The 124,808-nt window shown below is 32.1% G+C and overlaps 13 protein-coding genes and 1 long non-coding RNA gene across 20 annotated transcripts; 7 read left to right on the top strand and 7 right to left on the bottom strand.

Moving 5' to 3' along the window:
- Positions 1-4,552: 4,552 nt before the first annotated feature.
- Positions 4,553-8,106, top strand: LOC130818124 (uncharacterized). The gene is made up of 4 exons (XM_057684168.1): positions 4,553-5,005; positions 5,996-6,211; positions 7,609-7,634; positions 7,717-8,106. The coding sequence occupies exons 1-4, from the start codon at positions 4,679-4,681 to the stop codon at positions 7,925-7,927; spliced, it is 780 nt and encodes a 259-aa protein (XP_057540151.1). The 5' UTR covers positions 4,553-4,678; the 3' UTR covers positions 7,928-8,106.
- A 505-nt stretch (positions 8,107-8,611) lies between these two features.
- Positions 8,612-10,560, bottom strand: LOC130818676 (uncharacterized). Its single transcript, XM_057684834.1, has 2 exons — positions 10,393-10,560; positions 8,612-9,235 (listed from the first exon to the last, which is right to left on the bottom strand). The coding sequence occupies exons 1-2, from the start codon at positions 10,558-10,560 to the stop codon at positions 8,612-8,614; spliced, it is 792 nt and encodes a 263-aa protein (XP_057540817.1).
- Positions 10,561-16,335: 5,775 nt separating this feature from the next.
- Positions 16,336-19,302, bottom strand: LOC130818675 (uncharacterized). The gene is made up of 2 exons (XM_057684833.1): positions 18,831-19,302; positions 16,336-17,015 (listed from the first exon to the last, which is right to left on the bottom strand). Exons 1-2 carry the CDS (start codon positions 19,236-19,238, stop codon positions 16,491-16,493), a joined length of 933 nt encoding a protein of 310 aa, XP_057540816.1. The 5' UTR covers positions 19,239-19,302; the 3' UTR covers positions 16,336-16,490.
- A 12,492-nt stretch (positions 19,303-31,794) lies between these two features.
- Positions 31,795-32,456, bottom strand: LOC130817803 (histone H3.2). The gene has a single exon (XM_057683711.1). The coding sequence runs from the start codon at positions 32,330-32,332 to the stop codon at positions 31,922-31,924; it is 411 nt and encodes a 136-aa protein (XP_057539694.1). The 5' UTR covers positions 32,333-32,456; the 3' UTR covers positions 31,795-31,921.
- A 2,755-nt stretch (positions 32,457-35,211) lies between these two features.
- Positions 35,212-42,227, bottom strand: LOC130817452 (uncharacterized). Its single transcript, XM_057683161.1, has 7 exons — positions 41,592-42,227; positions 39,254-39,481; positions 38,889-38,962; positions 38,099-38,258; positions 37,890-38,009; positions 37,694-37,802; positions 35,212-35,780 (listed from the first exon to the last, which is right to left on the bottom strand). The coding sequence occupies exons 1-7, from the start codon at positions 41,880-41,882 to the stop codon at positions 35,599-35,601; spliced, it is 1,164 nt and encodes a 387-aa protein (XP_057539144.1). The 5' UTR covers positions 41,883-42,227; the 3' UTR covers positions 35,212-35,598.
- Positions 42,228-42,750: 523 nt separating this feature from the next.
- Positions 42,751-49,813, bottom strand: LOC130817451 (protein SAWADEE HOMEODOMAIN HOMOLOG 2). Its single transcript, XM_057683160.1, has 9 exons — positions 49,573-49,813; positions 48,767-48,852; positions 48,621-48,666; positions 48,366-48,516; positions 47,000-47,075; positions 46,816-46,867; positions 45,618-45,761; positions 45,415-45,534; positions 42,751-43,976 (listed from the first exon to the last, which is right to left on the bottom strand). Exons 1-9 carry the CDS (start codon positions 49,624-49,626, stop codon positions 43,311-43,313), a joined length of 1,395 nt encoding a protein of 464 aa, XP_057539143.1. The 5' UTR covers positions 49,627-49,813; the 3' UTR covers positions 42,751-43,310.
- A 1,945-nt stretch (positions 49,814-51,758) lies between these two features.
- On the top strand, positions 51,759-68,893 carry LOC130817496 (uncharacterized). 2 transcript variants are annotated; one of them, XM_057683232.1, is made up of 11 exons: positions 51,773-52,117; positions 53,039-53,358; positions 57,846-57,965; positions 58,489-58,568; positions 60,070-60,506; positions 62,800-62,972; positions 65,486-65,571; positions 66,479-66,612; positions 66,869-67,174; positions 67,331-67,384; positions 68,088-68,222. In XM_057683232.1, exons 1-10 carry the CDS (start codon positions 52,009-52,011, stop codon positions 67,351-67,353), a joined length of 1,788 nt encoding a protein of 595 aa, XP_057539215.1. In that variant the 5' UTR covers positions 51,773-52,008; the 3' UTR covers positions 67,354-67,384; positions 68,088-68,222. The 2 variants fall into 2 exon arrangements, with proteins under 2 accessions (XP_057539214.1, XP_057539215.1); XM_057683231.1 differs by lacking the exon at positions 67,331-67,384 and having other exon boundaries at positions 51,759-52,117; positions 68,088-68,893.
- Positions 68,894-70,044: 1,151 nt separating this feature from the next.
- Positions 70,045-74,148, top strand: LOC130818054 (ras-related protein Rab11B). The gene is made up of 2 exons (XM_057684080.1): positions 70,045-70,450; positions 73,421-74,148. The coding sequence occupies exons 1-2, from the start codon at positions 70,230-70,232 to the stop codon at positions 73,848-73,850; spliced, it is 651 nt and encodes a 216-aa protein (XP_057540063.1). The 5' UTR covers positions 70,045-70,229; the 3' UTR covers positions 73,851-74,148.
- A 1,004-nt stretch (positions 74,149-75,152) lies between these two features.
- Positions 75,153-84,683, top strand: LOC130817609 (homogentisate 1,2-dioxygenase). Of its 2 annotated transcripts, none has more exons than XM_057683416.1 (9): positions 75,153-75,651; positions 79,832-80,069; positions 80,776-80,855; positions 81,741-81,908; positions 82,028-82,203; positions 82,354-82,423; positions 82,517-82,671; positions 83,116-83,199; positions 83,808-84,683. In XM_057683416.1, the coding sequence occupies exons 1-9, from the start codon at positions 75,594-75,596 to the stop codon at positions 84,018-84,020; spliced, it is 1,242 nt and encodes a 413-aa protein (XP_057539399.1). In that variant the 5' UTR covers positions 75,153-75,593; the 3' UTR covers positions 84,021-84,683. The 2 variants fall into 2 exon arrangements, with proteins under 2 accessions (XP_057539399.1, XP_057539398.1); XM_057683415.1 differs by having other exon boundaries at positions 79,832-80,062; positions 83,808-84,681.
- Positions 84,684-85,165: 482 nt separating this feature from the next.
- Positions 85,166-100,406, top strand: LOC130817465 (basic leucine zipper 61-like). Of its 3 annotated transcripts, none has more exons than XM_057683184.1 (6): positions 85,166-85,363; positions 86,288-86,361; positions 90,371-94,436; positions 95,371-95,461; positions 96,298-96,424; positions 99,280-100,406. In XM_057683184.1, the coding sequence occupies exons 3-6, from the start codon at positions 93,856-93,858 to the stop codon at positions 99,450-99,452; spliced, it is 972 nt and encodes a 323-aa protein (XP_057539167.1). In that variant the 5' UTR covers positions 85,166-85,363; positions 86,288-86,361; positions 90,371-93,855; the 3' UTR covers positions 99,453-100,406. The 3 variants fall into 3 exon arrangements, with proteins under 3 accessions (XP_057539167.1, XP_057539168.1, XP_057539169.1); XM_057683185.1 differs by having other exon boundaries at positions 88,303-94,436; XM_057683186.1 differs by lacking the exon at positions 86,288-86,361.
- Positions 100,407-102,926: 2,520 nt separating this feature from the next.
- Positions 102,927-106,556, top strand: LOC130818053 (ABC transporter I family member 17-like). Of its 2 annotated transcripts, none has more exons than XM_057684079.1 (4): positions 102,927-103,163; positions 103,766-104,134; positions 105,054-105,235; positions 106,079-106,556. In XM_057684079.1, exons 1-4 carry the CDS (start codon positions 103,133-103,135, stop codon positions 106,331-106,333), a joined length of 837 nt encoding a protein of 278 aa, XP_057540062.1. In that variant the 5' UTR covers positions 102,927-103,132; the 3' UTR covers positions 106,334-106,556. The 2 variants fall into 2 exon arrangements, with proteins under 2 accessions (XP_057540062.1, XP_057540061.1); XM_057684078.1 differs by having other exon boundaries at positions 105,048-105,235; positions 106,079-106,541.
- A 1,933-nt stretch (positions 106,557-108,489) lies between these two features.
- Positions 108,490-109,119, bottom strand: LOC130817471 (uncharacterized). Its single transcript, XM_057683193.1, has one exon. It carries the CDS (start codon positions 109,117-109,119, stop codon positions 108,577-108,579), a length of 543 nt encoding a protein of 180 aa, XP_057539176.1. The 3' UTR covers positions 108,490-108,576.
- A 1,403-nt stretch (positions 109,120-110,522) lies between these two features.
- LOC130817472 (uncharacterized) lies at positions 110,523-115,256 on the top strand. Of its 2 annotated transcripts, none has more exons than XR_009043809.1 (4): positions 110,523-111,158; positions 111,293-111,320; positions 111,435-111,541; positions 114,064-115,256. It is a non-coding gene; the product is annotated as an uncharacterized LOC130817472 (long non-coding RNA). The 2 variants fall into 2 exon arrangements; XR_009043810.1 differs by having other exon boundaries at positions 111,435-113,279; positions 114,064-115,226.
- A 1,237-nt stretch (positions 115,257-116,493) lies between these two features.
- On the bottom strand, positions 116,494-120,271 carry LOC130817470 (TPR repeat-containing thioredoxin TTL1-like; the record flags this gene model as incomplete). Its single annotated transcript, XM_057683192.1, has 7 exons — positions 116,494-117,288; positions 117,393-117,499; positions 117,586-117,790; positions 117,879-118,212; positions 118,302-118,486; positions 118,602-118,797; positions 120,087-120,271. Coding segments are annotated over 7 exons (1,365 nt in total), but the record flags the coding sequence as incomplete, so codon positions are not given.
- Positions 120,272-124,808: the final 4,537 nt, after the last annotated feature.

Below are 124,808 nucleotides of genomic sequence, written 5' to 3'. Positions count from 1 at the left end.
AACAAACCATGTGCTTCCATTTTCCTTTATGCAAATTTTGTTGTTTACTTTACTAAAAAACAAAAAATGGAGACCAATTGTTACTACTATTTATTGTTAGTGTTGAATGTTGATCATCACATGATCACAGCAGAGCCGGATTATAGTTTGGGCTAAAAAAGATATTTAATTATTCTATTATGGTTATACCCATTTAATAACCAACGTCTGTTATGGCTAATTGAGTATATTTATAACACTTATAATTATCTTATGGTATGTTTGGTAATTTGGAATTTATTTTCAAATGTTGAATTGGGTCAAATGTTATATTTGGCAAACCTTGAATTTGAAAAATGTGAAATTAGGTCAATTCCATAGAATTGCAATAACAATGTAAAGTGTGGTAAGTATCAAAATTTGCAAATTCCAAGTATATAGGTGTCATTTACAATTCTTGAATTTGAGTACCAAAATTTAATTTCTCTATTTTCAAATGAATTCTATGTTGCCAAACACTACCTTATATTATTTTCTATGCTCATTGTCCGTGTTATACCTGTCCAAACTGGACGAATGCGGTATAAAATTTATGAAATTTTACACTCATATCATCCCTACCTATGATCTTCTATTTTATTAATTTTGATATCATATTAAGAAATCAACTCACCCAAAAACTTAATGATTGCAGTCGGTGGCAGACTCAGAATTTTAACCACGAAAAATCCTCAAAATTGGTTATCATAATTAGACAAAAGTAAAAAAAATAAAAAATAAAAAAATTAAGGGGCCATGACATTAAGATATTTGACTTTTTTTTACGTTTTTCAAAAGCAATATAATATTATATTTAAGGAGATAAAATGTGTATGATTTTTTAAATTATGAGGGGTCTGAAATATTTTATACTTTATATTGTATCAAATACAAATTAATCCCTTTGTTACCATTTCATGTTGACATAAGAAATATTCTATTTTAGAAGAGAAAAAATTATACTATATAATTTTTTATGGATATTAGATTATATCAATGAGAAATCGTATTAGATTCGTCTAAACATATATAATTTTATAATATATTTTTTATATAAAATGATTTTTTAATGAATGTATTTTATTTTTGCTTTGGAAAAATTACAATAAATAATACAACATTTCACTAATTTTCCTATAATAATATAAACTTTTGATTAACTATGAAAAACACCAACTTATGGTTTTTTTCCTACAATAATACCAATTTTAGTTTATTAGCTAATTTGCCAAATTTTTTTGTCATATAATCTCTTATAGTTTGATTTTTAACATGTTAGATATATTCTAGGAAAATACACTCCTAAGTTGATATTGCTCATTGTTAATCAAAAATTGGTATTATTGTAACAAAATAAGCAAAATGTTGTGTTACTCTGATGATTTTTCCTATTGTTTTTTGTTATAACACATTGTTTTTCTCTATATATTTTCTCTAATTCTATAATACTCTAACATTTTAACCCATTTCTTATATTTTTATAATCATGATGCTAAAAGCAAATAATACCAGCTGATATTGGACGAGACGGCTTCATAATGAGACCGTCAATTTGGACCGGTTCAATTTGTGCGTGTAATAATCTAGGCATTTTTTTTTTCATTTTTTGGGCATTTTTCAATTTTCATCTTAAAGGTATCAATTTTAATTTTAAAGGTATTAATTTTCAAAATTAATACTTTTAAGATTAAAATTGATAAATGCCCAAAAAATTAAAATATTATTACAACGCATAAATTAAACCGGCTTAAATTGACGGTCTCATAATAAGACCGTCTCATCCAAGTTTTTGTGATAATATAATCATTTAGTTATGAGACCGTCTCGTGCAAGTTGTTGCGAGAATATAATCAGTTAATGGGATTTGGCTGCGCTGCCCGTTTTTGAACCGACACACATTGTCGGGTGAATGTGATAGATAGGCCTCGTTGATTAAGGAACCATTTAAGTTCTCCTTATATAATAACTTCTTCAAGTATAAATAGTACAAAATTAGAAAACTAGAATAAATAATAGAAGCGTAGATTATTATTAACTTTGATTTAAAGATTTACCAATATTCAAAGAACAAAATCTTAAAAACTTTTTTGCAAATACAATGACACATTTTAACAGAAGTCGTAGACAACCTAGGACAACGTAAATTCTCTCTGAAGACCTAACTAGATATAGGGTTAGTTGGAGTCGCTTTATCCATATTTTAGACTACTGATACTCTTAAGCTTAACAATTAATAATATTGTTTTTGCTTTTACCTTTTGACATATCATTCTTTTATTCGTTTTTACTTAATTATTTTTATTTATTTATATGTATTTTTTATGTTTTTTACTGTTAAGGTTTTTTCAGAGAATTCATCTGTGGTTTTATATCTAGTCGCGGGACTCTTTGGCATACTCTCCTTTATGGGTTTGAGCGAGATACACTGGGTAAGATAATGATGTTGATGACAATTTTCATATATCAGATTGCATACATTTTGTTAAAACAAGTGTCAATATTCATATGAATGACGTTAACTTAATCATATTATTGAGCACGCTTTATCATGTACATTGGAGGAGGATGGTGAAGATGTGTCGAGTTATGTTGGATTAAGGTTTGAAACAATCGATGGGGTGTTTAACGTGAACCAAATGAGGCTTCACTAAAGGTGGGAACCATGCCTTGAATGAGGCAAGGCATAGTATGAAGGTTGCTCGCTCGATGCAACATGAAAAAGCAAGTCAGAATGCACCAAAGGAGGGTGCTCATTCGAGCACATGTGAAATCAGTCAACAAAAGGGTGTGTTGTGGGGCAATTAATCTAGGAATAATGGTGAGCATTATTTCTATGGTTATCGCTAGGTTTATTATTATTGATGTTTAATATGCAATAAGAGGGTGTTTCATTGCTAAGATTAATGTATGTTAATTGTAGGGTGTTAATTGTGCTTTATGGTGCATTGAAGTCTGACTCTAAGAATGATACTCACATTCCTCTATAAAAGGAAGTATCATTCATAGAACAAAGCACCACAAACACACTTTGAGAGAGAGCAGTTACTTTGATTGAAACTTGAGAGTGTTCATCATTGTTTTAGTATTTTGTGATCTTAAGAGATTGTTCTCAAGATAAAAGGAGGTTTATTACATTGTAATTGTTGATTTTCAATCTAATAAAACTACATTTAAGGGGGGTATCCAAGATACCTTATATACACTTGTGTTCATCTTTTGCTTATATTTTTCATTTGTTTTTCATTATTAAAACTCTTTGAGGCTTTCATTTTACATTCAATAAAGCGATATGTTAACGAATAATGAACACTCCCAAAAATTTAGAAGGAACGTAAAGCGGTCGAACTTAAATATCTTTCTGCGAACAAAATATATATCCATCTCAACGTTCGGTTCGTTAATATTAGACTCGGTTACTAAATAAGTAAATAATACTATTATTATTACAATTATGATATATACCAGTATAGCATTAGAAATAGGACAATAAAGCTCTAAAAGTAATTTCAAAAGCAGCAAAATTAAGACACAACGGTGGCAGCACCTCAATATTTAACTTGAGCACTAAATTATGTTAAAGTTGGTAGTGTTTACGATCAAGTAAGAAAAACAATATGCCCAATTAGCATCAATATAGATCGTTGGTTCACTGTGCTTGTTACATTTGACTTTTTATGCAATCTAATATATTATTTTATTTATTTATATATTAAACTATATAGTTAGAAATTATAAAAAGTAATATTATAAAAATATGCGATTAGACGATTCAAATAAGATCCCAATTAACTATATTTTTTCTTATAGATTAGCCGCAATATGTAAAATAAGCAATATTATCAATAGTCATAATATAGTGAATATTTCAGAACTACGAAACAAGTGTGGCAGTGAATTTGCTAAAATTATTATTTTACTTTGTATCATTGAGTTATATAGAATCACAATTTACACTTGGACACTTGATATCTCTCCATCTCTTTCATACTTTGAAATTTTTATATTGTAAATTGAATCTTATTTATGTTGGAACATTTACTATAACTTCTATATTATTATAGGTTTAATTTTTATTGTCCCTTTCCCTTTCTTTAGCCTATGGTGTACCAATAAAAATGTATTTATATCTAAATTGACCACATATTACAAAAATATAAATTTAGCATAGTAAAAAAACTGCATAAATTATTGTAAATTAGATCTTTTTCAGTGATGACAAATATTATATTTCCTAAACAAGACTTGGGTTCCATTTTTATTAATCCCTTCGACAAAAGATTTATCAAAATCAACAAAATAAAAAGCTAAGCCTGCAGGGTTTATCCAGATTATCGGGTTAATTGAATTAGTATTTTAAATCGATTTAAAATCGAGCTTGGCTCCACATTAATTTTTTCATATTTTTAAAATCATCATTTTGAAATTAAGTCAATGACGAATTCGGTTAAAAAGTCGAATAATATCAAATTGTCAAATGTGTTTTGAAATTTTTAACCTATAAATGACAAGAGGATTGCAAAAATATCCCAAAACAAATTAGCGGATGACAATGTTGTTATTTTATTTCTCCCAAAAAAAGGGGAGATATTGATTTTCTTTCTTACCAGTTTCTCCACAGTAGTAATCACTGAACCTCCCATCTGCCATTGAAGGTGCACCAATGTTGCAATCCCTAAATCCGCTTCCTCCATACTCATTGCTCACTCATTCTCATCCACTCCTTAAACCTTCTCTTACTTTCCTCCATAAACCAATTTCACCCCATTCTTTCTCTTCCAATTTCCGCTCAGTTTCTCAACCATGGCCGCTCTTTGCTATTTCTGATGAGGAAGGACCCATTGAACTTTCACCCGATGTTCCCTCAATTTTCTCCACAAATGATGACCCAACACCTCTACAAGTATCAACTAGTGTTCTTCTTACTGGGGCTATCACTGTTTTTCTCTTTCGCTCCGTTCGTCGGAGAGCTAAACGCGCTAAGGAATTGGTATATATTTATCTCCCCCATTTCGATTTTATTGTGAAATTGTGATTTTAACCCTGTCTTTCTTGCGTGGATTAGGGTTGTGGCATTCTTTTGTATTTGATTATTTGCTCTTGCTTTGTTGAATTTTCAATTGAAAATCATTGAATATCAGTATTGTTTGTGCGTTATTTGGGTTTGATTAGCTTACTAGTTGATTTTAGTAGTGCTGAAACCAGGATTGAATATCAGTATAAATTCTATTGTAACATCATAAACAAGTTGGGGACGAAATTGTCAGGATTGTAGGGTTTGAGCAGTTATGTTAAATTACAATGAGAGTAAGTATAGTGAGTTTCGACTAAATGTAGAGTTAAGATAATTTGTAATTCAAATACAAATAATCATAGTGTATACAACATATTATAGGCCTTCAATCCTTAGCTTGAATTGATGGTTAAAGCCCTTGGATGTTTGTAAACTCTATCAAGTGCTCTTACACGAGAGTACTTTGGGTAGAAGTGTGGATTCAACATATGCTCTCATGTGGGCTACATTTTTCACTTTGAAATGAGGTGTGGATGTGATTCGAAAATCCTGTCACGTTGGCTTTGATTTGATAGCATGTTTATGTTATATACTTCATGAGAAGTATAATATGGTTTTACTGATTTTTTAAAGCGGGTTGTGGCTGGTCTTGGCCCACTAGTAGCTCTACACTGGATTTTAGCTAATGAATTGATTTAGATCAATTTTCAGGGTTTATAAATCTGGTTTTTCTTTATGTGGGTTTATCGCATTGAAAATTTTATACTTTTCATATGGATAGCTTCAAGTTATTTTGGGATGCCTATTAATCCTTGATGAAGCTTGTGTATGTATTACTATTGTAATAGTACATTTTGTAGATTTTCCATTGAGGCATTTAATTTTCTCTCTTTTTTTGAGCTTATTGGGTTAGTTCTTGTTAATTGAGAATTGAGATCCGTGTTGATGATGGTTTTTTTATCATAGAGAATGAGATCTTCTGGTGCAAAAACTTTGAAAGAGGAAGCATTGGATAGCTTAAAAGCAATTGGGACAGTCTCAATTGAACCTAAATCTCAACCGTCTGCTATTCAGGCCTTTTTAGGAGCGATCACTGCAGGTGTCATTGCACTCATTCTGTATAAGTTTACAACTACAATTGAGGCAGCTCTAAATCGGCAGAGTATTTCAGATAACTTCTCGGTTTGTCCTTGATTCCCTTTCTTTTTCTTATGTAATGATTTTCTATTCACGCGCAAATTCCGGATAGATTCCGTCCTTTCCATTTTGTATGTGATACAACACTGCGAAGCTTTTTCTGTAGGGTTCTAGAAGCTTGCAATTGAACTAGTTCTATGATATAGATAAATTAAGGTTAATATGTTACTGTTATTAGTTAAGCAGATAGAATACAGCCACTGCTTGTTTATATCATCACTCACATTGATTGCATTTGGCTCATGTAGTCAACCCCATGATGTTTGTTCGTGTAAGAATTTGGCATTATTGTTGTGTTTGTAGTACCTACATCACAACATATATAGTTGTACATGGCATAAAGTAAATAATTCTTTCAAAGTAATTCGGAAATTCCATTTATCTCCCATGTAGCTCCAGTAGCGATACTTCTGCTAAGCGTAATTAACGGACGGCCTGTATTATATGGCCTCTGCTATCATTAATGGACTGTGATAAGCCTAAATTTGGTCAATCAGATTTGTCAAATGTCAATTTCAATAGTGATTTTATATTCTTGGCCAGCATTGAAGTGCCCATGCATCGCACATGGATATTTCAATGTGAAACAAATAGTCCTTTTAGCATACAGTCTAGTTCTCTTCTGTTCACACTCATCTAGGTAACTGGGTGCATCCAACAATTGTTTTCTATTAAAATGAGGAACCTGATCTTGCAATATGCATAACATTTGTGTTAAGTTGATAAAACATGACATAACCTTTGAGGTTTCGAATCAAGATTCAATACTCTTGCTTTTAAAATAGTACTGCTATGATGTAGCACCGGAACTACAAGCTGAGTGATACACACATAGAATTTAGATAAACGTTTCAGGGTATGTGATCAAAGTTTAAAGGGTTTTTAATGGCTTTGAAAGGGATAGAAATGGCATGGGAAGGGAAGAGGGACAAGTTACTTGTGAATTTTCTTTTGTGAGATGAGTTCAACTTTTAAAAGGTTTCGAGAATTGAGATAGAGGGGATGGGCGTCTAGGGTTTGAAGGCCACGCTATGGATAGATTCGTGTTGTTTTTGTTGTTAAAGATAGGCTTAGCGACTTGGCTTCAATTCCGATACAGATAAGGATCTCCATCATGCTATCTGCACTGGCTTGCAGCGTTGCAGGCGCATTATCTGTATCAAAATTAGTGTATGGAGCATATGGTTGTTTCATTTCAATCTCGACCCTAAAATTTTATATCTGTTACTTTCCTTGTATAGCATCTGATCGAGTTATAGGCTGATATAGACCCTTATCTTCGAATTTTGTCGATCAAACTCTGTTCTTAAGCTTACTTTTTCTGCTGTAATTATAAATATTACATTGTTATATTAATTTGCTTTACTTTCTCTACTTATCAGGTTCGACAAATTACTGTCACGATAAGGTACGTGTATACACCTTTAACTCTTACCGGAAACCCTTGGCTCATCAATTTTTAACCTGACCTTTTCTTTGACTGCTTGTAGGACTATCATCAATGGCTTGTGTTACCTTGCAACATTTGTCTTTGGAATGAATTCTGTTGGTTTATTCCTTTATTCAGGGCAGCTCGCCCTCAATTCTTTTTCCGAGGACTCTGAAGGCAATGATGTGAAATCTAATGAAGAAAATAAGACCCGTCCCTCACCGGAAAGCCCTAGTACCAGTGAAAATAAAGATACAGATCAAATTTCTTGATACATGCCATGATAGTTAGGTTATTTTCCTTGTATAAAACTATAATATACTTTTAAGCTGATTGTTATCTATTAACAGCATAGAAACTGCACCAGATACAAATTTTGTATGTATGAAACCAGTTCGATTTACAACCTGCACAAATGACATTTAATGAAGCTAGAAATTTACTTTGCCCCTTCGTCGATTTGAGGTTAATGGAAGGTTCTCTATAAAATGTTATTTTTTGTGCTTTGTTTGAATTGAAGGAATGCGAGGGAATAGAAGAGGAAAATGAGCGGATTAAGAGAAGAAATTTTACTTTTTTAAAAAGTTAATGATGTTATAATAGTCAAAAACTAATTTTATCAAATATATTCATAACGGACAACTTGAATAGTTGGTACTTGATTTACCAACTAACAAAAATTCAATACTATCATTTAGTTAAAGTCAATAGCTAACAGCCAATAATTAATTGTCAAACAAAAAAAACACCCTTTTACTTGACCAACATATTTAATATACTAAAAGATTTTACATTTTGCATTCATCATGAAACATTCTATTATACATATAAGCAACTCCATATAAATAATTTACAATTTGCATTCATCTGGTCGTCACCGAGGGTAAAATTGTTTACATCCGACTCTCTAAACCCGCCTAGGTGGGACCCACTAAACGCCAAACGGCATTGATTCATCAAGAAACAACAGTACTAGACAATGCTGCAGCAGTATTAACAGCACTAGCATGAAACTCACAATTCCCAAACCTCATACCATCCTGCTGCTCAAATGTCCCACCCATCTGATCTCTTCCTTTACCATTAGACCCACTAAAATCATGCATATACTTGTTATTAACATCAAGAACATGCAAAACCATCACCATTGTAGCACATGAAAGAAACATAGGAATCGGCCCGAAAATCCACATCAACATAGTTACAGCAAAATATATGGCCCTTAATCCAACCTGCCAGAAATTCCCACCATGTATTAAGGATTCAACCACTAATTCTTCAGGAACTTCTGCCTTAGGCATGCTCAAAAGAAGGTTGGCTTGTACATAACACCTAGAAGATTGAACAAAAGATGCAAAAGCAAGCAGGAAAAACAGGAGAATACTGATGTATTTAATGGATGTTATGGAAATTCCTGTATCTCCATAGATCATTCTTGCAACTATTTCATTGCTTGAGGAGCTTCCTATCCAAGCTCCTATTAATGAACTTAAGGTTAAGGATGTGGATGCCATGAAACTTGATGCTCCTATTGTGCTGTTCATAACTGTGAATGCTGCACCTCTACTCATTGCATCAACCTGATCAAATTGATTCAAGGTGTAGATGTTAAAGCCCAGAATAATGGTAAAAGTTTAAGCTAACGGTTAACCAGCGCGTCTTCTACGAGACCGTCTCACGGTGAGACAACCTCAAAACAAGAAGCCCCTAAACTAACGGTTTCTATTATTGGGCTATGTAACTCAAGTATGAGGCATGTCTCACGGTTAGACCGTCTCGTACAAGAATTTGTGATGGTTAACAGCAAGTCTTGTTTGAGATCATCTCGCCGTAAGATGAGCACATTAGTAAAAACTAATAAAAAGAAACAATAAAATCTGAATTCAAAGCTTGTATAGAATGCAGATTTTTTTTAAATGTTTGGGCTGACTTAATTGAGGCTATCTCACGGTGAGTTTAAAGCCCAGAATAATGTTATCTACTCTATTACGCTACAAGAGCCCTTTGAGTTAAAAGTTAGATTTAAACCCTTCAAATACCTACAGCTAAATTTATTTCACATGAAAAGAGGGGTGAATTGATAAAATCATTGTGAGTTTGTGACCCTTTGTCATGTCAGTAATCATCTCAAAACAAACGTATAAGGCTTCAAGTTAATGGTTAACGTCCTATAACATAGAGTATTATATACTCTATCCCTTAGTATTGTAATAATTATCCTATTTGATTAATCGTATTAAAGGGTGGTATTGAAAATAAATTTTAACATTTATTGATTAAATTTACTATGTTATTCTTATGGTTATGAAGCTTCCATCTTTAAATATGTTTTTTTTATATAATTTTTATTACCACATAATAGCACATTCCCAGTTGGTAATGAATGAAAATAAATATCATGAAGAAAATAACAATACTCCTATTAGTCCTATAAGTAGAATTGTTGCAGGATTATTCAAGGCATGCGATACAGAGAAAAGGCTGTGATAATCTTAACTTAGTCTTTACTCCTATCTTTAGTAAAAAGTGTAAAGGTTATTTGGACTCTTCATTTTGCTTTATGTACTTATGTCCAATCCTTGATGCTCGGACATTGATATGACACTTAGACACTTCATTTTAGGCATAAAATTGAATATTTAGACGTATCCGACACTTACACAAGTATCAATATCCGACGTCAGTATCCGAGTCCAAGTAACATGGAATCTAACAATGATAAGAAATGAAGCCTTACTTGCATAAGTTTGTTGACCCAGGCTTTTTGGCAGTGATTCTCAAAGCCAATCACAGTACTCTTTGAATTTGTGAGATATCTGTAGAGCAGAAATATATGATAGCCAAACATCAGCACCAGCCCTCCTGGAACCAAAATCACATCAAGCTTCTCTTTGTGCCACTTCATTTTGCTTCTTAATTTTTGACCTTTTTGTTTTGTACCTATATTTCTGTTTCTTTTATATCCCTTTTCATCTCTATATTTAATTATAATTTATACCCAAGTGGTAGTATAATTAAGCCTAAAGAGTAATTATGAAGATTTCTTAATTAGAGTTATTAATATATAAACTTAAACCTCAAATTTTGGGACTTAAATAAACAGCCTTGAATATTCCTAGATGGAAATGCAGGGTAAGTGCATGAGGTGTTATATGTAGCATTTAAGCATTTCATTGTTTGTCTCCAGTCAAAATGTGGTGAAGTAGTTGGGTTAATGGATGCATTATTAAGCATAATGACAACTAATTATTCTGATCATTAAGGATTTATGACATTAGCTTGGAACAATGGTTTTACTAAGAGAAAATTTTTAAGCTAACTAACGGAGCCATCACGTCGAAGTATTGTAGAAATTTATATATATATATATATATATATATATAGATAGAAAAAGTAGAGATTCAATAAGAAAGGGTGTGAAAATAGGAAGGATAGGAAGGAGTACTACCGTTGATTAATTAAGATCGGTTTAAAAAAAATTGTCTTAGCAGAAGATCTAGTAACACATGTTTATGAAGAAAGCATCACATATTAATTTAGAAATCATCACAATTTCAAGTGACACATGTCTATACAGAAAGTATCACATATTAATTAGGAAAACATCACAATTTATTTTCTATTTTGAACCGCGTGTAAGATGGATCATTAATCTAAAATCTAATGAATGAAATTTCTTCTTATTCTTTTTATTTTCAAACCCCTCCATATTATATATATATATATATATATATATATATATATATATATATATATATATATATATATATATATATATATATATATATATATATATATATATATATATATATTATTCTTCGGTTATGTTTCCTAAATTAGGCAGTAGATTATTTTCTAACTATTCTCATTTAGGAAGAAGAACAAATGAGGCAACTTTTCATGAAAAATAGTTTTATACCAAAAAATAAAGACCTAATAAAAACCCTCACAGGCCCACACCCACCCATCACTCGGAATTTTTGAAATTGTTGAGCGAAAAAATATTAAAAAGTAATTAAATAAGCAAAATTTTAAGCAAATTCCAAAAGTAAGCGTCCAAACCCCAAAGCTGTGCTTTGGAGCTGTTCGCAGTTACAAACTGCGAACAGCATATAAGACAAACTAGCTGTTCGCAGTTGGTAACTGCGAACAGTTCAAAAAACACAAAATAACTGTTCGCAGTTAGACTGCGAACAGCAAAAAGACAAAATAGTTGTTCGCAGTTACTAACTGCGAACAGAAAAAAAAAAAAAATTTTTTTTTTTTTTTCTGTTCGCAGTTAGTAACTGCGAACAGCTATTTTGTCTTTTTTGACCTGTTCGCAGTTACTAACTGCGAACAGCTCCAAAGCACAGCTTTGGGGTTTGGACGCTTACTTTTGGGAAAAGTTTAATTTATCGCTTATTTGATTAATTTTTTTTATTTTTTCGCTCAACTTTTTCAAATTTTCACATCACTCATACCATTCCTACTTCTGATTTTTACAATGAAACCCACAAAAATATACCTACCCAACCCATTTTTCGGCCCATTGTACCAAGTGCCATCCAAACAAGCCTACACCTTTCCCATTCAAACTTAGGTTTAATTAGCACAATAAAAAATGGCTTTTGGATTTTTGATTGCGGGGTCAATAGGCACAATGACTTTTGATCCATCTGATCTTTTATTTATTGTTCTTACTTCTCGGACTCAGATTCAAACTGCAAATGGTGAATGTGTTAGTGTAGATCAAGCTGGATTTGTTGATATTGCTTTGTTACTTATTTAAAAAATTCTCTTCTCATTCCTAGTTTATCCCATAAAATGTTATTTGTTAGTCAATTGACTAAAGAGCTTAATTGCGTTGTTATTATGTCTTCCACTGATTGTATTGCATGATGCTAGAACAGGGAAAATCATTGGTCGTGGTACTGAAAGGGGAGGCTTGTACTATGTCGATGAAGTGACTCAAAAGGGTCACACTTTTCTTGCTCAAGGGTCTCCTGATCATCAATTGTGGATGTGGCATCGGCTTTTAGGCCATCCTTCATTGGGGTATTTGAAACAACTCTTTCCATCTCTTAATAATTGTAATGCATCCCTGGATTGTGAGGCATGCGTCCTAGCAGAGTCATATGCACGTTTATTTTCCGAGTCTGACCCACAGTATAAAACCATTTGCTTTACTTCATTCTGATGTTTGGGGTCCAGCTCCCAAATCTAATACACATGGGCTTTTGTACTTTGTTTTGTTTGTGGATGATTGTACCCGTATGAGTTGGGTGTACTTCTTGAAACATAAATCTGAGGTCTTTGATGTTTTTGTAAAATTCTATAACATGCTCATAACTCAATTTCAAGCCCAACCTCAAATTCTCCGGTCAGACAATAGGGGGAATACATAAACTTGAATATGAAACAATTCATCTCAACTCATAGTTTAATTCATTAGACCTCTTACCCAAACACTCCACAACAGAATGGGGTTGCTGAGCGGAAAAACCACATACTTCTTAAGATAACCCGAGCTCTATGTTTGAAGCTCATGTCCCAGCTTATTTTTGGCCAGAAGCAGTTGCCACTGCCACTTACCTGACTAATCGTCTTCCTACAAAAGCCCTTCACTTCAAAATCCCCTTGGAAACACTTCCAACCCATACTACTATTCCATCCTCTCATTTCTTACCCCTTATAGTATTTGTTACCTCGCAGATATTTGTTACCTCCAAAGAGCACGAGGGGAATTCCTCCAAGGAGGTACGATCCAAATTTTGAAGTACAAAGGTCTCGATATCCTACCAACCGAGATGATATGGATAATTTGGCACAGACAGCAGTTGCCTTCACAGCCTCGTCGTACTCAAGATCTCTACATCGTAATACTGAAGAAGCCCTCCAAAATTCAAAATGGCGAAAAGCAATGAGAGATCAGATCACAACTCTTAAGAGAAACAGTACATGGGAAAGATGTATGCTACCCAAAGGGAAGAAAACTGTGGGTTGCAAGTGGATATTCACAATAAAGTATCATGCTGATGGAACCATTAAGAGATACAAAGCTCGTCTTGTCGCAAAAGGGTACACTCAGACATATGGGATTGACTACTCAGAGACCTTCTCCCCTTTTGCTAAGATCAACACCATCAGAGTTCTATTCTCGATAGCTGCAAATAAAGATTGGCCATTATACCAGTTTGACGTGAAAAATGCCTTCCTCCACGATGAGATTGAAGAAGAAGTGTATATGCATGCTCCACTTGGGTTCTCTGATAAATTTGCACCAGGAGAAGGATGTAGACTCAAGAGAGCTTTGCATTGCTTAAAACATTCCCCAAGGGCTTGGTTTGGCGGGTTCACCGTAGCCATGAAAAAGTTCAGCTATGAGCAAAGTAATTATGATCACACATTGTTCTTGTAGAAAGGAAACAATCAGATTACATGCTTAACTATCTATGTCGATGATATGGTCATAATTGGGAACAATGAAGAAGAAATTAGTGATCTCAAGAATAAGTTATTCATGGAGTTTAAAATGAAGGATCTAGAGAATTTGAAATATTTCTTTGGGATTGGGGTGTTTCGGTTGAGAAAGGGGATCCTCATTAATCAGAAGAAATACATCCTAGATCTTCTAGCTGAAACTGGGAAGCTATCAAGTACTGAGGCAGAGTTCAGAGGTGTGGCCAAAGAGATAATAGAGATACTATGGCTCAAGAAACTCTTATGTGAATTGAACTTCCCACCAACAGAAACATGCAAACTATTTTGGACAACCAGACAACTATCAATATCTCAGAAAACCTGGTTCAACATGATCGAACAAAACATGTGGAGATAGACAGACACTTCATAAAGGAGAAACTCGAGAAGAAAATTATCAATATCCCACATGTGAAATCTGAAGATCAACTAGCCGACATTCTCACAAAAGCCGTTACAACCGAAGTCTTTGAAAATACTTTATCCAAGTTAGGCATCGGAAATCCTATGACCTAACTTGAGGGGGAGTGTAGGAATATATATATATATATATATATATATATATATATATATATATATATATATATATATATATATATATATATATATTATTTTGTTCTTTAGTTATTTTTTGTAAATTAGGTAGTAGATCATTTTGTAATTATTGTCAATTTATTTTGTTTTCTTTTTTGCTTGCTTTGTTTGTGTATAAATTGAGATGTAAACAGCATTAGAGAAATCAATACAAACAGAATATTCAAAATCCAAACACTTTTATTTCCTCATTATTAATTTCTTCAAGTATCAATCCTAATAAATGAGGTCGACTATATAAGCCAAGATAAATCAACAAATTATCATATGTAAGAAGGATTTGCAAGTTTTATATATCCTCCATGTATTTTTAGTTATTTGATTACTATTCATGGTCAACGTGGGTTATAAGTTGAGGATTTTGGGTAGTTGTAGGTTTTTCTCTCTTTGAAGACTCTTCTCGAGTGAAGGGACTCTTTGACCGCACTCTCCTCTTTGGATTTGAGCTGCCGTCTTTCTTCCATTCCCAAACCTTAATCATAGTTTCTATGAGCGGAATACACTGAATAATGATGATAATATTTCCTCCATGTGAAATATATGTTTCGCCTTTTTATTCATACGGCCTCCCAAGTTTTAACTGATTTTGAGGCTCCACCAATATAACAATCAATCAGTTCATAAAAAACCTTCCCCTAATCTGTATCAACAACTAACATACTCCATACAGCCTTCCAACAGATTTTGAAGCACCACTAACTAAACATACCCCTACGACACGTTTGATAATCGGTAATAAATTGTTAGAATGATAATGAAAAGTTAATGTGATTTTGAAAGATTTTATTATATTGTAAACAAACTTTATTACAATATATTACCATTTAAACATGTGTCATTAAATACTAATGAAAAATTGTCAACAAATTTTTTATTTTATGATTATCAAACTTTCATTACCGTGAAAATGACATTATACATCTCATCAATACTTACACTAAAAATTCATTTTCGTTACTACCAATTAGTACCATTAATCAAATTCTTCGTTAGAATCTTAGAATCCTAAACTGCCGGACCAAGTACTAAATCTACCCCTAGAGTGTAGAAATCCACAATCAAAGGACTTTAAGAGTCATTCATGAAGATGGACATTCTAACTCTAGAGCACACTATCTCAATTGTAAGTTGTAGGCAATACTAGAAATCTTCAGAATCCAATTATCTAGTAATCACTATCCTAATGCAACTGGCTTTCTCTAACATCTCATCATGATTTGTGATACATTAGTAACAAAAACAATCTTCCATGCTCCAACAATGGCAACTATGCCTTATCATAAACTCAACCAGCTTAAGAGATACTAAAAATTAAAACCATTAGGCTACAACAACAAAAATGATGACAGTCATTTGCATTGAAGTACCATTAAAACATCAAACCCAGAACTATACAGATACATTAAACTGGATGCCTCTTTCTAAGGAGCATCAAAATGGGTGCTAATTTTACAACCCCCTACGTTCCAAAAATCGTCAACCTGTTTGATAGATTTTGTATAAAATACATAATCGAAGATTCGGAAGAATTCAGATTCAAATCAAAGCATTATTTTCCCAATAGCAAGAAACCAGATATTAATTTCATTTAAAAGAACAGAATTGACAGGCACAAAAAAACAAATTCACCAAGAAAATGAGAATCATTTTCATTGAATATATCAAGAACAGTTCATTTGCAACAACTAAACAACTTAGTAACAGACAAGATCCATAACTACATACTATAAGATCCAATACCCAATAAACTCTAACCCTAAAATCACAATTCACAATGAATTACGCCCTCTCACCACGAATCCTCCTAGCAAGCTGGATATCCTTAGGCATAATAGTAACTCTCTTAGCGTGGATGGCGCAGAGGTTAGTATCCTCAAAAAGACCAACCAAGTAAGCCTCTGCAGCCTCTTGAAGAGCAGCAACAGCGGAACTCTGGAAACGAAGATCCGTCTTGAAATCTTGAGCAATTTCTCTAACAAGCCTCTGGAATGGAAGCTTCCTAATAAGAAGCTCAGTACTCTTCTGGTATTTCCTGATCTCACGAAGAGCAACAGTTCCAGGTCTGAATCTGTGTGGCTTCTTCACTCCACCAGTAGCTGGGGCAGATTTTCTGGCGGCTTTGGTGGCCAATTGCTTTCTCGGAGCTTTTCCTCCGGTGGATTTTCTGGCTGTCTGCTTTGTACGAGCCATAGTTGAAGATAAAAAAGCTTTGGGTTGAAATGGAGAAATTTGAGAGGGAGAATGAATGATTCGGAAAATTAGAGCGAAAGAGGCGGGGTGAACTAAATTGGAAGAAGATGGAGTTTATATTGGGAAAGGGAAATGGAAAATTGTTCAGCGAGTGAAGAACGGGATCTGAACCGTTGATTTACAGGTTTAATCAAAGGTCGAAACTAGCTTTAAAGAGGTTTGCACGGATCGTGAAATATAGGATTGCTTACGTGTTAAGAACTCCCCGCTTTACCTGTCGATTTGAATTTTGCCAAAATCCTTTGATGTTAACTCTATGCAATATTTTTATAAAATTTCCCCCTAAATGTTATGGTGATATTATTTGGTTTTTGACAAATTTTTTATTACATATCATATTATCGTAAAACAATTTGATATAGATAAACTCAATATTTGGTAAAAAAAATTTTAAAAAAATAGTTTTGCATCAACTTGATTCATATAAAAATACAAATATTAAATGGGCTAATTGTAATGACTGATCTCATGATGAAACAGCAAGTTATTAGTTCTTTTATTTTGTATTTTATATTAAAATAATTTAATAATTATTTGGAAAAATTACGAGAAACAATATAACTTGGTTTTTTTTCCTACAATAATACTAATTTTTAATTAACCATAAATAATATTTAACTTAAAAAGTTGGTTCCATAAAATATTCATAATATTTTAAAAATCAAATTATAAAAGATTATATAAGAAAAAATTAATAAATTAACTAATAAACTAAAGTTGGTTAGAAATCCTAAATTCATGTTATTCATGATAAATCATAAGTTGTTATTATTATAAAGAAATTAACACATAATTATACTACCTCCTATTCAGCTGAATTGTCCCATTTTTTTTTTGGCACTATTCACTTATCACTCTGAATTTGTATTTTACTCTTAATCTATAAGTTAAAACATAGTCATATGAGATCTTGTTTGATTTGTCTCAATACAAGGATTATTAATATCAACTTTTTATAATTTTTAATTAAGCATAATTTGAGATATTAAGAGTTAAAATGTTGCCTCGGCAAGTGTGAAAAGTCAAATGGGACAGTTCAGCTGAATAGGAGGGAGTATTATTTACAGTAATTTTTTCTAATTATTTTTAAATAAATTTATGTATAACCTCATTGATAATTATGTGAAATAATGTTATAACCTCATTGATAATTATGTGAAATAATGTTATGAGAGACTATATCTTTATAAAATTATCTTAAAATAAAAGATTTCATATATTCATAATTATATTATTTGAGTTATATAGCCCGTACATAAAAATATCTCACAAAAAAAACCATCTCTTACTTACTAGTTATATATTTCGAGTTCTAATAAGTTATTAATACACAATGCACAATATAAGTAATGCCAGAAAATGCATCAATGGTTATTAATTTATACTTTGTTTTATAAGCTACGAACAATAATCAAATTTTGCATTTTAATTCTCATAATTGAAATGCCAACAAAACAACAAACCCAGAACTACAGATACATTAAAATGGATGCTTCTTTTTAAGGTGCATCAAAATGGATGCTAATTTCACAAACCTTAACATTCAAGAATGCGTCAATGTGTTTATTGGATTCTGTATAATATACAATATCAAGATAGATTTGGAAGAAGAATTCAGATTCAAATCAAAGCATTAGCCTACCAATAGCAAGAATCCAGATACTAATTTCATTGAAAAGAATTGACGATCAACAAAAACGAACAAATTCACTTAGAAAACGAACCATTTTCATTGATTATATCGACAATATTGCTTTAATAACCACTAAACAACGTAGTGATTAGTGACAAACAAGAACCACAATTACATACCATAGGATCCAATACCTACTAAAACCTAACCCTAAGATCACGATAAATCCCAAATTAAGCCCTCTCACCACGAATCCTCCTAGCAAGCTGGATATCCTTAGGCATAATAGTAACTCTCTTAGCGTGAATGGCGCAGAGGTTAGTATCTTCAAAGAGACCAACCAAATAAGCCTCAGCAGCCTCTTGAAGAGCAGCAACAGCGGAACTCTGGAAACGAAGATCCGTCTTGAAATCTTGAGCAATTTCTCTAACAAGCCTCTGGAATGGAAGCTTCCTGATGAGAAGCTCAGTACTCTTCTGGTATTTCCTGATCTCACGAAGAGCAACAGTTCCAGGCCTAAATCTGTGTGGCTTCTTCACTCCACCGGTGGCTGGGGCAGATTTTCTGGCGGCTTTGGTGGCCAATTGCTTTCTTGGAGCTTTTCCTCCGGTGGATTTTCTGGCAGTTTGCTTTGTACGAGCCATTGTTAAAGAGAGAAAAGCTTTGGGTTGAAAATGGAGAAATTTGAGAGGGAGAATGAAAGATTTGGGAAATTAAAAGCGAAAGAAGTGGGTTATAATGAATTGTTGGAAGATGGGGTTTATATATAGGGAAAGGAAAACGGAAAATTAATAAGCGAGTGAAAGACGAGTTCTAGACCGTTGATATAAAAGTTTAAATCGAAGGTTGAGGTTTGCTTTAAGGGGTTCGCACGGACTATGGAATTTAGATTGCTTACATGGCAATAGCTTCCCGCTTTACCAATTGTCTATTGATTTGAATTTTGCCAAAAGCCTTTGATGTTCTATTTAATTTTCCCTCTAAAATGATGTGACGTCACGTTGTATTGTAATTTTCTTATTTTGTGTATTTTGTAAAAATATATTTCAAGTTATTTACAATATTAGTAATATTTGTATTTAGGCATGGCCACGGTCCGGGTTGGTCCGGTTCCATTTGGAACCTGTCGCGAACGGTTCCGGTTCCAAACGGTTCCTTGGCGGTTCATGAGGCGGTTTCTGCGGTTCCAACTCACGGGACGGGCGGGTCGGACCATCGGTTCCATTTTTATTTTTTCTTTAAATATTTATATAATAAAAAAATACTATAATATTGCGGACGTACCTTTGATGATTACTTGATTATTAGCGAAATTCATTGCATGTCAAGTTGTCATCATTATTGAAATATTTACTAAAAATAATGAAAAAAATAAATTAATAACAAACGAATCAATGATAATGTCGATAAAGATGATTAATAAAAAAAAGGGAGAAAATAGACTTGAACCTAGTACCCAAAGGAATACTAAGCTGCCTACGTATCCCGAAGGAATCAAAGCCCACGTAGTTCTTTGTCATACCTTTTATTTATAGTTGTTGAATGTTGATTTATCGTTGTCGGATTGATCCTATTCGTCTTCGTCATCATCATGTGGTTGGTTAGATGCTTCCGCTGACTCTCCTCCTGACGATGATGCAGATGTATCTATCATCATCGTCGTCTTGATCATCATCATTCCTTAGTCCTTGTGTTCGAATCTCCGCTTGATCCCAATCTTTCTTGCAAACACATATTTGAATACTCTGTGGAGCAAGACGAGATCTCTTTTCGTCCAAAACTCTTCTACTTGCACTAAAAGCAGACTCCGACGCAATTGTTGACGCGGGAATTGCAAGGATATCCTTTGCAATTCTCGATAAAATGGGAAATTTTACAGATTTTTCTTTCCACCACTCTAAAATATTATAACTACCTTGGTCTATTTCAAAGTGGTGTTTAAGATAACTATCTAGTTCTAAATATGAGGCCGAGGAAGAAGATGATCCTACAAAACTATCATCTTGACTCATTATATTAGCTATTACCGAATTATAGTAAGAGGAACGTGCCGAAACGCTAGCATGCCTAGACGTATCGCGTTTTGGGTTATACACACTAGCGTAATAATCATAGAGTTCTGCTAAATATTTTTTACATGTTCCTACATAATTATGTACATCAGTAGGCGGGCGATCTAACGATTGCTAGTAAAATCCTATTACTTTAGTAAGGACCTCAGTTTTAAAACATGGGTCCAAAATGGTTGCGATTCCATAAATATAAGGAAATTCGGTAAAATATGCCTTCCATTTTTCCATCATATCTGCAAGAATCGGCTTCAAATATGGGTTAGTATCATCATGCGTATATTTAAGGAGATGATAAAAAATAGTAACACACTCACTTATTACTAAGTGAACGTTCGATTCATAAACATATGAAAAAATCTTAGTCGCGTAGTCATACGCTTCTAATATGTTATGTACACCTATAGCTAATTCCCAAGTGTCATCAGCTATGTAACTATCTGTACACTCACTATATAGTTGTGTTATAACTGGACGATAAGCAATCGCCTTTCTTAATAAATCGTTGGTTGAGCCCCAACGTGTAGGAGTATCCAATGACCAATACACTTTTTTAAGTTGATATTGGTAACATAATTGTTTGTATCGTCTCTTTATCTTTCCAATCCTAAGCCACTTCACTATATCCCTAATTGGTTCTAATAAATCGCTTAATTGTTTTATGCCAGCTTGGCAAGATAAGTTAACTATATGCGCACAACAACGTATGTGTAATAAGCTACCCCCAAGGATAAAACTAAATGCAGGTTCGTTATACAAAAGTTCTAGACATTTAATGTTCGCGGTTGCATTGTCTCAAAAGCAATTATTCTTTTTTGAATAATCCAATTTTGATCTATCCAATGTGCTGTTACACACATATAAGATTCTAAATGTGGGGGAGCAGACCAAATGTCAGTTGTTATGCTAACCCTACCATTAAAAGATTTAAACATTTCAACTAATTCATAGCGCATTGATTCATATAATTTAATTGTGCGTCTTTTAAGAGTGCTCCTAGAGATTGCTCTATATTGTGGTTGCATAGTTTTTCTAGCGTAACGCTCGTATGCCCTACTTTCACCGTGGTTAAAAGGCAATTCATCACAAATTACATACCTAGAAAATTCATCAATCATATCATTACGATTATATCTAAAAGGCATACCTGTGCTGGGAATGTCCCACTGTGTCTGTCGGCTTCCAGTTCCACTTGTGGTCCCGCTGCCGCTTGCTGCATGAGTTTCTTTTGTGATTCCATGCTTCTTTGCCAAATGTTTGTTAAAAGATCACGTACCACCACCTAACACGTATTCACAAAACACAATAAATAAATTTTTATAAAATATGAATATATAATGTATGTATAAAAAACTTAAAAAGTATTTATCTCTGGCAAAATTGTATGCAACTAAGGGCTTTACTCCTTGACTTTCACAAATTTGACAAGTGCATAAGAAAATATCTGGATTCTCGATTGGTTCTTTTGTGAAATACGACCACACATGTGAAACAGCTCTACCACTAGGAGGTGGCATTGCCGGAAAAGGTTGTCTTACTGGTTCATCTTCATCTAAATAAATAATTTAAAATTATAAACTATAATTAAATAAATAAATAATTTAAAATTTAATTAATTTGAAGAATAAAATTATAAAACTAACCGATAGTTTGGAAATTGACTCGTTTACCACGAGCTTGTCTTTGTTGTTGTTGTTCTTCATGTGATCTTGTTGATGACCGTCGAGTTATATGTATCCCAATAGGGGTCGTTGGTTCCTCTTCTTGTTGTTCTTCTTCATCAATTTGTATTTCTCTTTCCACTTCTTCTGCATAATTATGTAATTCTGGGTCGTACCCTTCTGGATAATTTGGTTCATAATTATAATTACTAATGGAAGGTGTTGTTGATACCGACGGAGTATAAGTGGTCTTTCTTTTGGAGGAGCTGAAATCTCCCAATGATTTTGCCACTTTAGTAACTTTTTTTGAGGCTTTTTTAAAAAATGAAGACATGATTGATAATATTGAAATAATAATAGAATTAAGAAATAAATAAATAATTAATAGACTAATTATGTAATTAACTAAATTAAAAAATAATTAAAAGACTAATTATGTAATTAAGAGAATAATTGCGTAATTAAAGAATTAAGTAGAGAGAGTAGGAGAAGAGATGAGTTGTGAATGAAAATGATTGAAAGTGATGAGTATTTATAGGGGAAATTCCAACGGCTCTCTAACGGTCACATAACGGCTAGTTTTGGCGGTTCCGGTTCCATGGAACCGTTGAGCCGGTTCACCCGGACCGGTTCCGATTCCAAACCGCGGTTTTTTAGATCCGGTCCATGAAGTATTTTTCCGGCGGTTTCACGGTTCCGGGTAACCCGCCCCGTGGCCATGCCTATTTGTATTATTCATTTATTATTTTTAATTCGTATTTAATTCTTAATGTATGAATTAAAATATAGTCATGTGAGATCTTATTTAATTTATCTCGATGCAAAGATTATTAATATTAAATTTTTATAATTTTTTATTATGCATATTCTACGTAAAAAAACAAACATTGCAAATAAGTTGAATGGGGAAAAAATATTTTTTAATAGCAGTAGTTTTTTATATAAAAATATTTTTTAATAGTTATTCTAAATAAAATTTATCTATTAGTATTCATATTGATAATTTATTTATTTTTATTTAGATTGATAATTTAATAAAGATCACAAGTATGATTTGTGCATTAGTTATCTTTTAAGACTCTGATTTTGTGCGTGACGGTGTTTTTTCACAATGGTAATCCTATGAAGTTGAAAATAGTTTGATAATTAATACACAAAGCACATTATATACGTAATACCAACGACTTTAATCCAATATTATAATGATACTTCATACATGAAAAAAATCAAAATACTGTGATTGAACAATCTGAATAAATTATGAGAAAATTGTTTAATAAGTTAGTTAGCAATTTCTAAATAGATTTTGTTAGGTATGTAATTATTCATTGATTATGATTAAACGCTTAAAATAAGAAGGATAAAAATTAATATCTACAACTTTATTTTTTATCAATGATCATTACAACTTATAAGTTTTCAAATTTTTATACTGTGCGTATGTGTTTTCAAGAGGACTTGAATCAGTTTATAATTTTTAGGAAAAATTGTTAGGAAATACCTAGAATAACACCTTTTTTTGTGAAAAACTACCTAGAACATTTTTTTTTGTCAAAAAATACCTAGAAAATTTGGTTTGTTTGTGAATTACTACCTACTGACGGAAAATATCTAACTCTGTTAGATTTAATATTTAAAAAAAAATAAATTGTTACTTACCTTCTTAAAAGCTACGTGAGTCTTCAATGTCTTCTAAACTTTCATTTGTTTTCTTTCTAGGAACCCAACTCAAACCCAGTAGCATATTCTTCTGCCCAATTCTTTTAGGGCTTCTTCACAGCACTAATATCCTTCGAAACAGCGAGCTTCATTTTGCACAGTGATTCCTTCTTCATTCTTCTCCATTCTCATAGTCCATTAATCTTCTTTTTCATATAAGTTTTAATTTGTCTCAAGCTTTTGACTTACTATATTTAAGTTGGATAATGAAGAGTATTAATGTTAGAATATTTCATGGGGGTTTTTTTGTTACTAAAGAACAAAATACAATGTATGAAGGGGGTGGGGCAAAATTAGTGACTAATGTTGATGAAATTGCTTACTTTGAGATTGTTGATTGGATTAAAAATGATTGTGGATGTCAAGATGTTGGTAGAAATTTTTTTAGAAACACTAATTGTAGTTTGTTCAATGATAGGAAAGAGATAATTGATGATAGTCAAATCAGTAATTTTTTGAAGTTTCCTGAAAAGGATGGATGGTATAATCTTTATGTAATACATGGAGGGACTGATTTGGGGGAGAAAGAATTGGTTAATGTTGAGGTGGACAATGCCTTAGAAAGTAGAGTTTGTAGGATTAATGGACCACATAAGAAGGATAAGAGGCCCAAATTGAAGGTGATTTCTTCAAAAAAAAAATGTTTTGATAAGAAACAAGAAGCTTTAAGGATTGAGTCTAATGTTGAAGAAAATGATAGTGATGTTGATAGTGATAGTGATGTCGAGCTAGGTGATGGAGATTATGAAGACGGTAATGTTGATGATCTTTTTGTTGAGAACATTGATATTAGGTTCGAAGAAGGAGCTCCAAGAATTGAGTCTGATGTTGTGGATGTATTGAATCAAGAGCTTGCGGATAAGGAAGCTAGGAACAATTATCAGGATACTGACGACGAATTGGTTGAGTCGGATGTTGAATTAATAGCTTGGATGGATCTGATGACGAGAAGGAAAAGCATATCCAGTATTCAATCCTGATGTTGACTTTAAGGGTAAGATAAACCTTTCTTTAAGATTAAAAATTCCTTCTAATAATGTGTTTAAAAAGGCTTTAAGGCACCATGCTATTGAAAATTGATACAATTACTATTACTTGCACAATGGTGGTAAAAGGGTGAGTGTTTATTGCTTAAATAAGTGTGGTTGTAAAAGAGTGAAAGGAAAGTTTAAAAAATGCTCTTGTACACAAAAAAATAAAAGCACATTTAAGATTTATGCTGTGAAATTGAGGGAAGAGGAGACTTTTCAGATTAAAACTTATAGACCTGAGCATACTTGTGGACACCAACATGAAAACAACAAAGTTACTGCTTTGTATTTGGCTTAAAAGTATTTAGAAGACTGGAGAGAAAATTCGGGTTGGGATTTAAATGCTTTCATAAAAAGAGTAAATAGGGAGTGTGGATATGAAGTGAAATATCACAAGTGCTATAACGCAAAAAAAATTGCCATGAGGATGATTTATGAGGATGCAAACGAGGAGTAAAGTAGGGTTTGGGATTATGCTGAAGCTATAAGAAAGTTTAATCTAGGTAGTACAGCAATAGTGAAAATGCATTGGGATAGAGTCCCTCCCTCCTTTATTTCAAATGATGTATATATGTTTAAAAGCTTGTAAGGAGGGTTTTGTGGCTGGGTGTCGACGTATCATTGGGACTGACAAGCACATTTAAAAGGGCCATATTCTGGAATATTGCTGACTGCAGTAGCTAAGGATGGGAATAACAACATATTTCCCATAGCGTGGGCTGTGGTTGAAACAGAGAGTGCAGATACTTGGACATGGTTCTTAGCGCTTCTAGTTGACGACATCAACTCAGTGACAGATAAGGATACTGAAATTACATTCATGAGTGACAGACAAAAGGTATCACCTTTTCTTTTAACATATAAACTAGATATATATTATCATGGAACATAATTTTCACTCAAAACTGTTTATGCGCAGGGTTTGATAGATGCATTGAAAAATGTTGTCCCACAGGCAGAAGTTAGATTTTGTTGTAGACATATATGGGCAAACTTTAAAAAGCAATTTTCCGGAGAGCTATTTAGGCATTTATTTTGGAAGGCGGCTAGAGCTACAACTAGTGTAAGTATCATTTCCAAATATAATTGATTATTTTGTTGTGCTCATATAATGATATATTTATTTTGTTATGCAGTATCATTTCTAACAACATATGACTGCAATTAAAGACATATCAATAGAGGCGTACGAGTACTTAGCTGCCATTCCAAGTGCCCACTGGTCCAGACATCCGTTTTCAACAAAGAGTAAGTCTGGAATGTTACTGAACAATTGTTGTGAATCCTTTAACAATGTGTTGAGAGAGGCTAGGGGAAATCCTATAATTTCATTAATGGAATGGATTAGAAGATATGTCATGCAAAGGTGTGCAGCAAAAAGGGAAGGCGTGAGTAGGTTTGATGGAGTTGTGATGCCTTCTATAGTTAAAATGATTCAGAACTTGAGTAGGAATGTCATGGGTTTAAGGGTGATACCGGTTGATGTGTATGAATTTGAAGTGGATGAAGATGATGAAACATACGTGGTTAACCTACAAACTATGAAATGCACTTGATACAAGTGGAATTTGTTGGGAATACCGTGTACACATGCAATGGCTTATATCTCGAGAAGGACATTAGATTTTGTTCCTTATGTCAATGAAGCATATTATGTAAGTACATATTTAAGAACATATTCTCCAGTATTTCATGGTATGCCAGGACATAAATAATGGCCATCAAGTACATTAGCCAAACCTCTTCCTCCACCTTTTAGAAATATGCCAGGAAGGCCGTCAAAGAAGAAAAGAAAGCCAGAAGCTGATGATGGTAGGGATCGTAAGAAGAAAAAGGAGAGTTTGGTTAGTAGGGGAAAGAAGAATAAATGTGCGAATTGTGGTAATTTTGGTCATTACAAGAAGACTTGCAAGAACCACCCAAGCCTACTACAAGCGCACCGAAGGCCAAGGTAGGTAGACCAAGTAAAAATGCAAGCATTGGCTCCGCAAGAAACACAACTACTAGGTCTGAAAGGAATCAATGTAGGCTTTCTCTCATTTCCAGTCAACAATCAAGCATTTCCAATCATGTTTGCGATTAAAAGTTTCTATGAATATTATGTATGAACACTATGGTATTTTGTATTAGGTTAGTAGTTTCTATGAACAATATGATATTTTGTATTATGTTAGAAGTTTCTACGAACATTTTGTATCAACTTTGTATTAAGTTAAATTACACTACATTCATAAAATTACAACTAATAAAAAAACCAATTACAATTCCAAAACCTAAATACTTTATCCTTCTTGCCAACCTTCCAAGAGTCAAAGTAGATTTTCTTTCAATTTTTAGCTTCTTTTTTGTCTTCTCAAGTTCTTCATTGAGCCTTTTAATTTCATTCTCTAAAACAAATATTTTAGAACTCATAATCTTTGCTTCCATAATCAATTTATCTTTTTCATCAATAAGTTTCAATGCAACCTCTTTTTGCCACTTAACCACATCTTCATCAATCCATTTGAATTTCTTGCATCCCCTCCATTTGCTATTTGGGTCATAGTTTTTACAAACAATGAATCTTCTTCCAAGATTTTCTCTTGTCCATGAAACCCTCTTTGCACATGAAACACCACAAAAACATAAATCCCCATTCTAATTACTTGTAGATGAAGACCCCATATGCAATTTTTCTATCAAGAGTAGAATTATGAACCTGAGGAAGATGAATTTTCAAAGAATCAAATTGATTGATTGTGATTAGGATGATAAAATTGTAACCCTAACTCTAGCAAATTGGGTTTTTTTTTTTTTTTTTTTTGAGATATAGCAAATGAAAGTTTAGAAACCAAATGAAAGTTTAGAAAGGGTTTGAGTTGGGTTTCCTGCAAAGAAACCAAATGAAAGTTTAGGAGACATTGAAGGCTCATGTGGCTTTTAAGAAGATAAGTAACAATTTAATTTTTTTTTTAAATATTAAATCTAACAGAGTTAGATATTTTCCGTCAGTATGTAGTAATTCACAAATAAACCAAAATTTCTAGGTATTTTTTGACAAAAAAAAAATGTTCTAGGTAGTTTTTCACAAAAAAGATGTTTTTTTAGGTATTTTCTAACAATTTTTCCTAATTTTTATAAAAATCAGTTTAGTAGTTACTTAAAATACACACATACTTTTTCGTTTTGAGATATAATCCCTTCTTTTTTAAAGTTAAACTCTAACTTGTATTCCCTCCACACCAATATAAATGTCCCATTTGCTTGGGCACGAATATTAAGAGTGGTGTGGGGTCCATTAAAAAGGTGGTAGTTGGGTAAGTAGTGAAGGGTAATTAGTGAAGGGTAAGTAGTGAAGGGTAGTTAGGTAAGTAAGGTATATGAGGGTATATTCGTAATTACTTGTGTGAACTAAGGATATTTAGATAAAAAAAGATTGACGGAAATAGAAATGTGACAATTGATATTATTTTACCAAATAAGGAAATGTGACAATTATATTGGTGTGGTGGGAGTATTAATTTAAGTCAAGATTCAACAAAGCTTGTAGGCTTGGTGGGAAAGTTAAGCAGCCATACAAATTTTTTTCACGGCGGTATCGATATCTTATCCAACAATCATATATGCTACAATATTACCATGTCTACAAAGAAAGATACATTTCAAAATTGCAAAACAAGAACTAAGCTCAATTATATCATCTAAAACGAGGTGAAAGTAGGTTGCACCAACTCCCTTCACAACAATAGCATTAATCACAGTTTTGGACAAAAATAACCTTATTTATCCATATTTTAATATTTTAATAATATTTTTGGTCCCCATATATTGTCCAATAACTTAATTTTAACATTTTTGTATTCTTTATGGCCCCATAATTTTTATTAGTTGTGATCCCTATATTTTTTCCACTAACTTTCTTTTAATATTTTTTTAATATTTATGGTTCCCATTTTTTCTCCATCAAATGTGTTATTTAATAAAATAATATATTCACTATCTAAAAGATTTTATTTTTCTTAATTCACATGAACATTATTTGTAAGAACTTCATTAAACAACGGAAGGAGTATTACACAAAGATTAATAAATTATAGAAATATTAAAATAGTATGGATGATATTAAAAAAATATTAAAAATGTATTAATGCGTATAAAAGATAGTGATAACACACTTAAATCAAAAGGAAAATGTAATAAAGAGAATGACGGAAAAGGAAACAATGACAATAAGAGGGAGATTTCATAAGATTTTTATCTATGAAATTGAAAGGAGAGGTATTAACCTCACTCAATGATCATAAAATGAAGTTTGAGTGAAGGTTTGTGTTGTGTCAATGTGTAGGAATCAAATATGTAATTATGAGTAATGAATAACAATAATAAAGAAATAATAAAGACAAAAATTTTAAGATTGTTCACCAATTTTGGGCTACATCCACCAACTAGCTTAGGATTATATGATATGTTTAAAGGAAAGTTACAAGCTTAAAAAAATTACAATGGATAATTAGTGTAAAGGAAGAGAGAGCTAATTAGAAATTATATGATAGAGCTTTATTTTTATATTATTTTATTATCTTTATTTTCTTTTTATTAAAGTTTTTTTTCGCTAAATATTACCATCTTCTACTTTTATTACTATATATGTATATTATTATTATTATTATTATTACTACGAAATATTATTATTATTATTATTATTATTATTATTATTATTTTTATTTTAATTATTAGTTTTAATATTATTAGTATTAGAATCAAGAAAGAGGGAAAGTATTAAAGCAGAAAATGAAACAGCAGCACTCGCGACCCGCGACCTGAGCGCCCCAACTTTATATGATTTGAAACTTGCCGCCTTCACTTTTGGGATACGATTGGATAAAAGAAGCAGCATCGTTGACGAAGAAATGACAACAATCAGAGTAATGATTTATTCATTTATCCTCTTATGCAAGTAAACTTTTGTAAACAAATATAAAAGGGATGGATTGTAATAGTTTAGGAGTAGTTTTTTGCAATCAAGAAACTTTAGTTGAATTTGTATTAGGGTTGTAAATTGGAAAAATCTTTAAAACTCATTCTTCCTCATGCTTTTGTTGGAGATGGCCATTGTTGGTTAAGGTACTCATCTCGAGGAAAGTTAGTGTCCTCTGTTGTCATTAATTGTAATTTGTAAGTCTTTCTCTTTTATTAATACAATTATCTTTGATAATCTCTTTGCTTTTGAATATGAATTGAATTGGGTTAATTGGAATGCTTAGATGCAAATAGGTTTTCTAATTGCTTATTCACATGCTATTGCATTGGATTGCTTTGTTTAATTTGATTGTGGTAGCAACTTAAACAATTTATAAGACTTGCTTTAGTTTATAAGTTGTTTAAGAAGGATCATCATTTTGGTTAATTGTAAGTTTGCTTTAGTTTACAACTTCTGAAGTTTGTTGAATTGTTATAATGTATACTTGAAGTTTTTCATTTATGCAATTATAATCAAGATAAGGATGCTTTTCTTTTCAATAGACTAGTTGGTTGTGTTGATTTGAAAAGATTGGAAATTAATGTATGAATTTAGAATACTAACAAGTACTCAAGAATAGGTTTCACTTACTTACGATCTCATAATCTTTATTAGTTGTTCTTAATTTAAAACAAGTTTGCTCCTCACTACACTTACCCCCTTATATTAGTGTTCATATCTAAGAAGATACACCTGAATTAGCTAGAGGTCCTATTTTCCCTGTGGATCGAACCTCTACTTACTATTATATTACTTAGTTGTATTGTATTTAGGAGTAATTGTAAATTACTTTGGCAAGCATAAATAACTGCAAAAATAGCTTTGTCGGTAAACATAAACAAAGAAGGTTGCTCTTATGATAGAGACTTTGGTGTACTTAATAACCTAATATTTAAGGGGTATTTATAGAGGAGCGTAAAGTAAAAAGGGGTAGCAACTGTGGCTATATAACCCACAATAGAAACAACAAAAAGAAATAAGCAGGGACCGCTTGACCCTTAGCTCGGGCGAGCAATCTGGTTGAACAGGGTTCAGCAGCATGGCAGTGTTGTTTCTTGCCTTTCCTCTTTCGTGTATGCCCACGGCCTCATATGCTCTTACACATTACATTTAGGTCTGGATGCTTGCGCTCTTAGTCTTCACATGTCAAAAATACACCATCAATAGTACAATGTACTTTTGATTGCTAGACAACCAATCACAATGTGGTACATTTTCATCTTCTATCTTAACACTAACATGCATATTAAGAATATTAATCATTTTCATAATTATTTGATGAACCAAGTCACCATATTCCTAATAGAAACTAGTTTTTTAGCTTGTGTAGAGTATTTTTTTTTTTGTTATAATTAAATTAAGACCTTAATTTATTCTTTATAGAAATTAATAAAAGATGCACATTTTAGCTGCATAAAAATGACATAATCAATAACTTTAAACTTGTAGAAGAATGGCATAAATACAGTAAACATTACTGTAACATAAAAACAAAATGGGATGCACAAAATTAGGCATAATGAGCAATTATATAATTTAGAAAGAATCAATTAATACAGTAATTTGTCTTAGTATTCATAAAATGGATACTTCTTTCTAGGGAGCATCAAATTCAAAATCAATGCTAATTTCACAACCCTTAACATTCAAGAAAACGTCAAGCATTATCTTCGCAATAGCTAGAATTCAGAAACCGATTTCATTGAAAGGAACAAATTCACTGAGAAAACGAAGCATTTTCATTGAATATATCAAGAACATTGCATCGGTAACTACTAAACAACTTAGTAACAAACAAGATCCACAATTACATACTATAATATCCAATACCTACTAAAACCTAACCAATTAAGCCCTCTCACCACGAATCCTCCTAGCAAGCTGGATATCCTTAGGCATAATAGTAACTCTCTTAGCGTGAATGGCGCAGAGGTTAGTATCCTCAAAAAGACCAACCAAGTAAGCCTCTGCAGCCTCTTGAAGAGCAGCAACAGCGGAACTCTGGAAACGAAGATCCGTCTTGAAATCTTGAGCAATTTCTCTAACAAGCCTCTGGAATGGAAGCTTCCTGATGAGAAGCTCAGTACTCTTCTGGTATTTCCTGATCTCACGAAGAGCAACAGTTCCAGGCCTAAATCTGTGTGGCTTCTTCACTCCACCGGTGGCTGGGGCAGATTTTCTGGCGGCTTTGGTGGCCAATTGCTTTCTTGGAGCTTTTCCTCCGGTGGATTTTCTGGCAGTTTGCTTTGTACGAGCCATTGTTAAGAGAGAAAAGCTTTGGGTTGAAAATGGAGAAATTTGAGAGGGAGAATGAAAGATTTGGGAAATTAGAGCGAAAGAGGAGGGATGAATTCTTTCAAGGGAGATGGAGTTTATATATTGGGAAAGGGAAATTGAAAAGGCGAGTAAAGAACGGGATCTGAACCGTTGATTTAAAGGTTTAATCGAAGGACGAGGCTTGCTTTAAAGGGGTTTGCACGGATCGTGAAATATAGATTGATTATGTGGCAATAACTTCCCGCTTACCTATTGATCAATTATTTTTGAAAAGTTATCTAGAATAATCGAACATATTCGTGATTTTTCTACAATAATTTAATCTATTAATTAACCATAAATAAATTCAACTTTAAGCGGTATTTGCCTAGAGTAAATTTTGGTAACCCGATGACCTAATTCACCAATAAAGTAAACTGAAAATTATTATAAAATTATAAAAAATATTTAAAATTTTACATAAACAATTCTAAATAATAAAAAAATTCATCAATATTTTTTGAACATTTTATTTTAATTTATTTTTTTTAAATAAAACTTGCTATAGCAAGTCATCCGGTCACCGGGTATACTCTAGGAAAGTATATCTCAAAGTTGGGATTATTCATGGTTAATCAATAAGTGGGATTATTGTAGCAACATAACAAATAGGTTGGATTATTCTAGGTAATTTTTCCTATTATTTTTAGAACTTTTAACAGAGAATGTCTTAGTAAATATCAGTTATTTATGAGGTGAATAAATCAATCTTTTGTGGTATGATTTGATAGGATGAGAGTTTTGTTGTTTTAATTTATCTTTTTAATTTATCTTTTTATTATTATTATTATTGTTTTTTTATGGTGATTTACAAATCAAACTGAATAATTAAAAATTTTTGACTTTCAATATGTAATGGTCTGAACTCTAAATATTAGTATACAAAAAATTACAAATAAAATGACGTGATGAGGTAAATGTAATTTTCTTATTGAATAATATGTACATTAAAGTATTTAAATTATGAGCTTTTGTGATTTTGATATTTAAATTTTAAAAAATTATAGCCACAATGTATTAAAGGTGGTTCATAGGAGAGGGATTATCGGGTAGATGGGATACCATAAAAGTGGTCGCTAAGAAGAACAACTGCTGAAAATTGAAAATTATTTCTCTTATTTATGAGTATGTTTGACTAGAAAGAAATTGATTCTTTATCGAATAAGTATTAGATTATGTTGAGTTGGAATGGGGAAGAATTCCCACGAAGTATTATAATAAGTTTTGTTAGTGTCACTCCACTTGGTTAGTCTCCATTAGTATGGATCGTCTGTATATGATTGTTGTATGAGGTATGACTATGCTTTGCTATTGGACGCCAACACAGATGTAATTCATCTTTACTCTCTTTAGTTGAGACGTAACCATGTGGACCTTGCAAAATTTAATATGGTGGCCTCTAGTCGCGTGTATTTTGGAGTTGATAAGTTCAATGAACTCACAGTTTGGCACTGGCACTTGGTTGTCCGATAACACATTCGATCAAGGTGGTTGCATGTGTGCCCTAAAGAAGTTATGAAACGAGAAAAGATTATTAGAGAGTACTATAGGATAATTTCTATACTGTGGTGTAGTAAGTTATTGTTATGTTTATTGACATTATTATACCATGTTGTTATTCACTGACGTGTACAATGTTAGTTATACTGACCTTGTTTTCATATTGGCGTATTGACAGTATTATCAATCTCTATATCGTGGTGTACTTACAGAGTGTTATAGGATTCATATATATATGATGCATGACATTCGGTCTTATATTGAGCAGCAAGAGAATTATAGATAGACCTAACAAGTTATATAGTCCTTTTACATCACGGATATGAGCGTTTTTTTCTTGTGGTTTGTATGTTTTAAATGGTTTTTGTTAATTCAAACTCAAGCGTTCATATTGAAACCACGAACCATGCTATACATGATGTGTTGGAAAAGTCAGCAATGACTCAATCCGTCATGATAAATAATTCAAGGCTGATTTTGCCTACATTTTATCATATTTTCGTAATTGTTATGCATTGTTTTTTGTATTTTTAGACTTTCAAACTTACAAGGGAGATGCTGCTGAATTTTATATGCAAATCTAAAAACCATCATACTTAGATTTGTTATAATTTGTTTATTTATTTTCTATATTATTTAATAACACCCGAATATCACCCCATTATTTACGAGCAAGCCACACCATTTTATCAGATCTATGCGAAGCGACCTTATTTTTATACTATGCCTGTTAGGCTGTTACCACAATTTATGACTTATTATTAAACAAAGAAAAAACGCAGATAAAAATGGAAATCTAAAAGAATTACCAATATGAAATATTGAAACTAATAAGCAATTTCTTTTAAAAAAAAAATCAAAAATAAGCTTTGAGTAAACTTAATTTTAAAAATAAATGTTTCAATGTCTGAGTCCAAGGTCAGGTATGTTCGCTGTTACTAACAACGAATAAAAAAAAGACAATGTCATAATATTGGAAGGGGCAAAAAAAAATTGAAATCATGATTGCTCGCTGTTAGTATCAACGAACAAACATATTTTTTTTTTGCCTTTTCTAATGCTTTGACATTGTCTCTCTTGTGTTCGCTGTTAGTAACAACGAATTAATGATTTTGACTAGCTATTATGTTCGGTATTAGTAACATCGAACACACATAATCTTAGGCTCAGACATAAAAATGTTTATTTTTGGAATTATGTTTATCCAAAACTTATTCTTTTAATATTTTTGTTAAAATTGCTTATTTGTTTCAAATTTTCTTACCAATATCAGGCAATTTTTAAAGAAAAAAGATAAAATGCTGAAAGAAATCAACAAAAGGTGCAAAAATGATGCAAGACAAACTACAAAAAAAAAAAAAAAATCCAAAAGCCACAACAGGAATGAAAATCGATTCAAACGTCTTATACAATTTGTTCACCTGTCAAACTACCAGCTTGTTATTAAGTTTCAGTTATGATATTTCTGTAACATATCATAACTCTAAATTTCTGACATAAACTCTCGCTCGACGATACGCCACACCGTCAAAGGTGTTATTTACATTTTGATCCAAATGTACAACGTTAAAACTCTCGATTCCGTTCATGTCCATTGCTGTCTCCACTTTCGGAGAGAATGGCTTTACTTTTCTTCGAATGGATTTGATGCGGCCGCTAAACAAACTACAGAAATTGAAATTCACAAACAAGCCCATGTTCATCTCTCATTACTCAAATTCAAGCACTATTTTTCCAGGAACAGTCTTGTTTTCTTTAGCATCATGCGCTTCTCTCACTTGTATAATCGGGAAAGTCTTTTCAACAGGTACTTTCAGCATCCCATGTTCAGCCAGCCTGCGAATCTCATGTAGACCTTCAGAATCAGCTCTCATGTATGTCCACCAATAGTCTGAGACAATATAAAACCAAGATTAGAAGCAATCAAATGAAATCACAAATGTAGCGTTCCATAACAAAAAACGGAAAAAGTCATCAGACGGAATTTGAATTTCTTAAATGGCAAGACACAGGAATATCAAAATAAAAGTATTTTCTGCCCCAAACTGATAATTGGCACTTCCATTTATATTAAAAGAAAAGGAGCCAATACCAACACCAAAGATTTCAAATATTAAAGCAAAACAGGTACCAAAATTTTCAACACCAAAGAAACAGAGGCACATAAAAAAGATCCATGTAACAAAGCTTCCAATGGGGCCTAAATTCCACAGTCCACAGTCCACAGTCCACAGTCCACAAGATATATGATGTCACTGTACGCCTCTGTTACCCAACATCACTCTCAAAAATACCAATCCATTTCAAGAACTGAAACAACTTTTAAATCTAAACCTGCCGTCACAAGCAGTGGACAAATTGCTAAAATTTCACCTCAGTTTAATGATCAAGTTGATAAAAAATAGAGAAATGCATTGTTCCTTTTGGAAACCAGTCCCAACAAAAAATTTATGCGTCTATGACTCTACATTCCATAATAATATAGCCTAAATAAAAAAAGCTTGAACTTTAATCGCACCCAAATCGACGAATCATCATAATATGTCGTATCTTCTTTTTATCCATGTTACACAAATGACTATTCCAAAACAATTACAAGTGATGACGATTGATTAGTAGTTTGGTACCATGCAGCCCCCCTAAAATAACGAAAACAAAATCCTCCATGTCTCATGTTTTACCCCTCAGAATACGTTGAATAATCAACAGCAATATGGAGGGAGAGATATAAAGCAGTCAAGAGTAAGAAGAGAAGGAACCAAATGATGGCGAAAAAATGAGGATGGGAAAAAAATTATTAATCTCAACCTAGACAAGCATAAAAGCCTCTAGTGCATAAATCACAATAAACCATAACTATGCAAAAATTATTTGCCACTCAATGCGATTTTCAAGCAAAGGTAAGAGAATTATCACAGGTGACAACCAACTAGCATGTCACATCCATAAGCAACGGCCAATCCCCCCTTCTTCTGGCACGAAGGCTATCCAGAAAGAGACGATTACTTGTTTTTTAATCCATTTTGCATATTGACATCGTCAATTTGATAAACTCCAATAAAACAAATGAAGGAAATGTTGAAAGCAAAAGAAGAAAGATAGCATAAGTATCTAAAGTGCATATCCACTATCCAGTATCCACAACAAATACAAATATACAATTATGGTATGTTTGGCAACTTAGAATTCATTTCCAAATGTTAAATTGGGCCAAATACTATGTTTGACAAATCTTAAATTTGAAAATGTGGAATTGGGCAATTCCATAGAATTGCAATAACAATGTAAAATTTGGTCAAGTATCAAAATTTGCAAATTTCAAGTATATAGGTGTCATTTACAATTGTTGAATTTGAATACCAAAACTAAATTCCCTATTTTCAAATGAATTCTATGTTGCCAAACGCTATCTTAGTGCATTCACAAAAAGGGATGTGAATTGTGTATCGGTATAAAGTTACTAACGGAAAGATCACCCAATTAACACCAGCTACTCACACCGACTAACTCGTGTAATTGTGTCGGCGTGTCCGACTCGGCAATTTGGTAAAGATTTTCCTAATTTTGGTTCTAAATGTAGTGTCAAGATGTCATACCATTGTCTTAGTGTCAAGGATCCAATACGGACACTTGGGGTAAAATATTTAACTTGAGTAACATAGTGACACTCGTATGCAGAAATACAAAGACAAAACATCAAAGAAAAATATTATTCAGAAAACTATTTGATTAAAGATATGAAAACCAAAGTAGTGCATGGCCAACTAGTGACTTATGCCTGTATAATCATGATGGATCCAATACCTATTCCATGCGAATAACGATACTGAATTTGCTTCTTTAGCAGAAGGGCAGAAGCCATAGGAAGACCAATAGCCAAACCATAATGATCAGAAAAAGATGCTGCCTCTCCCTACACCACAAGAAGGCCATACTTCCAATTCAATAAAATAGAAAGAAAGTTTAGAACATAATGTCCTAACAAGGTATAAAAAATCACCTGCAGAGTCATGTAATGTCCACCTTGCCTCAAAACATTGACTCCTAGTCTTTCTGTCTCTGGTATACCAATGGTATCCAAAACAGCATCAAATTTGTCTTTAATTGCTACTTCACAATCCTGCAAAAGAAAATATCAAAAAGCCTCACGTTGTATACGCATACACAATTTAATGCATCCAAAATTACTTCAAAAATGGAAATAGTTACCTCAGTGATAAAGTCAACAACCTTCTCAGCACCAGCAGCCAAAGCACGTTCAACACTTTCCCCACCAACAGTTGTTGTAACATGGCAACCCGAAGCCACTGATAGCTGGATTGCAGAAAAACCAACTGCTCCTCCACCTCCAATTATTAACACTTTCTGACTGTAGAAAAATGTGTGAAAAGTAAGAAATCAGCTGAACCAAAAGGCAAGACCACGTCTAAGGATAGTGGCACAGCTGAAGTGTCAAGACAAACCAGTAGATACACACAAAAGTTACAGATAAATGGAAAAGCAAAAGATGCACGACAATGCAGCAGTTATTAGACTTCCATACACAATGCCAAAATTATCAAAACGGATGCTCTATGCATGCTCCTTATCTCCTGTCATCTTGGATCTGAACAAGAGACTTAAAAAGAATCAAGTTATCATCAAAGATCATGCCATGGCAATTGACTGAACTACTAAGTCTACAACCAGAAACAGAATCATCATCACTTCTTTCTGTTTGGCTGTTTGGCTAGGTCATTATGTATAACAGCATCACACAACCCATTTGTCCTGTAAGGCTGTAAGCTAATTTATGCAAAAAAAGCACTAGCTCCCGTAGCTCTACAGGTAAGTAGAATACATAACACCATCATATCTACATTTAAACCAACACAAAAATTGAAGAGACAGGTTTAAGGCACCAATTGATAGCAGACAAATTTCCGAACTCGTGAGAAACTGTATAATCCAATTATTTTTAAATCAGAATATTTAGGACACAGAACAATAGAGGGCATACCCTGCAGAAATCCTTGCAGTACTTTTGAGAGCACGCCATGCAGTAAGTGCAGCAAAGGGAATCGCACAAGCATCCTGTACAGTTCAACAATTATTCACGACAGTGTCCAGTCAAAGAGACGGGGATACCTGGTTATAAATGTGACCTGGAAAACAAGTTCTATGAGGCTGGTGGATCTAAATATAAGGTCCACCACATGAACTATTGAACTCTACATGGAATGTCATAGCACACTCTGAGACAACAACTCAAGCTTACTTTACAAATGAGAAAGGCAATTACAAAAATAAGAAAATACTTGATGAAAGGCACCGGGGTTCTGACTAGAGTAGAATGTTTCCACGTTCCACCTCATTGTAACTTACCACATGGCTCATGGCAGCAGGTTTTTTTGTAACTTCTTCAGTTGAGAGAATGGCGTAGTCAGAATATGTACCCCTGATGGCTGTTGGATGCAGTGCCCCAAACACTTCTTCACCTACACTTAATGATCGAACTGAACTTCCGACAGCTGCAACTTCTCCACTAACATCACGGCCCAGAATGAGGGGAAGTAAAGGTTCAAACACAGATCGGCCATAACCTGCTCGCATCTGAGAGTATTAAGTATTGACATAAGAAACAGCTCTACATCAGGATAATATTTGATAAACTGGGCATAGATTCGAAAGCATATCGGGAAAAGCAAGGATAAAAAACGAACAGGTTCCACATGGTCCAATGAGCATGGAACTGGAAAAATAAACTACACAAACAAAGCATGCTAGTAAGTGTTAATCAACCAATATAACTTTATACTGAACCAACCGTGTTTAGTGTTTTGTATGGCTGATAGGAGATATGGATTATAGCCTAAAAGCACCAGAAGCAATTAATAGGAAACTTCAACAGCAATTCAGAGAGATAGTTTCTCTAAAAAACAGAAACAAATAGTATGTCTATCTTCATAATAATCACCTACTCTGTTATAGTCAAATAAAATGATGAACTAAGACGGCAAAAAGGGATGTACTCCAAAAAGAAGTGTTAATACTGCATTTTAATCTTGTGTCAAAAGTTCAGGTGCAGCCATGCAGCTATAATATGGTCATGATGTATATGTAGCACCAGTAATATCTCCCCAAATCCCCTGTAACAGGAATCAATACGCATGAATCGGCTACAGAAGTGCTATATCTTATAGATTACCAGCACTTGATAAATATTGAAAATTGCAAAAACTACAAAACAGAAAATTTGAACACTGGGACTCTGGGAGTCTGGGACTGATTTAATGGTTCATTTGGTGTTTAGCAATTTAATTCATAATCCTTCCACCTCTTCATATTACTTATTCATGGTTATGTGCAACATTTGTCAGTCTTATCTTAATTAATGTCAAGCTTATCAAGTTAATTCATATTTTTCTTCTTCTATCCTAAAAGTATCATGCTAATTTTCACCTCCAAGTCATGCTTTCTTGTGATCCTCCATGCAACTCATTCGGTTCTCCAACCAAATAAAAGAAAATACAAAAGTGTCCCCGAGGGAAAGTCACAACAAAACATGCAAATACATCCACGTACACAATTTCACAAAAATTAATTCTACAATTTCCACTGTTGAAGTTGTACCTTGCGTACATGGTTCAATGAGCTTGATACGATGAAGATTGGATTGAAAGTGTAGAGGACAAGTTTGGATCTTCTCATAAAGCAAGTAGAAGTGATAATTGAGGGCCAAGCATGAACTTAGACGAGCATTGATGCAGAGTTAAATTTTACCTTTTTAGAAATCATATATTTTAGAGGATGTTTATTCTAAATCTTCCATAAAATTGAATTGTACCACAAAGAATTCACACGATGTATAAAACTTAGAGAGCCAAGATGAAAGCCTAAAAGGCTTACAACAAACCCTATCCTTAATCAGTCTTAATTATCTCTATCTCTATTGTAATTTTTATTCATGGACTTCTTGAGTTCAAGTAATAGGCCATTAAGAGGACATTGTACAAGTTGGTTGAATCTCATTAAATTTGTATTCTGTATTTAATTTCTTAATTACTTGCACATGTTTAGTATTCAATAATTAACAAAAGCACCCTACCACCAATATTGATTTTGTAGTCTTTAAATCTACTTCTGCAAAAGTTTTTCTTAATGAAAAAAATAGAAGAATTAGAACATCCTCAATAACCAACTAAAGCACAAGATCATATCACAAATTCAAGAACAATTAGAACATTCATTCATTCATTTTCACAAACATTAACAACTTAATTTTATTAAGGAAGATACTCCCATCATCAAAAGATATCAATCAAGCCAAAATCAAGGAATATAATCACATCCTCAAATCACTCAAAGGAATTCCTCAAATCACTCAAAGGAATATATCCTTGCCTAGATTAGATATTAAACGTTAGTCTCATAGGCTTTCATTACCTTTTATATTATTGTATTCAATTATTTATTTCCTCTTAGTCCAGAATAGCATAGCTCATATTTATCTCATTCCTTATTTGTATAGCTAGTAGCTTGTATTTATACTCTTATTCTCTTTGTAATAATTGAACTAGAATTCATAAACATTCTATAAATTTAAGATATCAAATTGGATTCCATTGTCAAGAAAATGCAAAAATAAAATTAAATCAATGCACGACGCAAATCCACCAATTCGATTAGTATTATTCATATTCCGGTCCAGGAAAACACATACCCGAAGGTCAAGAGGATTAACGGAGACGGCACGAGCACGAACAAGAACTTCATCAGGTTTAAGATCAGGAACAGGTACATTATCACGAATTTCAAGAACTTCCGGGCCACCAAAATGAGGCAAAAGCACCGCTCTACAGCTAGTAACGATACTCCTCCGGCAGCAGCTGCTATAAAACCCTAACCCTAACCCTAAATGAATGTAATTCAAAGAAGAAGATGGAGATGAAATGATTGAATTCCTCAGAGCAGAATCATTAGAAATGCCAATCAATGATCTAAGGAATCGCATTGTGAAGCGTAATTGAAGGTTGTTCAAAAATTTCAGTAGAGCTTTACACCATTTGCATATAGAAGAAAGTTTTAAGAAGGATCTGAATTGAAGACGTTTGATAGAGGAAGAAAATGGTGAGTTTTGGTTATGGTTTGGAGGGAGGAGACGTGTAGGAAGTTTTGTCCGCAGAGTTCAGTTAGCTAATGGCTATTCGGCTATTCTTATATGCGGAAAGCCGGAAACCATTAGAAACACATTAGGTTCATGCTTGGCTAGTTAGGTTAACTTGGCAAAATTACAACTCTAATTTGATCTGTAACTTGTCGAGTCAATATGATTTGAACTTGCTTAACCGTGTAATAGTTTTGGACGAATTTTAGTTTTTTTGGTAGAAAAGATATAAAAAACATCTTATGATAGAAATCAGAATAAGAAATTATATAATGTAATTGAAATGCTAGAGAGAATGAGAGAATAAACCCTAAAAAGATCCTAAAATAAAAATCATAACTTATTCCTATCACTTAATACAACAACAACAATGCAATAACTTCAATCTTAAAAGATCGTTGTCGGCTATATATATGAAATATATCAGTCGGCTATATATATGAACCAATATATCAGTTTTAATGGTAGTCCACATTGATTCTTTGAATTTATACCATCTTAATTTGAAAGTCTAAATCTTGCATATTTTTTTCGTTTTTGTCCTATTTTAGTGTTTCTCGTCCTCTTTTCTAAATCTTCCGAGCTTCAACTTTCTATTATGTAATTAAGTTAGAAATTTCATTTCTACTTTATGGTTTTCCAAGTCTCCTAACATGAGAAGATCTTATTGCAATTTACAACACACATCTCAATATAAAATGTCGGAGGAAATTAATTCAGTTATAAAGTATCAAAAGTCACACTATTACTATGGAAGAACGGGCATATATCTGTATTTGTTAATATATATAAACAAATATCACTAATTTGTACAACACATATAAAACATTCCCAAGATAATAAAATACTTCTTAAGAACTTCTTAACTAGGTAAAGAAAATTCCCAACTCATTGCCTATAAGATATAGCTAAAAATAAAGTTTACTCATGAAATTACCATGGACAAGGCTACTACTATTATTCCTTTGAATCGTTGGTTGATGAAATCGGATTAGAGCACTCTGCCTCTATTGAGACAATCGGAGGACCTTCCGTGCTGCAGCACTGACTGTTATAGGTTCGTTTGGTGCAATACTACCCATCTTTTCTGGTGCGGGAACTGTTTTGGTGGCGTTATCACTCATTTCTCCCTGGGACATGGAGCTTCCAGCAAATATAGTAGTAGTAGTTTCTGGAATACTGCTATCTTCCTTCTTGATTTCCACAATAATGCTTGCAGTACCTGGGTTGATGTTTTCCTGAGAGGAGGCTTCACCTACTGAAGTAGCTGGTTTATCACTCAGTCTTTACCAATTCTGGAGCTGCAACAAGTGTTGAGGATTGAACTGAAACCGGAGCTGGGGGAGGACTTGCGACAGAAATCAGAGTCGGAGATGAAGATGGAGCAGAAACCAGGGCTGGACCAGGAGATTGAGCTTGAATCGCTGTTGAAGTAGGTGCAGAAATTGGAAGCAGAGAAGGAGTTGGAGAAGGACTTGGTGTCAAAGATGGATTTGGAGCAGAAACTGGAGTCCAAGATAAAGTAGTAGCAGAAGTTTGAGTATATGATGGACTTGGAGCAGAAAATGGAATCGAAGATGAAGATGGACTTGGAGAAAATACTGGAACCATAGTCATAGATGATGAAGAAGTAGGAGCAGATTTTGGGGTCAAAGATGGAGCTGAAGCAGAAATTAGAGTTGAAGATGGATTAGAAATTCCAGCTGAAGCTGAATGCAGAACACTAGTAGTAGCATTTATAGTTGTTGAAGAAGGAAATGCGATGGCGGCACTTGGATTGGGACTAGTCATCCCTGACATGGTACTAAAGACAGGGTCAACTGTAGGCTTAATTGAATCTCCAGAAACAGATGCAGATGCTGATTCATTTGTAGTATGAAGCTGCTGCAACCTGTAATCAGTCTCTGGTCGACGACAAACTTTCCTTAGTGGCACAATTTCCTAGAGGCAGAACAGAACAGAATCAGAAAAAAAAAGTCATCATTGATAGACACAGCTTCTGCAGTACAAATCATTCTTTTTGACTTAGATGAGGCAGCCAAGTATTCCCTCCGTCTCCCTGATTTTGCTACACATACTATTTTAGTTCGTCCCGCATGATTTGCTACATTAACTCGTAATATCTCACTAAAATCTACAATTTCTTTCATATAAAACCTATAATTACTCCACGAAGACATGAGCCCATCTGTGGCACCTACATACCCTACAAAATACCAACATTCTACCTTTTTCTTGGTTTGCATGCAACCTCCCGAGTAGCAAACTCAGAGGAACAGAGGAGTAGGGCTCAAGCCTACAACACACTTTTATCTCTCAAGGGTAGAACAGTGAAATCATCAGTCATATACATGCAAGTTCTTTGGCCACTTTCTCCACTCACGCATGGTAATGGCAGAATTCAAGTAACTCATACTTGCATTTGCAATTCATCATGTGATAAAACCTTCAAAACCAAAAGAACAAAACAAAAAGGAACATCCTAATTCATCCTACTAAACAGAAAAATTGAAAGTTAACTTTAACTTTCGCTTAAAGGGGGAATAGCACAGCAGACCAAAATTTTGAATTTTCTTAACTGTTGGCTATTTGTCTTTCCTGAATCCTGACAAAACTACGAATTCAATGGCAAAGAGCATTATGCTGCATCATGCTTTGAAGTTTGAATCTTCTATTTTCCTTAAGCACCTGTGTTAGATACTTGACATCCGACAAGGGTATGGACGTATGGAATCCTTAACTGCAGTTCTTTATTCAAGCATTTCAAATATCTAGACCACATAGTTGTAGCATATAACTATAAAAGTAAAGGGATAGCAAAGATAACGTCAGGCATATGTGGCATATGCACTAAAATGGATATGAGACAAGTATAATGCAAAATTAGCAAACAAGTCAATCTAAAATGTGTGTATGGGGTTTGCAACATGAAAATAAATAAAAGACTTTCTGAAAAAGGAATATATTTTATGAATACTGTGCCCTGTTTCAGTATCTATCCCTAAAAAAGGGTCCCAATTCCCAAATCTAATATTTTAAAGCTTCCAACTATTGACACTTAGATGAACCTACACACGACACTCACACCAATTGCAACCCTAAATCATAGCTAGGATTTGCAGTCAAAAATGATATGATGCATCATTTATAATCTTTTCTGTACCAAGATAAACAATAGGGTTCTCTGGGTACCAGTTAATCATCATGAAAGTTACAAGGACTGAAATTTCATTTACTATTTGAGCCATTTTGTATGCAAAAGCTAACCAACCAGCTACTTCCTCCAGTTTCAGACACAGGTGGTAGTTGATCTACCTGAGGCATGTATTAGAAACATTGCAGAAATAACATAAAGAAGAAATGTGGAGGGCTGCAGTACCTCAGACTGATCATGATCATAACGAACCAGAAATCTACAACGACAGCCTCTCAAATCATGTCTCCTCCTTTGAGCATCAAGGACATGAGCATCAAAGTAAAGAGCCTGGTCTTTTCCTTCCTGGATAAATATTTTAGTGCAAAGTAGAATTTAAAATGATATTTCAACCTATATCAAGTGTCAACTGAGTGATCAGCTACTACCTGAAAGCAAAGTATGAGATCTCCAGGAAGAACTACAATACACTCTGATGCTTCACATGGGAGAGACCGTTGTCTGACATGTTTGCGAATATTGACCCACTCATCCTCTTCTTGCCCAAATCCAGCAAAACGGACAAGAACTTCCTGGAAACCAGAGAGTTACACACAGTAAAACAAATAACGATGAAAAGATAATGGTCTTTCCTTCAAGAGTTACACACAGAAATAATTATGATTACAAAGTTCACTTTGAATTATGAATCCCAACTTTTGTAACTAGAAACATTGATTTATGGAGATCACTCTAGCTACCACAGTCAGATTTGGAACTTTCATAACACAAAAGCTATGGAACTTGCTCGTTGTCCTAAGAAGGATAACAAATAAGGTATAAAGTGCTCTTTGCACCCCTTCTCTCTCTCTCTCTCTCTCTCTCTCGCTCGCTCGTTCTTGATGGTAATGAATGGCTCGCTCTGTCTAGAGACTAATGAATCACTAAGGAGTTGAGTAGATGGTGTTTCTTAAGTATCAATGATACTTAATAGAAATCTAATAATTGTAAGCCAAGGGCAGTGCAAACATACTTAAGGGTTGGAGAAGAGAAATTGAAAACATTACAAAGGTCATCAGGTCGATTATACCAGTGCAAAACAACTAATATTTTGATCTATTAAAATCTAGAAATTGACTAGGAGACCATCATCATCGCACCTTTAGGCCCATTTCTCAGCACTATTGCTGCTGTCAACTATAAGCAATGATGGAATAAAGCAACTACGGGTGCAGTGTCACATGATTTGCTAATCTCCTCATGAATTGCAAATCAAAAGTGAATTATGGTCGATTTTGGGTCTTTTTGGGCGAATCACAAATCCAAAAAGCGAATTGGCTAGTGGATTATGTTACGCTAACGGGGTGGTACAAGATGGTACTAAAGATAATCCTTTGCCTCAACAATAACGCTGCAAATGAAAAGACTATGGAAAACATGGAGGAAAATGGCACAAGGGAGATGCAGCTTTTCAATCTCAAACCTCATACTATTTTAAAAGGTTGTATCAAGTACTTCTACACCTTTATTTCACAATGAAAATGACCACAAGGCCATGGAAATTTCAAACATTATTCATTTTTCAATCTAAGAAAAGATTAATCTAGAGACCAACAAAAGATAGATGATTGACCACGAAACACTTACAGGATTACCAGTCTCAAGATATCTATGAGAAAGAAATTGCTGAACATCATACCTGACAATTCACAACATCAGGAATCAATTAAGAATGAACAATGAATACTTAAGAGTCTTGTTGGAAAACAAAACAGATAATTACCAAATATTAAAATCACACTAATAATACTAGTTAAAGAAATATGTCTACCATGCACCATCCCTAGCAGACTTGGCTTCAAATTCCATCAAAGGATTTTCAGATGAATTTCGTACCATATTGTGACCTAACAAAAATGCAAAGAACATTTATAGCATTACGAATAATATTACAAAGAGACAATGCTACTCTTAAAAGCAACTAGGGCCATAGCGCAAAAACAAGGTTGTATCACTGTCCAAGTTCAAGTTCAAGTTCATGCTTTCTTATCAGATTGTACAAATCAGCCTGAAAAGATCATCGAATAAAATCTATCCACATCTTACCAATAATGAGATACTATATTTTAGAAAATACTAGCAACAATAATCCTAATTATGATCAGACTTCTTAAATAATTAATATTCTAGAATAATCCCATGTTTATGGGGCTGTCTTCTCAAAATGATCTAAAAACCTAAAGTAGCTAGTTTTGTTGGTCAAATGATGGCATCTCAAGCTTTACTTCGCATACCAGGATTGGGGTGGAGAAAAAATAAAGTAAAATAAGTAACATTGAAAACCAAAAGCAACTGTTTGAAGTTTGAACATAATCTTGGACACTTAGGAACACTTTAAAAAAACACCCCCAACAGTTAGGATTACTTTAAAATTATACTGGTTAAGAATATTTTGGGAAGACTAGTCCCGTTAGTTTTTCATACATTTTATTATTGATGTACCATCATTCCGAAACATACATGGTCTTTAAAGCAAAACATCTATGAAATTAATAAACATAAAGCAGGAACCGATGGAAATTTCATTCATTTTTTGCTTTCCATCCTGTCCTAACTCAAGTTAAGGTAACAAGATTTATTTGTACAAACTATATGATTACCATAATCATTACAGCACCAACCACGATATATTCCCTTTCTTTTAAGCATTCACCATTCACTAAAATAGGATGCCAAAACCTTAATCCCAAACTGATGGGATAGTTGCGTGAGCAAATGATGTGCCTAATAGTAAAAAATAATATGATTTCAATCTTTTTTTATATTGTTGATTTAACTGGAACATGCAACGAACAGGGCGCTACAACTTTAAAGATCTTATGTGCGAATCGAACTTAAATTCTATTGATTGCGCCTTGTTCGTACTTAGTATACATATTGGGTGTCTAGGAGAGACAGCTATTCACACACGAGAACATACAATAGATTTTTTCAACTTCGACTATCTCAATGATGTTGAGCTATACATACATCAAAAGGCAATGGAATGGGCACACGAATACATGATACAAAAAGATATTACTGATAATTTAATACACAATACACATGACAAATTTATAGTAAAACTAGGCGGTACCCAGCCATCCAAGTCCAAGAACTTAAATGTATAGAATGCTTGGTGATCAAACTAATTTTACCTGTTGGTATAGGTGCCTGTTGTGGAACAGGAGATAAATTCCTCAATGTAGCAACTTCACCCTGAGGATTTGGTGGCATATGCGACTTTCCAGGCGACTTTACCAATTTTGACCTAAGTGCATAACGCCTATTTTGAAACCAATTCCAAACCTACAACAAGAATCAAAAAGGTCAAAAGTGATCACGAATTTTCTTCAAAAACCAAAAAAATACAATGATCACTGTAGTAAATAGCACAAAATTAATTTTGATACCTGCTTCATTTGTACGCTGATTTTTCCGGATCGCTCCGGTGAGTTGCTGCACTCAAATAAGGTGACACTCAGATAAAGCTAAAACCAAAATTAACAAAAAAAAAAAAAAAAAAAAAACTCATTTAAAATTAAAACACATGAAGAACCTGAATTTTTCAGCAAGAGACATAAGAAACTCCCTGGCAGGCACTTGACCAGCATGTTCTCGTAAAATAGATTCCATTTGTGCAACCTTAAAAAAGAAAATACATACCCATATGCATCAGTTCAGCTTCCTCCTTGCACATATCAAGTTGGCAATGCCAACAATTGGAACACTATGTTAGCTACCAGACAAAGTTCATATATCATACTAGGACATCTTAGATGAATATCCGAAAAATTCAACTAGTACAAACATACGCCATAAACAGGATTAGTGAAATCCAAATACATCTGTAACATTAACCGATGACGTAAAGGAGAAATCTTGAATTACAAAGAATTACAAAATGTTAATATTATTAAATCGAAACAAACTAGATTTCATCTAATTATGTTTTTATTCAACGAAAAAAAAATACAATATTAGTGAATAAACAGCAAGAACCATGATATCATTGGAATAAAATAGACTGGACAAAGTATAAAGGACTTAGTCCACATAACAGCATCAAAGTTTTATTTGTACAGGAAGTTATGATCAAACTCAGAACAATTATTCATGATGCATCCTCCTTTTAAATGACAAAATCAAGAACTCCAAAAATAATGCACGCGACAATTCAACTTAATTCACCAATAATCAAAACAAAAAGAGAAAAATAACAAAAATTCAAAACAATGATATTGATACAGAAGTTAGAACCCACATTTTCAGAGCATAAGAAGAAGAAATCATTGAACAACTCTTCTGATTGAACCCAAATAATCAAATTCTATAAAATTCAAAATAAAGAGAGAGAAAATTTACCTCAGCCGGGTGAAAACGAAAAGAAGGGGCTCCATGGGTAGGATGTCGACCCATTACTATCTGTTTGATTGGCGAAACCCTTCAATTCGAATGCTCACTAAAAGGAATAATTAGGGTTAAATTTCGAAAAAAAATGGTTCAATTTTAGGGAATTGCCGATTTTGTAACCGTAATTCATTTGTAATGGAATGGTGATGGATTCAAGGAAATGAAAAATAGTCTCCAATAATCCCTTAATACGATAAAACCGCAAAGTTTTTTTTTTTAAAAATATTTTGGTTGTTATTTTATTGTTGCCACAAAATCTTTTTTATTATATTTGTATTATAAATTTTGGACATAATTAACATTATTTATAATTATTTTAATATTTTATTTGTGTTTTATTTTAATATTTTTATATTTATAAGCTTTTTTAATTATTTTTTTAATAGTTATGATTTTCATATTTTTTAAACTAAATTTATTTTCATATTTTTTAAACTAATTTTATTTTAATATTTTTAATGATAATTTACTCTTCTTCTATCAAATTTGTTATTTAATAAAACAATAATCCACTTGATCTAAAAAATACATCCATTATCTTAAATATTTTTTTTTTTTTATTTTAGTGAATATGCATTGTAGGAACAACTTGAAAGAACGGATAGATTACAAATTTACAATACAAGAATCTCAAAAACCAAAATAATCACCACCGCTAAAATAAACTTATTTATTGTTTATTTTGAAATAAATCCATCAAGTCGATTTAATTGACGAAATTAAACTCAGTTATCATTTATTCCTAATTGTTTGACTTATAAAAAATGTTTGAGAATGGTTATAAATGACTGGTGAGTTTATTGTAATAAATATACCTAATATTTGAGTTTATTTAAAAATAAATAATAAGTAAGTTTATTTACAATGAATTGAACAAATATTAATTTAGTATTGGTTTATCATTGATAATTCGAAATTCATTAATATATTCTTTATTGACAATTCCCCAAAACTCCATTTCCATTATTTTTAAACTTCTCTCTTTTTCTCTTAAAAAAAATAAATAAAACAATAACAATAAGTCCTATATGATACCATCTTACCACGAGACAGATCCATACAAGCAGTTTAATTAGTATTTTTTTATTAATTAACTAAATAAAAAATTATTTTTTCCATTTTTTAAACTAAATATTGAACCACCTCATATTAAGGCGTCTCATGATAAGACGGTCTTAATAAAAAATTCGTCTTAATATTATTTATTACACAAAAACTTGTATAAAACGGTTATATGGGTGCAATCTATATGTAGGCCAAATAGCCTGCGGTGCAATTATTTTTAATACTTTTATTTATATTAAATTTTAGATTCAAAAGATCAAACTTATGACTTAAATTGTAGACTTATCAAACTTGAATCTTTATATATTGGGTAGGTGTACTTTTTTGATGACCACAAATGATACCCATATCTTCTATTTTTATGAGACTGTTTCATAATAATTGGCTTATTTACGTAATTAATCACAATAGAATCATTAGTGATCACTATAATAAATTACATGTATGGGCCAATATAATAGAGATAACAAACCGTCTTATTTAAGAATTTGTTTTATGTTTATGGAAAAATTATCGTGAATAATACAATATTTCGTTCATTTTTTATAATAATACCAATTATTGATTAACCATGAATAATATCAACTTATGGGTTTTTTTCCTAAAATAATACCAACTTTTAGTTTATTACCTAATACCAAATTTTTTTGTCTTATAATAACGGTCCGTTTAGTAAATAGTAATAAACGATGGTAATGAAAATGAAAAACCAGTGTAATTTTAGTTGAAAAATCTTTTTGGTTCCTTGATGAACATGCTTCTCCAACTCTAGTATCTCATTTTATTCGTAAAATTCATTCCAATACATTACCATTAGGAGAGGTAGTATTAAGTGGTAATGGAAATTTGTAAATAAAAAAACTTATTTGTGATCAAAGTTTCATTACCATGAGAATGAAATAAAATTTTTGATGAAATTTTACACTATAATTCATTCCTATTATCACCATTTAGTATCACTAACTAAACATGCTGTAATAGTTCAATTTTTAACATGTTTGTTATTGATATTATTGTACCTATATTTATTAATTGACAAATTTTTATTAAAACAAGTTCTTATGTTGTTGTTATTAAGAACTCACAACGAAGATAGATTATTGTTTTGATTTTTCAATTTCCATAATCTCTTGCTTCTTTTATTATCATCGATCAAATTTCATCTTAATCCTAAAATTTTCCCAATTTGATTTCATTCCTTTTATTTTGGGATAATTTACGGTTTTGGCAGGGGCGGATTTAGAGGGGTCAATGCTGTCAATTGATAAGTAAGGTGATTCACTGGGTAGAGTGCTTGTCTTTTAAGTTTTAGTCACTTGGTTCATGGTTCAAGCCTCCTTCTCTGCCCCATCTTTAATGGAAGAAGAGGTTCAAGCCGCCACCCGCGCTTTCCGCCAGCCACCTTCTCTTCCATCGACTGCCGCCGCGCCAGGTATGTTCCCTTTTGTTCTCCTTTCTTCGTCTCTCTCGATCTGTTTCCTTGTTCTTTTTTTTTTTTTTAATTTTTTTTATCTTTACTGTATTATATGGAGGTTATCTCTTTCTTGCTATTTGAGTTATTGATTATTTAATTAAAGCAAATGTTGTAATTGGATTTGATGATGGATTGCATTAAACTGTAAATTTTATGCTAATAGAATAATTTTGAAAAAGAAACTCACTAGTTTGATGGCCATTTATTCAAGGCTTAAAGCAAATGTTGTAACTAGGTCTATGGAGTTTTGAAAATTTGAATTGCCCATGGATGGAAGTTATTTGATGATTGTACTCAAATATGCAAATGCACCTTCGATGAACCAATTTAGTTAAATTTGAACCTGAAAAGATTAATAATGCGGAAATAAAGATTAAGATAAAGGTTTAGGGTTTTGAATACTGTTTGTATTGTTGGTTAAATCACTAGTGACCCCTATCTATACAAGGATTATGATTACTAAACTAGGAAACAGAATAATTAAAGGAATAAACACAAATCACAATATTTCCTAAGAATAATTACAATATACTTTCCTACTATTATCTTATTTCCTACAGAACCAATTCTTTATCCTTATGTAAATTTATTTTGTTTATTTTTTTTGATTAGGGCTTTTGAATTTTGTGCTAGTTTGATGATTATAGAATATAGATTAATTATAGATGCATCATTCAAATTAGAAAATACAATGACTAAATAATGGTCAAGTAAAGTTTAAATTGTGATTAATTGGTTTGATGGTTCAAAGGTAATATTATAGTCGTATTATTCGAATTTTTTTTAGGGTAGATGTAAATTTTTTTACACACTTAAATTGGAGTATTTTTTTAATTATTGACATCACTTATTTTTTTTCTGATTCCGCCCCTGATTTAGGTGAAGTTATGGAACCAAGAGTTGCTGTTTCAGATAACAATGAAAACAATAAAGTCACAACCTCAAGCAGTCTGACAAGTGATCATGCTATGAGGAGAAGAATATCCAAGAAGAGAGTTGAATTGTTATTGACCAAACCTTCTTATACCCTCAAAGGTGGTTCAGTGAATGTACATCGCGAACATCGTATCAGGTTGCGGAACTTTCTTCGTAAATTTGTGTTGCTGAACAATTGGGTGGATGCTAGTGGAGTACTTAGTGTATTGTTGAAAGCCACTTGTAGAGATAAATCACCTCGGAACAATCGTTTTAAGTATTGGGTATGTCTTTAGTGACTTACAATTATAATTATAATTGTCTTGTTTTTTTTTGCATATTTGCTTGATTTTGATTTGAATTCGATTGATTAGTGATGTGTGCAATGTGCATAAACAAAAACAAAGTATTGTGTGTTAGAAATATGCCCATCAAGGTTTATCTTCGAATTTACCTATTGAGGTTTATAAATATTTGGATTTAAATTGGATTTTATGATATAATTTACCCACAACCGTTGGAATTCAATTAGTACTTCATAAATTGGATATGACTGATTAATATATTATATGATTTTCGAATGTTGACGATTGCAAACAAAGTTTGGCATGTAGGGGGAAGTTTATTTGTGGTCATGGTATTAAACCTGATTAGGTTTTCAGAAGTTCATCGTTTCACTTTCCAGATCCATTTCACCTTAAGATTGATGCTACTTGTCTTCCATTTCAATGCCAAGATTCCCCCAATTTTGATCCACATGTTCATTCATGGTATATATTTCAATTACTTGTCTGTCTTTTCATTGTGTTTTCCGATTATTTTTCACTTTTCATTGATTTGAATATTACTTGTTTGTTTTTGGAATTTAGTTTGAGTCTTTTTTAATGTTTATTAATTAAATCTGAGTACTATGTGCAATTTTTTGTTTCGTAAAATTGACTTGTTTGATTAAAGATTAAATCTTTAAGTAGAGACTTGGTGACAAGGCTTTCATGATGGTAAAGTGATTGATGATACTTAAGAAAAAAATTGGTTTTGTTTTTTTGTTTGTGATGTTCCCCCTTTTTTATGTTGATTAGAGTATGTATGTGATTTTCGATTGATTATTGCTAGTTAGTTTTGCTAGTTGGGTATAATTTTATTGTGATTAGTGTCATCCTTTTGGTTTAGCATAGAATATAGGGTGGATAATGTTGATCTGAGGTCTGGTCTAAAGAGAGGAGGTGCTCAGTGTAATCTTAGACTTAAATACAAGATATGGGTCGAGACTCGGAATATTGGTACACTAAGTATCAAGTCATTCTAGTTGGGACTAAATTTAAAGAAAATTTGGTAGAAATGAAAAGGTGTAATGATAGGATTATGCAAGTTAGAATGTTACCAAGAGAGTAGATTTCTACGATTATAAGTGGTTATGGGTCCCACAATGGGTTATAAAGGAGTAGAGTTGTTATTGACTAGGCCTTGTTATACCCTCAAAGGTGGTTTTGTGAATGTACATTGTGAACATTATACCAAGTTACATCTTTGTAAGTTCGTGTTGCAGCAAAATTGGGTTGATGCTAGTGGAGTATTTAGTGTGTTTTTTAAAGCCTCTTGTTGGGCCAAATCACCTTAGAATAATTGTCTTAGTATTGGGTATGTTTTAGTGACTTGTGATTATAGTTCTCTAATTCTTTTGCCGATTTGTTTGGTTACAATTGAAATCGATTGATTATGTTATGTGCATAAACAAAAACATATTGTTCGTTTATTAGGTTCCCCATTAAGGTTTATGAATTAATTTACGTGTGTAAATTTGGATTTGAATTAGATCGTATGATATGAAATATGCCCTCAACCATTTGAATTTGATTACTAACCTTATCGTTTCATGTTAGTGAGATGTTAGTGCCTAGAGCTTCACGTGGTAGAATTAAGAATCTTTTTCCAAAGTTGTTGCCAAGAAAATTGAAAATTTAGTAAATTGTAACTCAATGATTTATATTGTAGTGATTTGCTTTATGAAATAGGTGTTTTGTCTTTGTAGGATGGTAAATAAGTTTTGTTCGATTGAAAGAAAGATATAATTTTATTAGCGACGATGCTTTGGGAAAAGTTTCTAGAATTGATTGGTAACAATTTATGTTTCTACTCGTGGATTAATGCAACTGAAGGAAACATTTCTTTAGTACTAAGTTAATTTAATTTTGAAAATTATGAAGACTTGGAAATTTAAGATTGGCCAATGGATGAATATCTTTATGTGAAAGACTTTAAGCTACTTAAAGAATAACAAAATATTCTAATGTTCCAATACAAACTAAATACTCCAATACTTTACTGTCAAATTGATGTAGTTGTTTATGATCTAAGATGATGAAAGCATTTTGATTGTCCCATCTAATGCTTCGCCATTTTTGGGGTAAATTTATTTTGAAAGAAATTATGTGGCTGCTATAGATTGGGGATAGAATACCATTTTTTTTTGCTATTATACTATAGTACCCTCATTATGAATATTTGTGATTAAGAATTCGAGATGCTATTTGGTTTTGAATTGATTCCTATATGTATCTTTTAGCTTCAATTTATGCATCTTTTATTGTTGTAATATTTATGTATGTTCCATTGTTTGACTCTTGCTAATATGTATTTTAAGTGCTATTTGCTCAATGAGATAATTTCAAATTATGTTTATATTCGAGATGCTGTTTGGTTTTGAATTGATTCTTATATTTTACCTTTTAGCTTGAATTTTTGCATCTTTTATTGCCGTAATATTTATGTTTGTTACATTATTTGACTCTGGCTAATAAGTATTTATGTGCTATTTGCTCAATGAGATAATTTCTAGTCATGTTTATGAAGAAAATGTTGGAGACAATCATATGGTTATACTAAGTATTGAATGAAAAGTTGAACGAAATTCATATCTTTCCTTCTTTCTCGAAAAGATACTTTAGAGTGTGAAAGTTTAGAAAATCAAGCGGGAGATAAAATTTATTTGTAGGACTTTGAAAGTCTAAACCTTATTTTATGGTTTATGTGTGCTTCTTGACGATGGGTTTAAATAACCTTTAGCTCCTTGTCAATGGTATGTACTTATTCCTCATCCCATTGACTTTTCACCACATTGTGCCTCTTTATGAAGTCCATTGCAAGTGCTTGCTCCTTGTCTTTTGTTTTTTTTCTTGTTCTTTGTCTATACGTGTATTTCAATGTCTAAATCATTCTTAACCTTTGGCATGCTTTGATGTAACTTCTTTTCTTTTTTCCGTCATACATATGAACTACTAAATTGAGTGCCTCATCTCTCATCAGGGGCGGATCCAGGAAAAAAACAAGTGATGTTACTACTTTAAATGAAAAAATTTATATTTAACAATATTGTAATCAAAACAATAACAATATTGTAATTAAAACAATTATCCACGTCGAGTTTTCATAATTTGAAAGTGGCTCACAATATCGTCTAAAATTGTTTTGATTAAGACTACTGTCCACTATTTAAGAACTTTTTTGTTTGATAATGATGATTGTTTGAAGTAAATGCATGGCAAGATTAAATGAATAACATAAAGAAAGCAAATTATTGATGAATAAAACCTATCTAGATATTATGATTTTCGAGTTCTCACAAAAATATGTTATCAAATCACGAAATTAGGGAACTGAAAATCACATGTAGAAACAAAACAAATGTGAAATAAACAACAATATAAGACAAGTTGAAAATAAATATTCCCTCTGTTTCATTTTAATTGTTCATTTTTAATCAAAAAACTTTTGCATAGACATTTCCAAGTGAACAATACAAAATAAACAAATGGCGTATATATAAGGAGTTGAAAAATATACCAGTATCGCGGGCAACTAAGTAAATGAAAATCATAACTTCTAATTATAATTCCATCAACATAGTGGTATTAAAATAAATACAAACTATAAAGAAGATTGATGAGCAAACTTCTTGGTAATAGCTCAAAATAATATTGCATATATGCAACTCCAAAATCCCTTTTTAAGAAAAAAATTTAAAAAAATTAAACAAGAGAAACGTTAGTTAGTGGGATTCAAACACTAGCCCATTGCATGATATTATGCATTTTTAACCAACTCTACCAGCACTATTGATTGTCTTCTATAAAATGATTTCTATAATTAAGTGATGTCAATGGACAACAGTGACATCATAGTAGCTCTGCCCTGTCTCTCATGTTCTGAAATATTTTTTATTTTTCAATATATGGAATCTGAACTGTTTTTTTAATTTGTCTCATCTTCTGTGTTTATCTGGAGAGATTTTGTAACAAGTTGAAAAAATCAGCCATAGATCATTAATCTTTAATCTTTAAAAGAATAAAAAACCAGATTTGGATGATAAAGCTGCTGGTAAAGGAAGATCATTCAAGCAGTTTGAGTCCTTTGACAACCTATTCACCAATCTATAGCTTTAGTATATTTTTGTTACTTGGTAGTACGGTAGTACAATTTCTTATGAAATCCCCTCATGTTTGTTTTCTTTTCCATTTGTTTATTTTAAAATATCTATCCCTGTGTCTCTTAGTAGTCATCACTAACTAGTCTAGATTAGTTAGAGGTAAGGCGACTTAGATTTCAGCTTCCAATATTCAATACAGAAGGATCTCACAGCCCTCTTTAACCATATCCTCAATTGTAAAAGTTGTTATTTCATATTGTCATGTCTTTTGATTATATAGTTGTTCACTTCTAGCATAAATTGCATCGTCTCTTACAAGATTTGATATTCGGCTGTGGGCTGTCGCAGGTTGCGATGGAGCTTCTTCGACATATGGACAATGGTTCAAACAGGTACTCATCTAGGATTTGGCACATGTACGATACTTGGAAAGAAAAGATAAAGTCTCACAAGAGCTGGACATTGAAGGTAAGCTATTATAAATAACATGATGTGAAGGGGGAAAGAGGTACATATAATCCCTTTTATACCATTTTCAATCTCATGAAACATTTATGTATAAGTGATACTGATGTAAGAAAGAATAAAGAATGATAGTGGCACCAGTTGTTTGGAAATAATTACAAATCTAAGCACAAAAAATACTTTCGGAGTTTTGCCTCATTTTCAACAAGGAAACTTCGATTTATTAAAGCTGAAAATGTTAGTTCGATCTAGTACTTGAGGATTTAAATATCACTGCCTTTAGTGACTTGTAGATGGCCAAGATGGCTGTGTTCTAATGTCAATTATTTGTTTGGGTTCCTCCCATATCCTACTAGTTGTTTTGTAGACATTTTATCTTATATGTGTTTCAATTTTATTTAAAAGGCATATTATTATGATGTATACATAATACAGATTGGCTACGGAATTACTGTGTTGTCTTTATAACATAGAATTAAAATTGTTTTGCATATTTCTTACATTTCAACAAGTGGTGGTTTGACAGGATAGGTCAATAATTTTGGAGTTTATTTTCTCATGCCTTGCACGAAATGATCATGATCTTGCCCTAAGTAGCTTGCACAGGTACAATTTCATTCTTTTTGATGTAATAGTTGTTGTATAGGAGTTCAGCTATATAGATGCATTACTTTGTAACTTCTTATGCAGATAGTTCGGTAGAGTTATGTTTTAGGTTGAATATTACTTTTGCTGTAGGTTTAACATTTTCTTCTTGCCTTTACATACAACCGCCACAATTTTCTCAATTTTGTTATTGGAATTCTCATTAGAGTTTGTGACATCAAACTGAAAGTGTTTCAATCAAAGTAGGATCTCTGCCTGATTATTTAAACTTAAGGGTTCCACTCTGATTGAAGTTCTTCACTCCCCAATATCTCAAATCAAGCGGGGTTATGGTTTAATCAATATCCACACTCTGTTTATATCAACCTAACTTAGTATAATAAGGTTTGCATTTATCAAATCTAAGATATTTGATGTTGGTTTCACTCACCGATATCTAAAAGGACAATGCTTAGGTCACATATGGGTTATGACTTATGAGGGTAATTTAGTATGAGAGTTGTATTAGGAAAGCTTTACTAGCGAGGTTATAGTAGACACTAAAAATGTCAAAGTTTTGGGGAACGGAATTTGTGAACAAAAGGTGGTTGTTTTTGAACTACAACTTAGGTTAGTGGATAATATTTTAGCCCAAAAAATTCCAGTGGATTGTGTCAAGAAGGAAATGTGGGTAAGTGAGAAGAAGGGTTGAAAAGGTCAAAATTGGACCCCACATCCCTACATAGAGTAATTCTCAGAAAAATAGGTCGGGGTATGGAGGTAATTGTATGAGTGATGACCTCATTGATGATTTTACTATCCACTTGTGGAGCTATCATTTTCTTTTCCTGGACTAGTTAACCAACTTCGTCCTTTTCTTTTAAAAAAACATTTCATTGGTCCTGAAATTCTAAGCATAAAATTGGACCTGTAATTTTTCCTTATCTCACCTTACCTTTTTTTATGTTTTAAGCCTAAATCTTTTCAACCCAAACTTTTACACAAAACCCTTCATGTTACACCATGAGCGATTTTCTATCTACCTTGAGGGCAAGGCCAAGGTGGAACTTCTAGCGGTCAGACATGTCATAGATGGGTCATGAGCTTATATTGGGTACTTTAGTATGAGTTAGTTAATTACCAATCTAAAACTTGATTGCAATTACATTTGAAAATAATTATAAATAGCAGATCCTCTGCCGTTTTTCTTTATTTTTCTTTATTGTGTTGAGCCCTGAACTTGTATGAGTTAAGTGAAAATTTTCTCCAAAGTTAATTTGATATTTTGTTATAAGAGATAATATATGAAAGCTAGAAGCCTTTTCGCCTTTTTGGTGCTATATCTTAGATATGAAAATGGTAATGTATGTCCATTGCGATGGTTTTGGTTTTAGGATTTTTTTGGAAGATCATTTAAAAGGTTTAGATGATTGCTATAACTGTTTTTAGCCTGTAGTTGGTTCATGTTTATCATTCATTTCTTTAATAGTTTGCTGAACTATTGTGTTGGTTGCTCTGATAGTGTTAAGCAGGAAGATGAATCCTCAAGAGACCCAAACTCTAATCTGGTGATTGGCTTGGCCCATTATGAGTTATGGATTTCTAATCTACCAAAAGAGATGAAGCAGGAAAACTCTAAAGAGTCTTGCATGCAAATAAAGTCCGAGACAATGTTAAACAACTCCGATGAGGAAAGAGAAAATGTGAAGGGAGAGGATGCTGCGAGTATCTTTGAGACCTTTTCAAACTTGCACTATCATTCAGAGGCATCTGTCATGAATAACTTGAACGTCAATCAAAGGCCTGATGTTGAAGTATCTGAGGCCAAGTCAATTGAGCATGAACAAGAGTTCCAGTTGCAGGATTCTCTTATGATTTCTGCTAAAACGAGCAGTGAAAAGGATGGCTCAAGGCTGAATGATTTCCAAATTCAATTTTCGTCTGCTTATAATTTGCAGAGTAAGTTTTATTATGGTTGTCCTATGTTTTGTTCCTTAGCTACGAACTCTTTGTTTTCGTTTTAATTATCATCATTGCCTGTTGTTGAAGTTGAAACACCTTTTTTGGTTTCAATTGTTCTATCCACAATTGCTATTAGGGTCTAGAGTAATATTTCGTTGGCTCTTCCTAGATCACGGTTTTCAATTGTGTTGACTTGACAGTGTCATTATGGCCAGGTAAGCATAGGAGCTTGGTCTCTATTCTATATATACGCTTAATTCTATCGTTTCATGTTCAGTAGCTGTCTTTTGTCATCTTCGATGCTTTCTTACCCTGGATGCTTTCCTCATATATCCAATACTTATTGCATGGATTGAACTTGGTATATACTGATTATGTGGTCGAATCAGTTAGTTGATTTGACAGCACCATTGTAGTGCAATCCAAATAAAAGATCGTGCTGAATAAGCAAGAATCCTTGCAAGATGACATTATTTAAACTTTTGGTGGCAATGAATGTTAATTTGTGGAGGGGTAAGGTAGAAATATATATTTTTTCATTGAAAGTAGTAGAGCTGTGAGTGGTTCTCTTGATGATTAGAGGCAGACAATACACTTTTAACCATTTAGGGTTGGTGAGGATTGGAATTATTATATTTATGGTAGTGGCGGCAGAGATGATTTCTTTGTTTTGTTTTGTTTGTGGGGCGGAGAGGTAAGGATGCGTCACGTGGACTCTAGGGTTATGATGTGTGCTTTCATGTTTCTTTTATATTCAACATTTTCAAGTACCCAATCCAATTATGTTATAGAAAAGCAAATGTTCAGTAAAAGGTTGAATGCTTAGGGTCTGCTTGGTATCACACCCGTTTTTGCTTTTGTTTTTAAGTTGTTAGAATTAGTTTTATATCATTGTATAATGAACTAAATAACCATACTTTTAACAATTCATTTTCGAAAACTAACTTGGTGTTATGCTAATACGATCTATTATGGAAGCAATTCATATGATATAAGAACAAATGGAGTATTATTGGGTAATAAAAGGATTTTCACATGATTTTCATTCATCTAAAGAAGACTTATAACTAAGTACTAGTGAAATATTTTGGTGGATCATGGAAAAGAAGGGCATGGATGGTAAGTATATCAATATAGTTAAAGATATGTATGTCTGTGGTAGTGAAGTAGACTTTAAAGTTGGGACAGTTGGAGGACCACTAAAGATTTTCTAATCATGATTGGTCAGTTTTACGCTCAGCTTTTTTCACAATGGTCTTGGATGAAATGACAAATAGATGAAATAATAATATCTATCCAAAGAGAAGTTTAATAGTTACACTGATGAATGATATTTTGTTAACGAAATTAGAGATGATGTTGGCATTAGAATAAAAGGGTTTAAGATAATGTCAAATTAAGACAAAGCGTATAGAATGCCATTTTGGCACAGATAGCGGAGGTGCTTTAGAGTTCTTTAAAAAAGAGCTTTTTCAACGTGAGTGTTTTAAGTATATTTTGAGATATTTATTAAGATGTAAAGCAAAGAATTTAGTGCGGGTGGCTTGAATGGAGAGTTGTGATTGGAATATTATGCGGCTGAGATGTTTTAGTAAAGTTAATATAGAAATTATGTTGAAGTGCCATTAGACCTACATTAGGCTGAAATGGGTGTAGTTGAGATGTGCATGTTAAGATGGATGGGTCCTGAGTGGATATACATAAAAGGATATAATACAAATTGAAGTCATGATGAGTGGGTATACATAAAGGATATAATTCACATTGATTTGTTTTGGTTCATGGGTTGACTCCATATGTTAGGATTTAAACTTTTGCATTGTTAGATACTTATATAGATTATGTTTACTTAGAAAACTTAAAACAAAAAAACGCGACACTTTGTTTTCCGATTATTTTGGAAACTAAAAACTTGAATATGGAAGCGAAAAAAAGTAGTTTTCACTTTTCTGCCCTCAGTTTCCATTTTAAAATTGTTAGTCCAAGTATGAATATATTTAGTTTCATTACACAATTGATGCTATGTGTCTTTCAAACTCTTAATAACTGATAACTAGTAGTGATACTAAATGAACTTTTTATCTTACTTTCTGCAACCCCGAATCTTGATTGTAGTTTGCTATATTGTTTGTAATCAAACTAAGAGGAACCAAATGATTTTCCCCCTAAATTTTTATTTTTCCATATTTTTTGTAGAAGCGTGCCTTTTTATTTGGAATTCAGTCAATTTACCATAGAACATACTTGATAAAACATGCTTGTTATCTCTTTCATTTGTTTTGCTAAACAGGCGTGCAATCATTGTTGCCCTTAAGGGTGTCTTCTTCAAAGAATATAATGAACATTCTCTCTTCTCTTAGACAAAGTTCTAGTGATCATTACAAGGAAGCTTTGAAGTTTTTAAAGATTGCTCTAGATTCTCCGCCTCCAATCTCAGAAGCAGCACTACTTCCTTTGATACAGGTACTTTGTATCCCTCTTTAGATATTCTTAAACCTGTAATTTCATGTAGTTTGAAGTTATCTTTCTATGTTGGAGCGGTCTTTACTACATTTGAGTTTCCCTTGAAGTGAAGCTTTGTGGGTGCCCCGTCATATATATATATATATATATATATATATATATATATATTATCAATATATATTATCTACTTACGTTTATAATAGATGTCATTCTGGTTGTTTTTTGAAGTAACGGAGGTACGTAAAAAAAAAGAGTTCAAACAAAAGTTAAAGGAAAGAAGAGGTTACTTGTTTTTTTACCATAAGTTAACCAAAAGCTGAGCACTCAAGAGACACAAAACAAATAAAGATTGTGTTTCATTGCAAATTGATACAACAAAAGTTTTTATAAAGGTGTGTCTCAGTTAGAAAAGGTATGTTTTTTGGTTGTGCATCACACCTGAAAAATCTACGTCTTGATTCTAGGTTATTGATATAGTGGAAGTGCAAAGACCTATTCAAGAATGTTTATATTGTTTACCTCGTAATGGGTCATTTGGTTTGATCTCATTTCTCTCATTTGATTGAACTTTTCTATTATTTATTGTAGTTTGATCTTTGGTCTTGATTGATTCATCTAATTTGGTTTGGTTTAGCATAAGTTACAAAGACCTAGAATAGAGTTGATGGAGTTTGGCTAAAGTTTTGACTTGAGTATCAGTCTCATATATTTCAGTTTTCTAAGGGAATTTGTTATGAGTTAAAAGGCATTATTTTCTAATGAGTTAAAAGGCATTTCTATGAGTCTTGCCTGTGAGTAAAAAAAATATTGTTTTTGGTACTTAGGTGCCTCTTGCCAGAATGTTGGACTTTCATTGTAGGTCATTGTAGAAAGATTGTGGTAGTTGAGATGCATATATTAAGATGGATAATTGCACTTACACTGAAGGATAATTTAAATTGAGATTAAGAAAGAGCTTTTGAGTCGTACATGTTGAAGACAAAATGTGAGAAAAGTGATTACATTGGTTTGCTCATGTGCAAAGAAGACCAAAAAAATACACCAATTAGAAAAGTTAAAGGTTGGAACTTTGAATAGATAAAAAAGGAAGGTTTAGGCCTAAGATGACCTGAATACATGTGAAGAATGACATGAAAAATTGGGATTTGCTAGAGCATGTGACGATAGACAAAAATGAAAGGAGTAGGATAATATATGTAAAGATCATTGAAAAATTATTTTTTTAGTTGAAGATTAGTACTCCCTCCGAACCAATTTATTTGTCCCATTTGCTTGGGCATGGTTATTAAGAATGATGTGGGGTCCATTAAAAAGGGTAAATAGTGAAGGGTAAGTAGTGAAGGGTAGTTGGGTAAGTAAGGTATATGGGGGTATATTCGTAATTACGTGTGTGAACTAAGGATATTTAGGTAAAAAAAGATTGACAAAAATAGAAATGTGACAACTAAAATGACTTTGCCAAATAAGGAAATGGGACAACTAAATTGGTTCGGAGAGAGTATTAGATAGGGTTGAATTATGTGTAATCTCTATTGCAATGATTTCTCAGGTTTAATTATCTTGGTTCATTTAGCCAAACCCATTTTTTTGGATTAAGACTTTGACATTATTGTTTGTACTCGAGGTCCCTCTGCTTTCAAGAAACTCTATGCTGAAAGTAAAGGGAAGGCATACAAGTATGCAAAAGTCAAACCGGACCCTTCTTTTTCCCTGAAGTTGAAATCATGGCTTTCCATCATGCATACTGCTATATTCATTTGGCATTCATGAATTTTGTTTGGAGACCTCACACTTAAGATATGTGCTTCTATGTAGGCATCCATGTAAAATTGATGTTGAAAAGTTTGATTTTCTTTATTATTATAGTAGTGTGAAACTGTGAATGTGTGATTGTGGGATGGAACCTTGATGTTCACCATGAAATTCATCAGGTGCACTTCACTTATTCATTATCATTTTTGTGCCAAGCTCCCACTTGATTTGATGTCCAATCAAGCCAAGTTTAGTCACAACGTTTGTTTACTTGTCCCTCTTTAGCACAGTGATATCTATTTTAAAATGAAAATAATAAAGCATTTTTTTCTTTTGAATATAGAAGTTTCAACATTATAAGTGCAAATCTTACGCTGTTATTTATGATTTTGTATGCTTATGATCAAGGAAATAAATGTATATATGAACCTCAAGAAATGATCTTTTAAAATGTTCAAGCTTAGCATGTCCTTAAATTTTCAAATAACAATAAGGCTAACTGAGCTTTAGAATGAGTATCACTTGATCTTTAACTACCCTGTAGTTTAGCACAGGTGTATGAACTTCTATCTAATTTAACCATAACATAAATTCATATTTTGCCATCAAAAAATGTTGGTGTGGCTTCCTGATTTCCTTTCTCTACTTTTGCAAAATGCCAACACTCCAATATTTAACTTATAATGTGTTATCAGCATTTGATATGGTGGTTCAGTATGCTCATTGATTGCTATTGTTTTTTATTTTGTTCTTTTTGGCAGCTGCTGCTTCTTGGTGGCTATGCTAGTGAAACAGTTGATGTTCTTGAGCAATTTTGCAATGATTCAAGCTCAGTGCTTTCGTCTAAGTAATGATCCTGCCTCTTGTATGTTGATATATATGACACAAAATAATGTGGATTACTACAAAATGGCAATGTTGGTAGAAATAAAAACAAGAAATTTGGAATTTTGTATGTTTATTTTTAGACCTTAGAATTACCAAAATGTTCTTGAGGTCTGAGAGAGTGAGATTATGGTTGCACTAATTAGTTTTTTGAGAGCATATGTTTATTTTTTGTTACTTTCATTTTTCGTTATAGAAACCTGAAAATGCATAACATTTTACCATGTTTGAACTTCTGAATTCTGTTAACCCTTTTTTAAGCATTTTGGGAAGTTGAAAAGCTTCATCAGCCTAATTTCTACTTAGTCTGTATCATATACATTTTTGGACTTCAGAAGTTGAAAATGCATAACATATACTTAGTCTGTATCATAGCGTTTCTGTGGTGCTTCAGAAGTTTGGACTTCGGATTGCTTGTACTAAAATTCTGGAATGATTATTCAATTACTCAAAAGTTTGGTTATGTATTGCTATCTAATCATAATCTCTTGGTTAAGTTACTCATGTATATAGTAGGAATAGTGAAAGATAATTACTTGAATATTCACTCAACTACATTTTGGTTTGATAGGAACTATCAATGGAATTGTCATTCAGGACTTGTGAATTGTGATTGTGACACTTAATTCCTTTCAGCTATTGTGTGTTCTGTCATAGCTGAACGGCTTGACCCAGTGTTTTGGGATTAAGACTCTGGCATTGTTGTGAGCTCTGTCATAAAGTTATATTTTGAATTAAAATTTTTTGAGTTAAATGTTTTATTTAACAGTTTACGTGGAAGCATCAAGCATCTGAAGTCAATTCCCTGAAAATGTCAAATTCGTCAGGTTATGAATTTTGTAATGTATTGTTTTTTCTTTATTTGGCAGATTGAAGGCTTATAGTTGGGAATTCTTTGATCCAAACAATTACAACAAGTTATCCTTATGTTTTGAGGATGTATTGAAGAAGGATCCTACATGTAAGCATTCACTAGCAAAGCTCTTGGAGTTGCATTACAAAGGTGTTGAATTTTTGGAACCTGATTCTGCTTGTTTTCTTGCCTTTGTTTGATGCAAATATTTACAATAAGTTATCCTTACGTATAACCATCTTGTTTTACCCTCGCGCTTTTCTTTACAATATTTTTTAAACGGGAAACTTCTAATAAAGTTTTGATGTTAACTCTTCTGTACTATGAACATAAATGCGGCTGTCGCTGCTTTTATTGTATATATTTGGAAACTTTATCACTACATCATCATTTTTACTTGTTTCAGGAGTATATGAAACTGAACGTTTAGTGGAGATGATTGCTCTTCACTTGGAAGCTATTCGTGGAGATCACAGTTTATGGAGGGAATTTGCTTTGTGTTTGCTTAAACTTACCGAATGTGAAGAAGACAGAATTTCCATGTGTGTGGATGGGGAACAAGTTAAGTGTGAACATATGCATACTATTCGTTACTCTAGGACACCCATCTCATTTGTCGAGGGTATGTCAGGAAAGACATGGAAATTCCGCTGCAAATGGTGGTTGGATCGTCATTTTAATAAGCAGACACTGGAATCAGAAATGGCAGCAGGTAACTGTGATTCGACATTTTTTGTCGTAAAAATTAATTATTTTGTTGTGAAGTAGTTTTTGTATGGCATGCGAAGAAAACCCAAAAACAACTTTTTCTGTGCAAACGAGCCTGTCGTGAATTTCTTATTTATGTACACTTCTTATTTATGTGAAGCTGCATTTGCTACCAAGGGTTAATCGAAAGCGACCGTTGTTATAATCAACAAGGGTAAGAATGCATACTTCATACCTCCAAATCCCGCAATGAGCCTGTTATGCTGTGCTATTATTGGTTTTCATTTTTTTGAGTAGAGCGACTGTATTCTGTTATCAAATTACTTTACAGCAAATCTCATGTTAGATAGCCGCATACGTGCGACCACTCATAGATCCGGCCTATAATTTTAAAGTTTGAATTGGAAATTTAAGACCTTAAAATAGGCATTTTTAGTCTTGAATTTGACAAACTTTAAATCATTGGAATAGACATTGGAATTCTTGAAATGAATATTTTACAGTTGAGTTGGTAAGTAAAATATAAAAAATTTAGGGTTTGAGTAGAGGTTTTAAGAGTTAGAATTGGCATTTTAAGTGGTGGAATGTGTGTTTTAAAGGTTGAAGTCGATAGCTAAAAAATTAAATTAAGTCGATAGCTAAAAAATTAAATTAAGTCTCTATAAAAGGAAGATTGAGGTTGAAGCAGGGGTTTTAAGTGTTAGATTTGGCTTTCTAAGTCTTGAAATGTGTTTTAAGGCTTGAATTTGGCTAGTATTTATTTTTTTTGGTTGCACGCTTGAGACGCCCGCAAATAAGTTTTGTGATTACTTTAACACCTTTATAAAATCATTGTGCCTCTTGAAATATGTGGGTTTCAAAACGAATTTGATGCTTTTGTTTGAGCAATGATCTAAAAACTTAGTTATTTTTTCCAGGTGAGTCGAAGCTCATGTCATACAAGGCAGCTTGTGCATCTCATCTTTACGGGAAGGAGCTAGAATATGTCGCAAGGGTTACTTCATATTTAAAAAAGCACGATACGATGCTATTGTCGTATTTGGAGAACCACATGCAGATTACTGTCGGTTTTTTCTCTTATTTAGTCGAGAAAAGATCGTAACTGGGCGGCTGACATATGCAGGAAGCTGACAGATGATTCCGATGAGCCATGGTTAACGAATGTAACAACTTATGTGCTCGTCTAATTGTGTGATTACAAATTTTGATGTACATCTTGAGAAATTACATAATTTTATTAATTAATGTCTCTTCTTTTAATAAAAGAAATAAGTGGAGTATAATGTTTTCACTTTTTAAGTTTGTTCTTTGATTTTCATATAAATTTAGGTTTAGAAGTATTATTTGAAAATTGAAATATGTGGAATAAAAGATAAATTAAATGTATTTATTAGAATTAAAGGAGTGTTTGGTTATTTTAAAAAAAGAAAATATAGGACGGAAATAGAAGTTATGGCAAAATCAATACTCTATTCCTAGTAGATTGATATATATTGATATACTATTCTTTTTGTCTTTCTTTTACATTATTACTTTTTGGGAAATCTTACATTGTAGCATCAAACTTTCATGAAACGTCAGTGGTAATATTTTTGTAAGATTTTTTTCATATGGTAGCACCTAGTCTATGCCTTATTTAACTGTCGTAGCATTTGTTGTTAAATTCTAGTCAATTTCCTTTTAATTCACCATTTTGACGTTTGATTCACCGTTTTATTCATCAACACTCTCAAATATTTATGGATAAACTGGATGCTACCATGTGAAAAAATCTTACAAAAGTACTATCACTGGCGTTTCATGAAAATTCGATGCTACCATGTGGAATTTCCCTTACTTTTTTTCATAGAAATATTTTTATTATTATTTTTTTAATTTTCATCTATACATTTAATATTCCTTTTTAATATTATTCACACACTTTAAAAGTTCTTATTATTACTTATAAATTATTATTATCCCTAATTTATTAGGGGTATCTATTCTCATCAATTACTAAACAATTACATCACTTTCAATTATGGAATTTTAATCATTAATGTTTAATCAAATTTCTCATATAATCTTCAAATTCTCTTTTCAAGCGACCTTATAAACTAATCATCATTTCTTTAAACATACTCCTCCAATCTTCATGAGTTGTAACAACTATTTTGATGTCTTTTTATTTTCAATATTTTTATTTCTAATAATGTTTCTACGATTTTTTTAAAAAAATATTACACACATCTATTTTCATTTTCTCACACTTATATCCACACGTTTCAATTGTTTCCACCATATATTCTTAATAATTTTCTAATAACATGATGTTACACGTGCAAAGTCTACTAAACATAGAAGTACTAAGGCCTTGTTTAATTCATTTTTTTTTAAAAGTAATAAGTAAAAAATAAGTTTTAATAAGTAAAAAGTATTTATAGTCGGTATAAATCAGCCGCAATCAGTAAAATTTAGTTTTAATCAGTAAAATTAAGTTATGATTTATAACTAAAAATCAGTTACAATCAGTAAAATTTAGTTTCAATTAGTAAACATTAAAATCAATAACTAAAAGTCAATTAAAATCAAAAAAATAAGTTCATATCAATATGTTGCTAAAAAAAGTTTACATCAGTAATGATCAGTTTAAATCAATTAGATTAGTAAAAATCAATTGATCTAAATGAACAAAAACTTCAATAGTTTTATTATACTTGCAACATTTAAGTTTTTAGGCAATTTAATGTACTGTTTTGATTATTATATATTAATTATGCATATCTAAAAATTATAAAAAGTTAATATATTGAAAATATGTGATTAGATGATTTAAACAAGATGTCAGTACTTATATTTTAATTGATCACGTGATGTGAGAGGGAGTCCATTACAATTTCGAAGCAATTACACCCACCCCACGAATTGTCACAAGTTCACCATTTTCCCACCACCTTTTTCTTCCTTCACTAAGAAAAAAGGAAAACCCAAAACAAACCCTTCATATTCAAACTTCATATACTCCATTTTTTGCTTCAAACTTCAGACATTTGAAAGTAAAAGGGAAGAAAAAAAGGAAAATGGCGGCATACAGAGCTGAAGATGACTACGATTACCTGTTCAAAGTAGTATTGATTGGTGATTCTGGGGTCGGGAAATCTAACCTTCTTTCTCGTTTTACTCGCAATGAATTCAATCTTGAATCAAAGTCTACCATCGGGGTTGAATTTGCTACTCGTAGCATCCATGTTGATGATAAGATCGTCAAAGCTCAGATTTGGGATACTGCTGGTCAGGAAAGGTAATCGTTGACATTCTGTATTATTGGTTACATATAAAACTCAAAGTTTGTGAAAATTTTGAGTATTTTTGAAATTGTTTTGACTTTTTTGGATGGTTTTTTGTTCAGTTGTGCTGCTGAATTGGGCCCTTGTTTTTGGTACTATTTATTCAACTGCTTGTTGACTATTTCCTATGGTTCATTTATTGTTTTTGGGTTGAAAATTGGAATTGATTGATAATTCAATCTTAAATCCCTGTTTTTGTTTGATACTATTGTTAGAATTGCGAATTTATGATTTCTTGACCTGCATGTTCATTTTATTCAGTAATCATCATTTACTTTGAGTTTGATACCTCTAAATGAGCGGAATGCTCATTGATTGGCATTGATGTTTGAGCTTGGAATATAGATGTATTTATTCGTATTTGTTTATCTATTTGTGCTTGTGATTTCAAAATATGAAGGGTTTTGAACTGTAGGAGAGGGTTTTCATATCAGGGTTTGACCTGTCCTGTAGTAGTTCTCTTGTTTTGGCAATTTGTTTTATACGTTCAAAATCTGCGTGTAATGGGGTTGTGATTTTATATAAAGGGTTTTGATATGGTATGGAAATTGATCTTTGATTTCTAGATTGGAAGTACTTGATGGGTTTATAATGAAGGTTTGGAGGAATGTGGATAAAATCTTTTGTTTTATTAGACTTTAATTTGTTTGCTATGTGCCTTCGAACTTGGAGTTTGTCTAAGAATCATTTGTATGGAAATGGAAGTAAACATGATGTGTCTTCCTTTCTTTTGGCTTTCCTTTTTGATTGTTTATTGACTTAATTGTAAATGTTCTAAATACAAACAGAAGCACAGTTTGACTTGAAAGCATTTAATAATATGAAGTACGACCTGTTTGCGAATCATAGATTTAACTCATGTTTTGCATCTCTCTGTACATGGTGGGCACTTTGCTAATCTGTCTTTTTTGTTTTTCCTTTTCCTCTTTGGTTGTCTCCGTTTATGGAAATCTCTTAACAATTGGGATCGAAAATATCCAAGTGATAATTAGAAGCTGATAAATAGGGCAAATCTGCTTGTTTTTAACCCCATACTTTCTGTCTTTTTCTTTGTAGCAATTACTTTTCTTTGGTTTTGCAAAGTCTTCATTTTTTATAAATGAAGACTTATCTTATCCTTATTGGTCACAGATCCAATATTAAGCCAATCTAAGCTCCATAGATGCCGATAATGTATAATGCTGATGTGGGATAAGGTCTCTGCTTAAGATGGAAACTTGCTAATTTCCATGGTAGTGCCTTTGGACCTTCAAAGTAATATGAGGTGTTAATTTTGTAGTGAAAACTAGAAAGACTTTGATTCCAAAGTATCTATTCAAAGTAATAAGAAGTAGATTGAAGCGTTAATGGAAGTGAACTTTTATTTTGTTGTGATTATGATTAATATTTTATTTATAGTTATTTTCCTCAGCTTTTATTTATAGTTTTTTTCTAATTAATCACCAACAAATCGCTTGATTACTAATTTAGTTAATGCATGTTTTTCCAGCATTTTATCAAGTGAATTAGTGAAATTATCAAGTCGTACTTTACGACTTCAAGAGCTTTGGTTGTTTTGTGTTTATTATTTCTTACATTTGCACTTGTACTTGCCTAGTTGGGTTACATGATACTCTTAAGTCTAAAGTGTAAACCAGAAATGGAAATGGTACAACCTAAAGGATATTTTTCCATCGAACCTCGTATGAAGATTGTGTATGCTATCAGAAATTTATGCTCAAACACCTATCAATTAGTATGTTTGACTTGTAGTTTGAATTTTTTGGGGTCCTTTCACCTATTGGACTAGTCTTTTGGGATGAGCTTTTCCGTTTGATCCATAAATGCTACCAAAGTTGACATGGAGTGGTGGCTCGTTTATAGCCGATCATGACCAATGTGGCCACTACTAATGAGGATGTTCTGCCTTGTGTATCAAATGTAACGAATTTGAGCCTATTACTAGGTATGAGATTTGTGCCACGTTGGATGAGGCTATGAGCAGTTTATTGAGGGTTTTATAGATTAAATGGGCTTCCTCGCCCACTAAATTAGTATTTTGGAATGAACTCTATTTATGGATCAACTGGGTTTCCTCACCCTCTAGATTAGTCTTTAAGGATGAGCCTTCATGTTTGGTTTATAACAATGGTATCAAAGGTGACTCGGAGTGGTGTATTGGGTTAAGCGAGACGTGACCAACGTAGTTGTGACCGATAACGACGGTGGGGGTCGAATATTTTTAATTTGAGGCTGTTACAAGGTACGAGACTTGTCCCACATTGAGAAATTCATAGACCCATTAAGCTCTTTACTGGACTAGTCTTTTAAGATAAGCTGCCCTAGAAATCCACAACACATTGTTATTTCATGTGCAATTCGAGGAAAGTTGCAAAGTGATAGTATATGGTTATGTTTGTCTTTGTAAGCTTAACTAATTTGATATCTTTATAAATTTAGTTGGAAAAAATATCAAAGTTTGATCTAAAAAGCAACAATTATATACTTATTTCACTTTTTTTTCCTTGTTCCTAAGTTGTTTTCCACACGTAGGATTATACCTTATTGAACTTGTGAAAACTTTGTCTTATGAACTTTTCCAAATATGGTCCAACTGTAGTCAGGGTACCCTGCAATAAGCCCCTGTGCTTTTTTTTTTTCCTCTTGAAGTATATTCTGTCACATGTGTTTGTACTCTAAAATAATTTTGGGATTTCTATATATGTAGTAAGAAAAATTAATTATCAAAATTTGATCAAGAAAGCAACAAACATTGTGAAATGATGGGAGTATATAGTTATTTCACTTTTTATCCCTGGTCCTAAGCTGTTTTTTGTATGTTGGAAAACATCTAACTGAACTTATGAAAAAAACTCTTTAACTTTTATCTTATACGTCTACAATCGAAGATGGTCATATTCCTTTTCTCATGTTGTTTGTTGAAGGTATCGTGCTATCACAAGTGCATATTACAGAGGGGCTGTTGGTGCTCTACTGGTGTATGATGTTACGAGGCATGTGACGTTTGAGAATATCGAGAGATGGTTAAAGGAATTGCGGGATCATACAGATTCAAGCATTGTGATAATGCTTGTAGCTAATAAGGCCGATTTGAGACACTTGCGTGCTGTTTCCACCGAAGATGCCAAGGCCTTTGCAGAAAGAGAGAACCTCTTCTTCATGGAAACATCTGCCCTCGAGTCTCTGAACGTCGAAAACGCATTCAGCGAAGTCCTCACCCAAGTATACCATGTTGTCTGTCGTAAAGCTCTTGATGTCGGGGGTGACCCAACAGCTTTGCCCAGGGGTCAAACCATTGATATCGGAAAGGATGATGTCTCCGAAGTGAAAAAAGTCGGTTGTTGTTCTGCCTGATATGATCTCGTCATACAAGAAATTTTTGTAAAGTGCTCGCATTAGTTGTGGGTTTTGTGAAAATCATTCCAAATACACACTCAAATTCATGTTAAGACTTTGAACTTTAAAGAGGGCAAATGATTTTTAAAGACCCTGTTGAGATGTAAGTTTTTCCTCCTTTTTCTGTTAAAGGCAGATTCTGTTTGTTCTTCATATACTATTTACATTTTACAGTGCTAATACTAATAGTATAGACATGATTTCAGAATGATGATTTTTGTAAAGCAGTGATATATTCATATGACTTCAATTTAAACACTTGAGTATTGTTTATAATATAATATTTTATTATCTCGATGTCATTTAGTTTTATCTGATGGTTGAAAATTCAATCATTTTCTACGATAACAAAGAAAAGACATATTTTAGATCAGATATTTGTACACACCTTAAAAGCAAAGTGTACAAGTGAATAATCAATCCTTGCTCGTATGATTTCTCTATTCCATTCCGAAATTAAAAAAATGGATGCTTTCTTCGTTCTAAATTACTTGCAATATAAAAAAATAAAAATATTGCATTATTTATGTATCACCTTTTATTTGAGATTAATTGTTAATCTATAAGTTAAAAGTTTAAAATGTAGTTAATTTGAACTTTATTTGATTGTGTTAATGCAAAGATTATTAATATTAATTTTTATAATTTTTTATTAAACATAATAAGAAACATTAAGGATTAAGACCTACGTGAAAAGCCAAACGTTATTGCCCATTTGGTACTAAATGGTAGGAATGGTAATGGAATGTTAGTGTAATTTTGGTAAAAATATCTCTTGAAAAATTTAATAACCATACTTATTCTCCTTCAACAATCTAATTTTCTTCACAAATTTCATTCCAATGCATTATCACTTAAACATGTGGTATTAGGTGGTAATGGAAAATTGTGAAAAAAAAACCTTTTTCCAAACTTTCATTACCATGGTAATAATAGTATACGATACATATCATGAAAAATTTCACTATAAATCATTATCATTACCATCAATTTATACCATTAACCAAACGGGCCGTATAAGTATTTTGGAACGGAGCAGAGGCAGAGTAAAAATTGAAAATTTTTTTGAAAGCCCTGTAATTTCAAGATTATAATATGTTTCTAACAATTTTAAATCTTTAAACACTAATAATACACTATGTAATTTAAAATTAAGACTTATTTTTTGAGACTTTATGCGGTAGAATATGTTGAACATTTTCCGAACAAGTGAATAGAAACAAGAAATCTATACAGCTGGAAGGATCCAAAACATTGCGTCACGCTAAAAACTTGCTAGTAATAATTTCTAGCATTACTATAATCAACATGAAAACAAACATACTCTAAAAAGACACAAACTGGATAATCATGCCACGATAACATAGTAGTAGACTTTGTCTCAATCTCAAATGACGAATCCTCCATTACACTAATTGTTGATTCTCTCTTAGCACAACTAGCAATCACCATTAATCACCATTCAGAAATCTTCTGTTATTGTTTGTTTGTAAATTGATTGTTTGTTTTAGGTTTAGTCTTTTCCATCAATCAATTGCACTTTTGTTGAATCAATAACTATGGCGTCGGAGGTGAATTCTTCAGAGTTTCCGGAAGATTTGGAATACCTTTTTGGCTTCGGAAACAGCTTCTCGTCGGAAGCAATTGTCGGAGCTCTTCCTCAAGGGCAGAACAGTCCCCTTGTCTGTCCATTTGGGCTGTATGCTGAACAGATTTCGGGTACTTCCTTTACTGCTCCTCGAAAGCTCAATCTCCGAAGGTTTGTCCCTTTCGTTTCTTGCTGTTTTTCCTTATTCTGTTGAATATTATTAGGGCGCTTTTTAATTTACTTTTCAATGATTTTGGTTGATTCTAGGGTTGGATGCATAGCATACTAATACTTTCCCCATTCAATTTGGTTGTTGCATTTGTTTTTCAAATGTATTCATCAATCGCTCTTATTTTGTATTTTATTTTAGTTTGATTTAAGTGCATCTAAATAATTCGTCTCAATATAATTTTCTTAGTATACTTTTATAATTTTCAATCTTTGTTATTTAGGATTGAATTTGTGTTTGATAAATGTGCAAATGATATGGGACAACTAAATTGAATTGGAGACCAGGTGTCCATGTGATTCCGCGTGGTTGATCATATAACGTTTTTTCATTTTTGACAATAGAGAAAATTCAGGTAAATGGAGGCAGGGGTAAGCTAGGATTAGGTGAGGGGGCTAGGGAAATCTAGGTCTAGGTCTACCCTTGCCCTCTCACCTTATCCGTAAGGTAGGCCCTGCTGGACCCCCTTATGGGTCGGCTTGAGTACAAGCAACCAAAGCAATGATCTTAGGACAGAGGATGTTTTACGATGGATTCAAGTTCAAGGATGAACAATAAAATAAGAAAACTCGATTCAAGAGTTAGCAAGAAACTTAAATTAACAATTGTGATTTGTGAGAGAGTAAATTTCATGTATTTTTTTGTGATCCAACAACCTTTAATGAATGTCCAATTCCCTCTGTTTATAAGTAATATGTCCATTCAATGAAGCAATGCATCGATCTGTGAACATAGACACTAAACAGAACTTGCTTGTTTGAGTGCCCAAGTTCGAACGAGCAACTTGCTTCTCGGACGAAGCATGACATCCAACATTCTACCTCAACAAAAGCCTCATTTGCTCGTATGAGCAACCTGGTGCTCGGAAGAGCATTTTCTCCTGCAACTGTCTCCGTTTTGGACATTTATTCAATTGAGTATGCTCAGACGAGTAATGTTCCATTACACAGCCTTTGAGATTTCTTCTACGTCCTAATTATACTTTTAATATCCAACAAAATTCTTTTTGTCAATCATCACTGTCTAACGAAAAGAATTATGATGTGTCCCCCATGTCTTGTTTAATCTCTTAATAGTAGAGGAGAATCCCCTAAATACAATTTTAAGTGTGTGTTCATCCCTTACTAGTATAGATTAGTTATTCTCATTTGCTATTTCCCAAATGACATGTAGTGATGGATATTCTATCCGTTTTACAATAAAAAGTTGGACATATTATCAACACACAAGTTCAATGAGTTTTTATAGTTTTAATAGAGTATTGAGTTGCCTATCAGTTTATTTGCTATTTAATAGAGTATTATCAACACACAAAATTCGGATTATTATCAAGATTTATTCTTATCGATACTATTTTAATGATTTTAAAGCATGAAAAAATTGATATAGATTAGTCTTTAATTACAACCTAACAAAGAAAATATGTCTTTCGAAAACAACATAATAAGAAAAATTAGTCTTACAATTACAATAAACAAAATACTCCTTAGTTCCTTAAAATTACATTAACAAACATAAAAATTACATAAATGATGAAGTCTTCAATTCTTCATGCTCAACATTACAACATCATTAAATCCATCCTTAGTTCCCTAATACAAGTTTATAAAAAAAGTAATATATGTTAAATTAGGCTGGACTTATTGTGAATGCCAGCATATTAACGGGGGAACACAAGTGCACACACTTCATAAGCCAAGGAGATATATACCATCCCAAAACCATATGGCCATGGGAAGAAGGTCTCTAATAGCTTATAAAGTATTTTCAATTTATCGATGTGGGATAACTCATCCCAACACCCCCCTCACATGCGAACCCCCGTCAAGTTCGCATGTGGGAGTAATCAATTAGAGTAGGAACGCCATTCTTTTCGAACCTACCATTTTTAAATTGTTGATCGAACCATTGGCTCTGATACCATGAAGATTTGATGATTTCTGGAGTTCTGTTTTTGAAAAGATACTGTTTTTCTCTCTTACTTTCATTACATAGGGGCATATTCAATATATACATGTATAATGTAACTGACTCAAGATAACTGCCTAATAACTGACTAAGGATAACTGCCTAATAACTGACTAAGGATAACTGCCTATTGCATAAACTGCCTAATGTAACTGTAAAATGTATAAACTGCTGCTTTCCAATAATATAAGCATAAATGATGTAGTAGGCAAAAACTTAATTTCAAATAAATCAAAACTAAACATACCCATTATCATTCTTCTTCTATAGCTTCTACATCCTCGTCTTCAAAAATTGGTGCATATTGAAGGGGATTTGCTTTAGCGTCTACAAATTAGAAATAACAAGATTAATAAATAATATAATTATATTATTTCTTAATTGTACGTACTAATGAAAAAAACCATTAATGAAGTACAGTTAGGTTTAGTTTTTTTCTTTTTTTTATTATTTTTTTATTTTTTTACTCTTATGTCAACGTTAATGAAGGGCTAAGATTGAAACCATTATGAAATCAATGGTTAAAATCCAAAATTCATGTGTCATTCATAGTTGTATGTAATTGGTTATTGAAAGTTTTTAAGGATAGATGAGGTGGACATTATCAAAACCATTCATTCATCCACATTACACATTATCAATGGCTTAAATTTAATTAATGGTAAATACTATTTTAATGAATATTTTCTTAAAAAAGCTAATAAGCAATAAAATTGAATAAGAATTATTTAGAATTATGAGGTTATTAAATAACTTATATATAATGTAAACATAATTAAATAAAATTTTAATTCGTTATTAGTGGTTTAATTTCGTTTAATTCATAATAATTGACAACTTACAAGTTACAATTAAATCTTTAATATACTATCGATTAAGTATCTATGTAAGACAATAAGTCTATGATAGTCTAATAGATTGTTTTGATTAGTTTTGTTCATTCAACTTCATCAAACTTACAATATTCAATCTCACTTACAATTTAACGACATGGCTTCAAGTCTATATTAGACAAGTTCCAATTAAATCTTTATTAAACGATCGATTAAGTTTCTAATTGATTAATATTAATTAATATATAGACTAATACTATATTTCTAATAGTTTATTTTAGTTAGTTTTAGGTTTCATTATACTTAAAAAACTTCAAAACTATGTAAGACTGTAAGTCTATAATAATCTAATCGATTGTTTTGATAAGTTTCATTCACTCAACTTGATTAAACTTACAATATTCAATCTCACTTACAATGTAATTAGTCAATCAGATAGTCAGATATCAAGTTTACAATTTTGGTTAAAATAAACTTATTTTCATATAAAGTTCAAATTTTTCAAAATATAAAAATGCCTTAAATTAAAAGTTAAGTCGGATGTCGGGTCGAATCGGGTCGAGTCGGAGTCGGAGTCGGAGTCGGAGTCGGAGTCGGAGTTAGAGTCAGAGTCGGAGTTGGAGTCGGTCGGATTATTGGATTTTTTATGAGGTCCAGCTCCGGTCACTCTAAATCGGACTCGGATTATATAATCGGACTCGGAGTCGGATATTTTCTAGCTCGGAGTCGAATCGGATTAAAATCCTCGGATCGAGTCGGATCAGGGGCGGATTCGGACTGAATTGCCGTCCCTACTCACAAGTGAGGTTTTAGTTGACAAGATCAAATTGATACTGTGGTTGCAGCTAAAAGAGGAGGATGGAAACAAAAATTTTATGGACAGGATATATATACATAGTTGATTGATATCAAAGCACTATTTTTGTACATTGGAAAAATTTGAGATGGAAATGTCTGCTAGCTGAGACTATGGAGCTGTTTCTTTTTATATGTATGCTATGTTAAGTATCAAATTTTAATCCCGATTAATGAGTTGTAGTATGAATGATCTCTGAGCGATATCTATGTTAAAGGATTAGTCCTCAATCCTCATACAGACCTCATTGATATTTTGAATACTGTGTCCTGAGAATGGTGTACTGCCATGCTTGTTCCAGCCTCAGGGAGGGATTTTTGAGTGTGTGTGTGTGTGTTGAGACCTTTGTTTTGCACATATTTTTAAGTGCTCTGCCTAAATATGAGTACTATAATTCCTTAGCTTTTATTTTGGAAGCTTTTTTAGGTTTAGATACATTGACAGATTAATGTATTTATTGAGCAGTTGGCTATATCGTATCAAACCATCTGTCACGCATGAGCCCTTCAAACCTCGTGTCCCTGGAAATGACAAACTTATTGCAGAATTTAATCAGTTCAACAGCTCTGCTAATCCAACACAAATACGGTGGAAGCCTGTTGATATTCCTGACAATCCAACCGATTTTGTTGATGGTTTGCAAACTATCTGTGGGGCAGGAAGTTCCTATCTCCGACATGGATATGCCGTTCACATGTAATTGGTATTTTTTTTAAAAAAAGTTGTTCTTCCTGCATTTCTATTGTGAGTTTATGTTCATCTTTGTGCTCCCTTTGTGTCAAGCAATCTATGAAACTGTAGATCTTTACATGTACCAAGGTTATGTTTGTAAGTACAGTTATATGATGGTAAATCATGTTGCATCAGTGTGGGTAAAAATTTAAAAATATTTTTTTGTGAAAAAGAAAAGAAGTGAAGCTCCCTGATCTTAGACATTTCTTTTGGTTGTATATTGGTTAAATGATGAATAAAAGTTAAAAGTTCACAAGTTATCATGCATTCAAGATGAAGTTTAAAATCTATATGGAAAAAATTGTTTTGTAGTTCTTTAGTGGCTTTTACATTATCTGGTTTTTGAACTTATAATTCCAACTTATATTCATTTATATAATGAGTCTTAGAGAATATTAGAATCAGGCAATTTGGTTATAGCTTTTCACCCGTGCTTTGTCAAGAGTGTCTATATCTATCATTAGTCTCTGCCTTTCAAAAATAATAAATCTGTATAAGAGACACTTTCACGTCACTGTTAGACTCAGCTAGTCAGTATCACTTGTGCATCAGTGAAGATACTGGATCATGAAATAATGTATATTTTTTAGTTTATTAAGCTGATATTTTGGAGAATGTAATAAATGTATCCTAAGTGATTGGGGGAAGAATCTTCAAGATTGCAATTTGTTGTATAGGTACACTGCTAACAAATCAATGGACAATTGCGCCTTTTGCAATGCTGATGGAGATTTCTTATTTGTTCCTCAGAAAGGAAGTATGTTCAGCTTTTCCTTTTATATTCCATAGTTGAAATTGGTATGTTGTTCCCAAACAACGATATCACTTGATTTCCTGTTGTTTTCACCTTATATGAAAAAAGTTTCACTTCACATAAGGGCCTATAATATTAGATTTATCCTACTAAGCATTTACAACTACTATCAAGTTCAGATAGAGTTTTCAGGTGAAATGAAACAAAGCGTACAATGGTTTTGTAGGAAAGCATGACAACCTTTTGAATATATTTTCATATGATTAGCATATCCTGGTTGTACAAGAAGATAATAAATAGTTCCACTGACTTGGGATGTATAGTGAAAAATCAAGGTCTCTCCTATCATCGTCTTCCAGATTGGTCACTTAATTTTTTCCAAAAAAATTATTGTTGATATTGAAATTTGCCAAGCTTACAATATTTACCATATTCTGTAGGATAGTTTGGCCCCAGGCCACTCGGCCTAACTTTACGGATCCAATGAAGCAGGTATATATAAATCTTAGGAACAATGAGTATGTGTAGTATTTCATTGGATGTCCAATGTGTGTGTGTCTGAGGCTCTGAGCGCATCTTTACTGACAGAAATACATTCATTAATATTCTTAACCATTTATGCACGTATTAGTATTAGGTGGTAATAAGTGGAAACAACAGTTGAAGAAAAATATCTTAATAGTGGAAAAGAAATAAATGAGGTATTGAAGTGGGAAATTCATGTATACTACACGAATTCACTAATGTTTCCCTATAAGATCTTGTGTCACATGATGCTTTAACCGCCCAATCTTGTTCCTTGATCTTCAAATCAAATGATTGTCTAAAAATATGATGTCCTTTATTAAAGTGCAACTTCTTAGGGTTTCTGTGATATGTATTTTCCAGGGTTATGGCTAACAACAGAGTGTGGAAGATTGCAAATATGTCCCGGTGAGGTTGCTGTTGTGCCTCAAGGATTTCGTTTCACTGTGAGCCTGCCCGATGGCCCATCACGAGGTTATGTTGCTGAGATATTTGGAGCACATTTTCACCTTCCAGACTTGGGCCCTATTGGTCTGTAATCCAACCTTATGATATTTGTGAAAAGACTTGCATGTTTATATTTTACCATCAGCTACCATTAAATCCTGCTAGCTTTGCTATAGGGTATAAGTTATGGTGCTTGCTTGCAGGAGCCAATGGTTTAGCTGCAGCAAGAGATTTTCTCGCTCCCATTGCTTGGTTTGAGGAAGCCACCCGACCTAATTACCTTATCATCCAGAAATACGGAGGAGAATTATTTACTGCGAAGCAAGATTTCTCTCCTTTCAATGTAGTTGCCTGGCATGGTAATTATGTCCCATATAAGGTGGGTCATTCATTGATATGCATAGTCCGTTCTGCAGAAATAAAATGCATGTTCTTGTTAGACTAATTTATGTCAACTCTGTAATATTATAACTAGTTTCTTGGAACTATTTACTTTTCTCAGTAGTGACATAGTAGCTTCTGGTTGCAGTACGATTTAAACAAGTTTTGTCCTTACAATACTGTGTTAGTGGATCATGGAGATCCCTCAATAAATACAGGTTGGCTACTGTTTCTTTTCTCCTGCCTATCCTTTCTTAATATCGGGTTGTTAAAAATCGCCCTAATTTTGCTGCCCTGCCATTTCAATGCAGTGCTAACTGCCCCAACTGAGAAGCCTGGCGTGGCTTTACTTGATTTTGTCATTTTCCCACCAAGATGGCTCGTTGCTGAACACACCTTTCGGCCTCCTTATTATCACCGCAACTGTATGAGCGAGTTTATGGGCCTGATTTACGGTAACTACGAGGTAATAGTTCTCTAGCATACATTTTGGTTCAATACATCTCTCTTTATATTGATTTCAGTAGGCGATTTGTTCATGATGCAACATCTGTTCTGAAGAGATAAAGCTAAGAAGCTGAAGCTCGTGAAAAAAGAAATCTAATTAATTCGTCTTTCTAAGTAGAAATTTCAGCGTTAGGCTACATTAATTGGACAATCAAGTTCCATGAATTGATAATATTGCACGACTTTGATTATTAGTGGTTTAGAATTTAGATACATAGAACTAACACATACAAGTAGAAATTTATGTAAGCCCGTCTCATAGAGATGAAAACTTTACTTTTCATTGACAAATACCCTGAAAATGTTTCTATGGTAGAACATAATTGTTCTGACTTCTGCAACTGTTGCATCTCTTTTGTAATACGTATATTTTATATCAGCAATTTTCTTGACCTGTGTACAGGCCAAAGCTGATGGGTTTCTACCGGGTGGAGCGAGCCTGCATAGCTGCATGACACCTCATGGTCCTGATACAAAGACTTACGAGGTATTCTATCACTTTGCTGAAACGTTGGTAAAGGAATAAACTCCTTCCATGAGTATTAACTTTATAGTAATTTCATGTCTATCGTCAACATTTTGATGAAGTGCTAAATATATTGGAAAAGGGGAATGTATTTGGAAGCTCTAACCAAAAACCACCTAAAGGTTATTTAATCTGTTAGAGTATAGTAATATAGCATATCTTGGGGCCCCAATCATTAGGCATTTGCTCAACCGTCAACTTAAACTGATGATTGAAGCCTCACAATATGATATATACTCTAACAACCCATGATCTCTTTTCACGTTTGCTTCTGCTACCATGTCAAGGAAACAACCCAACCAAAAGCTTAAGCTGATGGCTGAGACCCTAGGATATGCTATATCCTCTAACATAATCAAATAACCTCTTAGGCTTTTGTAATAATTGGTGATTTGAATGCAGAATAAAATAAAAAAGTAACCTGTTTTACTCAATCACCGGGTGGGTGATTTTCTAATCAATTATTAAGACCGTTTAAGTTGGTTTCGTATTGATTATATTCTTTCGTCTACTATGATTGTTGTACCCATGGTTTTACTTGACGCAATTCGAACGTGAGGGTTTTCCAGGCTACCATAGCACGTCAAGAAAATGCAGGTCCCTACAAGATAACTGAAACCATGGCTTTCATGTTTGAATCGTATCTAATTCCTCGAGTTTGTCATTGGGCGCTTGAGTCCCCCTTCCTTGACCGTGATTACTACCAATGTTGGATCGGACTCCAGTCACATTTTCGCAAACAGGATTGCTCCAAGGACTTCAGTGCTGAAGCTGTCGAATAGGCATAGCTCCTTCATAGATATACTATACTAAACTAATAAACAAATCAGCTGTAAAAATGTGTACATAATTTGTGAAATGTATTTTAGCTCGGCCAACAAATGGAAATCTTGTTTATATTTATCTATTAAAAGGCTTGTATGTACTATGTTAGTAGACATTAGAAGTATAAATGACGGGTTTGATTCTGTTACTATTAGAGGAAGATCGTGTGCAGGTTCCAGGCGGTTCAACTCGGAGTTGGGAAACGGATTGTGTTGCCAATTCTAGACTCTTGACGGAACCAAGGTCATCCAGACTAGGTTGGGCTAGTTTACGGTGGAGGTTTGGGAATCTAAACCAACCTTAATTCAAACTGGTTCAATGTCCAGGCGGTTCAATTCGGCTGCATTGCCCATTCTAAGACCTTTGACGGAACCAAGGTCGTCTAGACTAGGTTGGGCTAGTTTACGGTTGAGGTTTCAGGATCTAGACTTAATCTGTCTTGTATGAGACTGTCTCATTATGAAACAGACTCATGAATTAACTTATTTCTCTAATTAACCACTTTAAAAGTGGTATGTGATTATTTTTAGTGTTAATATTACTAATAAATTGAAAAACAATTTTATTTACTTAAAAAATGTTAGACAATATGCCATTTGAGTTTTAATTCTATCAGTGTTTTTTTTGTAAATTAATAAACTACTATTTTTTGGATCTTATGATTGATTTTTCTATGGTATACAATTGTTCATTAATTTATAATATTCATAAATATCAATTTTCATCTCAGAAAATTTACTCATTCAAGATGGATGTCGACATAAATATTTTATTCTATTAATTATAATTTTAAGTGAGATATAACATAAATTGCTTAAATCAACTTTTTTGGATAAAATTGCTACAAGATGAGAGCTTTTTAATATTTTGATCTTGTTCTGTTATAATGACATGATTTTTTTTATGAGAATTATGAGGTTATTTATTAGTTGAATTTATTCTCTCAGGTTTGATTATCATAATCTACACTCAATCATATTTATCCTTCAAACATAAAACGTAAAAACTCACAAGAGACTGCCTCATTATAAGAGGGGTACTAATTAGCTTACCCAAACTCATAATTTTTGTTTAAAAAATTAATTTTAAACTTAAAGTCATTCATATTAAATTGATCAATTTCAACTTATATATAAATTTTAGAAGGCTGAAAATTATCATTTTGCCTAGGGCCCAGATAATCAAAACTGAGGTTGCTTCCCTCCCTCCATCTCTCACGTACAGTCAAGCAGCCACACGCCTCGTCGAACCACTGTAGCGGGCAACCCTCTGTCCCACACTTCACCATTTTTAAAACCTTGTGAGTTATCTTTTCCCCCTTTAATTTCAGGTTCTCGACATTTCTCTTTGTTAAATTAAGTTTATCCTTGTTAATTTTGGGTAAATCACAATGAATTTTATCATGGGTAAAAGATAGATGTGTTATTTAGGGTAAATAAGAATTAGGGCTTGAATTGGGATGAAATTAATTGTTGTTTGTTGTTGCTAATTGTGATTGTGATTGTTAATTTTATTAACCGTTGTAAGTTGCATAACCCTGGCATAAGTTGTAGTTACTTATTATCGTGAGTTCTTTTTATTCGTTATCACCACGAACTTTGCAAGTATTATCATCCGTATTAAGTGTAATGTTTTATATTGTAAAAGCTTAAAGGAGTGTTTGGCACAAGGAAATGGGACTTGTGAGATTTAAAGATGAGATTTTTAAGTTGAAATTTTGAAGATAAAAAAGTCTCATCTCTTGTTTGCCGCGGTAGAAACTTGGAAGAAAGAGATAAAATGAAAGTCTCAACTCAAATACCTACCCTTCTCCGAGACATTTTTCTTAGGGACTTTCTTCATTTTTTAGTCTCATTTCCTATTCTCATTCTTTTTAAATAAACAAAGACTTAGACTTATTTTTGACATAAAGTCCCATTCCCTTCCTCAAATCCCTCAAGAGCCAAACACCCAAGTATAGTTAATGGCATTATTATAATATAAACATTTATAGTTTGAATCGTGATTGGTTAAGATACGATCCTTAGACCTTAATGTATACTTTGTTATCAAATTGAGTGAAAAGCATGTGTTGTGGTTAGATTGGATAGATTAGCATTGTTCAAGAACGGGTATAGGTTTAAAATTGTTGTGTGGCTATAGAGCGTGTTAGCAAGAGTTGAAACTTGTTTGAATGTTTAAAATATGCTTAAGTAGGCTTATGAGTCTTATTTTAAATTATTAGGTGTCTGATTCATAAGAGAATAGTAAAAAGCTTTGGGATTTTTTATGACTTTTGTCGGGCTTTTGCTAGTTCAGGTATGTATATGCAGTTTCTAATTTTTATGTGCATATTGCTTCTATCGATTATTGATATTGTGAATAATTATATTATATCTTATCTATGAAAAATATCGAACAAACTTTATAGAAGTTGTTTTTATATAATTTTAAAATTGAATCGGCATAATAATAATTGTACAAATTTAGATTGATTGTCTTATAGATAGGAGTTAAGTTTTATTGGATTGGATTATGGACGAAACTCTTTTTGAAAGAGTCTTCGATTATGTTTTGTTGGATGGTAATGATTTCCTAATGGATGAAGTATCTGAAAAAATATGATGGATTTGTACCTTAGCTGGTTTAGTTCCCGGAGACATGAATCATCTATATATGAAGTACGTGGGTATATCATACTGTCTCTGAGTGTCAGCATGGTCGTTACTGCCCTTAGTTGAGGTGTTACCATGTGAGACTCTAGTCACATAAGAAAATTTATGAAATCAAGAAGAGGAGAAAAAAGATAATAAGGACATTGGAAATAGATGGTAATGAGAAGTGGATGAGGATCGGTATTTTGAGAATTGCAGTGTCATTTTTATTTTCAAAATTATTATATTATTAAAAGTGATATTTTATCGAATGACATACGTCATAACCTAGGTGAACCCAAGCTTAGATCTCCTGATATACAATCAAAAGACTTATATTTATAACATAAATAGAGCTTATAAGATTAGATGTTCGCAATCTTACCATGCCAATAAAATAATCATCATTATCATATTCGGTATATCCTGCTCATAGGAATACTATGATCAGGTTTGGAGAGGAAAGATAAGCGAAAACTCATACCATTAAAGAAAATACGGCCAATAAAATAACCAATCAAAAAAAACAATTGAGAACCATATTGATTGGTTGAATGGTTTGATGGATGATATGCCTTGATGGAGCACATGGGTTGTGGATTTTAATCTTTGTCATTTATTAGATGATTGGGATTGTATGTGGCACCACAATTTAGTTTTAACTTCAGCTACACTTTAGATATTCATTCATGAAGTGTAATTTTCATTGTGGGTCAGCCCATTACAATTGTCATGTTATCCACTTCTAAAATTTTTGTAGGATCCACTAAGCATAAGTCCAAATTGGGCTTGTTGAATTTTCACTAAAATGTTAACTCAAATTCAAAATTAAAATTCAGAAATATTGTACTTATTTTTTTAATAATTTATGAGTTATAAATTGTCCTTATTTCTTGTTCAACATTGATTAAATGAGCTTTGTAATCTTTCTGATTCTTGAAAACAAATGGTCGACTTATCCTACTTAAAACTCAAACCATGATAAATTTATTTCGTAAATTTAAAATATTTGTATAGTTTTTATAAATTTGAGAATTTGACCCTCTAAATTAATTATAATTGCATTTTCGAAGTTCACCACGGTCTTGACCTAAATACTACTATTTCATTCATTTTTTAAAAATAATAATATTCAATAAAAATGGGTTTCCTTAAAGAAATGCAAGTTAGAATTATGGGGTTAAGTATTTGTTAGAGAATTTTAGTTTATATAGGTAATAAACGGTTAGATAGTCAAACAATCTAATGATAGTATTGGTAAATTAAATAGTTGAAATAACTTATTAAAAATCATCTAATTACAAAAAAATGTTTCCATCAACGTATTCAAAATCAGGTAGAGTCGCGAGATTGCTCTGATATCATTTTATAACATCCCAGCCCTATCTGACCGCTAGTGACTATCCATGGAGACTGTATATTGGCCCAGATACTAATACAAGTCTTTTAACAAATGATTTCCCTTAAAAAGATATATCTTGTTAATATGAGTATATTAATTATTTTTAAAGCTTAACCCAAAGTATCACCAGTATTAAGTTACGATTCATTTATTAAATCATCCCTATAATAAATTGTCAAATTTATTATCCCCATTTCCCCACAGTTGAACAAGTAGGGCATTGTTTGCTCCTCTCACGTGCAATAATACCTTTGGGGCTTTGTTTCAAGCGGTCTTCTTCCCCTTTTGGGCCGGTACGCTGCTCTTATTGGGATCTTAAAAGAATTGACAAAATTACTGTTGAATTATTTTTTTGGATAAGTACTTCCTCCGTTCCATAATACCCGTTACATTTTCTATTTTTGGCAACTTCATATTACTTGCTGCATTTTCGTTTTTAGTAATAAAACAATCATTTAAAGTTCTACCAACCCCTATGTTTATCCTACTCTATACTCTATACTTTATAATAAAATACTATACTATACTCTATAAAGTAACCTAACAACCTATTTTTTCTTTTTCTTTTTCAATTAACAATAATAAAATAATATACTCTATAAAGTAAACAATTAGCTACAGTGTAGGTCAATCACTTTTCTTAATCCCCGTGCCCATGCAAATGTAACGACTAAAACGAAACGGAGGAAGTATATTACTCTGTTCTAATAAATTTATTTTATTTATTTATTTTTATTCGTGTTAAAAAATATTTTCATTTTTATTTTTTGACTAAACATCAACCAATTATTCTATATTCTATTTCTTATTTCTAAATATCATACCATTTTAACCTACTCTATTCAACTCTATGTGTCAAAAGTAAACGGGCAAAATGACTGTGACGGAGGAGTACTCCTCTATCCCACTCCATTTGTACAATTTTTCATTTTAGTTCGTCCCGATACAAGTGTCCTATTTTCATTACACAAATTACTGTATAAGGTGGTCACTAACTCACTATGATAGGCACCCCAAACATACGTTAATAGTCTAACTAATACAAATTATAAGAATATGAAATTCTTGTTCTAAGGTCATCTCACCGAGAGAAGGTCTCTCAACAATTACTGTATAAGGTGGTCACTAACTCACTATGATAGGCGCCCCAAATGTACGTTAATAGTCCCACTAATACAAATTATAAGAATATGAAGTCCTTATTTTAGGTCATTTCACTGAGAGGCGGTCTCTTACAAGAATTCCTAATTTTATTTTTCAATATGACTTCACTACTTTTTACTTTGTATCTCATCTCTTTTATTTTTAGATATCTCATCATTTAACATATTATAGTATATTTCTTAGTCTCTGTATTAAAAGTAAATGAGCAAAATAAGTGAGACGAAAGAATATGAAGTTAAGTTGGTAGGACTTTGACGGTACTGTTTCTTATCCGGAGCATTTCACATTGATAACCTGACCCAAAATTGTTCCTTGTCACGTGTACGGTCCTACACATTGCTGAACCTTTTTTTTTTTCTATGGATCTGATTAATTACTTCTGTACCCGTTCATCATCGGGTCGGATAGGGCAAAGACAAGAAGATGCACTTTGTATAAAGAAATGTCGTTGGATGAAGTACTTCTTAAATTTATTACAAGCAAATAAAGGGATAATAGATTACATATGTGAATACATTATATATTATTGTTGTATATATCTTGAGTCGACCGGAGATTTGTAAGGGCGTTGGTTATGTTATGTGTGGCTACGTATATATGAACTTGCTTTGGGAGCTAAGGAGTTTAAATGAGTGAGAGAGAAAAAGCTTAGTTTTGAATCCAAAAGATAAATTCAACTCGGATTTAAAAAATATTTCAAAGTTTTTGAATCTAGAAGTAAAAATTGAGTCGACTTTTAATGATCATGATAAACGACTTAACTTTCATGTGATGTATAGGTTTTTGGCTAAAATTAAGAATTATATATATCACATAAATTTTGGGTCTTTTACCGGTCTAAATTCGTCTATAATTGTTCAGGATTTTAATTATTCCAAAAGCTTCAATTGATAGTTGCCAATATATATATATATATATATTCTATCACGCTTCCTATCATGAGAGCCTTTTGGGCTTCAATATGGATAAAATCATGAAACACATCATGATATTGATGATTACATACATAATGCTATATATTCCACTTAAAATAAATGATAAATGAGATTCAAACCATGATCATTCTAACACGTTGTAATGTTGTATCAAATAATCACCTCTATATTAGGGCAAAGCAAAGCTAGGGGCAAGGTGGGGGATTTTACAACACTGCACATGGGAAGATGGCCATCGATGCTCATGCTTATGTTCACGTTATTCTATCTCTCTCCCCTCATCATCAAAGCCTCACAGCTCACCATCCATTTTTCTTTCTATATTTCACGCACATATACATACTAGCATGCATCCTCCCATTCTAGTCTATACTTTATACTCTACTTCCTCCGTCCTTTAGATTCTGCGTCTCTGATCATATAAAATAGTTAAATGAGGCAAAGTCAAAGAAACGGAATAGTACAAGTTAGAGACATGTATTGATTCTATCATGGATGAACTTCTCTTACAATTTAAGGATATATTCCTATGTTCTTGTTTCTCACTAATCTTGCTAAGATACTTATTCTCTTTGAAGTATTAGAGTAAGCTTAGTAATAGTGAAACTATATAGAGCATCTCAACATTGAACAAGATCTAGATCTTCTAAATCTTTTTGTGATTAGAAAAGTGCTCCAAATATATATATGATGATTGAAAAGATCATGTTTGATACTTATTATAATTATAAATATTGGTTTTGTATGAATTTAGTATACACTAAATATATAATGTGGATCTACGTTAGACTTTATGAAATATAGATAAGAAAGTGAGTTAATGGAACGCAGAGTGAAGAATGTAGGCTTATGAACAACGAATTGGTGAGTAATGTACAGTAAAATTGTTGTGCACGAAGTTTTATTACACTTATGTGTAACACCTCAACCTCCCTTCGATCGATGGTGACTACCCATAGCTTTTGTATATTGACTTTAAAAAACCAACACTATTTTTTGGGTTTATTTTTGTCATGATTTGTGCTCACCCTAAGAACTACTTCGAAGGTTACTTATCTTGATTCTATTCTACATACGCCTAACTAAAAATATTGATGCAACACATGTCCTCCTTATATTTGGTGCGATATATTCTACTTGAATTTGAAGGGGTGATTCAGTTTCGAACCGCTACCTCTTCTCACGATGGATGCTGAATTGTTTTATACTATGTCAAGAAACCAACTCAACCAAAATATATTATATACTCTAATAACTTATCTTAAAACTACTTCACGTCAAACATGTTTAACAATGGATATCTTAAGAAATAAACTTGCCCTAAACAAATTCACTTTGTTGATATGAACAATACTTATTAGTATTTAAAATCATTCTTTTTAATTTTAATATCTACTGAGTATATTTTACAAGTAATTGCATGGAAATAATATACACAATTGACAATAGTGATGACAATTCTCTTAATCGCATAAACTTTCACTCACTCATAAGTCATAACTCATTTCCTTAGAAACACAACTCACTTATTTTGTAAATTATGAATACAAAATAAATCAAAAAAAAATATTATTTATGAAAACAGTAAATTTTTCTAAAAAGAATTAAAACTCTTACACTACGAGAAATCAGGAAAGACTCAGAGGTTTTCAAAACAAATTTGACGATTTGATATTTATCTAACTTTATAATCGAATCTAACTTGACTCGATTTTAAAATAATTTGTAACTATACAAAATCAATAGTGGACATTAAATTCAATTTTAAATCGATCCGAAATCAATCGATTACCTGAATGAAAACCTCACCGATGAGAAAAGATGAGGAAAATACCAAAAGGCAAAAGGTCACGTCGGCACGTGGAGGATGATTCTCTTAGCGGAGTTAATTAATAAAAAAATAGTGGCGACTTTACAGTAAAACCGTTGAGTCCCCCCAACTTCTCTACAGACTGTTGCTAGCTGTCTCTTAATCCCTCCCCCATGTGACCGCCTTCTTATTTTCATTTGCACCACTATTTTTTCTACTCAAATAAACAAATCATTTCTTATTTTCTAATTTTAAATACATGTTCATTCATACTTTATATGGCTATACTATCACTCAGCTCTATAAATATTTGGTGGGAAAATTTAAAAAATAAGACAAAAAAATAATATGAGTAGTAGAAGAAATATGTGGATGATGAGATGAAAATATAAATTGATTGTGTAGATGATGATAAAAAGAATGTATGACATCACTAAAAGTAAAATTAAAATAAAATATATTGAGACGAACTAAAAAGAAAATTAAAGAAAGTTTGTCAACCTAGCTATATAGTATATTCTTATTTTTATGATTGTTTGGTGTTGGTCGAAAATTCCGACTAAATACTTATTGTTTGTACGGTAGTCATAAATCCCGACTAAATTTCCTACTAAATGAAGCAATCTTAGTTGAAATGGTACTAACTAATTTTCCGACTAGCATAAGAATTATTGATACTATTCATTTTTTAAGTTTATTTTATATATTGCGGTTAATGTGTTAAAAAATATAGTCAAGTGTAATCTTTTTTGAATCGTCTAATCGAATACTTTCATAATATCAATTTTTTATAATTTTTAGTTAAGCATGACGACTAAAAATATAAATTATCAAAGTTACGCATTGAATTGCGTAAAAAGTGAAATGTAGCAATTATAATGAAACAGGGAAAATAAAATTTAAAGAAATTGTGATGAAAAGGATTTTACAATTTGAAAGCCGAATATCCTAGTAAAAGTTAAAGTTGAAACAAATTTGGACTTTTGGTATAAGTAAAATTTAAACATCTAAAAATCAATTTGAATTTGACTTATTGTAAATTTCTAAGTTAAAACAAAAACATAGCCAATGATCATTTTGCACACAAAGAATTTATAAAAAAAAAAAAGGTTAGGGAAGAAGAATAAATTATTTCATTAATACTTCTTCGGTCCTTATAAATTTGTTACCTATTAGAGATAATATATATATTGTCAAAACAAATACCTTACTCAGTAGCAAATTTATAAAGATTCACCAAATATAAAGCCTTTACTCATTTAGAGTAATTATTACTTCCACTAAATAAAAATCTTTATTTAATTCTCACTTAGTCATTGTCTTTGATTAACCTATCCTCTTATACATCAACATAAAAAATATACACAAATTTTTGTGAGAGACAGTTTCTTTGATAAGACTATATCTAATTTAGTCAGTCAATTATTACTTTCTCCGTTCCATATTAATTACAATATTAAAAAAAATGACACTAATTATTCATCGCTCTTAATTTGTGATTAATTATTGATCTATAAGTTAAAATATAATGAAGTGAGATCTTGTTTGATTTGTCTCATTGCAAAAATTATTAATATTAAAATTTTTTTAATTATTTATCAAACATAATTAAAGATATTAAGAATTAAATTAAAGCATATCAATTTAATGAAGTTTTTATGGGCTAAGCCTCTGACAACCGAAAAGAATATAGAGAGCTTACTTAGAAGTTAGAATAATGAGTTTTTGGCAATCCACTTTAATACACCATCTTATCCTCCTCTAACTCCATTTCTAAGGGATACCCAAATTTCATAGCACAAAACCCACCATTTTTGTACCTCCATTTCTTCCCACCCAAAAGATCAAATGGCACAATTACCCCCCAAGATCCCCAACATTCCTCCCCAAACATACCCTCCATTATCTTTCTCACCTCACCAAAAACCCCTTACACCTCCGTTAACAAACACTCCCAACAACACCAATAATCCATCATGGGTCGACGACTTCCTCGACTTCACATCCACCCGACGTGGGACCCACCGCCGATCCGTAAGCGACTCCATTGCCTTCCTTGAAGCAGCTCCTTCTGGTTGTGGTTTTGATAAGCTTGATGATGAACAGTTAATGTCAATGTTTTCTGATGAGATTTCAGCAGGAATTCAGGGTATGGTGGGCCCCATTTCTTCACATAATTCTGATGAAGATTCAAATGATGAAGAAAAAACAGTTATGTCCACTGATGATAATAATAAAGATTGTGATAATAAAGAGAATAATAATGAGAAGGTTTTTGAATGCTTACTTAAAAGTGAGCCTGGTGAAGTTGAAAGTGTTTGTAAAATTGTTTCTGATAATTATCAAATCTCTGCTAATTCTTCGGATAATAATGCTAATCAACAATCTGATCATAGTGATAATTACGTTGATCCTAAGCGTGTTAAGAGGTAATTACTCATTATTTTATAATTCTTCTCTTAATTAATTACTACTGTCTATTTTTTCCGTTTCTTTGATTTGCTTCAAGTGTTTTTTTTTTTTTTTTAAGCTCCAAGTGTTATTTTAGTAGTTCCTTAATTTGTTTACTATATTTATTTATTTCTCGATTTTATATTAAATATTGCTCAAAATTTAGAGTTTAAGTGGGAGAGGGACAGAGAATAACGGACTAATCATAACTGTATCCCTTTTAAGTGAGGACAAAGAGAAATACGTTCAATCAAATACATAAATAACGAGAGTTTTGCAAAGAAAGATAATGACTTTAAGCACATGAAAAAAGCTATTAAAAAATTTTGAATGTTAGAGGGTTCACTAATTGATGTAGGAAGGTAAAATTTCAATCTTTTAATTTTTTGAAATTTATTTTTTTCAAATTTTTGATAGTTTATAAGTTTTTTCTTTGCTATAAATAAATTTTTATTTCTTAGGAATAGGTTAATCGCTTAATGTAAAGTAACTATATAATTAAGTGGGGTTTTTAGATTGATTTAAAAATATAATTTTGAAATATCAAATTTTATAATTTTAATATGTACCTAATTAATTAAGTGATGATGAGTTACTACACTAGCTGGGGTGTATAAAGTTAGCTAAACTTTATTAGAATTCTAAATATTTATAATTTTAAATGCAATTTTCTTAAAATTTAAAATAATAAAATACACGTTCAAATAAATAAGTGTTTATATTTTGTAATTCAGTCTATTAATGTCGTAAATAGATTAATTTTAAATTATGTAAAGTTATATTCATTAATTTTCGAAAATTGTTTGATCAAAATCATTACCGCCATTTTACGCATCAAATGTATTTATTTAGTTGATAACAATTTATGTGTGATTTTTATGTATACTCAATAAAATTTATGTTTTTAAATAGAATTTTGGCGAATCGACAATCGGCGCAAAGATCAAGGGTGAGGAAATTGCAATACATATCGGAGCTTGAGAGAAGTGTAACGACATTACAGGTATGTTACAAGTTAATACTATTATTACGTGCAGGAGCAACACAACTAATTAATCCCAATACTCGCGTCCAATTGTAATATTTTGTAAAAAATATATATTTTATGTGGGAAAATATTACTATTAGGTAGTAAGTATAATGAAATAAAGATGATGTTACTCTGTCTCTCTCAATTTACACTATTTTGAATCACGATATAAGAATTTTTGTTTATAAATAATGCAAAACGAGTGAGTTGGAAGAGTAATTCAACTTGTAAGAGTCAATTAAGTAATTATTATTAATTATTATTATTATTGATTGATAATAATTTAATTTTAAAATTTTACTGCCTTCGCTTTTTAATGTTCTTCCCATTTTGAATATTTCATTTTAAAAAAGATAAATTTGATTAATGTTTTAAAGACATATTTAGAAGATAAAATATATTCATGTGAGATCTCGTTAGATTGATCTTAATGTATATTTTTTTATGTAATTTTAATAATTTTTTATTATGCGTATTTAGATATTAAGGTTTAAAATTTATTGTGAAAATTGTGCAAAAGTAAACGAGAAATCAAAAAGAACGGATAGATTAATTTTTAACTTTTTCAAATTAGTTCTAATACCATATTATTTTATATGACCTAATGAAAACTAAACTTGAACATTTGTTCGTTATGAAGAGCTTTTAATTTAAAATTATGAATAAAGCAAATTCAAAGGGAAGAAGAAATATTAATTTTAATGTGTTTTAATAAATACAATAAAATATAATATAAAATGTTTGATTGAAGTTTGTATTTTAATTTGATTTTTGGTTACATTTGTTTGAACAATAAATGAAAAATGAAGACGGAGGTATCAGCCTTGTCTCCAAGGGTTGCGTTTTTGGACCATCAGAGATTGATTCTTAATGTGGACAATAGTGCTCTTAAGCAAAGAATTGCTGCTTTGGCTCAAGATAAGATTTTTAAGGACGGTAAGTTTCTTCTTCTTTTATTATTTAATTAATTAATCATTAATTAATCAATTTTTTAAAAATTATATAATACTTTTATTTGATTAATTAGAACAAGTTTCTTAAATAATTCTCTACTTGTTCAACTTGATAACATGGAGAAGCATTGAATTGTGAATTAATTATTATGAATCTAATTACTTGTTTTAGTAGGCGGATTAATTATTAAGTACTCCAATTACATAAAAGATGCCAACAAGATGCTCTAATTTAATAATTGATTAATTGATATTATAGAGTTATACTTATGATATACTCTCTCTGTTTCATAATGCTGGTTTTACAATGTTAATTATATTTGACGTTTTTGTCTATTTTTAAAATTTGATTTGAGTCGTAATGTCTATTAATAAAATACACTTTATAAAAAATTCTAGTAAATATATATCAAAATTATATATATGGAGATGAATCTAACATAAGATCTCACGGAAATATATATATTTTAACTTCTTTATATTTATTAAAAATCATATTTAAAATTTTTCTTTCAATTTATGAAATACTCCAAACGTAACTGAAAATATAAATCGAATAAATAAATGTATTGTTTTGATATTAAATTCAATTATTATAATCAAGTTTGTAATTATAAGTAACTTAGTGTTTAGTATTTGGTTAACTTGAACTTCTCCACTTGCACACATGCATGTTTTACTAAGACGAAATCACCATAAAATTAGGAAAATGTTATATTAAATTCGTTGAGAATAACTTAGAATTATATTTGTAGAAAATGAGACATCAATTGTTCATATCATACCCAAAAATTTAGAACACGCAATTCATTGTTACCCCTCAGTTTCACGATGTTGGTCATATTTTTAGTAACTTATACGATGTAAAATTAAAAATATTTATCAAATGTTTTCTTTATATTTTACATTTTGTTTAGAAATTAAAGATTGACTCTTGTATGAAATGTATTAATCTAGATTTTATTATCTGGATAATCATTAATTAAGAGACTTTTATTGTTCTTGCAATCTTTCATTTAATTAAAGATCAATTAAGCTTTATTCATCTTTTTCATAAAATCTAAAAGAAAACATTTTAAATATAACCAACAAAAAAACACCTGCAATGAAATATGTAACCAACATTATGAAACGGATGCGAAGTACTTTCTATTATTGTGATTTTCTTTACTTTATTATCATTGTGTTGGAGACAAAAAAACATTTAGACTAGGGTCTGTTTAGATTAAGATCCGATTATGTAATTTAAAACCCATTTATTTTATAAAATTATAATATATTTTAACTAAGCACAATTAAAGATATTAAAATTGAAATATTGCAAGTGTAGAACTAATTAACTTGACATTTAATTAGAAGTGGAGCCAATATTTTAATTTATAAAGATAAAATATAACAAATTTGGTTGGATGCATGTGGTACTATATGACATTTTTGTACAATAATCTTCTAACAAAATCATTAAATTGGCTGATATTCTCAACCAGTATTTGTTAAGACTAAACCACTAGTTTTTGTTCAATATATATAACGTGCTACAAACTTTACTTGCAACATACAACTTACAAATTACAAATGTAAAGTATTTTACATTCTCATGTTCTAAAGAGCACATAGAATTATAATTAATTAATTCTTTTTATACATTTTTTAAAAAAATTGTTTATTATATTCTCTTTTCATAATGAGTTTGTTATATGTTCAGTTTTGAATGTGCACTCATTTTATATCCAAAATCTTGATCATCCGCAAATTTAATACTATTTTTTCATTTCGATAACATAATTTTTTCTTGATTAAGATTTTTATCTTATGATCGATATTGTTTTTGAGGTGTTTGGTAAATGACTTTTGGACTAATTTTTTTGTTGACTTTTAACTTTTGACTTTTTAATTAGTCAAAAGCCAAAAAAAGTTTGATAAATGGTTTTTAAGCCAATATGAAAAGGCTAACCTTATTAGATTTTTTAATGCCTTTTGGCTTGTTGGCCATTTTTCTCTAGTAAATAGTCAATAACCAATACTGTTAGAGTACATAACATATCCTGGAGTCTCAACCATAAGTTTCAGTTTTTGGTTGAGTTGGTTCGTTGATATGGTATCAGAAGCTAACTTGACAAGAGATCACAGTTTTGAATTGCAGCCACTCTCATTTAAAGTGGAATATTCAGCGCCTATGAGCATGCACACTTTTAGCCCAATAGGCTCTCGTATGAGGGGGCATGTTAGAGTATATAACATATTCTAGAGCCTCAACCATTAGCTTAAGCTTTTGGTTGAGTTGGTTCCCTAACAAATACTTAGTTTTACCAACCATCTCCCTAAATAGTTGGATTATTCAATCAGTTAGCTTAAAATTCAACAATAACAACACTTAACTTAAATTGTTAAGAGATTAAATCAACCAAAAGCTTAAACTGATAGCGGTAACTCTAAGATACATATATATATATATATATATATATATATATATATATATATATATGTACTCTAGCTAGCTATCTCATCTCCATACCCAAGATTCCTTTGAGATAAAAGTGTGGATGAGTAATCCACTTGAAACAATAAATGGTAGATGAAATTTGAAATCATGTTTCATCACGTTATGTTGGCTTCTAATATATGTCAAAAGGCCAATTTAATCAAAAGTTTAAGTCGATAATTGAATTAAGATATATTATACATGCATGTATACTCTATCATAAATTACTTATAGAAGTATTTTTTAAATTCCGGGATAAAAATTGTAGTAAGTACGAATCAAATTTCTATTACAAAGATTATAAAATGAAAATTCTTTAATTATTACGTGAACTCATTATTCTATTGTGTGCGCAGCACATCAAGAAGCATTGAAGAAGGAAATAGAGAGGTTGAGGCAAATATATCAACAACAACAAAGTCTGAAGAAGATGAACATAAACACTAGCCCTAATAACACTCCACATGCACTTTCTTCACCATCTGATCATAACATGGCTTGTACGGACAAAGAGCAGCTTATGACTTAGTCTGATCTTCAACTACCAATTATTATTCCTCCAACAAACTTTAACATTTTTTTTAATTATATATATATATATATATATATATATATATATATATATATATATATATATATTGTGTGTGTGAAAAAAAATTGTTAGTAGTAGTGAATACTACTAGTGGTGTTCATGGTGGTGGGATTAGCTAACCTGTTCATTTCACATGATATGTTCCCTTTTTCAACCTTTTTCGTTTTAAAAAAAATTATTGAATTTTTTTATGATATTTTAATAGATTCCTTTATTAGGGGTATGGCCGGAGGATTTGTTATAGGCAAGAGGGAATAAGATATTTTTTATTAGGCGGTAAGAATCGAACTCTATAAGATTGAAAATAAAGGTTTTGGGATCAGCCTGTAATTCTCGTTTATTAATTAGATTTGGATGATCGGAGGATGGAAAACTGACACATGTCTCACAAGTATTGGGTTTAGACTCTAGAACATTGTTTTGGATTTTTTTTTTTGTAATTTTTTTTTTTGTAATTTTTTTTTTTTTTGTAATTTTTTGAGGTAATTGTTATTCTTTTAGTAAAAAGATTATTTTGGGAGACAGGAAAAGGGTATTGGGATGTATAAAAGGAAGAATGTGGAGGCTGTCAGTTTGACTGAATGTGTTTCAATGTCTCGTTGTGGTTAGTGGTAACATCTTTTCATTATTTGTAATAGTTTTCTACTTTTATTATTTTTTTTTGGAAAAAAAATTCATAGATATGCAATTGTATAAATAATTTCAATTTATTTAAGAAAAAAAAGCTCCAAATAATTTGCATTGTGTATAATTTTTTTGTCCATTTTCATTCAATAATATAATGTTGTTTAAAAAAGCCAAAACTATAATTCTAAGAATGACACTTCAAGCCTCTAATCAATTGAGCTTATCAACTTACGCTACATCCCATCAAAAGAATATAAGTATTACTCCCTCCACATCAATATAATTGTCACATTTTCTTATTTGGCAAAATCATATCAATTGTCACATTTATATTTTTGTCAATTTTTTTTACCTAAATATCCTTAATTCACACAAATAATTACGAATATACCCCCCATATACCTTACTTACCCAACTACCCTTCACTAATTACCCTTCACTAATTACCCTTCACTACTTACCCAACTACCACCTTTTTAATGAACCCCACACCACTCTTAATATTCGTACCCAAGTAAATGGGATATTTATATTGGTGTAGAAGGAGTATTAAACCTCTGTTTTAACAAATTTGTTTTTATTTTTTATTTCAATTCATTCCCATAAATTTGTATTTTAAATTTTAGATATAATTTAATTAGGTTTATTCTCTATGATTTCATTTATTTCTAAAAATCTCACTATTGTAATTTAATATACTCAATTTTTTTAATCTTGGTGATATTTAACAAATTGTGAATTTGAGACAAAGGAGTACTTGCAAATAATTTTTAAAAACTCTTCCTAAAATGAATGAAATTTCCAAAAAGAATACCCAATAAACCCAAATTTTCATTGTATTGTAATTGTTATGTACTCAGCTCTATTAAAGTATGCTTTTTTGTATTTATCTAAGTATATTCTAACTTATACTTTGTTTGCATATAGGCTTATGTTTAACAATCCATTTCGTCCCTCTTGCAACAAATTTGCTAAATATATATTATGAAAATCCAAGGACGGATCTTAGTAATGTTAATAACATCAAATCAATAAAAAAAAATAATAATATTAAAGAGTAGAGTTAAACGAGTTGATAGGATAAGAGGTCAACCAAAGGAAACATTGTTAGATGCCCAACCCTCTTTTGTATGAAAATTTTCTTACTTAAAAGATACTCCCCCCACCCCAATATAAATGTCCTATTTACTTGGGCACGAATATTAAGAGTGGTGTGGGGTCCATTAAAAAGGTTGTAGTTGGATAAGTAGTAAAGGGTAATTAGTGAAGGGTAGTCGGGTAAGTAAGGTATATGGGGTTATATTCGTAATTACTTGTGTGAACTAAGGATATTTAGATAAAAAAAAATCGACAAAAATAGAGATGTGACAATTGATATGGTTTTGCCAAATAAAAAAATGTGACAATTATATTGATGTGGAGGGAGTACAAGATCTTTTGATGAAAAACAATTTTTACAAGAAGCTTTACATAAAACAATATGAGCAATTTAAATTTGAATATTGCAAACTTTTGAATACATTTGTTGTTATTGCCATTTTTCCGGACATGATGAAAGTGAAATATTCATAATTTTTTTTTTCGAAAATACGTTCTTAGAGAATGGAGTTTTATACCCAAAAGAATAAGAGTAACGGTAGGTTGATTTTGTCTGTATCCACAAGATCGAAAGAAAGAATATTTTCACCAATAAAAAGAATATCAGGATCCAGTACGCAATAAGATATCTTATGAGTTTTTGATGTTTATAATTATCGTGGACTTTAAAACAAGTTTATAATTTCATAATATTTGCTACATGACCTATTCAATCCTTGTATAATATGCTACTTTAAGTGAGACCGTCTCATAATTAAATAATTAGGAGTAAGTATGGGATAATGGGACTGTTGAATTTGGACCTTTAATATTTTGATCCAATTGAGGTATAAATTTGGAGTTTTCCTTGTGACTTGTGAGAGATTATATCTTGGTGAGACGACCCAAAACAAGAAATCTATATATTAATAATTGTATTTGTTAGATTAAGATCGTGTCACACGAAAATTTACTATGATTAACTGAGTTCATGTTTGAAAGCTAAAAGGAAGGATACAGAATTTGGTTCAGTCTAATAAAATTTTGATTTAACTGACGCGAAGTAACGTGCTCATTCTTTGATTTAACAACACAACATCGTTATTATTGTAACTTCAAACAACTCAAAATTTTCATTTAGGACCGTGTTATCATGATTTATAAGATGATTTTATTTGGACTAAATGATTACACTTTGATGACACTTTAAATATTAGAAAATTTTTATTTAAGCTTCTTAGTATCAGCATGTCTCACGGTGATATCATGATCTAATGTACACTTACAATCTGAAAGTGATTACTTATAAGTTATAATTATAAGGTGATCGATCACTTAAAATTTTATATATAATCTTAAAATAATCAGTTACGATATTAAAGTCATCAATATAAGAAAAAACAAATCATTACAAAACAAAACATTGTTCCTTTTTATATTTTTAGTTAATATTTCTTCATAGAGGCATTGAAAACAAAACTTTCTTCTTTTTCTGAATTTTTTTTATAAATTTTTTGTGAAACTTGTCTAATACATTTATCAAAAAAATTAATGACAATTTTTTTTAAAAAAATAACACTTAACTCATTAAACTGACCCGAAAAAATCACCTAATAAAAAATAACCCGATCTAAAAACCGTCCATCTTTCTAACTTAGGTTTAAGTTACAACTCAAATAAAAAGTGTAAATTAAATGCAACCCTCCTCAAATAATACTTTGTATAGTTGACACCAGGGAAGGTTCTTTCCCTCTACTTTTATTCTGCGACACTAAAACCTCCCCAAACATTCCCTTCTCATATTCCAATTCTATAAACATTTATTTATTTGATTAATTCATAACTTCAACATAAAATAATTTAAACAAACTACTAAAATTATTTTCATATTTAATTCAAAATCTCTGCCAACCATGTCACCTTCCACTGCTGAATCTTTCCAAGGTACGTTCAATTTCCCCTCTTTTTCATAACTTTCATCAATTAAATTGAAAATCGAAATTTATTTCAAATAGAGTAAGTAACACGTTATTTGGTTAAGATTTTGGGTTTAATTATCAGTTAATCATTTTCCTTTTTCAGCTAATTATATTATAAGAAGAAAAATTTAACTATGTTAAGGAACCAAACGCTTAAACTGATAGTTGGATTGGATATATTATGTACTCTAATACGTCCCTCATATTTCACTTTCAAATAAGAGATGAAAGTGATTTGAACTCATGAAATTTCTTCACGAGAACTCTTTAGGCTATAAGTTTGAATGTAACACATACAATATTCTATTTGAAATAAGGGGTAGTTGAGATTTCGAACATGTGACATCTTGTCACGTTAGCTTTTGATATCATATCATATCAAGAAATTAACTCAACTAAAAATTTAAGATTATAATTATGGCCCAGAATATGTTATATACTCTAATAAACTACTGATATCGAACAATCCCAACTTAAAAGTTTAAACTTATAATTAGCGGGTTATGATATATTATTATACTCTAACAAAGTTTACTTTTTTTTGAATTTGATTAATGTTTGTTGCAGTTGAGAGCCTTGAGGCTGCAGAGCATTTACTTGTTCGAATTGATGATGGTAAATTCGAAAATGATAATGTAATTGATAGGTACAGTAATGGAGGAGAAATTAAATTGGAAATTAAGCAATTGAGGAAATTATCGGATAAGGGAGTGTGTATATTAGATGGGGTGGACTTGAGAATACCAAGGGGGAAGATCGTAGGGATCATAGGGCCTAGTGGTAGCGGGAAATCAACGGTTCTGAAGGCGTTAAACAGATTGTGGGAGCCACCCACCGGAAGTGTGTATTTAGATGGAAGGGATGTATGTGATATTGATGTGCTCTCTGTACGTCGTCGTGTTGGTATGCTTTTCCAACTTCCCGCTCTCTTCCAAGGTAAATTATCTGAGTATTTGTTTCGCAGAATTTATTGTCAATGTCAGTATATTATTGAGGAATATGAGGTACATATATTTAAAGTGTGTATACTATTTTTAATTCATCGATCTGGATAAACCATTCCAACACCCGGCCCTCACATGCGAACCCCATTATATTCGCACTTGGGAGTAATCAGTTAGGTAGGAACGTCATTCTTTTCGGACTACCATTTAATTTTTGATCGACCTAGCTATTTGCTTGGATACCATGTTAAATTAAGTTAGATATATAGACAATACCAGCATATTATCGGGGGAATACAAGGTGCATACACTTTATAAGCCAAGGAGATCCTATATATACCAAAACCATATGGCAATGGGAGAAAGAATTTTAATGACTTATAAAGTGTGCATATAATCTTTAATTCATCAATATAGGATAAACCACCAAACAAGATTATTGCATTGATTAGTTATTATTAATTGATCCGTTCCTTTGAGATTGTTGATCACAATGATATATTATAATGTCTGTACGTATTGAATTTGTTTTTGATGCTATAAACTCTTATGAGATTCTAACAAAAATTAGAAATTATTTTATGGATAAATTAAAGTTGTTGTCTTATTTGACCAATTAAAAGTATTAACTCATCATTTAAAAATATTTGTGGTTCTACAAATATATGTCCTCTAGTACCATATGAGATATACAAAGGATCCATTGAAAATCGGCTCTAATACCATGTAAATTTGCTTATAGGCTGATACATAACAAGAACTGTATAAGAGGAGAGCTAACTGTATACAACTTGAATGATGTTTCATCTTAAACTAATTGACAATAGGAAGAATAGTACATCAAGCTTATATGTTAGATCTTATTTTTTTCCGATATAGACCTTATAAGTTGATCCTAATGACAGGAACAGTGGCAGATAACGTGCGTTATGGACCAAAATTGAAGGGAAAGAAGCTCAGTGATGAACAAGTGCAGAGATTGTTAAGTATAGCTGATCTTGATCACACTTTCATTGACAAAAATTGGAACGAGCTTTCTGTCGGACAACAACAACGAGTTGCACTTGCAAGAACCTTGGCCAATGAACCCGAGGTAATCTTTGCACCATTTTAAATTACGATAGATTATAATAAAACAACTTATCAAATCTTTTGTATTTCTTTTAAGTATACAAATGACCATACTTGCAACTAAGAATTAATCATATTTAACTCTCTTCTTATCACTTATTATAAGGGTTAAGTTACGTATATTTGATCATCAAGATAATGATATGTTGTTAATTGTTATCGTAAGATGACTTATTAAATCATATGCGTTACTTATTTATGTGAAGTTCCGGATAATATTTTCAACCAAGGATCAATCGGATGTAATTGCTTTATAATTATTACCAAGGGTAAGGTTACATACATTTGATCCCCTAAATTCTACTTAGACGGAAGCCACTTAATGATATTGAAATAACGAAATATTGTAGTATATCTTTTATCTCATTTTCTCAAATTTAACCTTTTTGTAGAGTATGCAAACGTGTTAAAAAGTTACCCACTTTTGATACTAAATTGAAAATTATCCATTGATTTTAAAGTGAAAACCTATCAGTATTAAATTCTTCTTTGATGGACGTAGATGTATTAGAAGCAAAATTTTCATCTCAAGTTTCTCAAATAATTGCTTCTAGTGTAAATTTGAATTGATATTGCAAGCACACCAAATGTCTTTCTAATAGCGTTGTGTGCCAGTCACCTTTATCTTTATAAGAACTTATCTTTCAGGGAGAAAATTGAGTGTGCGCATTTCTCCTTACTCTCTCCTTAGAGGGGGCATGAGTATGATCTGTCTGCTATCCTCCTCTTCCGAACTCTAACTTGTGCGGAATACTAGGTTGATAACTCTAACTCTAACTTTATAATGTATTGATATTTATTAAAGGTATTGCTATTGGATGAGCCAACAAGTGCCTTAGACCCAATATCAACTCAAAACATTGAGGATGCTCTTGTAAAATTAAAGACAACAAAAGGCATGACAGTGATCATGGTCTCTCATAGTGTAAGACAAGTCCAAAGAGTAGCTGATATTGTGTGCCTTTTGGTGAATGGTGTTGTTGTTGAAGTTTTGCCCCCTAATCAACTTTGTGATGCTAAGCATCCCATGGCTTTAAGATTTCTTGAGCTTAGCTCTTAATCTCTTCCTAATCTTCACAATTGTGTAATGGGAATGTATTTTACGCGTCAATGTGAGAACTTTATTTATAGAAAAATATAGCAATTAGACATTTTGTATGTTATATGTATTGTAACAACTTCGGTTTTTGATGTTCTCTTTGAATTATCATTGTTAACTATATGAATAATAATAACAAAACTGAAATCAGTTAATAATATTTCAGTAATAAAATGTTAATTGTGAATATATTCAAAGTAAAACTAAATTAGTTAGTATAATTACAGTTTTGGAATGATTGACTCTCGTCTACTATATTTGTTCATGTGGCTCATTTAACACCAAAAGTAATATATATTATAAGACGAATAATATCCGTCAGGCGTAAATAATATCTTTGGATTTTTAATTGCATGAAATTTAGAGATATACCATTTTTCTCTCTTATCCTTTCTCTTAACCTATTTATTAATTTGTTAAAATTATTTCTCATTTTTCTCTCCTCACAAGTACTAACATTATATTGCCTTTTGGAAATCCTTGGCATTAGCCATGGAGCCAACTTTGATATCCTTGGTCGAGTGTATTGTGATCCTTGTCGTATTAAATTTGAAACTAGGCTCAGTTACCCTCTTGATGGTATGTGAAATTATAGTATACATTTTACAATTTTAATATTTTCTATGAGTTTTTTTTAATTTTATTATAATATATAAAATTATAATTTCAATTATTAAGTCTTATTCAAGATAAAGTTTGATACTATAATATAAAAAAATTAAAAATATTTAGCCTACATGGTTAAACTCGAACATTTTGACAGGTCTATTAGTAGATATCAAATGTCTCAAAAACATGGGTGAAGCCAAAGGATGGATGGAATAGGCTCCACCCTTACAACCCAAACTCATAATTTATTTTTGTATTTAACCTCTATATATAATTTTTTGATTTTATAATAGTAATCTAACTATTAGAATAATATAAAATTTAGCGGTTCAATAGTAAGGAAAACTTTATTATTTCGTTTTATATATTTTCGGACCATAACTTTAATTATCTATTTTTTAATTCTTAGGTGTAAACGTCTCACTACAATGCAAGTACATAGAGAATGGTAAATTATCATTCAAGACACAAGTATAAAGATGGGCGGAAACATTCATTTTGTTAATGATCTTGGATACATGACTAAACCCTCAATGTGTTAGTGTTATCGAAGAATTTGCCATTATTCCTAATATGTAAAATATTAGAAATAGAAAATCAGATCTTGTCTCACTTCAAACATGTATCACTTTTATCGAGAGAAATCTAAATTTAATTTTCGTTGCTCCTCCTTTACCCTTCCCCTTCCCTATGGTCTACCTCCAAAAAAATAAGGGACATCTATATCTAGCCTTTTCCTCTTACACATCGTAATTTTTTTCATCATTCATAACAATAAATGTCAATGTGATGCTTCTTGTTGCATAATTTTTCATTTAAGATGAGATTTTATGTATGTCCATATAATAAAGATGTGTGATCATTCATTCATCCTCTTTGAGCATATGCTGAAAAAATCATTATATACATCGCCGATTCTGAGATTTCATGTGCTCGGGGCGAATAATAATTTATAGGTCTTAATTATTCGCTTTTTGGTTGATAATTGTGTACTATAATTCAATAATTAGTAAATAAGGTAACAATTATCATTATTAACACTTTGACTTGGTTAAATGCACAAGTTAATCACACATAGTCTCAAGTTCGATGCATATAAAGACAAAAATTGTATACTTTTTTCGTGAGTCCTGAGCATAGGTCCTTTTTACCGTTGCCTAAGGCCGGCCCTGATTATATATATGACACATCACAAGTTATCTTACGTAATTTTGCTTTAGTTTGGCTATATTATCTCCTACGCATGTTTTATTAGCATAGAACTTAATTGTACACTCTTATCTTAAATGCTTTGCTTTTCTTCTCTATCTAATGCAATATTTCAATCTCAAATATCTTTAATTATATAGAATTAAAATTATCCTCTACTCATGTTTTATTAGCACAACATTTATTGTACACTCTTATCTTAAACGCTTTGTTTTTCTTCTATATACAATGCAATATTTCAATTCCAAATATCTTTAATTGGACATAATTAAAAATTATTAAAATTTGATACTAATAAATTTTACATTAAGAAGAATCAAACAAGATTTCACTTAATTTTTTTTTAGGTAAATCTGTGGCATATTATAAATCGAGCTCAGCCAAGGTCAAAAGGTCTTCGGGAAAGAGTCCATACAGATTTTTTCGTTAGCAGCCCCCGAATCCCACTTAGCCACTAAATGAGCTAAAGTATTGTCATTGCGGCTAACAAAACTACAACCAAAATCCAAAAAACTAGTACAAAGATAGAAGATATCATCATAGATCAAATGGATAGGAGAGAAGCCTTCCACTCGATTCTCAATAGCTCTCACGACTGTCAGTGAATCACCTTCAAGCTGGACATAACGGTACCTAAAGCGAACTGCCAATTCCACACCAAACATTGCGGTTGCTGCTTCACACATCTCAACAGACCAATTCGAGTTTACTCTACGGACCCCCGCTATAAGGAGCTTGCCATTATCATCTCTGATCACCACCCCAAGGCCACGATATAAGCCAACACCCACATGAGCATCGAAATTAATCTTCACCCAACCTTCATGTGGAGGACACCAAGACTGGAACTTCAACAGAGACTCTTGGCAAGGGACATGAACCTTTGAGGCATATTGATTGAAGTCTCTAATAAGCTTATGAAAATTCATCGTTAATTGCACTGGATCACAATGCTCATCAGTGAATTCCTCCTTGTTTCGAAAGAACCAAGCTGCCCAAAGAGTGGTACACAGCAGCAGGAACTCTTCATTAGTAGCATGCTCATATGACCATTTCAAGAAATCAGTAGCGGAAGAGCGAGGGGCATCACGGACAGCAGCAGCTGCCGGGAACGGGTTCCAGATAGCAGTAGCATTCGGACAATCACACAATGCATGTAAAATTGTCTCTGGGGCAGAATTACACCTCTCACAAATGGGAGGTTGCACACTGTAACGATTGTAAAGGATCTGCTTCGTAGCGAGAGACCCTTTGCGAACCCTCCATATAAAGTGTGGAGCTTGGGAGGGGCTGGGATCTTTGAAATCATACCCCTTTGACTACGCCAAGCCAAGTTTTGGGGGTCATTGTCGAGCCCGTTGGTGCCCAATAAACCCAGCCAATATCCACTTTTAACCGAGAACAGACCATTCTTTGTAGGCCACCAAAACTGAGTGTCCTGAGGCTAATTCTTTGATAAAGGAATAGATTGAATGGCAGCCACCATCTCTGCATCAAACCATTGTGTAAGAGCAGCTACATCCCATCCCCTACAGTCATAATCTATGAAGTCAGAAACCCGAACAGTATCCTGTGAGGTTGAGACAGTAGCTGGAGTCATCACTTTGTCTTCCAATGGCACCCATTTATCTCTCAAGGCATTGACCATAGTAACATTACCAATTCTCCAATCGAGCCCCACAATCAATAGAGATTTTGCACCCCAAATGCTTCTCCAAGTGTAGCTGGGGGCATAGCCTCTTTGAGCATCCAAAACCGTCGAGTGCTTAAAATATCAAGCTTGAAACACCGCTGAGAGAAGGGGATTTGCCCCTGTCAACAGTCGCCAAGACTGTTTTGCCAAGAGTGCAGCACTAAAAACCTTTAGATCCCGGAAGCCCATACCACCTTTATTTTTTGGAAGACACATGTCTAACCATCGATGCCAGTGAATTTTCCGCTGCTCATTATTAGATCCCCACAAAAATCTTGCAAACATTGCGTGAATATCATCAATAATACCGTCAGGGAGACGAAAAATGCTCATCATATAGATTGGAATTGCTTGGACAACTGATTTAATGACTACTTCATTGCCAGCTTTCGAAAGGAATTTTTCTTTCCATCCTTTGATTTTTTTTTCCAGATTCTATCTCTTAAGCATGAGAAAATCGCTTTCTTAAAGCGGCCGATGATAGTAGGTAACCCCAGGTACTTCACATGGCCATCAACCTCCTTTACACCAAGAATCTCCACAATATCCTTCCTGAGTTGATAGCTAACACCTTTGCTAAAAGAAATTTCGGTCTTATCATAATTCACTTTTTGACCGGACGCTCTCTCATATGTGTTGCTATCATCTGCAAAGAATAATTGAGATAAAGTAGGAGCACCTCGACAAATATTAATGTCATGGATAATGTTACTTTCTATTCCACAGGATATAAGTCTAGAGAAGGTCTCTGCACAGATAATGAACAAATACGGGGAGATTGAATCACATTGCCTAAGACCTCTGGATGGAGTAACATTACCACAATCCTTCCCATTAATCTTGAAAGAAAAGGAGACGCTAGTAATACATGATATGATACGACGAATCTAGCTATCACCAAAACCCATCTTAGACATAACACGCTCTAAAAAACTCCATATCATAAAAACAAAATATAAATTTAGAGTAATCGATAAAAAATTTAAAAAATTAATTAGAAAATTTGCCGAAGTATTAGTCTACAACTACACATATTGATTATTGAATCAATCCGACAGGCGACGAGAAACACTTGATATTCCCAAACCAAAAATTGATTTCATTTTCCAAGCGAAAAATCCATCGTTTCTGGAGAAACAAACATTGATCGAGCTTCCAACTTCCTACACTTCTCCAAACTCCGAGCAGAATTTGAGTCCCTTTCTCTATACTCCGAAGCGCAACCAAATTTGCACTAAAATGGCGAATAGTAACTTACCTCGGAGAATCATCAAGGTTTGTGTTCTTCGATCTCTATTTTCTTTAACTTACTCCGACTTTGTTAATTTGATTTCTGTTTAATCGATCATTTCGTGTCGAGATATTTCCTAGGGTTTTGTTTTGTGATTTTTTGTCTTGTTTTTTGGCAGGAAACTCCGCGTCTTCTTAGCGAACCAGGTTTTTAACTTTTTTTTTTGTTGATTTGTTGAATTTTGTGAGTTTTGATTGTTTGTTGATAAGCCCTGAGTAATGAAAAGTGTTTTTGGTGTTTGGTTGGATGTATGCTTGCAGCTTCTGGTATAAGTGCTTCACCATCTATAGATAATATGTGAGACTTTAATGTTATGATTCTTGGGCCTTCGCAGTCTCCATATGAAGGTACATCTATTACCAATGAGGTAATTATTTTTTTTCAAAATTGCGATTATAATTCTTTTGAGGTTCGACATTTTGTGGCGGTTTCTTCGAAAATGGGTTTTTGATTGGATATCTTTTTCGGGATAATCGATGAAGTTATGGGGTAAGGAGAAAAAGAGAGAGAGAGAAGGGTAAGGTATTTTTAGCTAGCGAGCATTCGATTCGTTGGAGTTCTTTCTTTAATTTGATACACTAAATTTCTGGTGGAAATGTTAATAGGACATGACCTCAAGATGACTTTTTATTGGCTCTAATTTGTGCAAGGCATTTAGCAGTATTGCTGCTATCCCTCTCTAAGGTTTTCAATTAAAGCCATAGTTTAATTGTTGTTTGGCTACTTTAATATGTATAGCCTTAAATTACAGAAAGGTTGTTGGTTCTAAATTTGAAAGTAGTCTCTTGCAGAAATGCAGAGTACACCTTTGAGACTCTTTTTCAGATCTCTTGCTTTACGAGTAATGACGCTTTGTGTACAGGCCTATTTTTTGTAGCCATAAAACTCGATGCTATGCTTGAATATGTATGCCTTCGTTGTGCGTTGGCATGTCAGAATTGTTATATAATTGGTTTGGGCTTAGTGCTCTTTCGGTTTTAAATGAGGCATGGAAGGTGTTGTCGCATAGGTGAGTTGTAAACATTAGTTCGTTTCTTTTGTGTGGATGATTATGGGTTACAAGCTAGTTCACTCTTGTTATGCTGTCTCACCTTCTTTACCTCATACCTTGGCTCTCCACTTCCCATTTGGTGTGAGAACGTGACTGAACATTTTGTATGATATGTGCTTTAGGGGTCTCTAGTAAAGATTAAACTGACTTGGCTCTCCAACTTTGTTTGCTTTTCTCCCAACCTCTTCAATTTTCACCAAAGTGTTGTGGAATTGCAAGCTGTAATTGTTATTGCCACAAGCATGTTATGCTTGTTGAATTATGAGGATTCAAAAGAAAAACCGAGGGAACTTTCACATAAATCTGCACTCCGTCCCATTTTTGGTTGTCAAACTTTTCTTTCTTAAGTCTTAATTGTTTTAACATTTTGGTTTTGGAATATAATGAACCATAGTGAAATGACTTATTAAATCAATTAACTTGTGTCATTTTCTTGAACTTTGCTTTCGAAGGCAAAGGATAATTAAATTAAACACAAAAAAGGTTTGAAAGTTATAGAAATGATGGAATACATCCCAATTTGTGTTGGTCCTAAATAAATTTTTATTTCCTTAATTCATTTTCATTTCTTCGATATGACAACTAATTCAAAGGCATCCTAAGTGCTTTTGGAAGGCTTTAGGCGTAAGATTATGTTCTCTTCTTACCATGTTCAGATTTTCTTTGTTTTTGATTGAAACCCATCCAATATTAGGGGCTTATGCAAAGAAGCACCCCTAAATTTCCAACCCATGCCATATGTCACACATCTTACATAATTATCATAATTCAACCTTATTTTTTTACTTACCCACATAATTGAAACTCTACATCTTTCCCCATTTTACTGTTGCCCTCGTCTTTCCTCTACTGTCACTTCGTTGATGCCTCCACCAAATCTGTAGCACCTCTATCAGTCATTCCTTTAGCTTCTTCATCTTCTCAGTTGATGCCTCCTTTCCTTTCACAGTCAAGGAAAATGGACCATTTTCGTTCTTTGTGGACCAAAATTCCCAAAGGAGTTTTAACGGATGATATAATATTGATGGTCGGAAAATGCTGGCATAAGTTACAGGTAAATTTGCACAAATGTATGTCTCAAATACCAAATTCCTCCACAATGAAAAATTCGCAGATCAAAATGAATCTTTGAATGTTCGGACTCTAGCTGTGAGATCTATCAATAAGATTACATGTAAAGCTCGTTGTTTATTAAATAGAAAGTGAGCTCAAGTATTGTCTGTCGAATCATAATGTTAGGACTCTACCTGCAAGATCTATCAATTAAAATACATGTCGCTCTTTGTTTATCAAAAAGGAAGTGAAGCTCAAGTATTGTTTGTGCAACACCTTGTTCGGTGCTTTTCTTGGATGGTGGCTATGATAAGGTTGCAACTTTATGCTTGTGGTTGAGGGTATTTTTAGGTTGGTGGGGGTGATTGGTGGGGAAATTCGGTTAATTGTAGGAATGATGGGGTTGATTAGGTTGAATTAGGGTTCATTTATATCATTAGTGGTGATGGTTGTCTTTCAGGATATAATAGAAGATTTTTTTATAGCAAAGGGAGGAAAGGGTAATGATGGGAAGGAATCATTTGCAACATTATGTTGCCCCAATGTCATTAAATGGCTCTTTGAGTAACTCTAAAAGGCTTTCAGGTGCTGGATTAATTTTTCTGCTTACGGTGTTCGTATTTTCTTGTACAAAAGCAATCTGAGTTGTATGAGTTTATTTCTGGCCTCATTGCCTTCTATCTGCTGCAGTTCCGTTTTAGTTTTCATGTAAAACTTTGCTGTCTTTCAATAAAGATTATCATAAACTTTAACTGTGCTTGTATACTTGTTCTCTGTTATGACAGTATTCAAGCGCTGCTGAGCTGAGTGCTCCAAATCCTGATGACCCTTGTGTCTAAGAACATTGCTAAGCATTGGAAAACAGATGAGGCAGAAGCTGTTGAAAACTGGTGAGTGAATTTAATTTCGCAAGACTTACCGTATTTCACAAAACCTGTTTCTTTGGTTTGCAAAGATTTCAGAGTCCTTTTCAGGAAGGGAGGGGATGATGTCATCAAAGGATTTTCTTTCATAAATTGGTTAGCTAAAGAATGGAGTTGTCTATATGCTAGTGAGGCTTGATATTACACCCATAACATTACCCTCCTTGGAATAACAAATGTATGAACTGCGTTATCTGACTGATTTTTAAACCAAGCTGCAGGTTGGAACTTGGAAATGAATATCAAGTAGCAAATTTGGAGAAAATATGATAAAATGTAATTATAAGATATAAGCTTGATGAATTTGAACCTAATGTTGCCTTGATGGTATGGTTTTATGGACTTTGGAGTATGATTTTTAAACCCAAACATTTTTTTTCTTTATTCTACATTTAGATGTTTTTTGAACTTGCTGAAATTCAACACAGATCAACCTCGTTTATGGTATGTTTTGTAAAAATGAGAGTACTTTTCCCTAATCCAACTCTTCTACGGAATGGTTACCCATTGTGAATGCATATTTCTAATTTTTCTAAATTGTAAAATTGACATTTAGGTGATTTAATTATATGTTGTATTGAATATTCATTTGTCTTTTCATTTTGCTATATCTATTTTCAATGGTAGGTTGTGACTTGTTAGTTTCATAAAATTGGTGTAGAATAATATTTGCATAAGATGATAGTAAATTGAAATGGATGGTCCAGGTGATTTCGTCTTTTGGTTTATTGGTTATTGGTATTAATATTTTTCTCTTTATAATTTGTCATTATTAGTAGCAATTTTAAAGGTACAGGTATCAAAATAACATGATGAATGACGTGGAATATCTATAATCTACTATGAGTATCCTACTTGTGGACAACATATTATAGTACTTTTACATTATTACTGCAATTATTCTTCCATGTACCCTCCTAACTTTTAAGCTCTATGTTATTGTTAGGTCTATTCATTTCATTTGGTCCCTCTACTTACAAGAGACAATTCCAAACCTCAAACTAATTGATGTATGATGTTTTTTTTTATAGGCGATGAAAATCAAACTCAATGATAAAAGAAAAAACTTTCAACTTGGATTGATTTTGTAATTTAACAATCAATTTTATTAGATTTGATTTCATTTTAGATTAATGTGTAATTTCATTTGAATTATGATATACTTATTTAGAGACGGTGAACAAAATAATACATTTTGAAATTTAATTTAGATTAAATATCCGGTTGAAAAATCAAATACAATTAATTATATTTGGAGAATGGAATATTCTAATTTGCTATGCCTTGACAAGGGTAGGGTAGGTAATAATAGGACACTAAAAATCATTGCTAACCTAATTTGACGGCTTCGGATTAGAGTAGAGCTATAAAGTCTGAACACTAATTATAAAAATATTAATGTAGAGTACATGAGACTTTAACTGTTGTCAACTTTCACCCAACAACAAATCTAAGCTAATAAATGTCTAATAAATGACATGCTTCTAAACCTACCGTTACAAACTAACACCACTCCTTTTATTTAGCCTAATTGTTAAATGACACAAATATTAAAAATTTTGGGTATTATGGGTTAAAGTTTTGGGGTATTTAAAATAATTGAAAAATATAGAGAGTAAAGTTTTAACTCATATTTAAAAATAAAAATAACCAAAATTCATTTAGAAAATAGGATGAATTAAATTGAAAAAAAAGGAGTGTAATACCAATAGATAAAAACAAGTAACCTTTCTTTAAAAGACCGAGTCAAACTGAATTTTTATAAGCATGAAAATTTAAACTTGGGTGAAATTTGATTCTAGACTTTTACATTGGCTTTTTTTTTTTTTTTGTTAGTGTTTGACTTTTGACTTGTTGGTTGGTCAAATAACCAAAAAAAATATTTGGTAAATGACTTTTAAACCAGGTGAAAAGCTGACTTTTAAACCAACATAAAAAAGCTACTCCAAGTAGCTTTTTTTGTTGGCTTTTTGACCAATTGATCTACTTTTTCTCTAATGAACAGCTAACAGTCAATACTTAAATTTATCGAACATTTTCATAAACAGTTGATTTTTTCAGCTAGTTCAAAAGCCAATATTTTCAACTGGTCAAACAAGCCAACAACTAACAGCCAAACACCCCTTGAGCTTGTCTAAGCTACATCAGTCATTTGATTATGAACCCTAAAAATGTTTAATTGTGCAAAATATACAACAAAAAAAATGTATAAACGTGAATGTTAGTGAATTCAGCCTTACTGATAACGATTGATTAATGAAAGCAATGAAACAGCAGCATGCAAGATTGAAGTGGAGCAGCAATGCAGTAAATACTTTATTTTTATTATAAATGAAAGCAATGAGAAGCAACAACAGATTGTCAAAACTAAAAACATTCATATTCATCCTATCTTCTAATCACCAACCCAATGAATTTACCCACCAGACATATCCAATCTCCACCTTCAATTGTATTCAATTTTGCTTTTGTGTATATATCATCGACGTATATACATGTACATATCCTTCTCTAGCCAGCAATCGCTATTTAGTCTCCTCTCTTCTCCGAGACGCCTAACCAACGTATACACACATCCCGTTTCTCTTTGTTTTTTCAATCGATCAGAGATTTTACGAGGGTGGGAGTTCTACAAGAATGATGCTGACTTCGTGAAAATGTAAACGAAAAAAAAAAAAAAAAAAGGGTAGATGACGGAACCAGAGAGGGGGGAGGGATAGACAACGAATAAATAAATGAATTATGTAAGGAATCTAAGCTATCTCCCCCCTTGTTATCCTTGTATTGGCTCCTAAAATGGGATTATTGTGCAGCTCGGGGTTTTTTATGTCACGATAATCCTTGCATTTGATGGGAAAAAGATTGAATTTGTAAGCGGAGGAAGTCCTACTACTAAGTGGTGAATACGAGGAATTGAGTTTACAATCTGGCGTATTAAAGACTGTAGTGTCTCACCGATGCTTCCAGCACATCACTTGTTGGGTTTATGATCTCCTTCACTCGACTACCATTCTTGTATATCTTGATCGTTGGTACAATCCTCACATTTTCGGCATTTGATACCTCCGTGCTATTTTCCAAGTTCACCTTTATTTACACACCCGCACACACACGAAACAGAATATCACCCTATGCTTCTTCAAATGAGAATAAGCACACGAAAAAACATTTATACAAAAAAGACAAGTTACCTTGAGGAAATTGATGGAAGGGTATTGACTGCAAAGCATATCTAAGGAAGAAGAAATGCGTGTGCATCGTGGATTCGAGGGAATAAAAAAATGAACCACGGAGACACCTGCGGCCCACAAAGTGCAAGGTCAGTTCAAACTACGTAGTACCCTCACGAAAAACGATTCTATAAAAAAGATGAAGACAGAACACCTGATGACGATATCATAGCTCTAAATTGACTCGGGCGTGTAATTTCCTCTACATCACCGCCAAACGTCATGTTGGAAACCTCTTCACCACGCGATTTCTTTAATGAAACTTTAGCGTGGAATAAAGACTCGGCAACAACATCGTCGTGTGGAAGTTCTTTCTTCAATATTTCATAATCTCTAACAGCGTCAGCCCATCGTTCAAGCTAAAATCAACACGAAATAAAAGGATCAAGCTTTGTACGAGTAGAAGAAGGAAACTAAAACAGCTAGAGAATTATAATTGAACAATACCTTGCTGTTTGCGGCAGCCCTTCGAAGAAGTGCCTTGGTGTAGTTAGAGTGGATATGAAGAGCAGTGTTACAATCTTCAATAGTTTTTTCCCACATCCCGAGTTTGAACCAACAGGCAGCTCGGTTGCAGTAAAGAACTGAGCTTGAAGGGTCCAGCTTTAAGCCTTCGTCGTAAGCTGCACAAGCTTCCGTAAACCTTTCTGAATTATAAAGGTCATTTCCACGTGTACGAGCTCTTGCCACTCGCCTTGCACTGGTGAGCAGTTTTGCGACTTCGACACTCTTAGGATCAATGTTTACGGCTTTCTCAGCATAGGCAATTGCATCATCAAACCTACAAGATAAACAAATCATCTTTTTTCACTCTCCGTACGAAGCTTCAATACCTTCTCACACCATGAAATTCAGACTATCTCAACTCACCTTCCCAATGCCATGTCGATCTGGGCACGAACATAAAGTACGTAAGCCTCAGAAAGCATCCCAAAGAACTTGCTCTGTGAGCAGCAGCTAGGAGACGGTTCAACTTTTGGTATCTTTGACATGATTCTGTCTATACCATCAAGTTGCTGCGTCTTCAAAAAGTATTCCGCTCTACAAGAGAAAAGCTGGACATTCATTGAATCACTTAGAGTGAATCCCAAATTGCATATCATCAATTTTTCCGGAAAAAAGAATCTCATACTGCAATAATCATACGAAGCGGGGACTAAAAAGGTTCACCTGAGGGGAATAATCAGCTCCAGCAGCAATTGCTGCATCCGCTTCCCGCAATGTGCTTTTCCAGTCACCAATTTTCCTGGCATCAGTACATCTCTTTAGATGCTTCTCAACTGCTTGTAACATGCCAAGTTCTGTAGCCCTAGGTTGCTGCCCTTTATAGAATAGGTGCTTCCTAGCAGCGTCTACCTGTCCTAACCTAAAACCAGGCAAAAACATGATAATTCACTATACAAACAATATTGTCATAACGAAATAACTAGATCGATGAACATAATTGAAGAGTGTAAATTCAATATTCAACTCTAGAGAAAATAAAAATAAAAATGAGAATAATCATAAAAGTGAAATTTGTAATTATCATAGCCAGGGTTACAAAAGAGAAACTCTTTGGTTGCGCTCTCCTTTATGGGTATGAGTTGTCACCTTCCTTCCCTCCCCATACCTGCTCATAGTTTTTCTATGGGCGGGATACACAGGGTATGATGATGATGATAGCCGGGGTTACAAATCATGTCTTCCCGGCCTTCATCAAATGCCACTATTAAGTATGATTTTAGTTATAAAAGCAAGACAATCCTCAAATGAAGTATATTAATACATAATGTGCAAGGAAACCCCTAAAATGAAATTTCAGATAAATCTTCATTAGAACTAATTGTGACAACCTGTTCTGAAAGTATGGAGCACGTCACCAGGTGACAACCTATTTTAAACCATTAAATTGCAATTTGCCATCAAAACTGATCGATCAAGAGTTCAATAGAGCTAAATTACTTGAAAAAATAACATCTCAAGATCAAAGCGAAAATATATACTGTCGGAAATCCACCATCATGAAGTTATCAAGCAAATGTAATTTCTTTAGACAATTAGCAAACCAGACGCGCTAATACACTAATATACAGCAAATCAAGATAACAATGAGCATACGGATATAACAATTCAGCAATCAACGGTCATTAAGTTATCTAACAAACAACGACAACAATGGCACAGCCTTAATTCCAAAAGACGGGTTCGAGTTATCAACAAATGGAATCAATTTACATGATAAGCAAACAGTGTAATTTTATTTTACAAATTCGGGATTAGCTCAAAGGGCTCAAATCCGACCATAATTTTATTTTATTCAATCAATTATAAAGCCAACTAAAAAGTTCTGCAGAATGCTTAAATGAAATCATGAATATGACAGTATCAATACTGGCCTCCACATATATTCTAAATCAAATCGAAAATAAAACAAGTAAAAAAGAATAACCTAAAAACTTAATTAGATACCAACAAAACCTAATTCCTTTCATTAATTTTCTGAAGTTATTGACATAAACAACCTCAAGAACAAGATAACCTAAGCAATCAATAACCCATAAACCCAGATCTAAAATTCAAGAATTCAACAATGTACAAGACACACATAATCAGAAATTAAATATTTTTATTGTTCTAATATAAAATAATTAAAACTGAAGTGAAATTACTTACCTAATTAGTAAATACCCTAAAAATTCGTGAAGCTTTTCATCATTAGGATCCAACTTAATAGCATCCTCACATCCTCGAATGGCTTCGGAAACCCGACCCAAATTCGTCAATGTAGCAGCCCGATTACGCCCTAAAGCAGCATTTCTGGGAGAAAGCTTAATTGCACGGTCAAACAAACTCAAAGCTTAATTCGTCAATTGCACGGTCAATTGTATATTATTTTTATTTATGCATTGTATGCATATTTTGATAAGCGTACTCCTTTTGTCTTGGTGATTAGTTTTAAAATATCTATTTTGAATTATATTGATAATATTTAAAGACAAAATAATAAGTAAGAACATTTCAAATCGAAAAAATGTATGTAGCGTAGCAAATGGAAGAGACAAAAGGATATTGTTGGTCCTTTTAGGTTTTGATGATGACTACACTTAAGATAAACAATTATATTTTAGAAATTGTGTGTAGGTCGATATCCGATCTTGATAAAGATTGTTGATAGTGCCTACGACTTGATCTATGAACTTTGTATATGTCAAATATATCCGAGGTAATTAGATAAGGAAGATATCGTACATAAGAAGTCAAATGTAGACAGGAGGTCTACTATTCCTAAGTTGATGATCTGACGATACTTGTCGATGAGTGGAGACAGTGTTCTGTTCTCAAGACTAAAGTCAGCTGAAAATTCTATAGAAAATATTTTTCTGATTTTTTAGTTAAGGTATGGGTGAAATTAATTTGTTAAGATAGTTGGCAAAACATTTTATAACTTCTTTTAAAATAACCGGTATATTTTCTTAAAGGTGAAGAAAACTTCTCTTAGTTTTTCTCCACATAAGTAGGCTTTAATTATTGGTTTAATTAAGAAAAACTAACTTGCCTAATTTTAGAAAATAAAACTGTAGCTTTATTTCTTGCAAATCAAGACTCTTCCTTAATTTAGGATTAAGGATATAGTGGGTAGTTATTGTTCCTCAAAATGCTACGTGAGCTCCTTATATAAAAGGGAAATATTTTTTAACCGGTTGTTTTTGAGAGTCCATGCGTGAGATTGAAAAATTAACAAGAAATATTTTTGCTTCAAAATTGCCAATTAACTTAATAATATTTCTTGTGCAACTCGTTATTTTTTATCCTTAGGTATGTGGTCTCTGTAAAGAGTTTTTAAGAGAATTGTTGTAAAGAGAATTGTTGTAACTAGACTTAAGGAAGTCTAGGGGAGAAGAGAGAAACTCATGTGAAGCAAGAGAAGGAGAAGGAGAAAAAGAAAGAGAAAGAGAAGGAAAAAGAGAAGTTGATCTAGTTTTATTTATTTGTTTATGTAATTATAACTAATTGCCTAAAATATAATAGAGAACTTGAAATCACGGAGGGTCGTGCTTTTTCCTTCTATTTAGACCTAGAAGATTTCCACGTAAAAATTGTGTTGTCTCTTTCTACTTTTGCGCATCAAGTTTAAGTTTTAATTCGCAATTTAATTCCGCAAAAATAGGGCAAAAACACTTACTTATCAAACAACAATTCACCCCTCTCTTATTGTTTTAACCGTTTCTACAGAAATTATAACAATTTGTTGACCCTGTATGATAATACAAATCAATTAAATCGTTCTCTTTATTAATTTTTAATTGAAGTAAGGCCTTTTATAAACGATACTCCTCTTTTGTAAACTTCTACAAGAGTTGAGATTAAATTTCTTATAAACTCAAAAACTATATATATAGATTTTTATCATTATTAAGATTTGACATAGTTTCTTTTAAAGACTTTGCTATTGTTGTTATCTAGTACTAGTAGACATATTTGTCTAGTATTCCATTTTCACAGCTTAAATGCATGAGCTTAAATTTTGAAATTAATTTTAATTAATTTAAGTCTCGTGATGAATATATATATATATATATATATATATATATATATATATATATATATATATATATATATATATATATATATACAAAAAATTTGTCTAATAAAATTTATTTCATTTTAATTTTTGGTCATGACTAGCAATTTTTAATTCACATTCACTCATTTAACTTAAATTTTCATCTTATTTATGCACTTTCCTCACTTTTCTATAAATTAAATCTTTACCTACTTTATTTTAATTTTTCCAAAATTATCTATATGGCAAAATTAATGTAACAAAGGGAGAGAATGTTAATAAAAAAAAGTAAGGAATGATGTTAACCTTAGATAAAAGTTTGTGATGTGATCATCTTCATACCTAATAGGGTTCTTCAACTCATGATTAAAACCCCCACCCTATACATTATTTACACGTGTCTCTTCCTGTGATTATTATTATTATTGATTATTGATAATAATAATAATAATAATAGTTTAATACTTATATATATTGGCTAATCATAGGAACAAAAAGTCCATTGAATTTGTCATAACAAGGCTTAATAGTTGCTCTTCTTTCAATTATAAGCTACATAATTACAAAGTCTCGTGGAATATTCCCTCTCTCACTTAATTTCTATCTGGTCGCTCCCTTTAATTTAGTATTATTTTTTATTTTAGATTGTTTTTCTCAATTTTTACTATTATAATATTTAGAAATAAATTTATTATTTTCTATTAAATTCTTTCATATATTTTAATTTTCTTTTAATATCATCATAGTCCACACAATTGAATCTTTCCCTTTATTTATTATCAAATATCAAAATTTTTCTAAAAATAACTCACTTTCGCTTTTATGTTAATTTAAGATGACAATACCTCTTTTCATTTTAATTTGTCGCATTAAATGTGCAGTTTTTGTTTAAATAATAAATTATTTTATTCTTTTAATTTCATCTACAAACACATTTTGTCACCATCTTAACTACTTATTTCCATAATTAATTTATGTTTTATCTTATATTTCAACTTAATCCACCTTTCCATTATTTTTCATTTAAAAAATAATAGGTCTATAAAGAGATAAAGCCAAAAGGTAATTAATTAGATACTAAAATACCTTATCTTAATTATTTTATATTTTATGCTTTGCGTCCACTTTCTGCAAGGCCAATTGCAATAAAATCCACTCTTTTAATTTAAAATACACTTTTATGATGTTGGTTTACACTGAAGTACACGTGACATGTTGTGATATTATTATAAAATAAACTTTTTTTAATAATACAAGGTTCATTGATAAAGAATCATGCGACATCTACATCAGAGATAAAAATAAGCAAGTACATAACAACTTCAACCAAAGATAATTCAAAATTAACAAAACTACGATCGTTGTATATGAGATCTGACAATTCTGAATATTCTCTTTCACATCGCTGTTTGACACAGCATTCTACGAAGGGGTCTTTCGATCTATTGTAGTCTTGAGATTTAATTGAATTTGATGTAGTTGATAATAATTGCAATTTTGGTGTCTGCTGCATCATCGCATCAATCTCTACCAACAAATCAATTACAAGCCAAACTTCATAACTCCAAACTCTCACGAAGAGAAAGATCAAAACCAATATATGGTTAGAATCAACCCAATAAATGATTAGAACAACTCTCTTGTAGTCAGAGGACAAAAATTTATTCTACATATTATAAAATAAACTTAAATGAGTATTTGTTATTAAATGTTTTTAATTTCATGGACATTCTCTTATTTGTAAAGTGATATTTGCTCTACAATTGATAAGATCGATTTTTGAATGTATATCGATTAAATTAATCTTTATATTACTCTTTGCTATCGTTAGAATTTCAATAAATTGATAAGTTGTTCATTCTAATTATTTAGTAATGTTTGTCTTCTTCAATTTATTAGGAATATACGATAAATGCAACTTTTATTGTAATAAGTAGCTTTTTTATTTAATTCTGGACTCAATGAAAAGATTTATCTTGAAAGTAGAAATTAATATTATTATGAAAAAATAACAAGAATATATTTTATGACTACTTCTTTATTATTATTAACAAGTTTAAAATTACGTATATTCAATTCGTCTAATTAAACTTCACTCTAAATAAAAGTCATCGAATATTGAATGGACTCGGCCTAGCCACTATAAATTGCTTACCTTTTACTTGAATTATGTAAATTGGGATATAAGATGTTGGAAGTAATAAAATCTTATAATAGAATTTTACAAGTCAATTAATTATATATAATAATAATAATAATAATAATAATAATAATAATAATGATAATAATAATAAATGGTGAGAATTATGAGCTCGTTCTGAATTGAAATTCTTCTGTTACGATTCTCATCAATTATTAGAAGATGGTTTCCACGTTCTCCTGATACCTTTTTAATCTCTATTTGTAAGTCTGAATGATTTTAAGGCATGTTTCGCAAATAGTTGTTAATAAGAGTAGTTCGCTAAAATTGTTAGCTAATTTGACTAGTTGGCAGTATTAGCAGATAAGTCATATGTTTAATATTACAAGTAGCTTTTTAGTTTAGACATAAAATTTATTTGTTTGTTAGCTTAAAAATTATTTATCAAATATATTTTTAACTATTTGATCAATTAAAAAATCAAAGTCAAACTTATTGCAAACCCTTGATGTAACATTTTTAATCTTATAAAAGGCAAATAAAACAAATTTTTAAGAAAATGATTGACCATTTAAATGATGTTGGTGGGCCTAGTGTATAGAATAACTTGTAACTCAACAATGTTACACTTAACTAAAGAAATTAGGAGGAGTGAAGCATCTGTATATATGTACTTATAATGTACAACTTA

Source organism: Amaranthus tricolor, chromosome 7, assembly GCF_026212465.1.
Source record: "Amaranthus tricolor cultivar Red isolate AtriRed21 chromosome 7, ASM2621246v1, whole genome shotgun sequence".
Taxonomy (NCBI): domain Eukaryota; kingdom Viridiplantae; phylum Streptophyta; class Magnoliopsida; order Caryophyllales; family Amaranthaceae; genus Amaranthus; species Amaranthus tricolor.
The sequence above is the reverse complement of the archived record's forward strand: the minus strand, read 5'-3'. Positions and strand labels throughout refer to the sequence as shown.

What these genes read in the sequence shown, in the direction of transcription:
- LOC130817452 (XM_057683161.1), bottom strand. Translation starts at nt 41,882, where the DNA reads ATGCGATTCCTTAGATCATTGATTGGCATTTCTAATGATTCTGCTCTG. An exon ending in TTAATCCTCTTGACCTTCGG is followed by an intron (nt 39,482 to 41,591) that starts GTATGTGTTTTC and finishes TAATACTCTCAG; the next exon opens with ATGCGAGCAGGTTATGGCCG. An exon ending in ACTGCAAGGATTTCTGCAGG is followed by an intron (nt 38,259 to 38,888) that starts GTATGCCCTCTA and finishes ATTTTTCTACAG; the next exon opens with TCAGAAAGTGTTAATAATTG.
- LOC130817451 (XM_057683160.1), bottom strand. Translation starts at nt 49,626, where the DNA reads ATGGGTCGACATCCTACCCATGGAGCCCCTTCTTTTCGTTTTCACCCG. An exon ending in ACAGGCACCTATACCAACAG is followed by an intron (nt 47,076 to 48,365) that starts GTAAAATTAGTT and finishes CATTTTTGTTAG; the next exon opens with GTCACAATATGGTACGAAAT. An exon ending in ATGATCATGATCAGTCTGAG is followed by an intron (nt 43,977 to 45,414) that starts GTACTGCAGCCC and finishes TTCTGCCTCTAG; the next exon opens with GAAATTGTGCCACTAAGGAA.
- LOC130818676 (XM_057684834.1), bottom strand. Translation starts at nt 10,560, where the DNA reads ATGAAGTGGCACAAAGAGAAGCTTGATGTGATTTTGGTTCCAGGAGGG. An exon ending in GGGTCAACAAACTTATGCAA is followed by an intron (nt 9,236 to 10,392) that starts GTAAGGCTTCAT and finishes CAATTTGATCAG; the next exon opens with GTTGATGCAATGAGTAGAGG.
- LOC130818675 (XM_057684833.1), bottom strand. Translation starts at nt 19,238, where the DNA reads ATGGCTCGTACAAAGCAAACTGCCAGAAAATCCACCGGAGGAAAAGCT. An exon ending in GGATTCGTGGTGAGAGGGCT is followed by an intron (nt 17,016 to 18,830) that starts TAATTTGGGATT and finishes TTCCCAATATAA; the next exon opens with ACTCCATCTTCTTCCAATTT.
- LOC130817465 (XM_057683186.1), top strand. Translation starts at nt 93,856, where the DNA reads ATGGCACAATTACCCCCCAAGATCCCCAACATTCCTCCCCAAACATAC. An exon ending in GAAGTGTAACGACATTACAG is followed by an intron (nt 95,462 to 96,297) that starts GTATGTTACAAG and finishes TGAAAAATGAAG; the next exon opens with ACGGAGGTATCAGCCTTGTC. An exon ending in AGATAAGATTTTTAAGGACG is followed by an intron (nt 96,425 to 99,279) that starts GTAAGTTTCTTC and finishes TTGTGTGCGCAG; the next exon opens with CACATCAAGAAGCATTGAAG.
- LOC130818053 (XM_057684078.1), top strand. Translation starts at nt 103,133, where the DNA reads ATGTCACCTTCCACTGCTGAATCTTTCCAAG. An exon ending in CACTGCTGAATCTTTCCAAG is followed by an intron (nt 103,164 to 103,765) that starts GTACGTTCAATT and finishes TGTTTGTTGCAG; the next exon opens with TTGAGAGCCTTGAGGCTGCA. An exon ending in ACTTCCCGCTCTCTTCCAAG is followed by an intron (nt 104,135 to 105,047) that starts GTAAATTATCTG and finishes TCCTAATGACAG; the next exon opens with GAACAGTGGCAGATAACGTG.
- LOC130818124 (XM_057684168.1), top strand. Translation starts at nt 4,679, where the DNA reads ATGTTGCAATCCCTAAATCCGCTTCCTCCATACTCATTGCTCACTCAT. An exon ending in CTAAACGCGCTAAGGAATTG is followed by an intron (nt 5,006 to 5,995) that starts GTATATATTTAT and finishes TTTTTATCATAG; the next exon opens with AGAATGAGATCTTCTGGTGC. An exon ending in CAAATTACTGTCACGATAAG is followed by an intron (nt 7,635 to 7,716) that starts GTACGTGTATAC and finishes GACTGCTTGTAG; the next exon opens with GACTATCATCAATGGCTTGT.
- LOC130817496 (XM_057683231.1), top strand. Translation starts at nt 52,009, where the DNA reads ATGGTTCAAGCCTCCTTCTCTGCCCCATCTTTAATGGAAGAAGAGGTT. An exon ending in ACAATCGTTTTAAGTATTGG is followed by an intron (nt 53,359 to 57,845) that starts GTATGTCTTTAG and finishes GGGCTGTCGCAG; the next exon opens with GTTGCGATGGAGCTTCTTCG. An exon ending in GCCCTAAGTAGCTTGCACAG is followed by an intron (nt 58,569 to 60,069) that starts GTACAATTTCAT and finishes TTGCTCTGATAG; the next exon opens with TGTTAAGCAGGAAGATGAAT.
- LOC130817609 (XM_057683415.1), top strand. Translation starts at nt 75,452, where the DNA reads ATGGCGTCGGAGGTGAATTCTTCAGAGTTTCCGGAAGATTTGGAATAC. An exon ending in GTAATTATGTCCCATATAAG is followed by an intron (nt 82,204 to 82,353) that starts GTGGGTCATTCA and finishes TTCTGGTTGCAG; the next exon opens with TACGATTTAAACAAGTTTTG. An exon ending in TGATTTACGGTAACTACGAG is followed by an intron (nt 82,672 to 83,115) that starts GTAATAGTTCTC and finishes ACCTGTGTACAG; the next exon opens with GCCAAAGCTGATGGGTTTCT.
- LOC130817471 (XM_057683193.1), bottom strand. Translation starts at nt 109,119, where the DNA reads ATGAATTTTCATAAGCTTATTAGAGACTTCAATCAATATGCCTCAAAG.
- LOC130818054 (XM_057684080.1), top strand. Translation starts at nt 70,230, where the DNA reads ATGGCGGCATACAGAGCTGAAGATGACTACGATTACCTGTTCAAAGTA. An exon ending in GATACTGCTGGTCAGGAAAG is followed by an intron (nt 70,451 to 73,420) that starts GTAATCGTTGAC and finishes TGTTTGTTGAAG; the next exon opens with GTATCGTGCTATCACAAGTG.
- LOC130817803 (XM_057683711.1), bottom strand. Translation starts at nt 32,332, where the DNA reads ATGGCTCGTACAAAGCAAACTGCCAGAAAATCCACCGGAGGAAAAGCT.